Source organism: Spermophilus citellus (assembly GCF_964194105.1).
Source record: "Spermophilus citellus genome assembly, chromosome: 2".
Lineage (NCBI taxonomy): Eukaryota > Metazoa > Chordata > Mammalia > Rodentia > Sciuridae > Spermophilus > Spermophilus citellus.
The window spans coordinates 33,561,930-33,706,108 of NC_138183.1; the positions used below are offsets into that span (position 1 = coordinate 33,561,930).

The 144,179-nt window shown below is 47.9% G+C and overlaps 1 protein-coding gene and 1 pseudogene across 2 annotated transcripts; one reads left to right on the forward strand and one right to left on the reverse strand.

Moving 5' to 3' along the window:
• Positions 1–8,755: 8,755 nt before the first annotated feature.
• On the reverse strand, positions 8,756–120,038 carry COL15A1 (collagen type XV alpha 1 chain). The gene is made up of 40 exons (XM_081282446.1): positions 119,473–120,038; positions 79,434–79,981; positions 78,290–78,364; positions 76,781–76,861; positions 72,383–72,527; positions 69,865–69,974; positions 67,431–67,565; positions 66,153–66,302; positions 63,032–63,181; positions 62,419–62,562; positions 57,912–57,965; positions 55,245–55,337; positions 53,789–53,914; positions 53,195–53,257; positions 47,505–47,540; positions 46,970–47,110; positions 46,726–46,794; positions 45,775–45,810; positions 45,590–45,673; positions 43,440–43,505; positions 41,929–41,964; positions 40,222–40,284; positions 37,878–37,946; positions 37,733–37,768; positions 33,849–33,902; positions 33,692–33,751; positions 30,409–30,477; positions 30,252–30,293; positions 27,789–27,834; positions 25,182–25,262; positions 24,749–24,798; positions 24,202–24,303; positions 23,204–23,348; positions 18,941–19,005; positions 17,670–17,798; positions 17,479–17,538; positions 16,675–16,734; positions 12,217–12,402; positions 10,828–10,943; positions 8,756–9,886 (listed from the first exon to the last, which is right to left on the reverse strand). Exons 1-40 carry the CDS (start codon positions 119,648–119,650, stop codon positions 9,673–9,675), a joined length of 4,167 nt encoding a protein of 1,388 aa, XP_081138572.1. The 5' UTR covers positions 119,651–120,038; the 3' UTR covers positions 8,756–9,672.
• Positions 120,039–137,713: 17,675 nt separating this feature from the next.
• Positions 137,714–138,304, forward strand: LOC308641491 (homologous-pairing protein 2 homolog; annotated as a pseudogene). The gene has a single exon. The product of its transcript is annotated as a homologous-pairing protein 2 homolog (transcript).
• Positions 138,305–144,179: the final 5,875 nt, after the last annotated feature.

Here is a 144,179-nt window from a genome sequence, read left to right on the forward strand (position 1 = left end):
GTTTTTCTTTATTTTGCCAGAAGCCTGCCTGCCAGGTTTGACAGAGGTCTCCTGTGTTTGGGGGCCATTTTTAAGTTCCACAAGCCCTGAAATACTGTGGTAGTTGATTTGATAATTGGAATAGCTCCTAAACGACTAGTGAGCGTATAGTATATACAGCACAGATATGCTGGACAAAGGCATGATGCACATCCCAGGAAGGATGGAGGGGGATAGTGTGAGATTTCATAACACAGTGCAGAATGGAGCACAATCTAAAACTTAGGAATTTTTTGTTCTGGAATTTTCCATTTAATATTTTTGGACTTCAGTGGACCCCGAAGTGACAGAAAGGGAAATACAGATAAGGTGGAATTATTGTTTAGAACAGGATAGGGGCTTGATGAGAATGGAGGCTGGCTGCTAAATGGGATTATAGTAGGTGCTTCCTATATATGCCTCATGCCCCTTTGGCCGAGCTCTGATGTCAGCCATACCAGTGACAAAACAGTTCTGAGTCTCCTCTGGTTGCTGCTGTTCTACCTCAAGACTCACCACTGGTCTTTCTCCTAATGCCAGTGCAGAAGTGGAGGGAGGTTGATACTCTGGGGGCAACCTGCAAATGCTTCAGGGCCCTGTTCATCAAGTGGACACTTTGGGAGATATTCTGCACACTTCTCTGAGGTCCCATCATAACTAAATGCCCACTGCTGACAGTTGTCCTCAACAATATGTCCATAGATGGACTTGTCCTCTTTCTTTGGTTTACTCTTGCTATTTCCTCACTCTTGCCTCCTGTACCAGACCTTGACTCAGGCTGTGCTCCATGGGACACCAAGACACTCATCACCACAGTCTGGGAAGGGCTTGATGTGGACACACAATAAGGTTGTTGGTGGAGCTTCCATGCCAGCTCTTCTCCTGCTGGTTGGGATGTCCTGAAGATAACCGCAGTTCAGAGACAAGAGAAGATGCCATACAATTTAAAAGTTTGGACACTGAGACCAGGAAGTTTTGCTGTGGGCTCCTTGAATGAGAGTGACACCATGAGAAGAAGTAGCCTCTTTGAACTTAACGATTAAGTATTGGGACATCAACTGGCAAAGACCTGTATCAGAGGCAGCTGGGGTGGTTTGGGTAGCAGGACGTTCAGAGGAATACTTTGAAGTGGCTCAAGCATGTCAGAACCCATATCTTTAAGACTACCAGGACTTCAGCAGAGTTCTCAGCAGTACCAGGTTTCCACTGTCTGGTCACAGGGGTACTCCTCCATTTCCTGTTAGTTCGTTCCTGAGCAAATATTAGCAACCTGTTATGGTTTAGATATAAGGTGTCCCAAAAGTTCATGGGAGAGACAATACCAGAACATTCAGAAGTGAAATAAGTGGGTTAGGAGAGCCTTAACCTAATAGTGCATTAATTCACTTGAATGGATTAATTGGGTGGTAACTGTAGGCAGGTAGGGTAACTGTAGGAGGTGGATCACTGGAGGCATGCCTTTAAGGCTAATATTTTGTAATTGTTGAGGGAGTTCTCTCTCTCTCTCTCTCAGTCTCTCTGCTTCCTGAAGACCATGTCCTGAGCTGGTTTCCTCCACCATTCTCTTCTGCCATGATGTTCTGCCTCACCTCCAGGCGGAGCAATGAGCTAGCCATCTATGACTGAGACCTCTGAAACTGTGAGCACCAAACAAACTTGAACATCTCTAACATTGGTCTTGTCAGCTCTTTTGGTTAAAGCAATGAAAAAGCTGACCAAAACACAACTCCAGAATATTTGAAGGAAGAATTTTTGAGTGACTGGACTTCATACTAATTTCATACCCAGGGACTTTGAATTTAGATTTTTTTAAGGGATTTGTTTTGTTTTGTTTTAATTTTTTTAGTTGTACCTTTATTTTATTTATTTTTATGTGGTGTTGAGGATCGAATCCAGAGCCTCACATGTGCGAGACGAGCGCTCTCTCTACCCCTGAGCCCCAGTCCCAGCCCCAGTCCCTTAATTTAGATTTTAAAAGAAGCATGAATCTTTTTATGGATTTTAAAAGAAGCATCACAATTTGGTAAGGACTGGAACATACTCTACAACAGCATTATTGACAATTATTCCCCAAATTTAGTCATTTACTACTATCTTAACATCATTTATACAGTTACCTAATATTTTTCTTTCAACTAATACTTTTTAAAAAAACTTAAGTACTTACTTTAACTGCATATTAAATAAAAATGAATGTGAAATTATGGATTTGATGTCTGTCTGTATTTTTATAACATGTTAAAATAAATGTATAACTGTTAAGATAACAACCACTTCAATTTAGATGTTGAACACATACTATACTGATGGGATACATCAGTTTGTACATATCTATAAAATATTCTGGCATTGTTTCTTATTAGATTTCTAGTATGTTATGATGTCCTCTACTTTGTTGGGTCTTAGTTCTTTGTTAATTTCCATTTGGTTATAATTCTTCCACAAAGTTTGTTTTGTACCTGGGTGCTGTGATTTTGAGTCTCACCATTCCTGAAAGTGTATCTCTTTTGTTCTGAGAATGGGGTGAGCTGTGGAATTTTAACATGCTTCTTAATCAACAGGATTACTTATTCATTGGTCCATCATCAATTTTTATTATTTCAAGTGTGAATTCCAGTTCCAGTCTGAATTGCTTTCTGTGTAGAAGCTTGTAAGATTTTTACTTTACCTTTGAAATTCTACCAGTTATGTTTTTGGGTGGATTTTTTGGCAACAATTCTCCCAGGATTCAGTGAACCATTTCAATCCATAGATAAAGCTCCTTCTCCAACTTGGGAAATTTTGTTTCATTATTTAATAGATACTTCCTTGCATTCTTCTTTCTTACTCTATGACTCCTATTATAACAATAGTGGAACATCATATCTATCCATCTCCTTTTGTCTTTGATCTCATGATGTTATCTTTTTGTCTGTGTTTTGACACAGGCAAGCATGAGAGGATCATATCAATGCTTCTGATTTTTTCTAAGAATTCACGAAGTCAGGTTGCAATTGCACAGATGCTGCAATTCTATTTTATTTTGGTAAGCATGCAGACATTTTTTTATTTTTATTTTCTTCTCCTAGTATCCCATTTCCTGCTTCTTTTACCTTCTGAAACTTCATAGAAAATGCAAATGTGAATTTTAAGAAGTTCTCTATTATTTGCTGTCATGATTTTTTTTTTAAATAGAAGCCATTGGCTCTGTCCATCTGCCAGTTCCCATTTTGAGGCTGCTGCACTTCCTTGGATGTGCTTGCTGCTCTTTATGATTGTTCATAAATATGGAGCCTGCGCAGACAAGACCGGCAGCTCTTCAGGTATTGTCAGCAGTGGTACAGGGTCTGTGAGGGTCCCCAGCTCTTCCCCAGGTTATCATTGACTTCAACCCCTGCTGGTGCAGTCCACAAGTCACAACACAGCCGCACACAGGCCTCTTCTTTGCTGTGGTTGTGGGATATCATCATACCAAGTTCATAGGACCCCCCAAAGCCCTCAAGGTTTCTGATTGGTCCGAGATCTTCTTTTTTAACAGAGGCATTACAGGTTGTCTTCTCTCCTCCTCTTCCTCCTCCCCCTCTCCTCCTTCTCCTCCCCCCTCTCCTCTGCCTCCTCCCCCTTCTCCTCTTCCTCCTCCCCTCTCCTCCTTATCTCAGTAAGATCTGAGGAAGTCGCTGTTAAGTTTAAACTATTATCTTAAGACCTGGGTGGTTTCCTGTTAGATTAAGCCTGAAGCAGCAGGCTCCAGGGAGCACTACCCATAGACCTCCAAATTGGAACTGAGAGTATTCTCAGACAACCTGAGCCCATCTGCCAGGGAGACTGGAACTGCAGGCAGTGTCAGGCCCTTTCCTGCTTTTCAATGACTGATGAGGGCTGGGGTAGAAGTACCACAACACCCTTGTCCCTTGGGTTGGAAAAATACACTGATCCCAGAGTTCCTCAGAGAAAGGTAAGAGCTAGTCACCCACAGTGTTAACGAGATGCACACTTCACTTCTGTCTTTCCTTCACTGTCTTTCCTTCCCTGTCTCACTGGGATCTCCTCCCACTTAAACTGCTTGCAAAGGAATCCCCATCTAAAGGGGAACCCAAATCAAAACTGATGGAGTGTGGCAGGCTCCTGGTGTGGAGCACCATGTGGAACAGAGAAGCAGGAGCCCAGGAGATAAGCAGGGAGGTGTGAGCCGCAGAGCAAGCCACACAGGTGGGAAAGAGCCAGTACCACCTTCTCTCTCAGGAAGACCACCACGCGCAGCAAAGTGAGAGTGCCCTAGGATGTCTTAGTTCATTTAAAAGTCAAAGTGGGCCTGGTGTGTACTCACAGTGGCTCTGGATGCTGAGGCAGGAGGATCTCAAGTTCAAGGCCAAACTCAGCAACTTAGTGGGGCCCTAAGCAACTTAGCAAGACCCTGTCTCAAAATAAAAAATAAAAGAGGACTGGGGATGTGGCTCAGTGGTTAAGCCTCCCCCTGACTCCATTCGATCTCTGGTACAAAAAAAGAAAATACCAAAGTGGTTATCGTGGAAATATCCCAACTTTGCTGGACTCTCTAGCACTTATTTTGGGATTTGTTGCCATTGTTACTACTAAGAGGCACTCAGTCCATATTCACTGAGTGAACTGCTAGTAGACAGGATTTTGAATATCCCAAGCACAAAGAAATAATAAATGTCTGGGCATGGTGGTGCACGCCCATAATCCCAGGAACTTGGGAAGCTGAGGCAGGAGGATCACGAGTTCAAAGCCAACCTCAACAACTTAGCAAGGCTCTAAGCAACTCAGCAAGACCTTATTTCTAAATAAAATATTAAAAAAGGGCTAGGGATGTGGTATGCCAATTACCCTGATCTGATCATCACATATTGTATCCACGTAATAAAATGTCACTGTCTCCGTAAATATGTGTAATTAATGAGTCAATTAAAAATAAAGATAGATATATATTAAAATATTTATCAAATGAATGAGTAAATAACTGACTCTTGGGCCCCTTACTGGATGGTAGTGTCATTCACTGAGAAAATGAAGGAGGGAAAGGAGTAAGTCCGGAAAGAGAAGAAGGTAAACAATTTCCTTGGACCAACATATCAGACAACGGGGCAGTCTGCCTCCTCCTGGAACTCATGGCTCTGAGCAGACTTTTGCAGGGGGACAAATCTATTTAGCATCACGTGGTGCATGTACCTGTCATTCAGAAAGAATTTAGCCCTGCTATCAGGGCTGAGTCTTGGAACTCTACTGGGCCACATGAAAAGAATTTAGATGGTGGATTATGGAGGGTGAGCAGAGGGGCAGGCCAGCTGGGGTGGGACTTGGGACAGTGGATATTCACCACCAGCAGGTACCATTGAGGACATGTTGAGTCACAACCCTTGGCTTGGAGATGGACAGAAAACTGGGCAGACTGGAAGAAACCATCTAACAAGGCTGGAGAAGGAACCACTCAGCGCCTCCTGGGGGACACCTGGATAGGCTGAGGTGGTGATGCTGATGAGATGTTTACTGAGAACCAAAACCTTATTTCCAATGCTTCTAGAAAGTCAGCTCAAAGGAAAAGCAGCTTCCATGACTGTCCCTATTTTACAGATGAAGACACTGAGCTGCAGGGAAGGGTTGAGAGTAAGGGATTGTTTTCGGTTACTTGGAGATTTTTAGTAACTCGCCTATGATTATGTGGCTAATAGGTGGCAGAGCCAAAATTCAAACCCAGATGAAGACCTCTCTACCCTCCACAACCATGTGAGTTTTAGTACAAGGAAAAGGGGGAAACCAGCCAGTGGCTACTGAAGAGCTTTGAGGAGATTGTGTGTCCTGTGTTCTGGGGACCCAGGAGCTCAATAGGTATCCAGAAAGGCCCTTCTCCTGATGTTAGGTTGGGCAAGGACTGTGCATGTGTGCCTGTCCCTACTGTAGGGGTTCTGAGGAGTTGGGAGCAGAGGAAAGGGGTGAATATACAAGAGATTTGAAACGGACTGTGGCATTATAATGGGTGTGACAGTTTTAAAAAGTGGGGACATCACTTACCTTTGTAACTCCGGATGAAAACATGGATGCCTTACCAGTCTAAGTGCTCTAAAGTCTAAGGGGTGAGGCATGACCTCACCCCTATCATTCTATCAGGACTTCCCTCATATTCAATCCTTCCATGTTGCTGGGTGTGTTAGAAATCTGTTTTTTTTTTTTTTTAATCTTCTCAACTTTCTGTGCTCTGTTTTCTGGTCACTGAAACCTTCATGCATTTTGGGCAGAGATGTTATTTCTTTTCTCTAGTGCAGCTGCCAATGAGTCCCGGGCACACAGCACAAATGGGACCAAGAGGGGTCCTTTCCAGGAATTGATGCAATCCCAGAGGGGAGGGGAAGCCTTCCCTTTCCTCTGTGGCCACTCTCTGGGGTGGTGGGGTAAGATATGCGGGGAACAGCTTGCAATCACCCCTGACACCCCTGAAGGAATCTTGTCCTCTGTCGGAGGGAAGGAACCAGATACTGCCAAAAGCAGAAGCAAACAAGGCAGAGAGACAGGCAGGTAGGCAGACACGCACCCAGATAGACAAAATGACCACACTGCTTGAGTCTCTGCATCCCCCACCCTGGAGATAATACATTCTTTTCCTTCTCCTGCTCTTTCTTCTCCTCTTCCTTCTTTTGATTTGTTAATTTGAAGGTATTTCCTTCATTGGTTAACACAAACCATCTTGTCTAAGACTCAGCTATACTGGGTTGCTGACAGTTCCCAGAATTTTTTTTACATACATCCCTTCAAGAGTCATGACACAATGCAAGCCACATAAGGTCTAGAGAATACGGGAAATTCAAGGCAGGCTCCTGTGGTCTATTTTTCTTGTTTTCCTAGTTCTGCTTTAGGCTGTACCATGTGGCTAAATCCAGGTTGGCAGGGGAATTCTCTTGGACCTTCTCCTTCATAAACTCTGTCCCCACCACCCATATCTTCCAGGTCCCCTTGCCCCATCCAGGATTGCCTCCTCATGGGCTCTGGTTCCTGATTATGAGTTGGTAGTCACTTTTGTCCTGGTTCTGTCACTGGACAGGAGACTTTGGAAGCTTGAAGTTGCAGCCTTCAGACCTTGGGGTTCTGCAATACGGACTCAGAGCAAATCCAAGAGACATCCAGCCTGCGCACATTTAATACTGTGTTAAATCTTCACTGCCGTCCGGGAGTGCTCCTCAGCTTCCCAACTGTAAGTGCATTTGAAACTGTAGGCAAAAGGGTAGAGGGAAGGCGGAGGCACCCTTCACCATTGTATTTTAGTCATGTGACAAGATTCAGATGTGAAAAAGTCAAACAGAAAAAAGTGCCTGGAAAAGATGTTTTTATGTTCACTTACATGGAAAAAAAATCTTTGGAAGTTTGGAAGCTTGAGAAAAGGGAGGCAGATTCTGGGGAGTGGGGGTGTCACAGATGCATTGCCGTGGGGAAGAAACAGGCTAGACCTAGTGATCAAGAACTTGCAGAGATGGGGCAGGGTATGAACCACACAGCAGAGGAGCCTGTGTGGCTTACCTCAGTGACCACAAAGGTACCAGGCCTATGGCCTTTGGCATGTGACAGGAGAGCTCAGGTTCAGGAAAATGTTTGAATAGCAAGGCCCTGGGTCAACCACAGGGTTCTGAGTCTGTGCAGGGCTCAGGTTGACCTAGGGCCTCCCTCTGAGTGTGTGTGTGGGTTTGGAAGAAGGCTGAGAGGCAAGTTCATGAGCCTCAATGCCCTTTATGGGGGTCTCCTCTCTCCCTGGCTCCACCCCCAAATCCCATTCCACCTGCCTTTCCAGTAGCCTTGGGCCATGTTGGCTGTCACTAAAATGGATGGCTGCTGTACTTCATGACCTGCTAAGCCTCCGGTCCTCTGTCCCCATGGGTTTTTATTCAAAACCACCCACTGAATGACCCCCTCTCATGGATGAGCTGATCCTCAACCATCTATCCCAGGTTCCAACTCTAGCCGTCTTCATTCCATGACACATCAGGAAGAATCTCACTGTGCCTCCATTTGTAAAACCCTAAATTGAGATTCTGGGCTGCCCTCGCTTTTTTTCTCTTGTCTCAATTTCCTTTCTATTTCAAGGACTATGAGGGAGAATTCACTTTGCCAAGTTTCTGGGCCAGTCCAGATGAATAGGAGGAAGTATCCCAGCATGCCTCTTGTCTGACGTTTCTCCTAGGAGTCAAACCAGAGCCAGCATCACACACTTGGAGCTGGGAGGAGGCAAACAGGCAACTCTGCACTGCGGTTCCTTGGGAAGCTCTTGGGTAATGGAGTGAGACAGACGCTGGGTCTGAAACCAGCCCCACCACATACCAGCTACGGGACCTGCACCAAATAAGTTCTGGAGCTTCAGCAATTTTTTTTCACTTGTACAGATCAACATACTTCCTTTGCAGAGTTATTAACTAAAGCAAATGGGACCTCTCATAAGTCTGATATGTAGTAACTGCAGCCAATATTGTGCCTGCCTCATCCCAATCTCCTTGTGACAGAGGCCGCCATGTCCACAGTCACACACTGGGACTGGGGCAGAATCACAGCCCATCCTGTTTCCCACTCTGAGGCTCTTCTGCCTCCAGCCCCACAAGTGGGAGACAACAGGCAGGGACAGAGGAGCATGATGGGAAGATCTTCAGTTCTCTGATCACCGCCTGAGGGCTAGCACAAGGGGCAGTGATAGGATTAGCAAATCCACCCCAGGTCACTTCTGCATCAGTGGTGAAGAATAAAAGGAAGTAGGGAGAAAAAGTCAAACAGAAAAAAAGTGCCTGGAAAAGATGTTTTATGTTCACTTACATGGAAAAAAAAGTCAAAGTATACAGCACGAAGTTGTACATTTCTCAGAAAGTTCATCTCTGTGAACCTGTTTGTTTCAGCTGTAGTTATAACTCAAGAACTGCCAAAAAGAAGTCGTAAAACCAGTGGTGGGGGACGGGGAGGAAGGACACCAAGGGAAAGGTAGTAATTATGTGCTATTTCTTTTCTAGATTCAGATAATTTAGAGCTTCAACTTTTCCAGCAAGTCAGAGTTATATAAACAGATGCCATACTAAAATGTGATTGGGTAAAAATATAAAATTCCTACAGCACGATGGCAATAATATTATAGGGAAAAATCCATTAAAATTTGATACTATAAGAAAATACAACAGGAGCATTTGAGCCAGTTCTGTTTCTTTGTATGAACAGCAGTTGCAAATGATGGATGTAAATGAAATAATAAAGCATTCAGTTTGCATATAACTTAGAAAGGGGTAACATTTCTAAACACTACTAACTTTGTAAGAAAACATGAAGGACATCTTACACTCAACAACCATAGTTAAAAGAGGACATGATTTCCTGAAGGTTGCAGTGGGCAAATGCCCCAGCCTCTGGCTTTCACCCTGCTCTTAACATTTGTTGGGATTGTATTTACACTGCACGGAGTTCATTGCAGAATCTAGCACCAATATATGGATCAGATTTTTGTCTTTGATCAGAGTCCTTTCTGTCTTCCATTTTGAGTGTATTGAGGTACGTTTTCTTTGGTTGCTGTTGTGAACAAATGTGTAATTTAAAAAAAAAGACCTGTAATATTTACAACATTTAAACATTTTTGATTTCAGTGTCAACTCTTCACATAAGAAAAACTGGAAAACTCTTTTAAGAATCACTGAAAGGTCACTACTTCCTAGCGTCTGTCATGAAACTGTTTTCGATACACAGAACGATGAGCCTATTAGCACAGCTATATGCTTTCTGGTCCAGAATCTTCCCAGTGCTCAGTGGGGAGGCGAATCCTGTGACTGCCATGTCCGCAGTTCGCCATGCTTCACAGTATTTATCCACAAGACGGACGCCATGGGTGTTGGAGCCGTGCCAAACGACCTTCTGGGGCCTAAAACGTAATTTTGTCATGTTACTTTTTCACTGACATGTCTTCGTAAGCAAGTTAGCATACGTCTAGTGAATGGCCTCAAAGTCCTTAGCCTTCCGTGGTCACCTCTCCATCTCCTCATGATACTTTCTTACCTTCTGAACACACTCTAATCCAGTTGTACCCAGCTTTTGTGAAATGAATCTGAACCACTGCTCACGAGGACCCTTTGTCTAGAGTAGCCTTGCTTTCATTTTTAGACCAGTGACTCCTTCTCATCTTTCAAAGCCCAGTGATGCCTCCTCTTACAGGAGGCATTCTCGGATTCTTACTCTTAAGTGAAAATGAATGCTTCCTCTATGTTCTTATCATCATATCTGTCTTTCCAGTTTATAGTCACAATAATCCCTCTACAAGCATAGTGTAGTCTTGAGACTGTCTTCCCTTGCAGACTGGGAGCCCTGGAAAAGGGGCCATGTATGTTTATTACTGTGCCTTCCAGACCTGGCAGGCCCTGATATAGAGGAGACACTGAGGAAAGCCTGGCTGAGTTGCTCTATTCTGAAAAGCACACATAGTTCGCACAGACTGACTGTAATTCACAGTACAGAGTTATAAGATCCCCAAGAATGACATCACTTATCACATTCTAAGTGCCCACTGCATGAGGTGTTTGCACACACATTCATTTTATCTGCACAACAGTCCTATGGTATAGATATGGCTATCTTGTCCATCTGACAGGCTCAGCGAGCAGCAGCACTATGCCCATGGTCTTGGATTGAGGTACTGGACCCAGGTCTTCTGGCTCCAAGGACAGGGCCTTCTCCACAACCCTCAGCTGTCTCACTGTGGCTTGACCTTGGCAATAACCCAGGGGGACAGTTAATAAAGGCATCCTACCATTAGAATGCTGCCTAACATGTCTGTGGTACCACATAACAGGGCCCATCCCCGCTTACCAAGAAGGATCAGTCATCACGTCCCGACCATCAAAGGAGTATATTGGAACATGTGCATTGAACTGACCTCCTTGGCCAGAAAAAATTGAGTCCCAGTTATTAAAAAGTACTTGGCCCTATGAAGAAAAATGGCACATTAGAAGCATGAAACATACCATTGACTTGCAAATGGACTAGTTTTCACTCATTCTTCAAAGTCCACATACCACTTCACACTGAGGTCCTTACCCCAATCCCAGAATCTAGACGGAGTAGGAACTCAAAAATGTATGCAGTTTGATTTTTACAATTCATCCTTGGACCCTTCTGGGTCTATTGTCCTATTTCATGAGGCAATTTCTCTTATTATATGTGTGTGAAAATCTCTTCCTCAACAAAAGTCTGGCTTACGGATTTATTTTATTGTTATTTTAAAATTTGTATGCATATGTACTGAGCTTTGAATTTGGGCCAGGCTTTCGGGGGAGATATCTGGGGGCTTCCACTGAAGGTGATGTGGAGAGGAATCTCAGTCCTCTTCCTGAATGGAAGAGCCTGGACTAGTGGACTGACTGAAGAATTCCAGTCACCCCAGCAGGGAAGGTGGTGGAAGAGGACCTGGGTCAGCAGACATGGAGGTTCCACATGGAAGTTCCCAGCCTCCAGGCTCCAAAATGGAAAACTGGGGCTACATGGACCAAAGTGTCTTGAAGAACTGTGGAGAGCCAGTTAGTCATCAGGATGTGTATGAGCAGCAACAGAGCTGCAGCCTCAGAGGAGTCAGCTATCTCCATGGAATAATTCAGGGATCCTACGAGGTCCTTCTTGCCAGCAAATGGGGTGGTGAAAGATCTGCCAGGGTTTGACAGCCTAGGTGCTCAGACAGCACCAAACCAGGGCTTAGGACAAAGTGCCTTTGCCTTGGAACCAGTGTCCCCATCTGTGCTCTGGAAGTACTCATCAGATGCCTTAAGAAGCATCCCTGGTTGGAACCAAGAGCCCCAAGCACAGGAGTCGAGGAGGCTGACTGTAGTTCCCAGTGACTTCCAACAAACTACTTTCTTCCTCTGAGCCTCAGTTTTCTCATCTGACAAACTGGGAAAGAGCAATGCCCATTTTCATTATTATTCAGATAACAGATACAAAGTGCTTTATAAACCAACCAACAAAAACTATTTAAATGAGGAGGTTCTTCTTCTTCTTCCTGTCTGCCCTAAGAGCCACAGACCATTCAAGCAGGAAGGAACACTGTAAATATGAGTTAAACTGAGGTCCAGAGAGGGGACTGTCCACAGACAATCGGTAAAAGAAATGGGCTTTGAACCATGATTGATGTCATGGGATGGCAACTGCCTTGGTCCCTCTGGAGACCGCTGGATCCATAGGCAGCAGGACAGTGCTGATTTTTACCTTGAGGTTCACTATGGGAAGGCTGTATCTCTCTGCTTTCCTTACAACCGTGGAGAGATCTTGCAAGTGGGAAGATAAGAACGCTCGGAAGGTGGACAACAATCCTGCAGCTCTGGCCTGCTGGAAGCACTGAAAATCAGCCCGAATGTCCCCAGAAAATGGCATGTTCAGAGCAACCAAATGCAGCTGGAAAAAAAGAGAGAGAGAGAGAGAGAGAGAGAGAGAGAGAGGAAGGACAGGCAGTTAGAGTTTCAGGCAAACTCCAAGTCCATGGCCAGCTCTGGTCCTGAAGACCACAGCCTTCTTCAGATGGGAAGTAAGTCCCAGGTCAAAGGTCGTCCCAGTCTCTCTCTGCCCGACAGGGCAATCACAATCAGCTGGACAGTCAAGGAGGCTGACTGTAGTTCCCAGGGAAGGAGAGCCAGGGCCTCCAGAGCAGTCTGTTTCCACCCTCTGAACAGCCGTCTGGGCTGGAAATGTTTTCCTTAAACGAGAAAAGAAACCCCAAAGTCGCTCAAACCAATTAAAGCACTCCTGAGATCTGCATCCAACCTGTGGACCACATGTTTGAGAGCTCTGTGTTCACCCCAGCTCAGTCTTCAACAGGGACTCTAACGTGGCCTTGGTCCTGGACCCTAGAGCTTCCTGCTACCTGCCCATCCTTCCTTCTCCTGGGTAGGCCTGGAGTGGACCACATGAAGGCCAGGGGAAAGGCACTGAGAAGGGAAGGATGCGACTTTATACTAAGACTGATTAGCTTGGATGGAACCTTCTGGAAAGTAGGGGTCATATAGCAATTCCAGCCTTACATCCTTGCCACCTTGTTCAACAGCCAAAAATAAAGCCCTTCTGTAGCCTCCCACACTTCCTCTGCCCAAACTCAGCATCCTCACCTGCCCTCTCTCCCAGCCCTTTCTGCCAAACCCTCCGGAATACATTCCATGATCAAGGAACATTCGTCCCCCGCTAGCTCTTCAGTCTCCTATAGGGACTAACTTTCATCTCAGCACCGTAGAGCTGGGAAGGGCTGGTGCAGAACTGGGGCTCAAATCATCAAAGAAGGGGAATGCTTTTCAATACCATAAGTCAAGGGAAACAGGCCCCATGAGGGGGCAGGAGGGGGCTGGTGTTTCTCTCCCCGTCTCTGTGCTACCTTTCAGTTCTGAACAAAGCTTCTGCATGTCCCAGCAACCCGTGTCACCAGCTGGCCTTCTAGTGCTTTTCAAGCTGCCAGCTGGCCCTGAGCTACAGCATCCAGAAGGCCCACACAATCCTTGCCCTTCTCTGGACATTTCCCTCCGATTGCCACCACTCTCCCCTGCCACTTCCCCACTCTGCTTCTGGGTACTCCTCCCTGCTCTGCCTTCACCACCATGCTAGATGGGGGTCCACCCCCACTGGACCCCAGTGGTAAAGGAGGCTTTCCCAGCCAGTCTCCCAGAAGGAGCATTTAATGCTGTACATACCCAACCATTAGGATGGGGAAGGGGCTTCAACAAGGTGCCCATCATGATCACTTCTGGGTCACCAGACTTCAAACCTCACCCCACACACAGCTTGGCGCTCAGATGCCCTCGCCATCTGGCTAGACTGTCTTTCTTATTCTCTGGAGCCCAAGGCGAGGGCACTGTGGTCTCATCACATTACTGTTTGTAAATGAAGTGTTCCCCTCAAAGCTCCTGTGTTCATGCAGGAGTGGTCAGAGGTGAAGTGACTGGATTATGAGAGCTGTGACCAAATCAATCCATCCTAGTGGACTGATGGGGTGGCAACTGTAGGCAGGTGGAGCATGATTGGAAGAGGCTGGGCTCTGAGGATGTGCCCGGAGGGTGCATCTTCCCTGTGGGTTATCTCTCCCTCCCTCCCTCCCTCCCTCCCTCTCTCTCTCTCTCTCTCTCTCTCTCTCTCCTCCCACCACCCCTCTCTTCCCTCAGACCAGGAGCTAAGCAATCTTCCTCTGCTGGGCCATTCCCTATGAGGTACTGCCTCCCTGGGGCCCAGAATCACGGAGTCTATGGACTGAGACCTCTGAAACTGTGAGTCTCAAATAAGCTTTTCCTCCTCTAAGTTGTTCTGTTGAGTATTTTGGTCACAGTGACAAAAACAGCTGTCTACAACGCATCACCTTCTCCCCAGAGGGCTTCTGGTGCTACATCAAAGGGCAGTCCCAAGAGGCTTTGATGGAGGAAGTCTTCCCTCTTACCAAGGGCCACCTAAGAAAGGTGCAGGACAGGTGCAGGACTTCTCTGTCTTCTTCTACCTCTAAACCCTCCTTCTCCTCTGTCATTAAGGAGACACACTGAAAGAGGTCTGGCGTTATGGTCATTTGTGAATGGTGGGGCTGGGGGCTTGTGCCCACCTGTATGTGTTTATCTAATTGCTGGAACATTTTTGTAATGAATCCTTTTCACCTTTGTGTACACAACCATGTTACAACAATAAAAAATGTCATGACTATTTTGTGGGTAGGTGTAGTTTTGGCAAAATTATAGGTAATTTACTATTTTGCTCATCCTTTCTAGAAATCGTCAACATTTACAACAATAAATATGCATAACTTTTGAAGTGACAAAATACTATCTCAAAAATCCATTAATCACTGCCCTAACTTTTTGGAGGCTCTCTGAAGGGTTACATGTGCTCCCTTCTCTCTCCCCTCACCTCTCATTTAACATTCAATCAACTAGGATCACTTTGGTTATGGAAATGCTTTGCTTTTCTAAATTTGAAGGACACCCTCTGGTTCTTTCTATGTGCCTTCTGCATCCTCTGATTCTGATGGCTACTCCCTGGCTGGGCCTCCTTTCTCTCTGGCCATGGCTTTTCAGTTTCCTTCTCATATTTCTTCCTTTGATTTCTTTTTGGTCTTGGACTATATAGCCTAAGTCCTTTTCACTGTCTGGCTTCTCTTTCAGGAGCCCTACATCCCATAATGGTTGCTAAAGTTCTACTGAGGACTTTCAAGTCTTGGACCAGGTCCTACTGCGGATTTCAGACCTTCATATCCCACTCCCTCTTGGTCATCTCTACTTGGGGTGTCCTGTCAGCACCTCACCGTATTTCTTCAAGTGCATTCCTCCCTGGTGATAGTGGCCCTGCAGGAAGCAGTTTTCTGGTGTCTTTCAAGTCCCTGCCTGGTCTTTGACACTGCCCCACTAAAAGCAGTGGTGTGGGGCCTTTGACCTCATTTTCCTGGCCACTTTTGATTGGACTGAGAATGGTAGGTTGACCCAAGAGAGACCACAGAGACTATCTCTCCCAAGACTCTGAATGGAGTCATGTGGCATTGGACATTGCAACCAGAAGATCAAAAGACTTGGAGCAACGACAAATGTCGCAGCAACCCAGAGCTGCATGCAAGCTCATGCAACTTTTGTCTATGTATTGGAGAGGGCTGGAGGGGAGGTGGGGAAGGACTCTTGCAGAAGAGGTCAGTGGAGAAAGTAAAGCAGATTGAACAGCAGGAACAAGAGTCCCCAGGTCTGGTTATACTTCCTGCAAGAGAGTTCCATGACTCTCCTATAGGATGAACCACGTCAGGTACCCATGTTCTTATAAGGCAGAGAGTACCAAAAATTAAATAAGTGTTTATGACAATCATTGAATAAATGAAAGTGGATGCTAGCCAAGGAATAGAGCGAGGGTTTCTCATCCTAGCAGTGCCAGTGGTCCCTGGGAAGGGACCTAGGAGCACCTAATTATTCATGCAGAAACCTGGGCCTCGTTCCTGATCTCTCCCATCTTCACTGCACCTCGTCCAATTGGTGACCACACTAGTCACTCCTGCCTCCTTCATGTTTCTCTGGCCTGCCCACTCTCCCACATGTTCACTGTCGTGACCCCCATTCAGAAAATACGGGAGCCACATAAATGGTCTTTGAATGCCATTTCCTATCCTCTCTGGTCCATTTGCATAATGTAACCAGGGTAATTTCTGAAATGCCGATCTTATCATTCCCCTTTCCTGCTTTAAATCCATCACTAGTTCCCCACTGCTACAGAAAAAAAGTCAAAGTCCTTATCTTGGCTTGCAGGCCTTTGATGACTAGCTCTCAGCCGACTACAGACTAACTTCTCCCTTTTCTGCTTTGAACTCTTTTTATTCCTTTGGCCAGACCAAAATACTTGCAATTATAGGAATGCATAGCACTTTCCCTGACTCCCTCTGTTGCATCTTTCCTGGAATTCCCACTCTTTCCCCCACTGGACTTGCTCCTGAACTCTACAGTCCTTTAAATCTTATTTTAATGGTCATCTCCTCTAGGTGGACATGTTTGACCTTCCTTGTAACTCCAGCATCTTGTATTTGCCTCACCCAAACAAACTCCTACACTGTATTGTAATTGTGTCTATTTTATTTGCCTCTCTTGCTGGTCTAGAAACTTCTTGATAGTAAAAATTATGTACTAAGCCCAGGCCTAGCACAATGTAGACAATCAGTATTTGAACTGTACTTACAGCAGGATTCTCATAATTGGCACTTAAAATAGGGTTCAGTGGAGGCTGGAGCTGATATGGCTGTTACATAAAAGAGGAAAACAAACAGTTCAGAGTATGCATTCAATCTATTCTTCAGAGTACAGTGAGGTGCAAGTTCAATGTTTCTTGGGAAGATACTTTAAAGAGCCTGACTTTGTCTTTAACTGGCTCTTAACTGAGAGTATCATGGTCAAATAAAAAAAAGTCATCCTCAGAAAAGTAGAGGATGCCCTCAAGACTTTTTAAAAGAGCACTGAGCCGAGGAAGCAGAGGACCCATGCTTAATAGCCAATAGGTTCACTTAGTAGAGCAAGTCACATCTTCAAAGCCTCATCATCTGCAAAGTGAAGATGGCAGTAGTTGCCTCATGGGAATGCAACAGGGCTTAAAAATGAATCATGTCAGTTACTCATGTTATTGTAAGGCAGACAGTATAAAAAATTAAATAAGTGATTGTTTACGCCCATCAATGAATAAATGAAAGCTTATGTCAATCACTGAATGCCTAGCCAATTCAATAACTGAGTAAACCAAAGCTAAGAGAGGGGAGGCCTTTGCCCAGAAAGATGCAGCTGCTTGGCAGGAACAGCAGGTCTCCAGCCAGTTCTCCCTGCACAACAGAACATGAGAACATTCTGTTGGCACCTGGTAACTTCTGGGTTTCCACCAGATGCTAAAGCATGCTCGGCTGGCTGTTTAGAGTTTGGAGAGCTGGATACTAAGGGGGACTTGGGAACTGCTGATGAATGCAGAGGCAAGCAGCAAGGCACAGAAGCTACTCACATTGCTGGAAAGTGCTGGGGGTGGAGGGCTGTCGGCAGGAATGGGGATCAGTTCTCCCAGCTGAAAGGAAAAGAGTACATTGAAAATGAAACATAATTAGAAACTGCCTATCTTTGAATCAGAAAAACAGTATTTAGAGGAGTAGATTATTATTATTAGAGGGTATTTGTTAAAGGCATTTTAAGAATTACCTGTAATTTTTTCCAACCATCTCGGACACGAATGAAAAACTCTGCGCTGTCCCTCAGATAGATGAATGTCCCTTCTATGACCAAATGTGCTTTCTGCAGCATGTCATTCATGTTGCTGAACGCAGTGACCTGTCAGATCATTTTAAATTCCAAACACTGCTGTTATCATTAGAATGTGGCATTAAATATTAAAATGTTATCATTAAACAGTGGACAATTTGAGAGACCGCCCCCCCCCCTTTTTTTGTACTGGGGATTGAACTCAGGAGTACTTGACCATGGAGCCACATCCCCAGTCCTGTTTTGTATTTTATTTAGAGACAGGGTCTCACTGAGTTGCTTGGTGCCTTGCTTTTGCTGAGGCTGGCTTTGAACTCACAATCCTCCTGTCTTAGCCTCCTGAGCCACTGGGATTACAGGCATGCACCACCATGCCCAGCTAAACTGACCTCTTTATAAAGCCAAACAGGAGCCATTCCTTGAATTCAATACAAAGGCGACTGTACCATATAGAAATCTACAGCTTCACTAATAACTGATAGGCATTCTTTTTGATTAAAAAACATGTATTACTTTGAAACCCAAATTATAATAAATGAAATATGACACAGAAGATAATATTCTGAGTACAAAGATATAACAGAGTTGTCTCTGTTGTTGGGTTTGGGCATTAGCAAAATTGTCAGTGAGTTTAGCCATTTCCACTTGTTTTCATGCTTCTTGATGGCACTAGCATTAGTAAATGGTGTCCTTCCATGCTACTCCTTAATGACTTTCAAATTTACTTTCCTTTGTAATAAGAAATACAAGCAAGTGGGGGATTACACTTAGGTCTCAGTTTTTTCCCTAGCTTAGTAGTCACAATATCAAATACATGATAGAAAACAGGGCTGGATGGGCTGGAGTTTTAAGTCAGTGACAGAGCACTTGCCCAGCACATTTGAGGCACTGGGTTTGATCCTCAGCACCACATTAAAAAAAAAAAGTTAAAAAAGAAAACAGGGGATGGTGATTTTTCTGTCTCAAAAATTGCCACAGATTAGACAGCCATTTAGCATATCTTGAAGCAAACTTTGAAGCTGCAAAATAATCTAGCCATTGGAATTTCATTCATCTGAACAGATACCAAATTACCCTCTATTGTTTGTGGAATTGCACCAATTCTAAGGCCATGGAGTCGTTAATTCCAAAATAAAAGGAACGCCAGCCCCCTGAGCAGTGTAAACCCATCCAAAGTGGAATGATGATGACACACTGATAATGATACAGACCAAGTTTCTGGATCCTGGAAGCCCTGGCTGTCCTGGAGGGCCAGGCGGACCTGGAAGGGCCACAGCTAAAACAAAGCAGAAAAGAGAAGTAATAAAAAACACACTCTCTGAAAAATGGCCCAGGGGTCTGCTCATCACCTGCAATCAGTGTTCACAGCCCTCTCCAGTGCCACAAGATGCCCCATCTTGCAACTGTGTCCTGGTGCTCTGGACCCTGCATGTAACAGGTTTGATTGGTTTGGGGAAGACCTGAGAGTCTTCACTGTCACCCTGGTTTAAGCCATGCCTAGGACTCTTCAGGGTTATACATCCTTTTGTTGTTACTTGTAAAAGCCAGTTTAAGTTGAATGATTTGTCATTTGCATCCAAAAATATCCTGATTCATACAACGTATTTCACCCAAGAGACATGCACATGACCTCTAAATAGAGGAAGTGGGCTCAGAAAGAGGAAGCGAGGGGCTAGGCTATGGGAAGAGGCCAGGTACTGCAGTAACAGGAGCCTGGGCCTTGGGGCCAAGAGACAGAGACCAAGCCCCGGGTTGGGTCGTCATTTCCCAGCTGTGCAGCACTGCGCAAACAGCAAGCCACCGCCCCACTCCTCCCCCCCACCCCTCCCTCGCTGCTTCCTCAACTCTGCGACATAAACAGGCATCTCTTCTTCACTGGGTTCTGGCAAGAACAAGAGGCAACACAAGACTAGAAATGTGCTTTGTAGATTATGTAGCATTAGACCGGATTCTTAGCTTTTGAAGAGTCACAGTGCCTTAAAAGTCAGATCAAGGCTACTCCCCTCTTCCTCAAAAAAAAAAAAAAAAGCGTGGGTGCACACGTGCATTTTTACTTGCAGGGTGTGCGCGCGCACACACACACACACACACACACACAATTGTACAAAAAATGTTAGTGGGATGAAAAATTCCTAAGGCACATCCTCGAGCAGTACTTTGAATCAGGTTCCTTGCTTACAACGAAGAGAACCAAGGCTAAGGAGTCCATAATTCTGCAACCAAAAAGCCCTTGTTTTAGGCCAATATAAAGTTATTTCAGCTATTCCTTTGTTCTTCAACCTCTCTAAGCCCGGGTCAGCTCCTCACACCTATTGCCCCAAATTGCAAAACCCTTGGCAGAGTTAAGGATGTTTTTGCAAGTTCAAGTAAAATTATTGTATACAATGTTTCAAGTTATTGCAAGCAAGCCCTCCGTTTCAATATAGAACTTGAACATCCAGACAAGTGTCTAGAGCAGAGGTCAGAGGGAAACTTGGATCTGGATCCCAACCAAGCCTCCTACTAGTATGCATGACCTTGAGCAAGTAAGTTTCTTCTCTGAGCTTCAGTATCTTTATCCATGGAATGAAATTTATAATATCCATCCCATCTTCCTCTAGGGTTTCTGGCAAGATTACATGGGATAATGACTATGCAAGTGTATTCAAAAAACTTTTTTAGATGTCGATGGACCTTTATTTATTTGTTTGTTTGTTTATTTTATTTATTTATATGCACTGCTAAGAATCAAACCCAGTGCCTCACACATGCTAGGCAGGTCCTCTGCCACTGAGCCACAACTTCAGCCCCTGAAAGTGTATTTTAAACTGTGACTTGCTATAAATTAGGAGAGGGGCAGTCCTTGTTCAGTGCAGCAAGGTGTCTTGGGGTCCACTGGGGTGATACTCTGTGGACAACAGACTGCATCCCACACTCCTTTGCCTCCACCTCCTGCAGCTCCTGTTCATCCCTCAAGGCTGTGTGAAAACCCTCTGGTTTTATCCACACAGTACCTTCTTTGCAGGACCAATGTCCTTGTCACCTTCTCTGGAGGTCCCCCCCCTTTACCTCCTCCAGAAAAACCTACAGTCTCATGATTCTACCTCCTGGCCACAGGTGATTGGTTCATGATTGGCTCCTAGCTCAGGACGGGCCAATCAGAATCCTTCCCTGGGACTTGCCCCACCCTGGAACTTTTCAAACTAGAAAAAGGTCAAGATTTCTAGCTGACACTGGAAGCTCTTAGTTGTCAGTGACCCTGTTTCCCTCGGCTCAGAGGATGTGGTCTGTGGTGAGGCGCGTGAAACTGGCACACAGAGAAGGGCTGAACAAGGGGGGCTAGAGAACTCTTGCAGGGATCCTGGCTCCTCCTTGGTTCTGGCTGTGCTTTATCTTCCCTACCCAGGAAGTGAGTGCTCATTTTCTCTTTCACAGGGAATACATTTTCATTTTGCTCGAGCAGTACTTTGAGTCAGGTTTCTTGCTTACAACCAAGAGAGCCAAGGCTCAGTTAAAGCCCCAACCTCCAGGTCACCTCCTGTGTAAAGCTCTCCCTATGGTCCAGACTGTGGTCTCTTCCAGGTGCACTCCCACCACACCTGGCTCATGCCAACCCAATCAACAAAAAAACTCATACACTCATGCTAATCATGTTACTGCTGCTACAAGTTGAGCATCTTACCTGAAATGCTTAGAATTAGAAGTGTTTCAGATTTCAGATTATTTTTTAATTTGGAGTATTTGCATATACATAATGAGATATTTTGAGGAAGGGACCAAAGTCTAAATACAATATCCATTTATTTAGGGGCTGGGGATATAGCTCAGTTGGGAAAGTGCTTGCCTCACATGCACAAGGCCCTGGGTTCAATACCCAGCACCATCAAAAAAAAAAAATCCATTTATTTTATGTACATCTTATACATGGAGACTAAAGGTAATTTATATATTTTACATAATTTTGTACATTAAACAGTTTCATGATGTGGAATTTTCTTTGTGTACCATCATGTCAGTAGTCAGAATTTCAGATTTTGGAACATTTCAGATTTAGGGTTCAGATTAGGAATTCTCAACTCATATTATTATTTTCCACCATGTGCATGGTAGAAATAATGTAGGCTTTGGAGATACTCTAATTTGAGTCCTAATTTTGTTGGTGCCACTTATTGGCTATATGACCTTGGAAAGTTTTCTTAATGCCTCTGGGTGTCAGTTTCCTCACCTGTAAATTGGGGATGCTAGTACTTTTCTTAAAGTGTTGTTGTGATAATTCAACAAAACACTGTAGTAAAGTGATTAGCAAAATGCCTGACATTTTGGATGTTTTCTTTAATTTCAGCCACTTTGCCTTTGAGGAACTGAGGCTCCAAGGGATGAATAGATTTTTAACATTGAGGGTTACGATCAACACTGGTCCTTAGCTGGTCAACTCCCTATGGCATTGACAACACAGATGGGAAGGTTCTGCTGTACATGAAAAGATGCTCAACATCATTAGTTATTAGGGAAATGCAGACCACAACCACCGTGGATACACCCAACACCCATTAGGATGGCTACAATAAAAAGATATAATAAGTGTTCATGAAGAGGAGGAGAAAATGGAGCCCTCATACACTATTGGTAGGAAGGCAAAAAATTGCGGGTGCTTTGGAAATGGTTTGGTAATCCCTCAAAAAATTAAACACAGGGGTTGGGGTTGTAGCTTAGTGGTACAGCTCTTGCCTAGCATGTGTGAGGCACTGGGTTCCATTCTCAGCACTGCATATAAATAAATAAAAATAAAATTCTATCAACAACTAAATTTTTTTTTAATTACACATAGAGTTACCACAAGACCCAGATATTTCATTCCTAGGAATATGCCCAAGATAACTGAACATATGCATAAAACTTTGTCTACAAATGTTCATAGCAACATTATTCATCATGGCTGCAAAGCAGAAGCAACTCAGATGTCCATGAACATGTGAATGAATAAACCCAATCAATGTGTATTCTACAGTGGAATATTATTTGGTCAAAAAAAGGAGCAAAGTATTAATACACACTACCACATGGATAAACCTTGAAATCACTATGGTAAAGTAAAAGAAGCCCAACACAAAAGGCCACAGAGTATATGATTCCATTTGCAAATCCAGAGAGAAAGATTAGTGATTGCCAAGATCTGGGAACAGTTGGAGGGAGAGGCAGGTAACTGCTAACGGATACAAAATTTCTTTTTGTTGTGATGAAATGTTCTAGAATCAGACAGTGGGGGTGGCTGCCCAACCTTACAACTATATTAAACACCGTTGAATTGTGCACTTTAAATGGGTGAAGTTTTGATCTGTGAATTATACCTCAGTTTTTAGAAGAGAAAAGAAAGAAGGCTCCACCCAGGAAATAGCCCTCTGTCAGATGGTGTGGCACTGACATGCTACCCAGATGGTGACCCTGAGCACGATGGTAGGGACAGCGTGAATGAGGGCACCACTCACAATACGAACCTGCACCCAGGATCGCTGGAGGTCCTGGGGGCCCAGGGGGTCCCGGCGGCCCAGGAGCACCAGGTCTTCCAAAGCCAGGTGGCCCAGGCAGTCCAGGAATTCCTGGGGGTCCTTGGGGCCCGACCACAGTCTCTCCTTTCTGTCCCTGTCAAGGCAGACACACAGTAGTGGAGGAAAGACCATTAACCTCCAGAAGTCCCGGCTACTGCTTTTTTGTAAGAAGTCAGTGAATTCCAGCTGTTCTTGTCACTATTCACTATCAGGGGCACAGTTCCAGACAGTGTAAGCCCCAAGGAGCAGCAGCAGAGTCATGATGTTCAAAGTCATGAGAGGGCCCTGGAATCAGAAGCCCCTCCCCCAGCATCTTGTTGGGCCTTTGCACTTCACAGATGAGGCTTCGAGAGGGGAAAGGACCCTACAATGCAAAGTAGGGGTTCAGCTAGAAGTGGAACCCCAGGCTCCAGCTTTGCTGGTTCTACCATCATAGTGAGTTCTGGGGCCAGAGTCAATACTCTGATCCCCAAGGTTCATAATCTGGTCATATTCTCCTTGTGGGGAGGGGAGGCAAAATCTAATTATCTCTCTGTAGCCTGGAAAACTCTTATCCTAGGAAGTTCAAGTTTATCTAGAAATTCCATCTTGAGTAGAAATAATATTTTCTCCAAAAATATTTTTTCTCCAAAAACATGACCCTCACCTTCCATTCTGCTTCCATTAGCTGATGTGTTCGCCATTAATGGAATTTTCACCATGTGTGTGAGTGAGGTAGTGTGGGCAGCGCCTGGAGGGTAACTAACTGCCCAGGGCCTGGGGCACTCCTTCCCTCTGTGGGCCTCAGCCAATCTCCCCTGCAATCAGCAAGAGGCAAGGAGAGGGGGCCCTTTTTCCAGCTTGTGGTCCTGTAACTGACCCTTGACTCTCCAGCTGCCTGATCACATTGGGGGCCTCAGGAAAGCTCCAAGTCCCTGGGAAGATGGCATGGAGGGCTCACTACTCACAACCAGGCCTGGATTTCCTGGCAGTCCCGGAGGCCCAGGCACAAAGAAGTTGTCATGAGAGTCTCCTTTTTCTCCTTTGAACCCCCTGTCTCCATTCTCCCCCTGGAAGAGAGAACGTGGGAATATTTCAGTAGGGCTGGGATGAACGAACTGTCTCTAACATAAACCCAAGAAACTGGAAACACAGGCTCTTATGATTTCCATGTGTTGGAAATTTAATTCCCCAAATCATGTATTAATGGCATCTGGAGGTGGGTCATGAAGGCTCTGGATTAATGGACTAATGGATCATCTAGGAGTGCCTTTGTTGTGAAAGTGAGCCTGCTTTGTTTCATTTTATTTTTATATGGTGTCCTAGACCACCTCAGGACTCTGCAGAGTCCTTACCAGCAAGAAGACAGATGCGGCCTCTTTAACTTCCAACCCTGTATAACATTGAGCTGGGTAAACCTTTATTCTTTGCACATTACCCAATCTGTGGCATTCAGTTATAGCAACAGGAAACAGACTGAGATAACAGGCCAGGTGCTTAGTAGAGAATACTCACCTTCAAGCTATTCAGAAAATGTCTCAGGTACACTGGATCCACTGGAGGACCTGAAGAAGAAACAATCCTCAAAACAAGAGCCTTCCAGATGGTAAACAGAGGTACTTCCTAGAGGAAGTGACCCTGCATTGATTTAGTTAATTGGTTTGGTACTGGGCTTGGAGGTGGCTATGGCCCCAGTTTGGGCCCAGCCACCCAGACAAATCCCTGGGACTCTCTGGACTTCATTTTGCATACAAGATATGAACAACTGGCATTCTGGTTTCTCTTGACAGTGTTCCATCTTGGATATGCCAGGCCAACGACTGAGTCTTACCAGAATTCAGAGAAGCTTATGGTCAGGGTGGTAATGGCCTTCGTCTTACTCTGTGATGCCACTGCAATTCTTAGGAAGAAAAATCAAAGGCAAGACCAAGAACAACAGTTGCAATACCTGGTGGTCCTTGGGCTCCTTGGTCGCCTTTTTCTCCTTTTGAGCCAGGAAGACCCCAGGATCCTTTCTCTCCTTTAACACCTGCCACCAAACACACGTGCATTTAAGGGGAAAATCACCTTTATTCTACCTAAAGTCTTGCATAGACAGGTTTTCAAACTGAGCCCTTTTAGCAGAGTCTCCTCAAACAAACACAGGTTTACTGAGAAATCAGCAGGCATAAAAACCTTTGCTACAGATGGAAAGGGCAGAGGCAGCTGCATCCACCCAATTCCCAACCTCGAGAAGCCGGCTGGGGAGACGGACCCAGTTCATAGCAACACAGGCAGGATGCAATAACTGCTATCATGGAGAGGTCAATGGGTACCACAGGAGTCCAGCAAGGGCTGCAAAGAACTCTCCCTTGCACCGTTTCATGAACATAGACTGAGACTCAACATTAATAAACCTTCCAAGTGCATCTCATCTGGGCCTGTGCAGTCTGGAGGTGTGGGGAGCAGAGGAGGAATCTCCCAGGAGGGATAAGGGAAGACCAGAAGGGGGACTAGGATGCTAGTTGGAAGAACGAACACCAGCTGTGCCTGACGCACCTGCCAGCCAGAACAGGAAAGGCCGCCTCAGCACAACTGGCCTCACATCCCGGCCTTCTCTTTCAACTCTTGGTAGGGGAGGAGCAGAGAAGGGGGTCTTGGGAAGGGAAGTGATCCCATGGGGGTAAGGACTATGGGCACCAGAGGTGGGACAGTGCCTGATGGGGGTCAGCAGGAAGGTGTACCACATCTCCCCAGGTCCTACCAGTGCTGGGGGAGCTACCTGAGACGGAGGGACTGAGCAGTGGGGACATGGGACACTACTGTCCCTGATGAGACAGTAGTCAGAGGTGACACCAGACAGTGTTATGGTTTAGTTCTGGAGTATCCTTCAAAAGCACTGTGTTGAAGGCTTGTTCCCCATGCAACAATGTTCAGAGGAAGGGGTTCTGGGAAGTGATCGCATCATGACCTCATCAGCGAATTGATCCATGGATAGCTGAGTGGACTACTGGGAGGCGGTGGAGACAGCAGGCAGGTGAGGCTGCCATAGCTGAAGGAAGTAGGTCACTGGGGGTATGCCCTTGGTGGTCTATATTTTGTCCCTGGATGCTGCTCCTTCTTCTCCTTCCTCTTCCTCTCCTCTTCTTTCCTCCTCCTCCTCTTCTTTTTCTTCTTCTTCCCCTTCTTCCTTCTTCTCTCCTCCTCCTCCTCCTTCTCTCTTTTGTAGCTATCATAAGCTGAGAAGCTTTCCTTCACCACATCCTTCTGCCATGAAGTTCTGCCTCACCTCAGGCCCAAAGCAACAAAGCTGGCCCACCATGCACTGAAGCCTCTGAAACTGTGAGCCAAAATAAATCTTTCCTCCTCTGAGCTGTTCATGGCAGGTATTTCATCCAGAGATGGAAAACTGATGAACAAACCATGAGCTCACTACGCTGTCAGGGCTGCTTGCCTTGAGGGAGCAGTGACCTCCACCAGCAAGCCCAAGGACAACCACTCACCCACCAGCACCATCACATCCAGAATGTTCTGTCCTCCCTCCTCCCAGGGGAGTCCCACCGGACAAAGGAACAAGTGGGGGTCTGAGAAGGCAAATCCAGCTCTACCTCCTCCTCCCCAAGGTCCACTGGGCACCAAGGGAAAGGAGAGCCTCACATAGGATCTGAGCAACAAGGTTGGAAATAGGCTGGACTCAGCAAGCAGAAGTGCAGGAGAACCAGAGGGTCAGACATGGTCAGGGCAGGGTGACCGGAGCAAGCCAGAGGCGAGTAGTGGGGGTGGGGAAGGACCTACTGTTGAAGCTACCAGTGTTCAGACTCCTCAACCAAAAGGGGGACGTGGCCATTCAGAGTATGTGGGGTCAAGGGGAACCAGAGTGACCTCCAGGCCTCTGCCTCCTGGCCTATCTGATGTCCCCAAGAAGCTGCCATGGGTAGCCATGAACATGTGGACACTGACTAATCAAGCCCTCCAGGCCAGCATTCCTTACCCTTTCCTGCACTTACACCAAGAGGCCTGGTGAAATGCGGGTTCTCATTAGGTAGATGCAGGATGGGGCCCAAGGGTCTGCATTTCTAAAGAGCTCTTCCTGGGAGATGCAGGTGTTCATGAATGCTCTGAAGCAAAGGTCTCCTGAGCTCTCCCAGTCCTTCCCTGATTAGTGCTTGGTGTATTATGCTACAACTAATTTTTAATAATAGTTCTCACCTCACACATTCTAAGGGCCTGGGAGGCAGGAAGGGCAGAGAATTCACCTGTCTCAGCCCTGGGCACACGATGATACTAAGCAAGGGGTTGGCATCAGTGAATGTCTGATGAACAGATGAACAAATGAGTGACCCAGCGGGGTGCTCCCTGCTACCAAGGAGGCTCAGCCACGTTGTGCAAAATAGACAGATGCTTAACAAAACCAAACAGAGGTGACCCCGCGGCCTTGGCTCAGCTGCCACCCAGGCCACCCAGTCATACCTCCACCTCCTCTGAAAGTGCCTAGCACTGGGTACTTGCAAACGAGCCTCTTCAAAGGTGCTGAGTAGAGAAAAAGAAAAGCCCACAGTGAAGAAAGAGTGTGTACCATGGAAGGTGATGAGTTCGGAATCCCCAGGATGAGTGGTACCAACCTGGAAAGAGAGAAATACAGGATCAGACCCTGGGCGCCCTGCCCTGGCATGTGTACACCCTGGGGGGACACTGTCCTGGGGGCATGTGGCAGAAAAGGTGATGCTATGAGACAGAACTTGCTTTGGCCCTGGCCCACCCCCACCCCACCAAAGCCCTGAGCTCCCCAGTAGCCCTCAGCACCCAGAAATCCCAGGTCTTCAAGTGGGAGAATCATCATGCAATTGGGTTGGGTAGAGAGTTGAGACCCACAGGCCAAAAATCTCAGCAAAGGGGAAATCCAAGGTTTTCAGGTGACAAGTCATGGCAATGTTGGTCTGGCCCCGGATGAACCCTCTTGGCCTCCTTTTCTATCAATGAGTATGGACCCCCCCAGAGAGATCAAGCATCTAAGCCACCAGTCCTAAAGCTGGCCACTCATCAGAGCTGCTATTGTGCATTACCAAGGATGAGCATAAGGGACTGGTGCTGGCAGAAACCAGAGTCAGTGATGGAACGGTCATTAGACCAGGGATTATTCTGAATTGTTGTAAGTGTCAGAGCCCTAGGGTGCAAACAGCTCTTTCCCAGAGTCCCACATTCCCTTGTCTGGTAAGAGGGGCCAGCTGCAGAGGGGCCAGCTGCAGACTGGCTTTTAGCAGCCCCCCTTCACTTTCTCCCCAGGTGATATGTGGAATCAAAATGATCCAGGATTCTTCTGTGCTTATGGGTAGGATCATGAGCTGCTCAGGGGTCACCAAGAGAAGATGGGGGGAAGGAAGAGAGACTCTGCCAGCATTTCTAAGTTAAGGATGAAGACTGCAGCACCCAGGTGATACTTGCGACGATGCTGCTAAGTTGCCCCACTGCAGGTGTGCTGCAAATGGTTATGGTGCTGCAAGGGCTGAAATCAGAAGGGTGTGCAAAACGCTGGGCATGAGAGGAAGCGCTTCTGCCTGAAAATGTCCACCCTGAGAGGACGTATCCGTGCCCCAGCCCCCATAGCGTCCAGCCAGCCATCATGAAATAAACAACCGAACAAAAATGCTCTAAGCCAGTGTTTGGCTTAAGTAACTCCGTGACCCCCAAAGGCCAAAGTTACCGCAGAGTCCTAGAATAGGTTATGGGAATCACAGTAGCATTTTCACAGCACTCTACAATTTGTCAAGTGCTACTCCATGGCCGGCCCACTTGAAACCTGCAATTGTGTATGTTTGGAGGGGCTTCCGGCACTCACACGCTGAGGGACCTGGGGCTGGCCCACTGCCTCTGAAGGCTGTGATCACTCCTTCATGACAAGGAGGTGGTCATGGGGGGGGGGTCTCAGGAGGGACTCTCTAGCACTGATACTTCCTGTTTCTCACTAATAGAAACATACACTGGGTTGGGGTTGTCTTCACAAGGATCTGGGAGCCAGCAACTCTCTTTGTCACCTTATACAATAGGATCTCATCCTCTGCCTTCCAGGCCAGAGCTCCCGGGCTCTGGACTATACACTAGGATGCTTCAAAGTTCAAACACAGACAGAAGTCGGGAAAACACTCAGCTAAACTGCGTCATTTTGAAGTCTCTGAGCCCAGCCTCATCACCACCTCCAATTATGAATCCACTTCAAAGAACATTTTTAAATTGTCATTTGCAAACCTCAGAGAGCAGAGACCACGCCTGTCTTGTTCACCCGCTTCCCCCGGGGGCCTAGCAGAGTACTTGGCTCTGGGTACATGCTCAATAAATATTTGTTGAATGAATGAGAGAATCATCATGCATCGTACTGTGACTTAGGCCTGCACAGGCCCACCCTCCAGGGCTTCCCCACAGAAACAAGACCTAATAATGTGGATGAAACCCCAGAGTGCTGACTGGCTGGGGGACCAGGCAAGGGCCTGACCCCTTGGAATCACAGTGTCTGCAGTGGCTGCCTGGGATGTCAGATGGGAATTGTGGGCCCTGTTCCATCGTGTCCCGAGACCTTGGACAAGCTAGTGAGCTTCTGTGAGTCATTCTGTTTCCTCATTACAGAGTGGAGGGATCAGCCCTGCCTCTCAGGCTGTGTTCTGTGCTGGGCTGTGACGTGATCGCTGAGAGGGATGGAAGGCAGTAGTTACAGATTGTAGCCCCAATTCCCAGTGCAGAAACCACAGGTTGGCTTTAGTTTTAGGTTTTTTTTTTTTTTGAGGGTTTTTTTTATATTGCTCCATGCATGAAGCTAATGTGATCATACTGATAAAAGACACTGTTTTATTGATCATATTAAAGACCAGTGTGAGCTCCCAAAACAACCCTGAAAACTAAAAGCTTATATCCTTGAAGGGTGTACCCATAAGTGATAAGACATCAGAAGATGCTCAGAGGTGGAGGGGCCCAGCACGGAGGCTGATCTTCTCTGAGTTGCTCTCTGTGCAAAGCCCACCCTTGAAGGCAGTGGCCACATGCTACTTACGGGTGTTTTGCAGTGTGGTCGGGCAGGTACTGGGAAAACGGCCTGTGGGAAATAGAAGGAGAGAGGTGAGGCTGTCAGGGAACTGGACTCCAGCTCATGCCAGTCTGAGGCCTGTTGCTTGATCCTCTGGGAAAGTCCCCCCAAAACCCCAACTCACCCCTTTGATGTTAACCACAGCTCCGGGTGGTCCAGGGGGGCCTGGAGGACCAGGTAGACCAGGGGGGCCCTGAAAGGAGAAAAGAAAGGCCACTGCTGAGTTGAGGCTGCTAAGAGGGTAGAGGCAGCTGAAAGACACCTCCTCCAGGCTTTGGGCACACAGCAAGGAAAGAAGGGTCCCCTGAAGCCACCAACTTCTACCTTGATAGGTGGACCTGTCCACAGAGCATTTCTACATCTGTGACCTCTTTGCATCTTCCCAGCAAACCACCAGGAAGACAACAGTATTGTCCCTGGTTGATCCATGCAGATAAGGAGGCCCAGAGAGGGGAAGCTACCTGCTCAAGACCACACAGCCACTGACAGCAAACCAAGATTGGAACTCAGAGTCTGACTCCCAGAGAGTGTTGAGTTGATGGGAAGCCTACCAGCTCTCTGTCAGTGCATCCCTAGCATGGAAGGGCCTGAAGGAGAGCCTCAGAAAGACGAAATTAAGAACAAAGCTCATGTTGAACAGCACAGTCAATTTCAGCCTGGCCTTAGGATCATGCAAAGTCTTCTCATCCCAGCCCAGAGGAGGACATGCAGCGGGTGGTAGGTGCTGACAGGCAGGTGCAAGGAGGGCTGCACTGGTCCTCTAAATGGAGCCATGGGTTCACCGGCTCCAGGGGGCTTGATGAGCAGGAGCCAGACCCTTAATACTTTAGGAAAATTGGATTTCTGAACATATAAAGTGAGGCAGTGTGGTACACACAGAAGCAAAATGGACACAGAGTTGTGTCTGCCTCTTGGTTTGGTGACCTTCAGTGGCAGCCCTAACTTCTGTAGGTCCCATCCTCCCATGTTCCTGGATGGGCAGAATCAGTATTATCACCGTGGCCTGACTATCAAAAGCTTTATACAGATTCAATTCAATCCCCATCCAATGACTAATTCTTCACAGAACTAGAAAAAGCAACTCTGAAATTCATTTGCAAAACTAAGAGACCTAGTATAGCCAAAGCAATCCTGGGCAAAAAGAGAGATGTTAGAGGTATCACAATACCTGACCTCAAAAGAGACTAGAGTTAAATAGCATGGTACTGGTACCAAAACTGATATGAAGACCAACGAGACAGAACAGAAGACACAGATCCAAACCCACATGGATACAGTTATCTGATATTAGATAAAGGTGTCAAAAACATTTATTGGAGGAAAAAAATAGCCTTTTAAACAAATGGTGCTGGGAAAACTGAAAATCTATATGTAGAAGAATGAAACTGGCCTCTCTCTCTCTCACACCCTGCACAAAAGTGGATCAAGGACCTAGGAATTAGACCTGAAACTCTGCAACTGCTAGAAGAAAATGTAGGTCCAACACTCCAACATGTTGGAACAGGAACCAAGTTCCTTAACAAGACTCCTAAAGTGCAAGAAACAAAACCAAAAATCAGTAAGTAGGAGGGCACAGAATTTAAAAAATTTCTGTACAGCAAAGGAAACAGTTAAGAAAGTGAAGATAGAGCCGACAGAATGGGAGAAGGTCTTTGCCACCTACACCTCAGATATAACATTAAGATCAGAATATATAAAGAACTCAAAAAACTCAACATCAAAACCCCAAATAATCCAATTAATAAACAACAGGCAAAAGAACTAAACAGACAATTCTCAAAAGAAGAAATACAATTGGTCAACAAATATATGAAAAATGTCCAACATCTCTGCAATCAGGGAAATGCAAATCAAAACTACATTGAGATTTCATCTCACTCCAGTCAGAACATCAATTATCAAGAATATAATAATGATAAGTATTGGTGAGGATGTGGAGAAACAGATAAGGTACGCTCACACATTGTGGGTGTAGCACTAGTTAGTATGGAAATTTCTTTAAAAACTAGGAATGGATCCACCATATGATCCAGCTCTCCAAGTCCTCAGTATAGATCCCAAAGACCAAAAATTGCCATACTAAAGGGATATAGGCATATATCAACCAAGGTGCCCTTCGACAGATGAATGGATTAAGATAATGAGGTATTCATACACAATGGAGTATTACTCAACCATAAAGAAGAATGAAATCATGGTATTTTCTAGAGAGAGAGAGAGAAAGGGAAACCATGGAGGAGTCCATCAAAAAAGAAGGTTGAGGGGCTGGGGTTTTGGCTCAGCGGTAGAGTGCTTGCCTCGCACATTCGAGACCCTGGGTTTGATCCTCAGCACCATATAAAAATAAAGGTATTGTGTCCAACTACAACTAAAAAATAAACTAAAAAAAGGAAAGTCAATCAGTTGGCTAGATGAAGGGGCTGGCGGGGGGGGATAGAGATGGGTTAAGGGAAAAACAGAGGAACAAATCTAACCTAACCTTTTAATGTCCCTATATGAATAAACCACAGTGAATCTCACCAACATGTACATCCACAAGATACTAACCGAAAAGAAAAAAGAAGTAAAAGTAAATGGCAGAAAGACCAGTAGAGGGAAGGGAAGAGGAGGGAGGGGAGGGTGGAGGAGAGGGAAATACTGGGGACTAAACTGGAGCAAATTATATTCCACGCTTTTTAAAAATTGTGTCAGAATGAATCCTATTGTTATATATAACCAAAAAGAAACAATAAAAAAAAAGGAAAGGGGAAAAGAGAATATTCAAAATCTTCTTTTGTGACATAGTATTAAAACACATTTTTGGAAAAAAAATTCCCCTATGTAAAACAAGGACCCCACAGAGTGTCTGATGGGCTGGTTAGTTATCACCAAGATGATGTGGGCTACTGCCCTTACACTTTGCACAGTGTCTGGTACACAGTAGGTGCTCAGTACACACTGGTTTTCTTCTCCGAGAGCCTGGACCCTGCTGCTTCCCCCAGCATCCACCATGGTGGGAGGTCCTAAGTGGTGGGTCTGCCTTGGATAATCACTCATAAGCACCAACTGAGCCCTAGTGATATGAGCACCCTTGGGACTGTGTTCAGGAGGGAAGAGAGGACACCACCCTGGAGTCAAAGCCCTGGAATTTGGAATCACATTTCCTGAGCACAGCCAGACCCCTTCTCCCTGCCCTCCCTTTGGGGTTTGCACAAGGAGGCTGATGGCCCACTGAGATGACCTAGGTGGCAGGGGACTCTTGAGAGTGAGCCAGAGGGTAGGGCTGGGTGGGAGGACCTTTGTAAATGGCAGTGCAGACAGAAGAAAAACATTTCTGAAACGTAACCTGTCAGTCCCACTCATGGGACACCAGCTCCCAACTCTGCCCCCAGGGTGACACAGGAGGGGTCAGTGGCTGTGGCACTCACCGGCATCATGATCCCTCGATCTCCCTTGGCTCCCTTGAGGCCGTTCAGTCCTGGGCGACCCTGAGACCCACAGGAGACACTTTAGTAACCCCCTGGCCCACGGGCCAGCCTGGCCACGCACCCCCTTCCATCCAGTCTGAGGAGCACCCATACCTACCGGTCGCCCTGGAAGGCCAAATTCTCCTTTGTGTCCTGGTGGTCCTTTGGGCCCCTAGAGGCAAAACAAACCCCGGATTAGAAACTCAAGGTGCAGAGAGATAGGGACGGGAGGTGTGAAGCCTGACTTTGTGGGCAGTGATCCGGAGGCCCATGGAGAGGAGGGAGGAGGGCAGGGAGCGGTTTCAAAGCTCCCACCTGCCCAGTTCCTGTCTCCTGCCTCTCCTGGGCTGGGGGCACTTGCTCAGCCCCCACCATGCTCCACTTGCCTGCAGGCTCTGCCCCAGCCCAGATGCTGGGCCCAGCTCCTCACAGTCAGGGCTAACTGCACAGCAAGAGGTCAGTCTCTCAGGGCTCAGTGCTCAGAACTCAGACCCCTGCCCTAGGTTGTGTGTCCCAGGGGTCCCCACAGGCCCCACTAGGAATAACACAGCCTGCACCCCACCAGAAGGCCTGCTTGGTGGCACTTGGCTTCTGCCTTCCTCCTACCTGTCCCGAAGACCAGTCTTGGCCAGGCACCCTCTCCTTTGCTCAGTCCCTGACCCAAGGACCCTATTTCAGCGCTGGCTTTCTCAGTCCATTTCTTGAGCTACTGCCCTGCTCCCTGCAGGAATCTCCATGTCTTCTAGCACCTGGGGTGCAGGCTGCTCAGCCCAGGAGACCATCACTCAGGCACCTCTTCCTAGAACCTGCTTCATCCCCACTCCTGTGGCTGGGTCTTCTCTTTGTCCCAGGGGAAGGCAGGTTTAAACCGGCAGCCCTGCAAGTCCCTTCTTTCTGCCACCATTAACATGGCCAGCCCTTCCCCCAAAGATAGCAAATAAAGACTGTATTGAAACAGGGTATACATAAAGTCCCTGGTCCACAGTGCTCTCAGGGAAGGAAAAGTGGAGAGAAAGAGTTAACAGCACCAGTCACTTGGTTGGTAGGTGGTAGGGTAACACTTCCCAAATATCCACATGCACAGGAACCACCTGGGTCTTATTAAAATGCAAATTCAGCATGTCTGGGCGGGGCCAAGGTTCCAAATGTCTAACAAGCTCCCAGGGGACACTGGTGATGTGGCACTCGGACCACACTTTGAGAAACAAGACCCTAGTGAATTTGCAAAGGAGATGGAAGTTATACTAGTCACTAGGACCACAGCTAGCCCAGATGGCATCTTGATGCAAATTAAAAGGTGCCCTCACTGACTGTGTTTGGCAAGCTGTGAGCAAGCTGGCCTTCAGTGGGACAACCCCCACGCCATCTGCAGCCACCTGCTGGCTCCCATTGCCGTTTGTATTTCCCAGGGTACTGGAGGCTACAGAGTGGTTAACCAGTACTGAAGGAGACTCTCTCAGTCAGCCTTGGCTCTCAGCTACCCCACTCCACAGTGTGGTCTCCTTGACCTCAGGGAACAAAGGCCTCAGAAGGTCTTTATTTTTTTTAATTTGTTCTTACTAGTTATAAGAGACAGTAGAATGTATTTTGACATATTATACATATATGGAGTATAACGTCCCATTCTTCTGGTTGCACATATCGAGTTATATTGATCATATATGCGTATAGGATAGTTATGTCTGGTTCATTCTACTATCTTTCCTATTCTCATTCCCTCTCCCTTCCCTTCAGTCCCCTTTGTCTAATCCAAAGTACTTCTATTCTTCCCTACCTCACCCCTTAATTATGAGTTAGCATTCACGTATCAGAGAGAACATTCGGCCTTTGATTTTTTAGGATTGGCTTTTTTCACTTAGGATGACAGTTCTCAGTTCCATCCATTTACTGGAAAACGCTATAATTTCATTCTTCTTTATGACTGAGTAACATTCCATTATGTATCTTCAGCAGTTAGAAAAATGCAAATTAAAACTACACTGAGATTTCCTCTTACTCCAGTCAGAATGGCAATTATCAAGAATACAAGTAACAATGAATGTTGATGAGGATATGGGGAAAAACATACACTTATACATTGCTGGTGGGACTGCAAATTGGTACAACCATTATGGAAAGCAGTATGGAGATTCTTCAGAAAACTTGGAATGGAACCACCATTCGACCCAGTTATCCCACTCCTCAGTTTATACCCAAAGGACTTAAAATCAGCATACTACAGTGACAAAGCCACATCAATGTTTATAGAAGATCAACTCATAACAACCAAGCTATGGAACCAACCGAGGTGCCCTTCAACAGATGAATGGATAAAGAAAATGTGGCATATATTCACAATGGAATATTACTCAGAAGGTCTTTTGAGGGATGCACTTTGGAGATTATATGCGTTATTCACAAGGGACACGTGACTGTTATACAAACATGTGATCCTGTGTCCCCAGGGCTGAGATCCAGCTTGAACCAAACAACCCCATGTACAATGCTGCTTGCTGCCCACAATGTTCTGCAAGAATCCAGGGCAGCTTGCTCCTTGGAAATAGTGGGGTGCAGTGGAAGGATTCTGGATGTAGGGTCTGAGAGGCTGGCCTCAAATTCCCCACCTGCCACTTAAAAGCAATGTGACAGTAAGTAGGTTACTTAGCCTCTTGGAGCTTTGGTTTCCTTGTCCATAAAACAGGGATCCTGCTATTCACATCTTAGGGTTATGAGTGTGAAATGAGATGAGCTGTGTGAGAGACCAATACAGTGTCTGACCCACACAGATGTTCTCCACCTGAATTTTCTCCATTTTGAGGGAAGAAATGTATGACAGAGAAGTTTAGGGCTCATCCTTGAGAGAAATAATAGGAAAACTGTCCAGCTGTGTTGGATCCCTAGAACAGCCAGTCCAGAAGCACCTAAAATACCATCTAGTCTTAATCCCATCTCTCCTCCAACAGATGGGCAAACAAGCCCAGAGAAGAGGGCAAGTAGCAGATAGAATCCAAAAAGCTCAGAGAGATTTTGTGGGTGTTATGGTTTGGATGTGAGGTGTCCCCCAAAAGCTCACGTGTGAGACAATGCAAGAAGGTTTGGAGGAGAAATTATTGAGTTGTAGACTTAATATAATCAGTGATCTAACCTTAAATGGGACTAACTGGTAACTGGAGGCAGATGGGTGTGGCTGGAGGAAGTGGCTCATTGGGGGCGTGGCTACCAGTTATATATTTGTATCTGGCAAGTGGAGACCTCTTTCTGTTTCCTGATCATCATGTGAGCTGCTTCCCTCCACCCCATTCTTCTGCCATGATATTCTGCCTCACCTGGAGCCCCAAAGAATGGAGCCAGCCTTCTATAGACTAAGACCTCTGAAACTGTAAGCCCTCCAATAAACTTTTTCTCCTCTACAACTTTTCTGGTTGGGTCTTTTAGTCACAGCAGCAAAAAAAAAAAAACACCAAAAACCAAAAAACAAACAAACAAAAAACCTGACTAAAACAGCAGGGCTTCCTGTCAAATGGCAATAGATTAACAACTGTGGTATGACCTTGAGGGCTCACCACCATCTGCTTTTCCCTCTTTCCTGGACACACAGCTATGGCTACATGTCTGAGGCCCCAGGGATCTAAGTTCTGGCCAAAGAGAGTGTACTCAAAGTGATGTTCGTTATTTCCAGTCTTCCCTGACCCCAAACTCAGCCTGCCAGGTGGAAGATATTGGTGTGACTTGGAATCCAAAAGATGGCAGAGTCACAGCACGGACCCTCCTGGGTCCCTGAGTCACTGCCTGGAGAAGAGAGGCCCAAGAAGGAATAACCACAGGGCACTTGGGAAGAGGGATTGGCTGCTACTGTGCTGGGCCCTGAGAAGCTTACGCAACTGCAGCTTGCCTTTCTAACATGTGGATGCTTTGCCACATTCTTTGTATTTTCATGACTGGGACAACTGCATCTAAGTAAGGAAAGTATTATAACTTTATCATACCCCAGTCCAGACTCAGCTGAGAGACACTGTGGCTTACCATGGGTCCTGGGGTCCCGTGCATTCCAGGTTCACCCTAAAATGGGGAGATACATACTTGTCAGTCTGAGGAACACTGTTAGAGGCACCAATATGCAAAGCCAAAGTAGATGTGTGGTGGCTTCAGCACCTGGTGACATAATTACCTTTTTCCCCTTCAGCCTTTCCAGAGGAGTATCCCCCGTCAGGATGGCGCCAGGCTCTCCCTTCTCACCCTGCAATGCAGAGAACCTTTCAGTGAAGTCACACCTGCTCCTGCCATCGTGCCCAGTGGATCACTAAGACCTCTCAGGCCTGCTGCCATGATTAATCACCTCTGTCCTGCCTTCACAACACCCTTCCAGCCCCACCGCACCCCAAAATTACCTCTCACTAGAGGATTGCGACAGCCTCCTATGTGACCACGATCCCTCCACTGACCATCAGAGCTACTGTGTCATAGCACAGGCCATAGCCTCCCAAAGCCCTCCAGGGCTCCCACTATTATTGATCTGCACCCTCACTATCAATCATCCAGGAACCAGCCCTAGCATGGTCCTTCCACCTCTTGCCACATGATACCCCAACTTCTGGCTCCTGATATATCTGGTGGCTTGACTTCCTAACAACATGACTTAAGATCTGTTCCTATCAAGTATCCTCATTTTTGTTAAAGCTTCTGAAATTGAGAAAGAGATGAAGGTAAAGACACCAGATGCCTCTCTCAACACAGGGGCCCTGTGTTTCCATGGCCAGCTTTGCCTCCAAATTCCAGGCTTCTGTGTGAAAAATTATTTGGTCAGGCAAACTATCCCAGATGTTAGTTAGAGAAGGGGAAATGGGAGACAGGCAAGGATGAAGGATCCCACCCTCAATCCTGTCCTCGGCAGAGCCACCCACTATCCCCAGAGGGTCCTGAGAAGACAAAAGTCCAGAGAGCAAGGCCAAGTAGAGAAACCTTCTGTCTCCCTGGGAGGTCTGATGCTGGCCCCTGGGGAGCTGGGCTGGGCCACACCAGCTCAAAGCAGCCAGGCAGTGGTACTAAAGCGAGCAGAGCAGCCTCTTCCTCCATCCCCCAAAGCCCATGCATGATACTTGGGTCTTACCACTCCGCTGGTGAGGAAAGGCAGTCCTGAGTCCGCCAGCAGCGAGAAGAAGCAGGCACAAAAGCATTAGAGGCAAAGTGAGAGGAAGCACATGGGCTGCAATGGCTGGAGCAGGGCCACCTGGGGCATCTGTCCCCGTCATTCACAGCAGCAGAGGGTTAGGTGCCGCCAGGTCCATCTAACCTTGTCACATCAGGAACAGCATTGGAAGCAATAACGGCTCTTCTCCAAGCCAGAGCTGCCCCGCACTGTTCTCCCTGCAGGCCCTTGGCAGCAAAAGCACCCAAGATATTGACCCCATGTGGCTCTAAAGGTCTCCCAAGCATGTCAACCCTCCACCCATGTGGCCCAACAGACACCAGAGCCTCTCTCTTCCTCTGTGGAGGCCTGTGTGGCAATATGGAGACAGAGAAAGAGATGGAGGAGGGAAAGAGATCGTCATGCTCTCTCCTCTTGGAAAGCACACTGCTGGCTCCCCATGGCAGGCTTAGGGGACCCGCTCAAGCTCTCTGGCACACGCCCCCTGCCACCTCTCCTGTCTGTTCCCCGGGTCCTATTTCCACACCCCTGCTGATCAGTATAAGAACCTGCTGGCACACCTTTGTGGGTAGTAGATGAAAGAGGAATGAATATATAAATGAGTGGGCGGGTGAGAGAATTCAATCTAGATTTTTGTGATCTGTTTATGGCTGTCACTCTTTCCCTCATCTATAAAAATCACCCGGGAAGTTAATTCTAAGAGGCAAATGTAGAAGGTACAAAGACTGGTTCTGTACCCGGGGAGCGCTCAGGAAGTGCTCTGCATGCTAAATATTTATTCCAAAGATTGTGGACCAAGACTGTCATCCAGCTGCAGAAGGCCCCAGCTTGTAATTCTAAATATTGGCATTCGTTTTATTCATGAGCTAGGCACACTTTGATCCCTCAAAGGCTGTGAGTGTCATTTGTGTAGAAGGTCTAACCTGGTTCTAGAGCTGGAGTAAAACCTGGGGAATATGCATATTCTAAGGAGGATACCCAGCAGGTGATAGACCACCCACTGCATTCAAGGGGGTGCTGAGTGGCATTCTTTTTCCAAATTATGGTGAAATTCAATTTCATGTTCCCATGGATAACCTGTGCCATGGAGGAACCCTGAGATAATAAATGTTAGGAGCTGAAGAGTGACTGCTAATAGACACAGGGTTTCTTTTGGACATGATGAAAACGTTCTAGAATTAGATAGCACTGGTAGTTACACAATGTTGCAAATCTACTAATAACCACTGAATATAATTTAAAGAAATTATTATGGTATGTGAATTGTATCTCAGAGAAGAGGAGAGCTAACATTCATGTCCAGCGCACTGGAAATGGTCAGCAAATTCCACAGCACGATCCCACCCAGACACCTGGTCCCCCTCACCTGTTCTCCTTTGAGTCCTGGAAATCCAGGCACACCAGTGTCACCTTTTGGTCCTCTAGGGCCCTGGAAGGAATTATTGAAAGGTATTGTGTTGTTTGTTAAAATGCTTTAACCAATCAGAAAAACTTCCCTCCAACCAAAGTAGAAAAATAGAGCATGCCATTCCCCAGGAAGATAGAAGTCATGATTAGCTGAGATTTTCTGAGATTTAAGAGGTCCAGAAATTGTGGTCTAGAGAAAGTGACCCTGAGTGGCAGGAGGCCCAGAGGTCCCGGGCTTCTCTGAATGTTGGTTTCTTCCAGCAAGGAAGCTGCTTCCACTTACCCCCTGCCCTCCTGGGCCATCCTGCTGCCCACTCACCCCAACACTCACCCTCTATGACTCTCATCCTTTTGCTCCCCACTACCTGTGAGATGGGGCCCAGCACCCTAGCCTGACTCCCAAGCCCATCCTCCCTGCACCCCCACCCCACTGCTTCTGTACCCATGCTCATGCCACCCCTGCAGGGATGGCATCACCCCTCTGCAGAACCAAATTCCACATGCCCCAGCCAGAGGTGACCTCTTCTCAAGTCCTCAGACACTGGATGTCTGTCACGGTGACTCACGACAGCCTCTCCAAAATGCATTTCAACACTTGACTGTTAAACTTTTCACAAGCCCAATATATAAATATGTCCAGTGGAGCTTCCCTTGGCAGCCTGGATCCTGCCTATCTGGTCCCCTCCTTGTGCCCTACAGTGGTAAACAGGCTCTTTTGAGGAGCCTGAGGCTCCCTCAGAACACACAGCCACTCTTGAGAGGAGGGTGTATTCTGGAACATGCTTTGGCTTTGGGAGCAGTCAAGCTGGAGTGGAGCCAAGGTCTGGACTCTTCTGCTAACCGAGGTGTTATACCGTGGTCGGCACTCCCGACTGTTTTCTCAAGTCTAGTTAACATGTATTGCTAGTGTCCCTGTAGTTTATGCTCTGTTAGAAAATGTAAAACTGTTCCCCAAAATAAAACAGAGATGACCTATAATTCTACTGTGAAGAACAAATTTCTATTACATTTTGATAAATTTCTTTCTTTGGTCCAGGAAGCGGTGTGTGTCACCTCTTGGCATTAGGACTTAAGGTGCAGGGTCTTAAAAGAAATTGTTCATATCTTGCCCTGGGGCCAGGCTTCAGCACACATTTAAACTTTTAGACACAAATAATCACTTTTGATGTAGAAATGGATCTTCCTCTTCCATGGTATAAGCCCCATAATGGCACATATGGACTGTTAAATGTTGGGATCCTATCCCAAGGTTCTCCTTCCCCCACTTTCCACCACTACATCCTGTCCCTTCAGGGACTTCATCTACTTGAACTTTTTCTACCTAAAGCATCTACTGTCATGCATGGCGAGCCAAGCTTTGGTTGGTCCTGGGGTAAGAAGACGTGAGTAGGACCAAACCCTCCCCAAGGTTTTTGCAAAACAGCCAAGAACAAACAAGACAGACAAAGGGACAAATAACCATTATTTAAGGCAGAAAAGAATCACAAGAGTGGTGACAATAAAGCCCCATGAGACTCAAAGAAGGGGACCCTTTGAGGTGAGAACAAGGACACAAAAATTAATGAAAGAGATGGTGCTGGAGCTTGGTCATGTAGAGATGGAGCAAAATGTCATTCCAGGTGGAAGAAACAGAATGAGCACAGCCCTGAGCACAGATGGAACTTACTGGAAATCCGGGCAGCCCAGGCAAACCATCCGGTCCCTGTGAAACACCAAAGACAAAGCATTTCCCAAACCATCAGGAACATGCGGCCCCAGCACCTTCCCAGGGCCTAAGCTGTCCCCCAGGGAGGGCTTGGTGGTCTTGCTGCCCCATTTTGTAGAAGATGCTGAGCCTGGGAGGGAAGAAACCCTGCAGCCACACAGCTAGTTGGCACTAGAGGCAGAAGCTGCACTCGGGCACCCAGAGCCCCACTCTGCAGCTTCCTCCTCGGTGAGGTTCCTCAGCACTTGAAATCCTTAGGGGTGATGTAGACGGCATGAGGACCTCACGAGTAAACTCTGAGGAGTGGGTCAGGAGGCAGCCCGGGGGACTGGGAGGATGTGGGTTCATGATGGTGGGGTTTGCTCTTTTCCCTTGGCAGGAATGAGAATTATAACTAGCCAATTAAAGGACCTGAGACAAAAAAAAGTTGGTGCTGTCCTATGGTGGGGGCCAGGGCCCCTCTTCCTTTTCTGCCAACCTCATATATATATATGGATGCAGTGCAGAAGATTCAGACAACCCACAGACCGACATCACTCCACAGGAGAAGCCGGTGGCAGACAACCTCTCAGATAACTGCAGAAAGCTTTGGGCAATTAGTAGATTTTACACTTCCTCAGAAGCACACAAGATGACTTATTTTCTCCAGGTCATGGATGGACAGGCCAACTCCCCTGGGATCTGCAGTGACAGCCCAAGCAGCCCTGGGCCCTGTACAGCTGCAGAGGTATAAGCCTTGGTTTCCATGGTGACTCACAGTGCCAAAGTGCACAAATCAGCTTCACATCCCTCACCTCCTATAAGCCATCCCCAAATGGCAAGGTGCTATCAGAGAAGAGGATCTGGGGCTCAGAGTGGGGTTTGGTGGAGCTAGGGCTGGAATCCCAAGGCTCCTAAGCAAGAGCTTTCCTCCTTCCCAGCTGCCAGCAGATGCAATGGGGATTTATTGTACAGGTGGGAAGAGGGAGCTTTCTTCTTCTTACGTCCTGCTGTGCCATGGGCCAACCCTGCGGACTTGCAGAAGTAGAGTCACTTCCTTGTGTGTCAATTTCCTCATCTCTAAAAGGGGACTAGAAAGACTGAAGCAAGTCATATTCCATCTTCGTGCTCCAGGTTCCCATTAACACAGCTATGCGTCCCTCTAGGCTCTTCCTGGAAATTAGACGCTGCAGATAACAGCACGCCCAGAACATGGCACAGGTGGCAATCTGTCTGATACTAGGATCCCTTGATTTCTATGACACATATTTCTGATGCCTAGGACTAGAAACTTCTGCTGCAGTGGACACAACTCTCTGCATGATCAAATTAATATGAAAGCAACTTCTCCAACATGCTCCATTCTCTCCATTCTACCCTGATATACTCTAGCTTGATGTTTCAGGAGCAGAAAGGATCCCAAACCAACATGACATTGTTTCAACGGGGCACTTGGGTAGGGACTTCACTCTAGGGCAGCTGCAGATACAAACCGGAGGCCCCATGAGCTCAGGAATGTCCGATAAATTCATGGATCCATGGGTGATATTGATCAAAGACTGAAAAGAGAGAAATCATAGCATGAGGACAAAAGATGGCATGTGTTCTGTCTTGCTTCTGACTGTGAGGCTTTCATTGAAGTCACCCAGCAAGGCACATATTGATAACACCCCAAGGCCCCTGCCAATCACACCCATCCCTCCTGCTTCCTACCACACCGCCCTGAGCCGTCTTGTCACTTTTCTTTTTTAATTAACTTTAAAATGGCACAACACGTGAATGCCTCCTCTCTTTTAAAAATTTTAAATATGTACATAGATATGTATATGTTAATACTTATGTCTATATCCCCATAGGAAGCATTTAATGTTGGGGGGGTGGGCGTGTGCATGTTTGCTCATGTGGTTATTTTACATAAATGGCAGCAGGCTTTATTCCTGAATTTGCTTTTTCCACTCAACCATATTTTGCAGAGATCTTTCCATGTGGAAATTCTGTAGTATGCCTATTTTTAGTTTCGACAGATTGCCAAAGAACCGTTCAAAGAGGCCGTACAATTTACACTTCCACAGAAGCACACAAGATGACTTATTTTCCCACATCCTTACCCACACTCGATTTTTTTAGTGACATATATTTTTTTTAACTCCAGTGATCCTTTTCCCAGTTATTTGGGACTTTCTGTCTTTCTACTGTCCACCAGCTTGATGTTATTTCTCCCAGAAGGGTCACTGTCTTGCATGAATGGGAGGGTCTGCTATTAAGGGGGTCATGATCTGATCCCAGTCACATTCCAGTCTCCTTTTCAGATTCCCATGGCTCTCCAACCACCCCCAAGCCTGCCACCCCTGTCCATCAGCTCCCTGAGTCTTGGGCAAATCACACAGTGCTACTCTCTGCTTTGGCTCAGGGTATGGTTGCCACTTCAGCTCTGCAAGTTCTGCCCTCTGTGTCTACTTGGTAAAATCCCTCTGTTTTCTAGGCCCTACCCAAAGTCACTTCTTCCGGAAAGTCTTCCTTGATTTCTCATATCCCAAACCAATTTTCCTCCCTTGTTCCCCCAGTTAGGTTCCTTGGCCTCTGAGTTACAGCCATTGTCCTGACTGTACTGGGGGCCCTGCATCTTTACATTCACGTGACCAGCATGGGACTGGCTGTGGAGTGTCCATGATACCTATGCCAGTGGGTTGGTGATAGGAATAGAAACTTAGATGACATCCAAGGTTTCATTCAGCTGATGCTGATGGAGCCTTCCCCATGTGCCATGAGCCTCCCCCATGTGGGGCTCAAAGAAGTAAAAAAATCCCCAGGGGCAAGTGGAGGAGACAGAACTGTTACCAGGTGCTTTCTGTACAGTGGGAATTTTAATGATGAACTAAAAAACCACATGTCACAGATTTTGGGGGGTCAGAAGGGAAGGGGATGCTTCCTCCACCAGTTTGGAGATCTTTCCATGTGGAATTTTGCAGTATGGATATTTTTGGTTTTAAAAGACAGCCAAAGAGCTTTCCAGGGGGTCATCCAAACATGTTTCCTTGACATGAAGGGGGCTCATTTGATGTCATCCTTGGCCTCTCTTGATCCCTTTACTCCCATCCTGGAAGGTACAGGGACCTTTCTGATGACAGTTTGGGACACCTATAGGGACATGCTCAGCAGAGCACCACACTTCTTTCTTTTGGGTCTTCCTGCTTCTAGGAAGCACGTCCACTGACTGACAGGCAAGTCTGTGAACTCTAGGGTTAGTGAGCAGGAACACTCAGCCCACACAAGTGGACCACAGCCTTCCATGTGACCTGTCTCAGCAATGAAGTTCAGACTCTGGCTGGGGAGGACAGGAACTGCTTAGCTGGGGCTTCCTCAAGACCCTGATACCTCTCATGCTCCTAGGCTGCCTTTTGAGTTGACCACAAATGCTACCAACCAGAGGGAAGTTTCGGGGCGGGGGTGGCATGTGACGGGGGTAGCATTAGAGCAGGCCCAGTCAGGTGAGGAAGCTGGCAGGTGAAGGCTCCCACACCAGGTGCTGGCTCCGCGCCCTGCATACCCAGCACCCAAGACCCTGCAGTGGTAGACCACCCTGCTCTCTCCTTTGGCAAAGGGAGAAAATACACAGCCAAGTTCTGCCCTGGATGATACTCACACTCGACAGGATCTCAATGCGCCCAGGTGGTCCCCGGGGCCCAGGGGGTCCCACAGTGCTGGCTCCATCCATCCCTCTTTCACCCTGGTTACAGTGGAGAGAAGTGGGGGGATATTTCATTGTGCATGGATAATGCTTCCAGAACCAGGCTGGAAAGTCCTTCCACCACAGATCTGTGACCTTACCTTGGGTCCCTGGTCTCCTTTTTCTCCTTTGGGACCCTGCTAAAATAAACAGGCAGATAAATGAACATTTTTTGGTTTTCTTTTTTTTTAATATTTATTTTTTAGCTGTAGATGGACACGATACCTTTCTTTTATTTGATTTTATGTGGTGCTGAGGATTGAACCCAGAGCCTTGCACGTGCCAGGCGAGCGCTCTACCGCTGAGCCACAACCCCAGCCCCAGCCCCATTCTTTGGTTTTCTTGGATTTGCTTTGCCTGCTCCCCTGTCCTTGCTCTTGCTGTCTACCCTCAGCTCTCCCCCTGGTTTCACTCCAGGCAATGGGAACAAGGGATGAGGGACAGATGCCCCTTCCAGAGCGAGAAAAAAAAATTCCTCAGAGAAGAAAACTCAGAGGCCTGCTTCCGGCACCAGGTGAGTGTCCCTTCGGCTCCAGTCTTAGGGCCCCCTGCATCTGGGGGAGGGGGGAAGTCTGCATGTTCAGCTACAGGAAGGGCCATGCTGCTCCCTCCTGGGTGCTCAGTTCAGGGTCCCATGGGACAAAGCTAATGAAATCCAGGGGAGAGCATCACAATGGACATGGACAGCGCCTCCCAGGGATGGACAGAGCAGAGAGGCTGCCTATCAGGAGGGCAGGGTTTTGAAATGGGCCAAACTGTGAAGCTTCCGTAGGGTAGCGGGAGAGAGGCAGGGGGTCGGGGAGAGATGAAGAGACAAAGACAATTTTCAAATTTTCACAAATGATAGTTTGTGCAAAATTGCTTCTCCCTGGAGAAACTGTTTGCACCTTCCAAGATGCAAAGCCTCCCCACTGCACAGGTGGGGGCTGAAGGCACTGGGCAGGTGAATTATTGAGGGGGTGGAGTCAGGATGTGCACCTCCCTCCCCAGCCTCCACACTCCAGTGCCACAGCAAGACTGTCCTCATAAGAAGGTTTCAAAAGTCAACCTACACTTGAAGCAGTTGGCCCGGAGATTCTGGGTTCACTCAACAGCCTGATATTTCCTGAGCCTTCGGTATCCTAGGGAAGGAGGAAGAATGAGATTTTCAGATCTGATTCTGGAGCACCCTCTTATGCCAGTGTGGTTTGGGGTGCTGGTAACTCAGAGGCAAACTGGACTAGCATTCAGGGGACTGGTCCTTCCAGTGGTCCCTAATGCACATGATTCTTTAACCACAGAAAGGGGGGAAAGTACCTCAAATCCAAGTTCTGTTGTACATCCAGGGCCTGGGGGTCCAGGAGGGCCAGGAGGCCCTGGAGGTCCCCTGACTCCAGGGGTGCCCACTTGTCCATTTTTCCCAGGTGGTCCTGGTAAGCCTCTGCTGCCGGGGTCACCCTGTAAGGAAGAGGACAGGTTGATGACAGGCCCCCAGATTCTCTCATGGAAGGACTTAAACATCTGAGTCAGAAAACCACCCTCTGAAGTCAACTAGGCAGATGTGTTCTCTGACCTGTGCTCAATAGCACAGGAACAGCTCTCTTGCTAATTGACATTTCATTTGGAGAGAAGCGGATGGGTCCGCAGGAATGAGTTTGTAAGGTGTGTGTGTGGGGAGGAAACAGCTCCCCACCAGCAGGTATCAGCTCCCCACCAGCCCTCCCTGAGCAGCTCCTTGAGGTGTGCTTTTCTGTGCTTCTTGACATTTCTGCATTGGATGCTCCAGCCCAAACCCCAACAATAGCAAACCCCAGGAAAGGGGAAGTGGGCAGAGACACTTGCTTTCTCTTACCTTCTCACCAACGGAGCCGTTAGGCCCTCTTGCACCCTGAAAAACACAAACGTCCATGAGCATATATTTCATTAGGTATGTTCAGAAGAAAGGGCAGAATTGTGTCCCCATCAGTAACAGGACATGCAAGGGGACCCCTTCTGTCTTGGTTTGGCTGGTGTTTCCAAGACCAGCATATGGCCTAAGATGGCAGTCTGCTAGATCAGTCCTGTCCAAAGCTTGTGAACCCCATTCTTCACCCGTTAGCTCATCCCCTGCCTTGAGAATAAACCAAAGAAGTCAGAAGAGATCACAGAATGGGTCCTCGGCATTCGAGATAGTGTCCTTCCCCACCCCTTCCATGAGAGAGGTAAAGGGGTACTTCCCCTACTCTGAACCAAGGGAGGGCTTCAAGAACTTGACATGCAGCCCCTAGACTTTGAGAGATTTGGGGATGATAACTGACCATCTCTGAAAATATGAGCAGAGAGTACCCTCCACCAAGAATGATCAAGGGGGAAACGTAGGATGCGTTCTCAAACTTCTCGTATAATTAAAAATTAATTTAAAAGACCACCTGGGGTGGGATGGCTCTGTCCTCCACCTCACAGCCGCACAGCACTTCCACAACATCCGTGACTCTGCCAGGATGAAGTTAGGAAACCAGGGAGCTAAATAATTTTCAGGTTCTTTGCAGCTGTGACATTTTGGGACTGTCATTGAGGATAAGCCTAAACAAAGTTCTGGGGGTTCATGACAGAGGTGAGGCCATGGTTATGTTCTGCAGAAAGACCTGCACACACGGACAACCAACGCGGTCTCCCTGTGTTCTTCCCAGGGCAGGAAGAGTGATAGGAGAATGACCCTCAATTGCTGAACTCTTTAGGTGCACCTCAGGTGCCTCCTTGACCCAGAGGCCAGGGGGGACATCCTGGCTATCTGGAGAGGTGGGAGAAGGAGGGCTGGGGGAAGGAAGAGCTGTAACTGGGACCTGTCACCTCCCTTTGGCCAGCTCTGCCAGGGAGAAACTGAACATGACCTTCCATCTGGGGTGGAAACATGACTCAAATAATTGAGTTCCTATTTTGCTGCCCAGTCTAGAGGCTATGGTTTCTCTGTCTGCTTCTCTTGGTTGCAACCAGCAGGACCATCGCCTACTGCCTACTACCATCTGATCTTGAGCCAAGTGCAGACATTGTGCATTTTCCCAGCAACAAATCAGAACTGCCACCAGGGCTACTGTGAAACAGAGGCTCAAGTGGCTCCATCTCTGAACACCTTACAGCTGTGCTGCCAGTTGACCCGGTTCAAAATCATGTTCACAAGTGAAGAACTGTCTTTTCAATTGCTTTTCCTATTTCTTTCAAGTCAAGAATGCATCTTATAGCAATTTCAAATAAAGTTCTTGAAGACATATTAACCCCTGCTATCTGCCTCAGAAATGATCTTATTCTGCTTGTACAAGGTGAAGAGATGGCACTTGGATCCATTCTACTGGCTCAAAGATACGAGGACGAACATGAGATAGAAGGGGATAGAAGAATCCACTTATTGGAATTTTTGTGAACGGGTAGGGTGGAAAAGTGGAGCTTTGACAAAAAGGCTCAGGAAAGACTCCATACTTCCAAAGTGGAGATGGTGGAGTTTTACTTCACTCCTTAGTGAGAGTGTTTTTGTGTGGTGAGGACACACACTGTCCTAGAATTCCAACTAGCAGAGCCGCATATGTGGTTGGGAGGGATGAAAGGTGGAGAGATCGGCTCAAGAATGGCAACGCTGTAAAACCATCAGATCAGAAAGTCTGTCTCATCGGGATGAACTGGAGGGGGAAAGACACTGCTAGACCTCAGCCTACGGGAACTTCAAAGAACCCAACAGATCCGAGGATCTCTTCCTTTATGATGGTATCTGAGATGCCCTGTGGGCGTCTGCTGGCTCTGCTCATGGTGTTTGCAATGCTGACCACTGCACTGTGCGTCCACTGCTGTTGCCTGTGGTCTGTTTGGTTTTATGGAGCCCTGTTGTCATCCAGATGATGTGCCAAACACATCTGATGACGAAATAAGATAGAAAGCAGGAAACCAGGCAAACGCTGGGATGTTTCATTTAACATTTAAACTTGTTGTTACAAGCTCTCCTCATTACTGGATCCTAGGCAAAAGTAACTCCCTGCTCAGATCCCTCCCTCCTTCTTTTCTTTTCTTTCTTCCCCCCCCCCCCCCCAGTACTGGTGGAGATCAAACCCAGAGCCTTAGAGAAGGTGGTAAAGATTTAATTGCATTTCCCTGACATCTACAGAAAAGACAGAAGCTGATTGTACAATGTGATTTTGGGCCCAGTGAAATTACTCAATGTCAATTCTTGGAGCTCAAGGTTCCTCAGCAATTCTGGGTACCCAGGAATATTTCAGAGCCTTGACTCTTTCCTGCCCAACTTCCTAGTACCTTCTGAGACTGAAGAATAACCTGAATGACAAAGATTCTGAAAGAAGCAAAAATTGACCACCGTGAATCCTAGAAGAGCTGTAGGGCAGAATCAGCCGTGTACAAAGCAGAGAGATGGTTTTCAGAGGGCCACAATCTCTAGCAAGTTCTGTGGCACCCTTTCCAGAGCGTTCTGCAGCTGAGGAAGCAGGTCACTCCCTCCCACCCCTTCTCGAGCTACAGATCTTAGAGTTAGCTCCTCATCTTAATTGGGGGAAAACATGTTAAGAAACACTGTATCATTGAATTATTCAATGACATTCAATTCTATCATAGAACATTTAATACATTCTTTGCGTGTATGTGTGTAATATAAACTTCTGTGACATTTTCCTTATTGGAATATTTAAAAATAGATTCAAATACATTAATATTAATGAAAAATACCGGGTAGGAGAATTTAGAAAATATTTATAATATACATGAGTTGGCCCTGAATATCTATTTTTTTCATTTTAAATATCATTTTTTAAAAAAAGTAACATAAAATGATAAGGATTGCTGTGTTCTTCACGTATCCTGAGTATCATAAATTAAAAATATGAAGCACTTGCCAAATCTGCATGTCACCCTAGCGCAGGGCCATGTTAATCTCTGAATGGCACTAATTTTTGATATATGCGCTGCTGAATTGAGCACTATTTAATACATTCTTAACAACCATCCACACTTCGATGACAACATCCATATCTGATAACAATGACTGTATATTTTTAAAATTCCCAGCTAAATAAACTGAACCTTATTCTTTGGGGGGAACCCCACTTTGGGTGACTACCTAGACTGGTCTCTGTGGCCTGCTAATGACACGGTGGCTGAGGAGAGTCTTTCCTACAAGTGGATCCATCCAACTGTGTGACAGGAGCTGGGGCAGGGAGTGAGGTGTGCAAGCTGAAGAGCAGACACTCTGGTGAGGAGCCAAGGATCAAATGTGTCATTGTTTGGTACGTTCCTTAACATCCCTGAGATGGCTCATTTCCTTCAGCCCATTTTTGCTCTTTTACATTCAGTCTGTGTTCCTTCAGAAAGCATCATAAACACATAGTGCAAAAAATCGGCATGTAGAACAAATTTCAGGAACAAATCAACAAACAAATATGGGATTGATCTCCAACAGTCATCCAACTGTCAATCATCCTGGGCAAGCCTGCCCCTGCCCCTCCTCCAGGGCGCTGCTGAGTCTCCCCATTGCAAAGCTGCCCTCTGTGTCTCTGCGCAGATGTGGGCTGGGCATGGCTAAGTTCCAGACAGAGTGGGGGTCGGGGAGGCTGCTGGGGAAAGACCAGGCAACATGAGTGTGGGTTGGTGGTGTCTCCTGCAAAATTTCATTTCTTATGAAACAGTTGGTGCGTGTAAAATAGTTTGCTAAAGCTCAACAGTTGCTTCTTTTTCTGAGAAATGTGCTTTCCATGAAAATCGGGTTAGCGCTTCAATTAAAATAAACTTACTTGAGAGCTGATGGAAATGGAAAATTTAGTTCACTGACGCTGGTGTCTAGGCCATTGACATTTCCATGTTCATGAGGGAGGGGGTGCACAGAGGCCCCCACCTTCACCCCAGGAGGGAGGGACCCTCTCTCTTCTCAACCCTAAAAAGCCCCACTGGCCACATCCCTTGTATAAGCTTCCTTATCTTTATTGCCTCTCTTTGCTGGACATGGCTTATCTCATCAAGCAGGCGGGGAAGTCTGCCTGGCAGGAATCCATTCCCCACATCCCACACCAGCATGTGGCTTCCAGACAGCAGACAGGACGGGCGTATGGACAGAGAAGGAGGGATGGAAGGGAGGCTCAAGACCCAGAATGGCAGATTAAAATGGTGTCTGAAGGAAGTTTCATTCATTCTTCAAGTGCTCAGAGGGGTCTGTGCTAATTTTGAAGGGTACAGGGATAGTGCTATGGGCTCCCTGGCAGGGTGGGCATGGGGGCCCAACAAGGAAGCTGACATCTTTATTGTCATTGGTCAAGAAGGGTCCCTGCAGCATAAATATTGTGAAGAAGGAGGGATGTGTCTGCTCATAAACAGGCCGGGAGAGCTTCCCAAAGGATATTCGGTGCCGCTCCCTTGTCCAGTTTCACTACCTGCAGTTTCAGTTATCCAGTCAACCACAGTCTGAAGATAGTAATTGGAAAATTCCAGAAATGAACAATTCACAAGTTTGAAATTGCAACCTGTTCTGAGCAGCATGATGAAATCCTGCACTGTCCAGCTCCATCCTGCCCAGGACATGAATCACCCCCTTGTCCAGCACATCCACACCGAATACGAGACCCACTGTTAGTTGCTTAGTCGCCATCTTGGTTATCAGATCCACTACCACGGTATCTCAGTGCTTGTGTTCAAGTAACCCTTGTTTTACTTAATAAAGGCAAAGTGTAAGAGTAGAGATACTAGCAATTTTATTATAATATGTGGTTTTTCTAATATTATTTATTGTTGTTAATTTCTTACTGTGCCTAATTTATAAACTAAACTTTATCATAGATATGCAGGAAAACCACAGTAAGTACAGGGTTTAGTACTATCCATAGTTTCAGGAATCTATGGGGGTCTCAGAACATATCTCCTTGGGATAATGGCAGACTATTGTATCTGAACTGGACCTTGGAGGATGAGAAAGGACTTTCCTAGAAACAGTGAGGGGAAGGTAAATATATACTACTTCCTGCCAGAAGCCATGTGAGGGGGGTAGCGGGTGATGACCTAGAGAGGCAGCTGGTGTAGATGGGGAAGGGTGTCAGGACTTTGCCCTGCAGAAGAGAGCCACTGATTTTTCTCAGTTAATGGGGAAGTCACTGATGAGGGCCCACTAGGGGGAGGTGGATAGGGCACTGGGTGGAGGATGGACTGTGGCTACAGAGAATGGGGCACCCATGTGGAGCTCAATGGCTCAGCATGGGTGAGAAGAGAAGAATGTCTGATCAGGGTGCAGAGAAAGGTTGGTCTTGGCAACTGACCTTTGGTGGCAGGGAAGGGAGGGAAAAGAGGGGCTGGAGAAGACTGTCTGAGTCCAGGTCCCTGGGTAGATGGTGACATCATCCACTAAAGCTGGGGCAGGGGAGATGCTGAGTTGGGCACAGTGAGTCCCAAGATGAGGACATCCAGCAGAAGTGACCAGCAGGCAATTACAGAGAATCAGTCACAGAAGAAGCAAGGTCAGAATTCGGGGTGGGAGAGTGTGGCTCTGGTGGCTCCTGGTGTTAGAATGTATCCCTCTCTTCCCCTTACCTTCTCCCCTTTCATCCCAGGAACACCAGAGGCTCCATCAGGTCCAGGCCGTCCCTCAGGACCCTGCAGAACATCAATGACAATCAGTCACCTTCCTGGGAAGGAGGACAGGGTGGGGAGGTGGGTGAGGCCAGTGGGTCCAGGTCCTTATGCCAGGGTCAAGGCAAGAGTGCCAGTCCTGGTCCCAGCTGGGCTGCTGCTGGCTGTGCCACCTGGACCAGCATCCTTCCCTCTCTGGGTCACTCTCAGATTTCTTCCTCTGCAGGGGTGTCAAGAGCAGGACTGGACCTGGACGTTCTCCAGGGCACCCACCCAGGCCCAGCTCTGGGGTCCTGTGGTTTTAAGATCTCACAGCTGTCTGTCCTCCTACACTGGCCATGATAGAGCAGGAAAATGGTCCATAAGATGATATTCCTGGGGCTACTTCCCCGGAGTCTCAGCGATGGCTTGGATGTGGAGGATTTTGCTTGCAAACCTTAGCTGGCTGCTCTCTCCCCAGTCACAGACAATGTGACGTCTGCAATCTGTCGACTCTTCCCTGGTGAAGGGAAGCCCCATGGCTACAGAAACAGGGACAGAACTTCAGACACTCACGGGGGGCCCGGGTTCACCAGCAGCTCCATCCTTTCCAGGGGAGCCAGGGGGTCCATTAAAAACATCAGTTCCTGGTTTTCCTGGAATCCCTGGCAAGCCCGGTGGACCTGGGGGACCTGGAGGACCCTAGAAAACAAGAAATTTTGTTAGAAATGGTGAAGGGAGGGTAAATATGTAGTGAGCATATATGTTCACACATTCCCCTTCATTCCTAAGAATGACCCTACATGGAGGGCTTGGTGTCCCCACAGCAGATGGGGACAGCCAGGTCAGTGAGACCAGGAGACTCACACACACAGCTAATCTGTAGAAGAATCAGGATTTGAATCTAGGGCTTTCCAAGCTCACTGAATCTCATTTTCTCCTAAGTGCTTCATACAGTAGAGATCTAATTAGCTGGAACTCCCGGAGGAGCTCTGATTAATTGAGTATTCTTATTAACCAGGAGGTCTACACTGCCTGCTACTTGAAACTCCTGAAGTGGACCTCTTAGCCTCTTGCAGGTTGGCTGGTCCCACCAGCTGGCAGGCCCCTGGAAGATCCGTTCGGCTCCCACTAGACTCATTCCCTAAGTCCAGAGCTCTTCCAGCCCTGGTTACATGGTCCTGAGGAGTGGGCAGAGGTCCAGCCCAGTGCAGCTTCTAACTGGGGGTCCATGCGCAGGACTCAGGAGAAGGACTGGGGATGAGGTTGGGGCTGGGGAGGAGGCAACAGCTGCAGCTGGAGAAGGGAGGCGCTCCCCTGGGGGCCATTTAAGAGAGACCGGTGGAGCCCAGCCTTGGGCAGGGGCCAGGGAGCACAGGCGCCAAGGAGGGAGAAAGGGCTGTCTGAAGAGCTAAAGGCAGGGGTGGGGGTGCCAAAGGGCAGGGAAGACTTCAAGAAAGGTCTGGAAGTCAAGGTGTGAAATGCCATCCAGACAGGGAGGAGGCCAGGGGACCTGTTTCTTGAACAAAGAGTGAGATGGGGGCAGGGGGATCAAAAGCCAATGGTGGAGGTGAAGGTCAGTGTGCAAACTTGCTGGGAGCAGCCTGCTGCAGAGGGCAGCCAGGGAAAGGAGGGGAGGGGGGAAGAGCAGGTTCTGAATATGAACTCAGGTCCAGACTTACTTCAAACCATATGAACCCGATCAAAGTGGAAAATGTCAAACACGTAGGAGAGGAAAAGAGTAAGGAGCCCCATGGACTCTGCCAACAGCCCTCAGCTTGGCCAGCCAGGTCCCTACTGCCCATCCCTGCGCTCCTCCCTCCTGGTCCCAGGCACCAGAAGGTGTCCCTTCACACTTACTCTTTTTTTTTTTTTAAAGAGAGAGTGAGAGAGGAGAGAGAGAGAGAATTTTTTTAATACTTATTTTTTAGTTCTCGGAGGACACAACATCTTTGTTGGTATGTGGTGCTGAGGATCGAACCCAGGCCGAACCCTACCGCTTGAGCCACATCCCCAGCCCCTTCACACTTACTCTTAACAGCTCCTCACTGCCCACGAGGTCCCCAGAGCCAGAACCGCCATCCAGGCCCCAGCCTAGGCCGGAGCCCTCAGCCTCCACTCCCACCTGAAGAGAGAAGAAATCCCCACAGCTTGGATTCAACAGTCTCCATGGACGCCGCACCTCTGAGAGCTTCCCCAGATTCTGCAGCTGTAGAACACCTGATGCCAACTTCCCCTCTCCTCGGCTGCTCCCTCCTGCTTCCATCCTCCTTGCGGCCCCCACCCCCACTCACAGGGGCCCCTTTCTCAGCCTCCCTCCCAGCCGTTCAGCCCTCACTCATCTTTCCAGGCCTCATTCTGCAGCAGCCTCCTCCATGAAGCCCCCACTCCCCCATTCTCAGCAGAATTCATCTCTCCCTCCCTCTTCTCTTCCCTCGGTCTCTGCCAAAGTCTCGATTTGGTGCCTGGAACCCCTGACCTAAAGTCAGTCGCTCATGTGTCTGTTGGCCCCTCCAGACAAGGGGCCATTCCAGGGCAGGACCAACCCTGAGACTCCCTGTGTGTCCAGAGTCCAGTGTGAGACCTGGCTCCGTGATGTCACCAAAGGCCTCCAAAAAGGCAAAGGGAACTTTAAACTACTTCCTGGTCCCTAGTTCCTGAAGGCAGGAGCCAGGTGGGGCTTCCTTCAGTCATTAAATGGGTGTGTACCAAGTCTGGGAGACTCCAAGGAGGAGCCAGTTTGGGGTTGGAGCTGGGTGCAGGAAAGCCATGGTGGAGGGTGGGGGGAGGAACTGGTGATGGAGGTGGGAGACCTGTTGGGAGGCTGTGGGCCTCAACCGGGGGAGGAAGAAGTAGCGCATAGCTGCTCAGGGGACTTGGGGACAGCCTGGGTAGGGACGGGGGAGGAAGAGGACCCCTTAAGAATGTTTCCTGGTTTCTCTTTTGGTGACCAGATAAATAGGGCACCATTCCCGAGATGGGGAACCCAGGGGGGGAGAACAGGACTGGGGCAGGTGTGAGGAGTCCAGTTTGGGATTTGTTGAGTTGAGGGACCTCTGACCATTCAGGGCATGGGACATAAATGAATTCTGATGCTGAGCACACTGCAGGCTTCTGCTAGAGGCAGAGAGCCCTGAGGCCCGACTGGAAGGTACTCTGGGGGCTGACTAGGAGACCCTCCAGCCTGTGGCAGTCCCTGCGCACTGTGTGTGACAAGCTAGATGGGGAATCTCACGGTGGGTTCAGCAGCCCCAGAGGGTCCAGGAAGTCCATGAAGCCCCTCCTTGGCACCATCCAAAAGAGAACAAATGGTCAGCGAGGTGCCCCTCCAACCGACCCCTTCCTTTTGATAGAAACTCTGCTCGGTGTCAAGTTCTGATTACACAGAAGTGAAGATAGGCATCGATCTTCCCATGAGGACACCCTGACCCTCAGAGGTCAGGAGCCCTGTGTTCCTGTGCCACTGTGGTGGGAGGAAAGGCGCTGGGGGAAGAGCTGAGCCATGTGGACATGCCTGTGTGCGTGCCCTGGTCACCCAGGATGCTCCAGTCTTGGTCTGGGCACCACCAGAGCCTCAGCATCCAGCCAACCCAGCCTCCCCAATCCCCAGACGCCTGTCCTGCCCACCTGCTGCTCCCAGCAGCCCCTGCCACCATCAGGGGTCTTTATTGTTCACAGGCTGCTTCTCTGGGCCTCTGGCCTCCTAGGGGACAGGCACAGTGCCGGAATCATCCCCAGGTCCCAGCTCCCCGCACAGGGCTGGTGCTCAGGAAATACCTTTAGAATGACAGAAGCACCCATTTGGAAAGGAGGAGAAAGGAAAAGGAGAGAGTTGCATCCCCGGACACATGGGCTGCCAAAAAGCACCCGAGAAGCGGCTGCCCTGCCAAATAAGGCACCAGAATGGCCGAGACCAGAAGAGGAGGGGTGGGAACACTGACAGGGAAAACCCCAAATATCAGTGCCGTCACACACCCCTCAGAGCCACTAGAGCCCTGCTGTCCTCTGAATCCACAGAGCCTCCCTTCCCCCACCTCAATGTGAGGATCTAGGGTTCAGGGCTAGGGCACCATCTGCCTGGGGACCACCTCCATGCAGCCCAAGGGAGCTGAGCAGGGGCAGAAGGCCAGGGCCACGTGGAGATGGGAAGGGCCCCCAGAGGCAGCTGGATTACCGCCCATAGCCAGGCAGGCTCCCTGAGCAGGCCTCCTTGGGATCACAGGCCAGGGCCACTGTTCTGCACCCCCTCGGAAAGACTTTCCCATCAGCAGCCATCTCAGTAGGAGGAACCTGTTATCTTTCTGTGGTGACCGATATAAGATAGCATTTCCATAAACATCAGCCACTTTATCTGGGCTAGGGTAAGCACCACGGCCCCCTTTTATAGTTGAAGAACTGATAAAAAACTACACTGAGATCCTGCAGCCCCTGAGATAAGCCTAGGACCATGATCCTCGGGGCTCTTATTTGCCCAACACTCTCCCAGGAGGAAAACCAGGGGCAGAGCTAGACACAGAACACCTGAATGGGAAGGATCCTTCCAGAATAGATGGGGAAATGGAGGCCCATGGAGGTTGAGGACTCAGACAAAGTCACCAGCTGGTAAGAAGAAACTGGCCAGAACTGTCCCCTGCCATCTTCATGATCCCCCCACCCTTGATCAGAACCTGTGAGTGTTCCAGAGCCGCCCAGCACAAACCTGCTCTCCTTTGGGCCTGGCCTGTCCTTTCACTCCCACATGTATCCGTTCAGCCTAAAACAAGAAAATTCGGTTAGGGGCTGGGGATGTGGCTCAAGCGGTAGCGCGCTCGCCTGGCATGCGTGCGGCCCGGGTTCGATCCTCAACACCACATATAAACAAAGATGTTGTGTCTGCTGAAAACTAAAATATAAATAAATAAATATTAAAAATTAAAAAAAAAAAAAAGAAAATTCGGTTAAAACTTGGTCACAATAGGGGCTGGGGATATAGCTAGGGGTAGAGCACTTGCCTAGCATGTGTGAGGCCCTGAGAAACCACCAAAAAAACAAAGAAAAGGCAGAAACAGACAAAAAACCCAAAAGCATGGTCACAATATTGTTGGGATATACAGCTGCTGAGCTGATGATACTCCTGGGCCCGGGCCTGGGGCTAGTGCTGGGCTAGCGTTGGCGAGCCCATGGAGAGGCTACAGGAAGATCACAGCTCTCAGTTCCTATTGACAAGTGACTTCCAGGAAGACATTTGGAGTCATCCAGAAGTGACAGTCAGTCCCATGTTTTGCTAGTGTTCCACAATGCAGATTTTCAAATATATTAGTTCATTTTAAAGGCAATGCTCTCCCTATGTTCTAGAAAAGATTCTAATCTCTAATCAGTCCTTAGAAACAGAATGACTTGATTTCAACCAATGTGACTCATGTCTCCAGATGGTGACTGTGGACAGTGCAAAAAAAATCAAGGCAGAGAGTCCGGAGACTGAGGCTGTCACCTCTACTTGACCCCTGGGAAATGTGTGACCTTGAGCAAAGCTCTAATCTTCTCTGGGCCTCATCTGCAAAATAATCCTCTACAGCTGATTTATCGAGTGCATACTCTGTGATAGGCAAAGTTTTCCACATATTCACTCTTTTAACCCTCGTTACAAATCAAGAGGTTAGGTACTTCAATTATGACCCCGTGTGGTACAAAGACAGGTAGAGGTGAAGAAACGGGCTATACACGTGTGGCAGACCTGGGCTGGGAAGCTGCCTCTCACCCACTAAGCTACACTGCTTTGGTGACTCCGAAGAGTCAAAATCATCCTAAAAATGTTCTTGAGGGGGTGCCCTGCCAACCAACCTGACTGTGCCTTTTTTTTTAATCTTTATTTTTATGTTGTGCCAAGGATTGAACCCAGTGCCTCACACATGGAGGCAAGCGCTCTACCACTGAGCCCCAGCCCCAGCCCCCCTATTGTGCTTTTAACTATCTGCTCAGAACCACTTCAATTTCCCACAGGCCCCTAACACAGGCATGCAGTGGTGATCTGTCCTCATCGGCTGTATGCTGGGATGACTTGCTGTGTGTTCATTTGTTTCTCCCTTTCTCTCCTCTCTCTCTCTCCCAGCTTCATTCCCTGCTTCTTAGAGCTTCCCCAAAAAACTGATTGTAAAAATCATAAGCCCCTATGGTGGAAAACTCCAAAACGTATCAAGGACCTAACAACCTCCCACAACTCTACCCCTTCAAGGCAAAAACTGAATATTTAGGGAGAGTTTTTCCTTCCAGGGTTCCTTTTTTTAAATGTTAATATTGTTTTAAATTTTTAAAAATATTTTTTGTTTTGTTTAGTTGTACATGACAGTAGAATGTATTCGGACATATACATAAATGGAGTACAACTTCCCATTCTTGTGGTTGTACATGTTGAGGAGTTACACTGGTTGTGTATTCATATATGAACACAGGAAAGTTGTATCAGACTCATTCTACTGGCTTTCCCATTCCCATCCCCCCTCCATTCCCCTGACTCTGTCCTGTCCTGTTTGGTGATCCTCCCCTCCTCCCTCTTCTACTCCCACCTATTATGAGTTAGCATCTGCATATCAGAGAGAACATTTAGCCTTTGGTTTTTGGGGATTGGCTTATTTCCCTTAACACAGTAATCTCTAGCTTTACCCATTTACCAGCAAATACCATAATTTCATTCTTCATTATGGCTGATGTAACTTCTGTTATGTATATATACCACATTTTCTTTATCCATTCATCTGTTGAAGGGCACCTAAGTTGGTTCCATAGCTTGGATATTGTGAATTGAGCTGCTATAAACATTGATGTGGCTGCATCACTATAATATGCTGATTTTAAGTCCTTTGGGTATATGCCAAGGAGTGGGACAAGTGAGTCAAATGGTGGTTCCATTCCAAGTTTTCTAGTCTTCCAGGGTTTACATGTGAATATTTTTAAATCATTAAGGCCACACAATATACCCAAGTTTATAACCAGCTTCTTTCACTTCACATGTTTCCCCATTATTAAATATTAATAAGAGTAATAACTAATAACTGTGTAATGTTCCATTATTTGGATATAGTTTAATTCCATCTCCTGTTGTTGGCTAATTAAATCATGCCCCATTTTTCTCTACCACAAACAAAACTGAGATCAACACCCTTGTGAGCAAAGCCTCTTCACATATCAGACTCTCTCCATTAGAATGGATTCCTGAGACAGAAGTTTCTGGTTGTGGTTTCATGGTGGTTAGTTTACAGTTGTTAATATGCAGTTTCATGGTCATTAACAGACGTGGACAAGGTTTCCCAGAAGCAGTAAATTCTCAACACTGCCAACAGCTTGGCCGGCCTCTCCAGGCCACTTTCCCAAAGTAGAAAACACAAGGATTTAGGACAACCAACCCAGTTTCTTCAAGAAATCAGCAGCAAAAAGAATGTAAGAGACAATCAGAGAATAAAAGACTCCTGGGACACTTGTTAACCCCATTAGATGGTTAGCCCTTGTGGGGAAAAAAGGCATTTAAAAAATAATCAGGGTATTAGATAATATGAAGGGATCACTGTTGACTGGTTAATAGATGACGATACTGTGGGTATGACAATACAAAACAGAAAGGTCCAGATCAATCTCTTAGCAATGTGCACGAATTATTTATAAGTTAAATGATATGATGTTTGGAATTTTAAACAAATACTCCAGCCCTCCCCTCCGCTGAAAAAAGATGGTGGTAGTGAGGTGGTAGATGAGGCAAGATTCGCAACGGTCAGTGCTTGCTCGAGCTGAAGGATGGCCACGCGGGGGTTAATTAGACCATTCTAAGCCCCTTTGTGAAATTTTTAGATTTTTCAAAAATAAAAAGCATCATAGCCCAACTTGCTCCCAGGGCTGGTCACCTGAGATCATCCTCTGGGGTCCTGGACCCAGACTCTGTGGTGCTAGAGGCTGCCTGGGTGTGCATGGGGCACAGCTGGATTAAACCTAGGGTCCCTTCTCCCCTCCTTCCCTTATTAGTGATGACGAGGAGGCCTGGGCCTCTAGGAGTCAGGGGCATCCCTCAAGGTGGAACCTCACTCCTGGCTCCCCACTGAGGGTCTCATGAATGAGAACACAGGGGGCTGAAGCTCAGGAGCAGGGACTGTGCAGGCAGCAGGCCTGGGGCTAACGCCAGCACTTCTCCTCGAGGCTGCCACAGTGGCAGGTGTCTTTACCTCCCAAGAGCCTCCTCCTTCGTGTAGAATGGAGACCGCTCACCTGACACCAAGACTGTGGGTTAAATAGGACCAGGGAATGCTGGCACAGGGTGCTCCATCCATGTCCCTTCAGACAGCTCAATTCCTGCCCCCTGACTGTGAATTCCTCAGGGACAGGAAGAAGATCACATTCTTCTCTGTCTCCAAGTGTCTGGACTGAGGGCCCCAAGATGCCATGTGTCCAGGCTGAGTCATGACTACAGGAGGGACACTGTGACTACAGGGTCGGGAAGCAGCGAGTGAGCACCAGGCCACTGGAAGAGACCCTTGGCCACGGGGGATTCTGGACTCCCAGCAGCCTCTCTTGACCTTCTTTCCACAGCCCCTCGGCTTCTGGGTCAGCTGTGGCTGAACGTTGAGTGAAAGGTCACTTAGGGAACTGAGGTGCCTAAGCTGGTCACCAGCCAGGGAGGGGGGTCCTCTAAAGATATATTCACTTTTGAACAGTGATTTCACTCCCTGCTCCCCATGCCCTCCAAATGAGGCCCAGCTGTGGGCTTCCTATTTCTAAAAGATGAAGCTACAGCCCTTGATTGGGGACAACCTCACGTGTGGGTACAGAGTGTCCCTCACAGCTACCCTCTTCACAGACAGGAAACAGTCTCAGAGAAATGGAAGGATTTGCTTCAGGTCACACAGGAGCAGTCCAGAATCCTAGAAACTTGTGCTGGAAGAGACTCAAGGGTCCCACACTGTGTGCATGCTTCTGTCCCCTCTACAGTCCCCAAGTCACACAGTCAGTGTGTGTGTCTTCCCACAGTGCCTGTTAAAAAGGTCTCATTTCAATTAAAAAGGGCAGCTGGGACCGAGGCTAGGTCCCCTCAATATTTACTTCTTGCTTTTTCCTCCCCAGGTTCAAGGCCCTCAAATACACAATGAGATGAGAAATGAGAACCCGCCTCTGAAAAGGACAGGGGCCGCCCCTGGTCTTCCCTGCCAGAGCTGCCAGCCACATTGTCACACCTCCCAGCCACTTACCGGAGGAGTGACTTGTCTCTCAGGAGCTGCGGTGGGGACAGGGAGTGGTGGCCCGTCAGGGGGAGCACTGCTGGGTCCCTCACCTCCAGGTGTGGCAGGAGGCTCCTCCGTGGAGGTTGCTGCCCAGTGGTCATCACCAGGTGCCTGAAAAGGAAACCGCCCGTGGAGTGACGCTGCCCCGACCATGTGGCTGTGGGCATTGTGGTCACAGCCATTTCTGTGGTGCTAGCTCAATTTCAAGGCACTTTCTCACCTACAACCTCCATTAACCACCCCCCAACCCTGGGGCACATTCTCAGAAGCAGTAGTTCACAGGCCCTTCAGGGATCTGTCTCCCTTGGGGCTTAGCTAGGAAGCTAAGTCCCCTTTCTACCTCTGACCACTTGTCTCTGAGACAGTTCTTTTGGGCCAAAGCCAGGAGGCAGCAGATTGGGACAATGTCTAACCCCTCTGTCATGCTCCTTTCATTGCACCCCACCCCCACCCAGGTGGCATCTCCCCAGACCTTTCATAATGAAGCTAAATGTGCCTCTGCAGAGGCCACTAACTACCCCAACCTAGGATGCTGACCTCTCTCTCTCCCAGGCCAGAGAAGACACGAGAAGACACTTACAGGAGTGACCATTTGCCCAGGGGCCGCAGTGGGTGCAAGGGTAACCAGGCCTTCTGTGGGGACCCCACTGGCTTCTTCTTCCTCGAAAGTGACAAGGGGCACTTCTGAAGCAGCTGCAGCTGTGGTTAAATGTTCTTCATCCTTTGGACCCTGGAACGAAACCAGTATGAAGGATCTGGCATCCTGGCCAGGCCCCTGCTGCAGGGAGGAGACCCCTGGGGCCATCAGACAACTGACCTTAACTCCCTTCCCCTTGCTTATCAGGAACTGCACCTCAGCTCCAGGCTCCTGGGGCTCAGGTTATTGAATGAGGCTCTCAGGGCGTTCCCAGCTCATCCCGGGAATCCCCCTAGCACATCTCTGCCAGGTGCTTACCTGGCATAGCTCCAATAATGGGAGCCCACCACCTCTACAGGCAGCTGGGCTCAGACAGTCCTGCTGGTCAAGCCCACTTTCTATTAAGCTAAGACTTGGTAGACCTGACCCCGGTTTTCAACTTGTGGTAAGTGCTTTGTCTTTAAAGAATAAACAGGATTCTGCAATCTGCATTTGGGGTAAAATTGGGGGTTCATAACCCACTTCAATCTAATATATGAAGTATGATATGTCAAGAGCTTTGTAATGTTGTGAACAACCAATAAAAAAAAAAAAATGGAGACTACCAGATCTCCCTTCAGATGCCTGCTTTCAGTAGGCTGAGGAGGGGCCTAGGAACCTGCAATCTAACAAGCCCTTCACGCAACTCTAATTCTGATGCATTTTGTGGGTACACCATATTTCATAAACACTGACAAGGAAACATGCAAAAAAAAAAAAACTGGAAAGAGTTTGCTCCATGGTTAAACTTTGAATCCCTCTCGATGTCTTTTGGACTCTGCTCTTCATACACCAGTAACCTGATCGCTGTTTGACATTGTCATGCTTGGTAAATAACAGTTCCCTCCCTGATGTTAAAGGAATGTCAACCTACCTTGCCTTAAACTTGGACAAACCCAAACCTAAACCAAGCCAGCTTAGTACCCTGTAAGATTCAGACAGTCAAATTCAAAAACATTTTTATTTCACGTGAACTAAAAAGCAAAAGTGAGAACTTTTTAATGCAAACCAATATGACATTAATGTTTCTAAGAATTTTGGCTTAAAAACTAAATATAGTGTCAAGGACAATTTTGGGGACCCAGAATTCTTTATAGATCAAGTGCTGTGGGATAGTTATATCCAGTTTAAAAGAACAATCACAAATTTTATACTATAATGTACACTGCTAAATGTTGTAGCTAGTCAGGAAGAGATAGGATTCTGTTGTAATAGGGGTGGAACCAATACTTGACTTGTTGCAAAACAGGCTAAACTTTCCATCTGGAAGCTACTTAACCATGGGTAAGTTACTTAATCTTTTTGGGTCTTGGTTTCTTATTCCAGGAGGGGGGTGGGAGACTGATTGATTGAAGTTGATAACTGTAATGTAACAACATTGTATATACAGGACACATCCTACTTACTGGAGTACTTGGGGGAAAAAAGCCATGGGGTATGCAACTGACAGGGAAAGAATAATAAGGGCAAATGTGGTAAAATGTTAACAATATGTAAACAAAGGTAAAGGGTGTTCTTTGAATTGTTATTCTTGCAACTTGTCTGTAAATTTGAATTCATCTCAAAATAAAGTGTTTTTAATTATAAAAAAAAGAATAAACAGGGAGGAGGAGGGAAAGGGAATCAGAAGGAGGAGTGGGGGAGGGGGAGAAGGAGGAGATCACTTCATTCAAGGAAATGATCCATGCAACTGCCAAGTGGCCTGGAGAGCTCTGTCACTGGACAGTGCACATCTTCCCACTGCAGTTTCCCTGCATGGACTGCAGACCAGAGCTGGATGCTGCTGGAGCAGCTTGACACAGACCAGGGAGCATGGTGTGGATGGCCTCGAGGCCGGGTTATGGACCTGGGCTTGGCCACCCTGCATGCATTCACTCAGAACCCACTTGGTGCCCATTATGCAGCAGGAGTGAAGCACACCCAAGAGGAGGCATCTGCAAGCCCTGTCCTCGCTGAGCTTGTGCCCTGCTAGGGAGCCAGGCATGAACCAGTGGGCAGGTTCATTACGGATCACAGGATGATGGGCCCTTCCAAGGGCAAAGACGGCCCCTTCCTGAGGAAGTGGTGTTGGAGGTGAGCACAATGGAAAGGACGAGGCTTCCCAGCAGACAGGGGTGTGAGAAGGCTGTGAGGCAAGAGGGACAGATCTGCTCAAGAGACTGGAAGAAGATGGGGGCGGGAAGCAGGGCCAAAGCAAGAGGGTGGGGAGAGACCAGCCAGAGGTGTGGTCAGCACGGGTGGCCAGCCAGACCCTGCAAGGCTGCTCGTGTCTGTGGGTCAGGATGATGGGAAGTTCCCAAGCATAGGGCTGATACCCCAGAGAGGACTGGCGACAGAGGCCAGAGAGGCCAGGGAGGGTCTGAGAAATCCCCTGGACTGGGGGCACCATTTAGGAGGACAGAAGTGGTCATAAGGGGTTTAGGTGGAAAAATCACTTAAGACTCCATATTTGATGAGATGTGGATGTAAGGAAGGGGGAAAAGAATTCAGCACTAGCCCACTGGGAGATGGATGGTCCACTTCTATGAGGTGGGAATGCAGAAGTGGACAGAAGGAGTTAGCTTTGAATCTACTGAGTGAAGAACCTGAAGACATCTATTATAGGGACTCTGTCAGGACAGTCTCGTCCAGTGCCTGGAGGACTTATGTTCAGCTTCAGGAGCTGAAGGCAGACGTGGGTGAGCAGGACTGGCCATGCCCTCCACTTGCTGGCCTGGTCTGCCTGCACCCTGACACCCTGCTGCCCCTTCTGATAGCCAGCTGCAACTCCATCTCCTTTCCCACTCCCACCTGGCCACCGCCCTCATGCTGACTCCCCTCCCCCATGCTGGCTCCCCTCCCCCATGCTGGCTCCCCTCCCCACTGGCCTACCAGGGCTGTCCCACACACCAACCCAACCTGGTGAGCTCCACCCCTGAGCGAGCATTTAGTCAGAGAACTGTCCCCCTCCCCACAGGGGACTAGCTGAGTGTGGGACCCACACTGAGAAGGCCAGTACCTAATCCCAGCACTTCATGCTCCTTACCAGGGTGGTGTCTTCCCCAGAGTCCTGGGTGAACGTGGAGAAGGCCGGCTCCCCTGTGGGCATGCTGCCAGCCTCTGTTTCCCCAGCAGTGCTGACGGGCACCTCAGCCTCCCCTGTTGCTGTCATGGCTAAACCTTCATTATCCAGTCCCTAAACAGAAAGGCATGCTGAGGGACCATGGCAGTGGACCTGACCCTGGACCACTGGGCTGTTGCTGGAGGGTTCAGACAGGGTCCCTTTTGCACCTGCATCCTGTCGCTCCTGCACCTTCCAAGCAAGTACTCAACCAAGATGGCACCTTGCAGGGGTGCCCGCAGTGTGACATTAGTGTGGGAATATGGACTCCTGCCCCCATCAACCTAGCAACCAGCTGTGCCATGTCACCCTCGGGTGACACTTGCTCTCCAGTGGTCCCTTCCAACCTCTGCCACCGGTCCCAAATGCAGAACTTCACGGGTACTGAAGTCCTTGGGTGGGGGTAAAAACCCAGGCCGTGGGCTCCAGGGTCTTCTTGCTGAAGGAGCTATCTGTACTCACTGACCACTTGACCACTCACTGTCTCCTGCTCTTCCTAGCACAGTGCCATCTGGCTCCACTCCTCCCACATCTAAAACTGCTCCTTCAACCTTACTCAGGTTCATGTTGAGAATTCGGTGGAGGCTGGATGCCCCCAATCTTTCTCCCCTGGGAAGGCAGATTTCCAATCTGACTACATCTCTTCCTTGTTTCCTACCTTTCAATGGCACCTTACTTCTGCTGGATCCCCTCAGGCTCCTTGACGGAGTCTCAAACCTGCCCTGCCATGGTCTCAGAGGCCTCACAGAGGCCCATGGTCACACTGTACTTGTTTTGTTTTATGAGGCCGCAGGCTTTCCTTCTATCACCCCCTTTCATGGAACACCTGTCCCATCCCCATCTGCCCAGCTACTTCCTCTCTTCCTCCTTCACCCCAAAGCTGGTCTCTGGGCCCCTATTCTGTGCTCACCAAGCAACAACAGCTTCTGCTCTTGAACCTCTTACTACTGAGTTTCCAGAAACCAGGACCATCCTATTCACCATCTGTCCCCACTCCAGGGCCAGCAGGCCACAGCCCTCCACAAACTCTTGCCCAATTGGTGAAGCCACACCTCAGCCTCCTACTCAGAGCCACCAGACTTGGCCTCACAGGGCTTTACTCTGCACTTTGCAGGGAGATGAGGAAGGCTAGTTGACTGCTCCAACCGGGTTGACCTCCTCCCTGATAACAGGTGACACACAGCAGGCACTTGAGTTACTTACAGAAGTGAACCCTTCCCCGGGATCCTGGGTGGTCATAGGCAGGGTTGATTTCCCAGTGGGCGAACCGCTGAGCTCCGCTTCTGGGGTGGCACTGACAGACACTTCAGCCTCTCCTGCTGCTGTTGCTGCTAACCCCTGCAAACACAGACATCACAGGAGACCACGTCACTGGGCCCCTGGTCCTGGTCCACGTGGAGAGAACAGACGACCTACTCCCCTCCAGCAACCTGCATTTCTGCAGCTCCTTTACCCCAGGCACTTCCACGTCTACGACCCCACCCCAGCCCCACGCCTGTCCCAGATTTGCAGAAGCCAGGGACAGGGCAGATTGCTGGGCACCTCGGTCCCCTGCTTGACTCAGTGTCTTTGCCCCTCTGGTAAGGAGTGATCGCTGCCTCCTGAGTCAGTCTGCTCTAGCTCTGATGCTTCTGCCTGGACACAGGGGCCTTCTGCCACCCCTGTCCACATGCACCAGTCCAGACAAAAGGACAATGTCTTTGCCCGATGGCTTCAGAGATGTGCATGCAGCACCTGCGTCCTCCTCAGCCTTCTTGAGGCCAGCTACTCCTCTGTCCTCTCTTTCCCATGACTTGGCTTCCTCTGGGCAATACACAGGATGAATTCAAGAAAGTGACACAGCAAGCGGACAAATGGAAACAGAGCGGCTCTGGCTGCCAGTGTCCTCAAGTGGCTATGTTTTATGTCTATTTTTCAAAGTTTTTCATTTTTAATTTTTTTGCTTTTGAATACTAAACACAGTGGGCTGATCCAAGACAGATTTCCTGCTGCAGGACTTCTCAGGGCCTATATGAAGGGAAAGTCAGAGCATTTCCCAAACGTACTTGTCCTCAGAGCCCTTCTTTCACATAACATACTGTCCTTGCAGACTTATCCTCTCCCCATAAAGACACATAAGAAAGATGACGTCACAGGATATCAATTGAGACTCTCTCTGACTCAGGATCAGCTAAAGCCCCGAAGGGCAAGTACAATTCCATTTGCAAATTCCAAATCCACCTGATTCCACAGCCATCAGGTAACTTCCACGTGCTAAAAGAAGTGGTTGCCTCACTCATGGGGACATGCTAACAGACAATGGAGTGACAGCAGTTCTACCAGTTTTAGGCCATCCTACTTCCCTGATAGAGAGGGGAGCTGAGTGACTGGAGAGGAAAAATTTCAGAGTGCTGTTCTTTCTCCCCCTCCTCTCCTCCCAAAAACCATCTGGCAAGCTGGATGTGTATTCTCTGGAATTTGGGAGACACAGGGACTGGTGTGATGCTTTCCAGGGAGACAAAAGGGGAAAGTAGGGGACCATCTAGATCCAGAGAGGGAAGGGAAAGGGAAAGGGGACAGAGGAGACGGGATGGGAGAAAGGGACATAGGGGGACACAGGGACGGGGGGAATCTGTCTGCAGCTGTTTTACTGGACACAGGCAAGATATAATCCCTGCAAAGGGAGCTGGTTAAATTCATCAAGCTATGGCCTCCACCCAGAGGCCCATCCAGAGGGTGTGGAAGCCCAGGCAGAGGTTTCAAGGCCAGCAGTGGAACTTTGGTCCTCCTAGGTCTCCTGCAGGAGGACCTCGGAGGAATCCCAAGAGCCGCCACAAGAGAAAGTTCCAGCATCTTCCCCTCCAAAGGCCCAGATCCTAATTTCACCCAGCTGGGCCTTCCTCTCCAGGTGCAGCAGCCCCTGCAGATGTTAAAAGCAGCTGCTCCAGGGCCACAGGAAGTGAGGAGGAGAAAGAAGGAAATAGAGAGGAACCCCCCCAACAGTGCTTCCTTCCCTGGGTGATCCTGGTGTGCACCAGGCCTACACCTGCAAAGGGGGGAACTTATTTGTATTTTTGTTAGTTTTTTTTTTATATTATCCTGGACTGACCAAGTGAAATACCTGTGAAAATCCGAGTGTGACCAGATGATTGGGAGAGATGAGAACTGTCTGAGTTTCATCCCAGGAGAGGGAAGAAATGATCTGGCACTTTAGTTTTTAGCAGGGGTCATTGTGAGAGAGCTACATTTGCTTTAGTTTTGTACCCTACTGTGTCCAGCATTTCAAATACTGCTGGCATCGCAGGTGGAAGAACCAATCACCCAGCAATAGCATGGAAACACCTGCAGTTAATGTGATTCTGTCTTGAAGGGGGCTCAAAGGGCTGAGGAGTCTCCACAATGGAGCAGGAGGGAGGTGGTTTCCATGGTGAGGGCCTGGCATGCATCACTAGGCAGGTGTGAGGATGAGCGGGGGTCACATTTCCTCCACCTTGCTTGGTGCATCCGGGAGCCCAGGGAATCTTGCCTCTACATATCACGAGGACAGGGGCAGTCCAACTAAAACCCTCCTGATTCTCTATGGTTTCCAAGTCACCATTAGGTTTGAAATAAGCAAAGTTCACCACTGGCTTACAAAGGAAATTTGCCATTCACTCACCTCTTCTTCAGTGACAGGGAAGGCCCCGCTCCCTGAGCCAATCTCAGGAATGGGGTCACCATCCACAGGAGGAAGTCCCTCCAGGGTGTCCTTCAGGATTTCACCTGACCCTACAGGAAGAAGGCATTCTGTAATTAATAACTACATTTTTCATTGTTGGAAAAGAATGAACTGTCTCTTTACCTGCTAGCTTGGTGTAACTCGGAAAGTTGTAACAGCATAACATTAGATTAAGAAGAAAAAAAACCAAGTTGCAGAACAAGAGGGTAAGGTAATATCGCTTGGTGGCTTTCATCACCAGCTCTGGTACCTCCACCAGCCGGGAATTCTGCTTTGCCACTTACCAGGAATGTGACCTGTGGCAGATTGCTTAGCGTATGATGCAAGCTGGTCACCTACAAATGAGGGATCATAATACTTCCCACCTCATAGGGTTGTTTGGAGGATTAATTGATAAATTAATGCAAGAAAAGCATTGAGAAAAGTTCACAGCATATAGGAAGCGACTGATAAACTTTCATTGTTATTGTGGTTCTGTATTTGTAAAATATAGAAAAAAAAACAACCCAAACTATATATGACTATACATGTTCTATCATTATTATATATTTTATAACATTCATGTTATATAATGATATTATCTAACATACATGTATGTGTGTGTCTATATGTTTATATAGACATACTTGGCTAAACCACAGTACTTAATATTTGTATCTTGAAGAGGATAGGAGTGGAAGGAGAAGAGGAAACTATTATCGCTCATACAACTGTGTATTGATTAAATTGTTACCACATGCACACATTTATTTTATAATTTAAAAAACATATGGAGACCTAAAGCAAAGAAAAAGAAATTACACTAAAGTAAATGTGTGCTTGTTATCCACCCCATCCCTCACCCCCACCCCTCCTTTAATCCCCCAACCAGTCATTAATTCTAACTGGGACCTATCCTACTATCAGGCTGCCTGGGAAGAGCCGGGCAGGAATCCCAGGATTCTGCCTCCCTACTATCACCAGAGCATGTGTCTTGCTCCTGTGGGCACAATGCAACCTTTCACTAATAATTTTCACAGAGTAGTGGCTGAAGTAGGGGCCTTGAATCTGGGAGGACCCGTCTCCAGACCGGGATCCTTCTGCACACTGAGGTCGCTCACCCCCTGGTCAGAACAGTGTGGGGGAAGTGTTAGGCTCTCTAAAGGACCCTGTGCCACCAGGAACTTGAACTACAGAGCACAGGCACCCGCGGGATGCGGGTGTCCTCCCTGAACTGACCACCAGGGGGAGCTGTGCAAGCGGCCCGTGGGCCTTTAGCCTCTTTCCTGACCCTGGGAGGGTGGAGACCAGGTAGGGCTGTTGGGGAAGCTGGTAATACAACTATGTGGGGGCTTTCCCTAGCTAGGGATAATGCTCAGGGTGCAGGTTTCCTTCTCCCCATCATCTGGGTTGTCTACAAAACAAGATTGAAAGGAACATTTTAGTCAGTCCCTGGTTTTCCTCTGGCCTTTGAGGGGCAGGTTAAAAAGTTAGGCTGATCTTGGGCACAGTGAGCTGTGCTGGATTCTGGATCACTCTCCATTCCAATTCTGCCTGCTCAAACTAGGAGAGTCCTTGCCCTGCCCTCTGCCCTGACAGCTCCTTGCCCCTTCCTTAAGGATTGCAAGTCCACCAGAACAGCATTTGCAACTCAAAATCACTTCTATGGCACATTCACCTGGAAGGCAAGATTACTGACACCCTTGGTTAAGGACTCTAAGGCTGGGAAATGCTCAGTTCCTTGCCCCAGGCCCTCAGGAAATAGGCTCCTGTGCAGGGCTTCCATTCAAGCTGTGTCCCAGGACCCTCTGGCTCTTGCAGCTACAGCCTCACTTCTTGGTTTTACTGTAACTTTGTTAAATTACTATACAATTTTCTTCTGTCCAATATTGTCTATGATCTCTTAACCACCAACTTCCCAAACCTAGTTATTGGACTAGCGTTCATTAACTGATGGAGAAGCAAAAAGAGTAATGATAAATATTATTACAGAAGACTTAGAAAATACAGAAGTCCAACAAAGAAAAATAAAATCCACCTACAATCCTAATACCCAGAGATAACTGGAGATAACTGCTCCTAACATTTTGTAACATCTCATAGGTTATATCTAATATAGCCACATTGATCTACATAGCTATTCATAAATGGATATAAATAACATATATTCAAAACGAGGTCAGCACAAAGTTTTGAAATCTGCTTTTTCAGTGGAATAAACCAAGAACATATTCCTGGGTCATTAAGCTTCCACATCATTGGGGAAGATATGAGTGACATAGAGTTTGCCCACCCATTCTTTATGACGGGCACTCTGGGTTGTTTTTGTTATTAGGAACAGCACTGCTAGAAATGACCCTGTCCCTACACCTCAGAGCTCTGGCCTGGGTTGTAACAGTGGTGTGAAATGTCCCCAGGCTGGAAACCCAGCAACCACTCAGTGAAAAGCCATCCCCTGTCCCTGGGCCTCAAGACTTGCCTGGTTCTAGGTTGCTGTGCTGGACAACGCTGGAGGTGTTTTCTGGGGTCTCCTCTGGTATGGGTTCACCAGAAAGCTCCGTGTCCTCGTAGGGAGAGGGTGAAGTTGGAGGTATATTTATGGGATCCACTTTTGCTTCTTCAGGCTGAAAGGATGAAAAATGAGACCCAAAAGGATTGACTTGACAGAAAAGCTCAAAAAAAAAAAAAAAAAAGACAGTGACTTTCAGAGGAGAAAATAACTTATCCACAAAGTGCTGAATAAGCCAAGAAAGCTGAGCCCCCCTTGCTGTGTCCTGGGCCATCACCACACCTGCCTCCCAGGGCCTGGAGCCATGCTCATTGGATCATACTAAATCCCCGTCAGCTCACAGCAAGACTCTGCTCATCTCAGCCACAGGTCTGAGCATGGGGACCACAGTTCTGTCATCCCGGAAGCCAGGGCCAGCACAGAGGAAGTGCCCGGTAAAGATGCACTGGGTGAGGGAACGAAGGAGCGGCCCAGTGCATGAGCCCCACTGCACTGGGACTACCACACCAGCCCAAGCCCAGGTGTGTACTGCTGCTGAAGGCCTATGAATATGAAAGACGCAATGGCTTCCTTCCAGGGACCATCCCTACCTACCAAGGAAAATCAAACACAAAAACTCAACAGCTGGAAACAGCAGTTCAGAGATCCAAGCAGAAATTCCGATGCAGGTCCTAAGGGTCACATCACCCCCAGCCCCAACATCAGCTCGTGAGACCCAGGGCTTGTTGGCATCCAAATGGTCTCATCACTTTCTAAGAAGAAGGTTGCTAGGGGAGGAGGGATGAGGGGAAGGGCCCAGTGTCCAAATTGTGATATGAACAAGAAACAGATCTTGTTAAGATCCTAAGACCTCAGAGTTAATGTCTTAATGCAGCATCACTTATCTATCCTAACAACACAAGGATATTTCTTTATTGTCAGAATCTAGTGTATACACTGTGGATCTCTGACCCATCAGAACAGGGAAGATTCTCTGGCTCCCCATAATTTGATGGTTCCATTCTTACAGTCAGAACTGGGTCCAATCCCAGCTCTCTGCTTATTCGCTAAGTTATGTTGGCAAGTCACGTAACCTCACTGAGACTCAGCTTCCTGCTCTGTCCAGTGGGGACAATCATATGTACTCAGAGGTTGAAAGGGTATGGAAATGCTCAGCACACCTTTATTGTCAATACACCAACATCCCATATTCGTTACTGAAAAACTGCATGAGGAGATAAACAAAAACAGAAAATAATCACTTTAAATACCAATACCCAGAGAAAAATCACTTGTCAATTTTATTGTCCTATAAAATCTCCAGGATGGAGGTGGGAGTGATGGCTGCAGGGAGCTGGGCCTTGAAGAGTGAGCAGAGTTACAGAAAACAGGGCTAGAAAGAAGGGTGGACAAGTTCAGGGCCTGACAACCTGAGCTTGGCAAAGGCCCAGTGTTGGAGAAGAGGCGGGACAGAGTCTGAGAGGCAGGGTGCAGGAGGGGGTGGTGAGAGGGGCTTGCACCAGGAACTTGCAGGTGAGCAGCTCAGGCAGGAGTTTTTATTGAAAGACCCCCTGCACCTGCCCCACCCCCTTCCTTACCACACACACACTTAGGCAAAGGTGATAGGGATATTAATTCTTATTCATCATAAAACAGAACTTTCCAGAAATGTAAAAGTGGAGTCCATAACTTCTCATACACAAATTTGCCCCTTCACAAAAAAGCTAACTCAACACAAGAGACAGGAATGAGGAGAAAGGCAAGGAGGGGCTGATTTTTAAGTCCCTGACCCGGCAGACAGTCCACGGTTCAGTTCAATGGTTATGGCTCATGTCTTGGAAGGGGCAGGCAGATAAGGCAGAGGATGGGGAAGTGAGCTGACAGAGAAGGGAGGGACCATCTGATGTGAAGGGGCAGATTCCCCACCTGGAGGGGTGGCTAGGAGAAGGAGCCGTGGAGCCCTTCCTGGAGATGATAACGATAGAAGTCTCAGCTCTGGGAGGCACTGGGAGCAACCCCCACCCAGACCTGGAGACCGGGCTGTGTCACCTCCAGGCTGGGTGGCCCCCAGGCCAAGCTCTCATGGCTCCTTTCTTCTGTGCCTTCTAGAAAGTAGATTCCAAAACACCTCCCTACAGATAGGACCTAAGGAAGTGTGAACACGTGGCCAAACATGAACCCTGCTTGGATGGAGGGGTGCCCAGGGGAAGGATCCTGAGGATCAGAATGGACCAATCAGGGTCAGGACCACCAGGCCCAGAGCCACGGATCAGGGGCAATCCTCAACCACAGAGGGCAACCCTGTGGCTTGGCAGCCTGTGGGCCCCAGCCACCAGCCACCAGCCAACCAGGAAGCAGGTGGCAGGAAGAGGCCCCAAGAGGAACAGGCATCTGTGCGTGCCAGGTTCTCCTAGTCCTGAACTGAGTTCATGTGAGGCCTTGTCTCCCCCGCTCCTTACAAGAAGCCCATCACTCCACCAACCCCAGCAAGCACCCCCCACAAGCTGCCGGTGCCAAGCACTCTCCCAGCGTTCACCCAAGTCCAAGCTCAGAGAGGTTACATGACTTGCCCAACATAACTTAGCTAATAACCAGAGAGCTGGGATTTGATCCAGTTCTGACTATAAGTCCCACATTTAGTAGGATTCTTATCTGCACCAGTTCTCTTAAAATCTTTAAGAAAAGTGGGGCGGGGAATCTGAGAAAGTGTTTGGGATGCCCTAGAGGCCACCAAGGCCACCAAATCACCAGCCACTTTACCACTTCTCCAGGTCCTCTGGGAATTTCTCTCACAAGGCTCTTGGCCGATGTGTGACCTCCCTCTGCCCCTGCCCCTGTACCATGTCCTGTGAGGGGGCCAGGCTGGGAAGTCTGTCAGGCCAGGCTCAGCTCCTGACTCTGCCACCATGTGTCCTTGGTAGGGCCACCTGGCCTCCTGGGCATCCCCTTGCACATCTGCATAGTGGGGCTTCTGCTGCCTCCCTGGTAAGGTGGTTGCAAGAAATAAGTGACATCCTGTGGGCAAGAATGCCAGGCCCGCAGTGGGTGCTGAGAAATGCCACTTCTCCCCTGCCTGGCTCCAGAGCTGCCTGGCTCCTCTGACCCCTCCCAAGCTCCCATCCCTGTGACCATCTCACATTCTCAGACCCAATTCTCTTTTCCTGTCCCTCTCTGAGGCTACCCTGGGTTATTATCATCTCTGCCTGAGATGGCCTCCCTCCAAATGGGACTGGTATGCTAGGATCAGCATTCGGCTCCAAGCCCTGAGGGACCACCACTCTGTGCCCTGCTGTCCTGTGTCCTGGACAGAGCAGCCCAGGGCTGATGGGTGCAGGGGATTATAACACTGCCCAGAGTGGCCACCCTCCCTAGTCACCAGATGGGCAGGCCCCCTGGACCTTTAAGTTCCATCATGCCAGCCAAGAATGGACCTCCATTCTGGGGACAGACTCACAATCCTCCTGAGCCAGGAATGCATGGATGGGCATCAGGAGACCTGCGCCTAGGCACCCTTGGGCCAGTTTCTTCCCCTCTTTGGACCTCAGTTTGCCCATCTGTATTAGGAGCAGTTTTCTGTACACTCCTGTACAAGAAGTGACAAGTCCCTCCAGCACTAACAATTACAGTCCTATTCCACAGCATCCACATCTCTGTCACCCTAAGTCTAGAGTTTGCAGCCTTTGTCTCATTGACACCTCTCCCTCTGTCTTCTATAAGAGGTGAGCTCACAAAGTAAGCCAGTCCAGAGGAGGTTGCTGGAACTTTCTGTGCTCAGTGATGGAGATGCTCCTTGCTAAGTCACTAAGCACAAAAATAATTCAGCCACAGGCCACAGTGGGCATTCCCAGCAGGCAAGAGGCTGAGCACCAGAAGGAGGGCAGCCCTTCCCATGGGGCTGTGGTGGCTTGGCAGCTCACAGGAGTGGGGCCCCGCTGTGCTCTGGCAGTCCTCACAGCTGGAGTGGAGGCCCAACTGTGTGTGCTCTCTCCTAGAAAATGCCATAGCAGCCATTGTTCAGAGTCACTTCCCTGGAGCCAGGCACTAGGCTGAGATGTGCCCCTGCTGCCACCTCTCTCTCTTGCTACAGCCTGGGAGAGAGGACTACCACTGTTGCCGGTCTGGGGAAGGGCAGCTGAAGTTCAGGCAAGCTGAGAAGTGATCCAAAGCCACAGTAGTGCACGATGCCTACCTTGCACAGTCCTCTCATGGTGACGCATACAGGGGAACTGGGAGGTTGCCAAATGCCCACTGGCCAGTGCCCTCCTGGCCTCCCCAGAGGACCCCACAACTGACCTCACAGATCTGAAAGCAGAGATGTCAGATCTTGGGCCCTGGGCACCAGCCCCCAACAGCTGACCCAGCTCACAGAGAGCAGCACTCCATACTCACCGGGGCTTGAGTGTGAGTGACAGCCTCTAAGATCTCGGCCACTGTGTCCGGGTCCTGAAGCCCGCTGCCCTCTCCTGATGCCTGCGAGGAGACAAACCACATGCCCCAAAAAGGGAGCCATTACATAGGAACATAGCAATTGGGCCAATCAGAAACTAACAAGACTCTTGCAGAGGAACTATGAGACAGTGTGCACCAGGGTACATGGATACATGCACATGGAAACAGGGATCGTGGAGTTGAAGGGGCAGCATGTGTGCCTGTGCGTGGGTAGCTATTCTCTTTCTTTCCACTTCTCATTACTCAAATAAAGTCCATCACTTTTCAGTCTCTCTTAACACGTCAACTTCCATTTTGTCCAGATCTCCTTCATTCCCACTCTGGAAGACTGTCATCGGAATCCCACATTAGGAGCCATTAGCCCTGAAGTAAGACTTCCTGTTGTTACCTAATCTCCGTAATTAGCCTCCTAAAGGCAGCCAAGCAGGCTGTGTGCTGGGATTTTGCAACTGAACCCTTGCTCTCGGGCTCTTGGGTTGTTTCTGTTTCTTGAGTATCAATGGCAGTGCAGTGATGAATGAGTGACAACACGTAAGCTTCCCTTTCTTCCGGCTTCCTATGACTGCCAGGCCAGGTCCCAGGCTCAAGGAGCACAAACATTCAGACAGAGCCAAATTCCTCCTCTGCATGGCTTTCCAACTCCATCAATACCTGCTTCCTTTTTTAGTGCAAAATTAATGAAATCAACCTTATGATTTGTTTGGAGATTGACACCACCCAGAGAGCAATAGAAGTCCTAGGGAAACGCCTCCCGCTGCCTGCCTCTGACTTTGGCATCCTGCCATCTGTCCCGTCTGCCTGGAAGGGCTCTCAGACAGCCTTCACCCTGATGTGCTCCCAGTTCCTCCTGTTTTCTCTCCCTGAGCCCCCTCCATGCTGAGTTGGGTCTGAGGACATACTCAGGCAGTCACTGCCTCTGGGTGTGTAAGCATGTGCAAGAAGCTGGGGGAGGGAGATAGTTCCCAGGTTATCCTTCCCTCCCCAGCCTTTATCTACCCTGCTGCTCAGCAAATCCTGGAGGGAAGGAAGGAGGAAGAGAGGGAGCCATCTTTTTTCCCTTCACCCCACCCCACCCCCAACTTAGGAACTGATCCACTTGCCAGGCATAAAACTAATCTAAATTTAGGTTCATTTTTATAGGAATTTACACCCAGAATATCTTAAACTCTTAACTCTGATTTTAGAATCTGACACTCTCCTTGGCAGGGAACCTGGAAACCAGGCCATTGACTGCACAGCCATGGAAGAATTTAACACCTTATAAGACGCACAAACCCCCATACCAAAGGGATGGCTACAGCTCTTTAAAAAGTGAAATAAAGCCAAAAGCCCAAAATAGGACTTGGGGCAGCGCCTGCCAAGATGAGAGGTTTCAGAGAGTCCATGACACTGGGGATGACGGATTGCCTGGGCGCCCGGTGCTCCCTGGCCCAGCATGCTGGGGCTCACCGACGATTCCTGGGCTTCGCACAGCTCCTCTGGAGTCCGGGGATCCGAGTGGATGATGAGCTGCTGGATGGAACCCTGGGGAAGGGCAAAAGGAAGCAGAAACCATGGGTCAATTGCACATCCACAGCAACTCTGGTGGAAACGGGATTGTTTGTGTCATGGGGAATAAGAAGCACAGCCTACCTCTTGGACAAAATAATGTGAACCTCCCTTAGCTAGAAAGACCCTTGGAGAGCTTTGTGCTCAAGCAGGGCCTACCACAGCAGCCTTCTAGCTGTCCCCAGGGCTCAGCTTGTCAGCAGCAGGCCCTGAAGAGCCCATCTCCTGCTCCCAGAAAGCCTTTCCTCCAGGTGGGTGGCCTCATCCCAGGAAGAGCCTCCGCAGCCTCTGGGCCTCTATGCTCACCAGCTCCCCCACCTGGCAGCTCATTCTCCACCAGACACTCAAAGTGGGCATGTGAAAACTGCCTGCCAGATTAACTCCTTACCCTTCTCCAACGCCTCCCACTGTGTACAAATAAACAGAAACGCCACTCCATGCCTTTGCTGGCTCAGTAACCAGGTGTCAGTAAATACCTGTGGGAGTCAATGAATCCTCACAAAAACTCAGGGATTTTCTTTAGAATGGTTTATTCCTAAAAGCTCATTCTAATGATAGTAAAGTCTGTTTGTTGATGTTTTGTATCAGGGCACACGATCCAAAAGGAGAGACAGTTACCTCTCACTTTGGTATTCTAGATTAGGCCTCCTCTGAAGAAATTACTTAAGTAATTTCAAAGATGTTCAAAGATAAAATCGTTTAAGGATACAACCTTACTCTTGATCATGGCTTAAAATGTACAGAGTGCTTCCACAGATCTCACTTGATTCTACAAGCCTGTGAAACAGGTTCTCTTATCTCCATGTTCAGATAAGAAAACAGAGAGACTTGGGAGAATCCGATAGTATCTGGAATCAGCAGGCAGAGTTTTAGAAGGGAGCCCTGGAGCCCAGGGATTTGGGTTCCAAGCCTAGGTTCCCCCCACCCTAACAGGCATGCCTTTTCAAGAGCAGAAGGGTAAACCAAGAATAGCACCTAGAATCCAGTGCATGGAGCATGGATGTCCCCGGGCCTCCCTGACCTGCAGGAATGGATTTGAACTCACCGTGAATCTTTCCAGTCCAGTGGCGCCTGCGTTGCCCACGAAGATCCCAGCGCTGGGCTCGAAGGCCAAAGGCCGGGAGGACCGCTGGAAAAGGACGTGGCTGTGCTCCTCGCAGTCCACCAGGAGGCTCACTGCCTCGCCCTGGACGATCACAGCAAAGCGGCTCCACCTGTTGGTCATCACCGGCACGGAGAAGGCTGCAGCCTCCTGGGACACGTGGGAGCCGGGCTCCGTGTAGTAGAGGATGACCCTCTGGCGTCCGTCCTCCACGCCGGAGAGCCGCAGGCCCAGGTAGATGACCTTCTGGAAGGCATCGGTAATGGCAAAGAGCACTCCGCCGCTGGGGCTGCTGGGCTTCACTGTGACACTGACCGCGAAGTCCCTGAAGAAGGTGGGCGGGATGAGGGTCCTGGCCGGGCGGCCCACGTTGGCGCCAGGCCCGAAGCTGTAGGCGGGAAAGCCACTGTAGCCCGTGACAAAGGACACAGATGAGGGCAGCGGGACACCAATGAGCTCCGTGAGGTCCAGATGGCTCTGGGAGGCCAACTCTACAGGGAGAGAAAGGCCACAGTTTGACCTGCGCACTCTGTCATGCTAGAAACCAGGAGACTGCCCAAGCTACCTGGGATTCCCCAGGAACCCACTGAAACTTCACTGTGGAAATTGTTTCCAAAATATTTTTACAAGGCCCGGCCGGATGGCTCATGCCTGTAATCCCAGACACTTAGAAGGTGGAGGCAGGAGGATCCCAAGTTCAAAGCCAGCCTCAGCAAAAGTGAAGTGCTAAGCAACTCAGTGAGACCCTGTCTCTAAATAAAATACAAAATAGGGCTGGGGATGTGGCTCAGTGTTCCAGTGCTCCGGAGTTCAATCTCCAGTACCCCACCCTGTCCCTGCCACACACACACACACAAAAAAAATTTTTTAAATAAAAATCCACGGAATGGAATGCATATACATTGCAACCTAAAATCGACCAATATAGGTAAATAAATATCTGTAGCATATATTCTTCATAAAACATTATACTGGCTTCTAATACTTGCCAGGTCCTTGAATATTTTCCCTTCTGTTTAATTATTATTTTTTCTTTTATTAAAAACATGTTGACAATAACCTACTAAATTGACTTCAACATCCACTAAGAGGTCAGGATTTGCAGCTTGGAAAACATTATAAGTAATTCCTTGAATATTGCCAGAATACATGATGTTCCTCTGCTAATGTGGGGATTTCTTTTCCCACTGTAAAACTAGATAGAGTTGTTTTGTTTTGAATGAGGCTTAAGTGCCTCAGGATGTAGAGGGGAAAGCAAGGACACAGTAAAGTGTTCCCAGATATCAGAACAACTGAAATTCACATCATTGTCTCACCACCCTTCATCATCACCATCATCATCACCACCACCACCATCTCGTCTACACACCCTGAACCACCTCTTCATTCTGGACCAGATGCTACCCTAAGTGCTTCACATACTTTATTTAGATCATTTCATCCTCATGGTAATCCTATGGGGTTAGGTACCCTTATGCCTACTTTACTTCCAAGAAAATTGAGGCTTATAGAAGTTAAACACCTTTTCTCAAGGTAAGTTCCATGCAGGATTCAAACCCAGAGCATCTGATCACAGAGTGTGTGCTCTTAACTACCACACCTTGTGGGGAGAATTGATAAAGCACTCTTATAGTGAAAAGGACCCCAAGGCTTTGGGCAAGTCCTCGTCCATACAACCAGGGTGCCGGGAGAAGGCTGCAGGCTGGCCCACATACTCCTGAGCTTCTCTCCAAGGAGCCCCAGTGAGATGGGAAGGCAGGTCCTAGGGAGAGGTATACAAGTCCGCTGCAGCCACAAAGAAGGGCAAGCGACATGCTTGACCTTGGAAGCAAAGCCAGATCGGAGGATTTGACCTGGGGAGGAGGCCTCGGGAGTGCGAGGATCGGAGTCCAGCCGTGTCCTGCCCTGGAAGCCAGAGGGCAGGGCAAAATTACCTGCTGGCTACCTGGGCTACAGCCAGAGGCCAGAGTGTCCCCTGAGTGTCCTCTGGGGACTGGATAGGTTGACATTCAGAAAAGACCAAACCCACTTCAGGACACCGCCACGTCAGGCCCTACCTGTGCAATCAAGCTTGTTTCTAGTTTGCCACCTTGTCATGATCTTATTGGACACAGCTAACTAGCTGTGTGACCTGGGTATGGTCTCCAAAGATACAGGCTATCCACGCAACCCCCGTCAAAACCAGTAGGGACACAATAAACATTCACTACGCTTTCTTTTTTATTACATCTTCTCAGTGACTCCAGGAGGTAGGTGGGCAGGGATTGTCACCTACTCTGTGCTGAGATGGAGCCTGCCTCTGCCCTTGAGCTCCCCATAAAGAGTAATAACTACTGTGTCTTTACTTTTACTTTCCACAGCAGCCTGGGAGCTAACTGCCATTGTCCCATTTTACAGATGAGGAACTGAGGCGTAGGAAGAGGAAATGACCAGGCTGCACAGCTGAGCAGCAAGAGGTCTTGCAGCAGTGGCTGCAGAGTTTCTCTTGGTTTACTGCTACAACCTCACTGAGAGGAGGGGTCTCTGCAGGGTTCTGTGTGGGGCTCCAGCTTGTCTGCCTGCTAAGCTGAGGACCTGGAGCAGCAAAGGGGAGGGAACGGCATCCCCAAGGGGTCCAAGAACTCTAATTCCCCATGGAGGTCACACATGTTCCCACGGGAGGGGAGAGAGGCACCCTACTACTGTGTCCCGCCCCCACCCCATAACACCCACAGAAAAGGTGTGACATACAGATACAATTATCATGAAGCGTTTTTATCAATACAAAATAACAAAGAATAATCAGAGGCACTTAAAAATGGTTAAAATGGCAAAAGCTTATGCGTATTTTATCATAAAAAACATAATTAGCTTACAGAGTTGTGAGGGTTAAATGAGATAATACAAAGCGCTTATGCGTGGCACATGCTCAGAAAATAGTGGATATAGGTAAAATCATGGTTGTCCTCCTCTTCCAACTTTCAGATTCATTAAGGAATCTCAGAGGTCCCTGATACAACCTCTCCCTAACATGTGTTGGTCCTGCCCTGTCCAGCATGGTAGCCACTAGCCACATGTGGCTACTGAGTGCTTGAAATGAGGTACTCTTGACCGTGAGATGCCGTAAGTATAAAATGCAAATTGGATTTCAAAGAGTTCATCCAGAAAAAGGAATGTAAAACACCCCATTAGTAATTTTTATACTGATTACGTGTTGAGATGACAACTTGGGAAAATACTGAGCTAAATGTAGAAAATTTTTTTTAAATGTTATGAAGTTATATGTTGTGTATTGTGTGCATTATGAGTATGTAACAACAAATCCCATCAGTATGTACAACTATAATACACCAATTAAAAAAAAAAAACTACGATGAGGAACAAGCATGGCCACTAGTCCTCTTAAGGAAGAAAACACTCAGTGGATCCTCTGGTGTGTTACCTCCTATCCCACCCCTCTGCTGAGGTCCCAGTGTAGCCATACTCTCGGGGATTTGGTGTTTATCCTTTGCTTGGGTGTTTACTACATGAGGATGTGTCTCTAACAGAATGTGAACCGCTTTGCATATTTCTAAACTTCACAAAAGTGTTGGCGTGCTGTGTGTATCCTTCTGGATCTTGCTTTTTTTTTTTTTTTCACTCAACATTGTATTTCCTTGTTGACACACGTGGCTCTGGTCTTCTAGTTTCACAACAGAATTCTATGGAATAAATAAGCTACAAAGGATTGCATGACTTTCCACCACTATTACAAACAATATTGCTACAGACTTCTTCATGCTCATCTCCTTCTGCTTACTTGTGCAGGTAATTCCCCACCTGGAGGTGGATTACTGGATGACGTGGGCATGTGCACCTGCCACCCCACAGAATGCCACTGGGCTGTTCTCTGGAGCAATTGTACCATTTTATGTACCCACTAGCAACACGTTCTCGCTAACATTTAGGGAGGCAGAAAGATGCCATTTAGGAGAGGTCCGTGGGGCTTTTCAACTGCAATGATGACACTTACTTTTTGAATGAGGTGATGTTCCGAAGAAATATTCATGATACTATCTTTTTTTTTTTTTTTTTTTGGTACAGGGATTGAACTCAGGGGCACTCAACTACTGAGCCACATCCCCAGCCCTATTTTGTATTTTATTTAGAAACAGAGTCTCACTGAATTGCTTAGTGCCTCGCTTTTGCTGAGGCTGGCTTTGAACTTGCGGTCCTCTTGCGTCAGCCTCCTGAGCTGCTGGGATTGCAGGCATGCACCACTGTGCCCAGTTTCATAGTACTATCCTTTCATAGTACTATACATGTAATGGAAAAGATTTCATAATAGAGGAAAATGATTACTCCCTCCTCAGCAAAAGAGGACACATCAGTGCCCTTCTTAGAAGCCTTCTGTGGCTACCCAAGGCCCTCCAGGTCAGGGCTCACAGGGCTGCCACATGGCTTGAGACCCTTTGTGGCCTGGACCCAGCATTCTCCCTGCCCTCCAAGGTGCCTCCACTTGGTCCCTGGAGCACCCTGTGCTGTCACAGGTCCTCCACTTCTACCACAAACGCCTTCCCCTCTGCTGCCCACACCACCAACCCAGTTATTTTGCCAGAAAAACTCCGCTCATCATTCAAGACTCAACCCAGGCCTCTCCTCCCCCCCGCAATCCTCATCTCACCTCCCACACCCACGCCCTCTCCTGGAACTGCACTAGGGGCTCCCTGGGTGCACTTCGGGTCCTCTGTCACAGCTCTCAGCACACTACATGGCGCTGCTGGGTCACTTGTTCCTCTGTTCCTTAAACCATGAGGACAAGGACCGCAGTCTTCATCTCTGTGCTCCTAGTACCCAGTCCAGTGCAGACGAATGGATGAACAAGTGGATGGAATGATGGATGGACGGATGGACAGACAGATGGATGAAAAAATTCAGTCCCCTCATTTTTTAAAAAACATTTTATTCAATTGTAGATGGACACAATACCTTTACACCTTTATTTTGTTTTATTTTTATGTGGTGCTGGGATCAAACCCTATGCCTCACGCATGCTAGGCAAGCACTCTACCACTGAGCCACATCCCTAGCCCCAGTCCCCTCATTTTATAAAACACTAACACCAAAGATTAATAGGGAGGAAAGGTCTATTGGCCATGAACTCAAATGTGACTCTCGCTGAAAGCTCGTCCTTTCCAGCTCACGACTTGCTTTAAAACAGAAATAAATTTTAAGTAATTTGGTTTTAAGAACCAAACTCCAAAAGGCATAAGTTAAAGCACTGATAAATTTGGTTAAGTTTGACCATATAGAAATAAATTTATGCATAGCAAATAATAACACTAATGATAATTTCCACAATGTCAAATAAAATCCAAAACTTGGGAAAAGCATTTGCCACATATATCAGACAAAACAAAACAAACAACAACCACAAACTGACATTTCCCTACATATACAAAGCAAATGAATGAGCAAGAGAGCAGCAATCCAACAGAAAAATGGGCAAAGAATAGGTGTTTGATCCTCTCCACAGTAAAAGAAGTAAACAGGGCTTTTAAATATATGGAAATATTTGACCTCATATATTGAGAAGAAATAATGAGAACAACACACATTAAGATTACAAAAGAGACCATTTTTCCCTATCAGATTGGCACAAATCATAATGTCAGATAACATCCTAGGCTGGTAAGGACAGGCAATAAGAGGCTGTCTCATTTATTGCTATTGATTGCTATCAGGAGCATAAAAATCAATGTGGAGGAGACAATGAGACAAAATTTATCAAAATTACAAATGTATATGTATTCTTTGACCAACAAGTTAATACTTTTGTGAATTTTTAAACAAAGTTCCATTAAGGAAATAAAAAGTATCACATAAGAATATTCATTGAATTTATTTATTCATTGTTGTTTTGTTTATTTATTTGCTGGGGATTGAACCCATGCTCATCAAGAGCTCTGCCAATGAGCTCCATCCCCAGTATGGTTTAAAATTCACCTAAAATGCCCATTTCATGGAATGGTTAAGTAAATAATAATTTACAATATAGTCATACAATGAAATATAATGCTGCCTTTCAAATGATGTGATTCCTTGTGTATTAATATGAAGCAATCAGTAAGAAGAATTAAGTAAACACAGACAAAAATAACAAGGTACAGAAGAGAATTGCTACCAGTTACCTAATTGTATAAAGTATATATTAAATATATAAGTGTGTAAAATAGATGTAAACACAGTCACACAGTGTGTAACAACATTCTGGTTAACTACCAGCTGCACATAGGCGGGTGGTCCCCTGAGATGGTGTTGCCTGGTGATCATGGCTATCTTAATTTAAGCTCACATTTTGTGGTTCCCACAAGGACAACTCTGACTAAGGACGAGTTTCTCAGAATGCACCCTGTCGTTAAGCGATGCGTGACTGTGCATGTATTAGAATATCTCAAGAAGGATGCTCAAGAAATGGGCTAGAGATGGTCTCCAAGGAGGGGGCTGGTGGCCGCGGGATAGGCGACTTTCTTCTAACGATGTCCTTTCAAGCTTTTTCAATATTACACCCTCTATGTGGCATGAGAAATAAAGACAACAGCTTATTTTAAGACATAAACTCCTTGTGTCTGCTTTTAAGAATTTAAAAAACTATTCTTTTTGTTTTGCCTCACTTGGATATAGCACAGCTTTGTATAGAAAGAAAGAAAAAAATGGAAGTGGGGGGGGGGCAAATATCTTACTGAGATTTATTTTTCCCCTCCATAGTTTACAGATAAAAACAAAAGCCATGACAATGGAAGTGTAACTGATGTGATTCTGCAATCTGTATACGGGGTAAAAATGGGAGTTCATAACCCACTTGAATCAAAGTGTGAAATATGATACGTCAAGAACTATGTAATGTTTTGAACAACCAACAATAAAAAAAAAAAAGCCATGAGCACCTTACCAACTGCTCTGCTTTCTTTTTTCTTATCTAATCCATTAACAGTGTTTCCTCCTGTTCCTGCCTCTTCTACGGAGAACAGGAGGGAAACCCCTATCCCCTTTCTGGTGGGATGCTCTGGGTCTGGAACATTCCTAGATCTCCTGGGGCAAAGGAGTCCAAGGTTCACATCCCGTGGCTTGTTTCCAAAAGGTGTCCCTAGGGATTCTAGGGCCAGGTGATGATTCTGTAGACAGTGGAGAAAGAGATGATGGGGTCCCACTCAGAAGGCTGCCCAATGCTGCCCAGGACACATACAGGTGGCAACTCTGGGAATCACTATTCCCAGGAGTTGGTGTTAAAAAAAAAAAGTTTATCCAACATCCTTGTTTTGTAGACAAGGAAGCTGATGATCAGGGAGAGAGATGTCTGACCAGGAGACCCAGCCAGGTCTAGAACAGAAGAGCCAGGATAGACAGGGACTTGGAATCACAAATCCCCAGAGCTGCTACTCTCCTACCAGCCCTGACCACTCTGGCCCTTCCAGGTACCAGCCCTGGGCCAGCTGGAGAGTGAGCAATGGAGTCAGGATGCAGAGGAGAATGCTCTTAGGGTTAAGGCCCAGCCTCTGCCCTTCGCCAAATATACAGCCCTGGGGTGGCGGCTTCCTGGCCACAGGGGATCTGAAAAGAAGACGGGTGGGAAGTGCAAGTATTCCACAAATTTACTGATTGGTTTGTGATTTGATATAAAGATATAAACTTTACAAATTAAAGTCTGCAAAGCTTTCCTGACCCTTCTGTCCCTGCGCCCAGGCCCCAGACATTCCAGGAGGACAAGTGGGCAGGCACTGGGCCACAGGCCTTCTTTCCTCTGGCTCCAACAAGGGAGCTGAGCCTCCGATCGAGAGGAAGCCCAGGCCAGCTCCAGACCCTGGCTCCATCCACAGGCACAGTCAGGTGGTGCGGTATGCAAGGAGCAGGAGTGACCCCTGGCCTGGAGTGACCCCTGCTCAGGCTGGCCTGGGCCTGCTGGCTCATTTCCCCTTGGCCTCCAGCAGAAGGGCCACCTGCTCAGGCGGCCACCAGAGAGGCAAGGAGAAGCCAGGGAGCCAAGAGAAACAAGCCCAGCAACTAGGGCCGTGGGCTTGTCCTGGGATGGCTCTGTGCTGGGGAGGATGGGGAGGGTGGAGAGCACAGCTGGGTGGGAAGACAGCCTGCCATCTTGGCGGGGGGCAAGACCTGAAGGCCAGAGGACACTGCTGGTGGAGACTGTCATGGAGAGGGCCTACAGATTATAATACCTACCTCATAGGACAGCTGTGTGCCTTGAATACAATAGGATACCTAAAATGTTCAGCACACTGCTTAGCACACACAGTGCCCAACAAATGGTAGCTACCATCTCTCTATTATCATCCTGCTATTTCTCCATATAATTGTCATACCAGAAAACTAAAAGGATTCTTAGCAAGTCTTAGCTTTCCCACCTCCAACCTTTTGTGTGTGCTGTTCCTTCCTCCTGGGAAACTGCTCCATAGACCTAGCTTCACTGTCACTCACCTCCTTCATGAAGCCTTCCAGGATTCCTCCTCCTGCTAGACTGGACATCCTCCTTCCAGCACACTGCCCTGATTCTATGTAGCATGCATCACATCACATCATAGGGGGTCAGACTCCCAACATTCTTGGAGCTCCTTGAGTGTTGGAGCTGGGAGCCACCCCTGCCTGTCTCCCCAGCACCCAGGCTCTGATCCTGAGTGTTGAGTGGCTGAACTGAATTAACTTCAGGTTCAGAGTCCAAGGCCCTGGTAAAGGTCAGTGAGGTCAGGCTCCAACCCTGCCCCCAACAACAACATTACTGCATGCTCATTCATCACCTGGGGATCCAGGCTGCCTCCCATCTCCCAGGAAGCACACAGCCATGGGCCGTGAGAGAGTCTCAAGCAAGAGAGACAGGACTCAAGTTCAAGTCCCTGTTCTGCCATTGACTCTATCTGTGCTCTTGGGCAAACTGCTCCTTTCTCTGACCTCAGTTTCTCCATCTGCTCAGGATTAAACAAGAAGGACCCTCAGAGTTGAGTCCTCTGTGACATTCTGTGTATCTTCATGGCCTTCAGATACTCCTGGGGCTAAAGATGACCCCAGTCTTATTCTTTCACTTCATTAATATATAACTTAATTCAAGTCAGGAATGTTCAACTCCTTCAAGTCAGGAATTTGACGACACTAATAAAGCCCCAACAATACGTGCCTCTAGTAGTGCTGGAGTTATGGAGCTGAACCTGGCGTGTGTTACCAGGCTCACTTCTAGGTGACAGCAGTCGAAGCCTTCAAAGGCCCCCCAGCACCTTCAGCATCAGGTAAAAATCCTATGAAGCCTCTGGTCCATCTCTGTCTCCACCCCCTCCCTGTTTGTCTTCACTCATGCTGTTCCTCCTATTGATACCACACTCCCCCATCTTCTCATTGATGAGTCCCGTCCCCCCTGCCCCCCTGCCCTGCTTCTCAGGGCACCACAATGCATGGGAGCGCCACAACCACAGGCACAGCCCCTCCTCTAAAGACCCGAATAAAAGCCTGGCAGGGGCAGGCATCCAGCAATGTGGCCTCAAAGAAAGGAGACAGATGCACTCAACCTGGACCTCACCAGCTCCCTCCCGCCAATCCCTGGAATCTTTGGTTCAGACAATTTCAGGGTGGCCCCTCCCCAGGCACAGGGAGGAGACATCAGACAGCTTTAGAGGTGGACCAGGCAGAGGAAAATCTGAGCAGTCCCTGCAGGGTGCGACTTTCCTCCCAAGGGTCCAAAGTCAGTTTCCATGGAAACCAGAACAGACTCCTAGCAAATGAAGAAACAAACTGGGCTGGGTTCAGGTTCTCCTCCCACAGGGAAAACAGCGACCTGGCCAGAGGAGGAGGTGGAGAACGGGAATCCCCGCCTCTCCGCCTCTCTGCCACAGGCTCCGGACACCTGGTGCCCCCCCTTCCCCATCCGGCCTCGGTTTCCCCCTCCGGGCCATGAATGGGCTGGGTCAGCTTTTCCATCTGTGGGGTCCTGAAGCAGGGCTCAGGGCTGGCCTGGGCTTTGGAGCCTTGTCTCCGCAGGGAATTCTGAAAAGCTGCATCCCACAGATGATCTTCTGGGACCCAAGCCCAGAGCTCGCGCTTGTTAACATTTAAGGACCCAAGAGGCTGGGGAGCGTGCCCCTGACTCCCGGCCAAGGAGGGCGCCGAGAGCCCCGACCCAGCACTGGGGAGGGGGGACGCCCGCCACCGCGCGACAGCGGCCCCCAGCGGTCTCTCTGGGAACTGCGCCTCCGCCCACCACGGTAGGGCTTCTGCTGGGCTGAGGGGCACTGCCACTGACTTGCCAGGGCAAACTGGGGAACCGAGATTCCAACAACAGATGGTCAGAGGTCTGGAAGGGACCCAAGGGAGCAGGTCTGAGGTCATGCGGTGGGCCGGGGCTAAGTCAGGCCTTGAACCCAAATGCCTGCCCCGCCCTTCTTTTCCTAGGTGGGACGCCTGGGTAGGCCAAAGGCGCTCCTCCCCACACCCCTGGCAACCCTGGCACCCCTACCCGGGAAAACCAACAGGACCCTCGGTCGGCCTCACAGTGTTTCTCTCCAGGGGCCACATCTCCAGGTCCTGAAAACCCCATGTTGGCTGTGGCCTGGGGCTGGAGCCAGAGGCTAAGTATATCGGGTGACTGTCCTGGGAACCTCGGCAGGGCCTCTCTGAAATTCCCTGCACTCAGCCCCCAGGGAAGAAAGGCAGTCTTCAGTAACCCTCCGAGGCAGGCAGGCAGGCGTGAGCTGGGAGCCTCAGAGCAGCCCAGAGCCCCACCCTTTGCCCCTCCTCAGCTGTCCTGCCTGGGAGCAGGAAGTTCTTCCTTCCTTTCCCTTTGGACACTTCTCCAGAGAGGTGGCCCCTGAGGACTCTGAGTGTGCCTACATCGGACTCTTGGCATGTGGCTTCCCTTCCTCTCACCTATCTAGAGAGACAGGAAGCTGGGAATTCAGCAAGCCACAGACGGTGACACAAGGGAAGTCTCCTCCAGTCACACTCATCAAAGGTCAGCTGGGTCTGCTTGTCCATCCCATGTTGAGGAGCCCACCAACCCTGAAGCCGGAGGAGCTCCTTCTCCTGATTAACTAAGGCAATTTCCCTGTGTCTCCCACTCGCCCAGCTAGGCCTAGCTCTGCCCTCTGGGAGTATACACAGTCAGCCTCAGCAAGGCTTCTCACATGAGGCACAGGGCACATTCTGCCACCAGTTCGCCATGTGCTCTTCTCTGGAAGCCTCGGGTTCAGTGTCTATAAAGCCAGAACCTGGAACTGAATGTTTTTCCAAGGCCCTTGCCAGTCTGAGAGCCTCCAGTTCTGCATCCTCCTCATCTCCCATCTGCGTCCCAGTTTTTCTAGCCACTCAGGATGGCCTGTTCCTTCAGCCCACAGCCTTCAGGCCTGGAAGGAATGACTCCAACGAGGACCAGGCCAAACCCAACCCTCCCCACAGACTTCCTCATCTCAGGACAACGTGGCCTGGCCAGGGACAGGGAATGCCGTGCCCAGGAAAATGTCATCACGTTCGCCTGTGAGCAACCTCAGTGCCACCAGGGCTGGAGTCTCCAGGGGCTCGTGGTGCTACCTGACCCCCCTTCCAGAGGGGAATGAACACAGCACATTTCACACTACACGGCATCAGTCTGACCCAGCACAGAGCAGGAGGTTCTTAGAAAAACCTACCACCCAAAGCATTTCTTAGAAAAAGAACTATTTCCTTGCCAGGGAAAAATCCTGGACCAACTTAGAAAGGAGACCTGGCCGGGCAACAATCAAAGACCCCATTTTTCTGAATTACAGAAGAGCATTTTTCTACATGTAAACTTAGAACGCCTCCTTCCCTTTTCCGGTTTTCATATATAGCATAGGAATTTTCCTGTTCAATGAAGTTACTGTGTGACCGCTCTCTCTCTCTCTCTCTCTCTCTCTCTCTCTCTCTCTCTCTCTCTCTCCTCCTACTCTCTGGCTCTCTTTCTCTTTCCCAGACCCCTTCCTAAGCTAAGGAGAGCATATTGTAGAGGGGCCCGGAGCTTCCTTGGCCAACAGCTGGAAGGCGCTGGGAGAAGGTCTCACCTGTGCCGCACCCTTTCCAGTTTCCAAAGCATCCTCTCACCTGCTCCTTCAGCCAGGAGGGAAGCAAAGCAAAGATCATTCTCTCATTTTCAGTCATGAGAATCAAGTCCCAGAGAGGCGATGAAACCCACTCAGAGCCTCGGTGCAGGGCCAACACTGAAGACCCAAAGCTGGGCTCTGCCTGGCCAGCCCACTACCTCCCAGACCTTCCCTGTGGCTCTCTCAGGTGCACTTGCTACCTCTGTGTCCCCAGAGCCCCCATGCATCCTTCCACCTGCACACCCTCATTTGTCTGTCCTCTCCTATGATTCCAAAAGGGTTCCTGGGCATGGACTATGCCAACTCAGCTCTCAGTTGCCAGTGTGGGGCCTGACAAAGAGGACCTATGAATGAATCAAATGACAAGAAACAATAGCATCTGTGGCTGAAGGTTGCTGTGGGCTAGCTTCATGCCAAGCACTGTTCAGAGAGCTTGCCATGGATCAGCTCATCCTTGAGTTTGGCTCTTAATGGGGTAGATAACACTGTTATCCCCATTTTACAGTTTAGAAAGCTGAGGCTTGGAGAAGTTAAATTACATTCTACAACCACAAGGTTAGCAGGTGATTGGAGTCAGGATTCAAAAGGGAATAGGCAGGATGACATGGAGTGAAGGTTCTGGCTCTAGGCACGTAGCCAAGTCACCCAGCTTTTAAAAAGTCCAAAGTCTGCCACTCCTGCGTGGCCCTCTGGAACCAGAGTGTCCTCTGTGATTCTGATGCCCTGTCTTGGTTAAGTCCCTGGGCTTTAGCATCAGACAGGCCTGGACTTGGAGGCCTGGCTCTGCCACTGAGTGGCTGTGTGACCCTGAGCAAGACATTTCATCTCTGCTGGAGATGCCCACCCTGCACAGTGGCAAACAGTAATAGAACCTGGGTCACTCCAAGGTGACTCAGAGCATGGGACCTGGATATAGTAAGCACTTGGTCCATAGTGTTGGGCCTAGTTAATGTGACTGGGTTGGGGCAAGGGCAAGTTCTCAACTCACCCCATCCCAGTCCAGCCTCCACCTGTAAGCCACAGCAGAATATAATCAGACACATGGAGCCAGAGAGCAAGGGGCTGAGTGTGGCCCAGAGACGGTGAGGCATGACTCCCTTGTGCTGTGACCTGGTGCTCACCACCCGCAACACACACACACACACACACACACACACACACACACACACCTCAGTCCTGGAAGTCAGCCCAGCACAACAGCCACATCTGAACCTCAGGAAGGGTGAGAGGGTCCTGCTGCCTTACTGCAGGACCCCAAACCTCTGATCTGGGAGCCTGGGTACAGAGCTGTCCCAGGGACCATGTAGACCAAGGGGCATCATGAAGTCCAGCAGGTGTGGGCAGGCAAGAGAGCCATGGGCATGGGGAAGAGTTCTGGGATGAACTCCTCTCCGTTTCTTGACTTTCCATTTCCATTTGGGGAACAAAGACTCTTTGAGTGCGTTGAGGGCCTTGACTCCCAAGGATGACATCAACTGAAATGAGTCACCACACAGCTCTGGAGGGCGCAGCTCAGGGCTCTGAGAGAAAAACACATTTCCAACGGCTTGGAGGAGAGGGGGCCTGTGAGGGCTCGTGAGCTGGGGAACAGACGGAGGCCTGCCCAGAGCGGCCACCACATAGCCCTCGGCTCCTGAAAACCACCAGGCTCTGCATTCGAAGGGGACCCAGACCACCAGCCGGGAGGGCAGGCAGGGCCAGTAAGGACATCGGGACGGCAGGGTTCCAAAGGGCATTTCCCAGGGCAGAGATGGGGAGAAAGGGGCATCAAGCAGGTCACCAGGGACAAGCCCAGCCACTCAGTTCCCTCACACACATGCACGCGCACACACACACACACACACACTTGCACACTCCATTCATACAGATCCACACTCTCACAAATACACACACATTCACACATGGATACAGCTATTCATGCACACCAGCACTCTTATATACACAGATTCACACTCCGTGTCCACTCACGGCACTCACACACACACACACTTGCACACTACAGAGCCACACCTGTGTTATCTACTCCCACGCTCTCCTGCATTTGTTCATGGATCCTTTCTCACACGCCAACACACACTCACACCACAGACACTTGTGCACACACTCACACCCAAGCACTCAGACCTAACTTGTTTAATATGCTGGGGTCAGTGACAGGTCTGCAGCTAAACAGGAATATTAAGTGGCAATCCCTGCAAGCCTCCCAGGATACAGGTGTAAAGCTGGGGCACTGGGGGCAGGTCCACACGGGGTGTGGGGGGGTGCTCCTGTCCTGCCTCGCCTCCCCCTGAAAGACTTGGATCTCCGGTCACCCTCCCCACACACGAGGCTTTGGCTGCTCTGGGGGGTGTTTTCTGCATTTCTCCCTCTTCTCTCCCTTGTGGGTGAGGCCTCCTCTTCAGAATATCAGACTTGGGGTCACAAAGCGTGGAGCCCTACTAGCCCAATCCCTTGAAACAACCCAAGCAAGAGCATGTAAGCGAGTACACGCAGCTAACATCTGCAGGTGCTCAATAAATGCCAGCCTGGAGGTTGCACAAGTGAGAGCACAAAACAGCTCATGTGTCCTGAGCCCCCACTCCGTCCTGGGCACAGAGGGCTTCACCTGCATAGTGCTGTTTCTCAACCCCGGCCACACAGCACACTCCCCCGGGGCAGTGCTCTCAGTAGGGAAGCCTGGACCCCAAGCCCTGAGATACTGATTCAGTTGGTTCACTCATGGCCCGGGCATTGCACGAGCACCCAAGTGATGCTGATGAGCCCCTGATTCTCCACAACAACCCCACTGTTACCATTCCCGGTTTCCACATGAGGAAATGGGACACAGAGAAGTTAAATAACTTGCCCAGTGACACACAGCTATCCAATTTCAGAACCAGGGAATTTAAATCCCCCCATATCTGGTGTGAGGTGTTGTTTCCTTTCTTTTCTCCAGGAGTCTCACTCAAACCCGTGGCTGACCTCTTCCAGGAAGCATGGCCTGATGGTCCCGGCTCTTGGTGACCCTGGTCCCATCTGCCTCTCAGTTCTCATTGCCTGGCCCCTGTCTCCCTGTGACTCTAGCATCCACCCTCAGCACCTCCCTGCCAGCTCGGAGCAGGCTCTGCTGACAGCGAGGCAGTCTGGGAGGACAGGAGGCTGTAGTCCTGACCTGCCGGGCAGCCACTGATCTCATCTTTTTGGGGGGGGCAGGGGTTGTTGGAGGAAAATCTTTGAACAGCCTGGTATTATAGATTCAACCAGCTCTGGATTCAAACCCTGGCTCTGCCTTTCAAACCTGTGCAACTTCAGACAAGACACTTCAGCCTCTGGTCCTGTTCCTACATTTGTGACAGCGGAATAAACCGCCTACTTCAGAAGAGAGTTTTGAGAAAGACCCGAGACAAGAGGCAGAAAACCCTGGGCACAGGGTCCAGCACAAACAGACATTTCATCCATCCCAGCGGCGGTGGTTGCCTTATCATCCATTCGTTTTCCTCCCGTGAGCTGCTGCCCGGAATCACTATGAAAGAGCTTCGTGCAACTTTCCCTCTGGTTCTCAGTCTTCTCACCTCCAACAAAGGGGGCTACAACCTCCCCTGCTAGATTGCCATGAGAATCAAATATAGTTGTGACTGTGAAAATCAGCATGGACAGAGGGCTCCAGTCAGGGTTCCGGGGATGGGAGTGGTTTTCTCAGATGAGTGAAATTTGAACAGGAGGAAATGCTATAATGTGGCTTCAGAAGCAGAATTTCCCGCCCCTGCCTGGGAATGAGTTGTCACAAGTAAAAAACAGCCACTAGAACCTGGAAATCAGCTTCTCTTCCTGCCTCAAAGGCAGGAAGCTTGGGCAGCTGCTGGAAGAAACACCAATTCAATAACAGCCCATGTTTCCTAGAGTGGGCTCAGTGGTGAGCCCCAAAACACATGCCCATACCTTAGTCCCTGGAACCCACAGATGTTACCTTATCCCAGTAGCCTCTGCAGATAAAAGTTAAAGACATTCAGATAAAGAGATTATCCTGGATTCACTAGTCGGACCCTAAATCCAATGCCAAGCGTGCTACTAAGGAACACACGGGGATGTGACAGAAGAGGAGAAGGCACAGGCCCACAGAGGTAGATGTTAGAGTAAGGCAACCACAGCCAAAGAGTGCCTGGCAGCCACCAGAAGCTACAAGGAATGGCTTCTCCCTGGAGTCCCAGGAGGAAGGGTGGCCCTGCTGACACCTTGATTTCAGACAGCTGCACAAGAATAAAGTATTTTTTTAAGCTGCTCAGTTCGTGGCAATTTGTTATAGCAGCACCAAGAAACTAATACAGTGCCTGAATGCTTAGGGTGCCAAGCACTACTGCATGTGAGTTACTGCGGTTGGGTCATTCAATATTCACAATAACCCAACAGAATGTGTTATTATGACCTCTTTTTTATAGAGAATAAGGCACATAGGGATCAGGTCACACAGTAAGTGGCAGAAGGCGGAATCTGAATCCTGACAGCCTGGGTTCACACCCCTCAGCCCATGTGCTTATCCATGAGACCAGTGGTTCTCCAAGTGCCTGATCTGGACCAGCAACAGCAGCTGGGAACTTATTGGAGACACAAATCTTCAGGTCTGCTCCAGACTTCCAACAGATACTCTGGGATGAGCAAGGCACAGCAGTGCACACCTGTAATCCCAGCAGCATGGGAGGTGGAGGCAGGAGGATTGCAAGTTTGAGGCCAGCTTTGTCAAGTTAGCAAGGCCCTAAGCAAGTTAGCAAGACTCTGTCTCAAAATAAAAAAAGGGTTGGATGTGGCTTAGTGATTAAGTGCCCCTGGTTTCAACCCCTAAACCCCAGTACCAAAAATAAAAAATAAAAGACACTCTGGGCTGGACCCAGCATCCTGTGTAAGCCAACCCTGCAGGTAGGTGTCTCTGAAGCACACTTGTTTGAGGCTGTTCCACTGTTGGGGATAAGGTGCCATCCTACCACCAATTACGGGCAGTCATGGAGCCAGATTGGCATCCAGCAGCAGAGAAGACTGTAGGGGGCACAGACCAGGTCCAGCGCTCAGGGGCAAGACTCCATCTGCTTCCACCAGAGGACAGACCCAGAGAGGGACACAGGTCTAGATAGGAAAGATGGGGCTTCCCTGTGGTTGCAACCCAGCAATTAAGTGACTTTCCAGCCAGGCTGATGTCCCATGGACAGGAAATAGGAATGCCCAGGGGCCAGAGGAAGGCCGCCAAGTGGCCTCTACTGAGGGGGAAGGACACTGGTCTGTAAGGAAGCCTGTCCAAGGCCACACCTAGACGTAAGGGGCTAGAGAGGCTTGGAGCTCTGTCCACGGGGCCTGGGCAGTTGAGCACGGGCTGTGCAGTTGGAAGGACCAGTGCTGGCCCAATGCTGGACCGGTGCTGCCCCCATTCCCGTGTGTTCCTTAGTAGCACACTTGGCAAAATGGTCCCACACCTTCCAGGAGGGGCCTGCAGTCACCCCAATCTCCTCTTGCTTTGCCTTAGTCTCAGGAATGGGAGGACACCAGGGGAGGCCCACAGCGCCACTGGAATGTGAATCTGGTGGCCTCCCTTTCTCCACAGGACACCTTCTGCGTGTCTACAAACGGGTCACATCATCTCCCCAGGAACAACTCCCCCCGCCTAGTCCTCCAGAGGCCCAGTCTCCGGCTACTCTGTTGGTATCTGTCCACTTGTCAGTGTTTCCCTCTGGCCTGCAAGCCATTCAGGGGACCGGAGCACATTTTGTCTTGTCTCTGCAACTCCCAGCTTCACCATCAGCTCTCTACCATGGGCCCCTGACCCAGGGTTGGAGAATGCAGAGCATTCGATGAATGAGTGAATGAATGAATTAACGGAGGAACAAACGATGCTCATGTGTGTAAATGAATGGATTTACACACATGGGTTCCGGACGAAGCTGATTTAGGCCCATCTCAGAGCAACACATGTATTAATAGCAATCACTAAGAACTCTCCTGGCTGCCAGTAACAGTCACAGTAATGCCCAGTACTCCCGAACGTCACATGTACTTCACGGCCTCGCTCTTGTCCAATCCACTGTTGGGGTATAACATTCTCTTGGTTAGTGTGATGTGAATAGCCACACAGAGGTCTGACGTTGACTCTTTGGAGGCTGACCCTTAAGCAGGAGGTCTTTGAACACCCAGCTCTCAGCTGCCGCTGAGCTGGGTGTGCCTCTCCTCCACACGCAGCCTTCCAGCCGCCTCCGCTGTCCCCCTCCCTGAAACAAGGGCCCAGTGGGGCATGTGAATAACAGATGCTTCCCCTTCTCTGTGACACACTGTTAGGTTCTTGAGGTTTGGCTGGAGGCCCCAGGAAGTCTGCTCAGGGCCTATCCGGGTATTAGAGCCTGAGCTAGGGGCACTAGGCAGGATGGGATGGGACAGGCCAACACTCCAGGCCCCAGCCGCCTAATAGGGAGGTTCTGGGTCCTCCTGCATGAGCGAGGCCCCACCCCCATGGAGGCACTGAGTGGGAGGGTCATGGAGTGGTAAGAGGAGCTTGAAAAGGCATTGTCATTCTGGAGCTTTCTTATGTCTCTAAGTGAAACACCCTGGGTGCTTCTTGAATTCTTTGGCATGGTTGATACTACGTGGTCAATAAAATATCTTAAGAGCTGCTATCCACAGGTCCCAAGGCAGCTGTCATTGATGTGATCCTGGACCCTTGGAAACACAGTCACAGCAGCAGTGGACTCCCCATCTGTCACTCTGTCCTGGTCTCAGTCTGACCTCCCCACATCCAGTATCCATGAGCCAACCTTGTCTGGACTTGGCCTAGACAGGACTCTGGGAGATGGAGAAGATGAGGAATTTGTTCTGTGACGAGCTCTCAATGTAGTGGAGGGAAACAGACACCAACGTACGGAGTCTTAGAAAAGGTGGCCTGAGATTGAAGCCTTGAGCAAAGCACAGGCAAAAGGCCACAGGGGCTGCCTACTCATTGGAAGTTCTGGGTAGGACCTGAGATGGGCCTGCAAGGCTTTAGAGAGGTGAGCACAAGACACTCCCCCCGGAACACAGGAATGGTTTCCAGAGTAGGAGAAGCGAGATCCATAGATAACCACCACATTGGAGCAGGGAGGAGGGAATTGTGGGTCCAGATAGACAGACAGAGATGCTCAACTAGCAACAGGCCAAGCTCTGAGCTAAGCACTTAGGCGCATAAGGGGTGGGCAGGAGGAGCTTTAGATATTCCATCTTCCACCTGAGTGGACTGAGGATGAAGGAGTTCAAGGCTATAAGCTGTTAACTGGCTGGGACTTCCCAGCTCCTTCTATTCTTTCTTGATTTCTTCTTCTTTATTTTCTTTTTCTTTTTTTGTATAAGAATTGAACCCAAGGGCACTTAACCATTGAACCACACCCTCAGCACTTAGACAGGAACTCACCAAGTTGCTTAGGGCCTCACTAAGCTGCTGAGTCTGACCTCAAGCTTGTGATGATCCTCCTGCCTCAGCCTCCCAAGTGGCTGGGATCATAGGCGTGCACCATCTGCCTGGCCCTTCTATTCTTATTCACTCCTTCACTTAGGACATGAGTCGGATAGTGGGGAGACTCAGATGTCAGGCCCAGGAGACTAAAATTTATGCTCCAGGCAATAAGGCACCTCGGGAAACTTCTAAGGAGGGTTCCAGCTGACCATTTTAGGAGCAATCACCACTTCACCTCAAGCGACTGCCCCTAGAAGTTGGGCCCCTTTCCTGTCCTTGCCAAGGAGAGGGTGGGACTGGGCGTCTAGGAATGTGGAGCGCAGGCGGGAGTCTGGCAACCGAGCAGCCACGCTGTCCTGCAGTCTCTCAGCACTTGGCATGTTATGCCCCGGGGAAAATCGAGCTGCCCTGGGAACTGCCCAGGGCATCCCAACAGATGCGCTCCTGTGAATCCAGCCAGGGCAGACAAGCAGCGGGGGCAGAATGAGCTCATGGCTTCAGCAGTCACCATGAAATTGCGCCTACACTGACCAAGGCCAATGAAGAAGCAGGGTAACCTTCAGAGCCAGAAAGAATCTAAGAAAACACCCGAACCCATGGCCCCCAGATAAGAAGACTGGGGCCCAGACTGATGGAATGATCTGTACCCCGACTGCCCACAGCATATCATGTCCCCAACTCTCCACGTCACACCCACTCATGACCCCTAAGAAGCGAGGCATGGGAAGGTACCTCGCGCCGTGCCTGGTGCACGCTGGTGCGTACTGGGTGCCCGCTGCAGGAATGAAGGCACTTGAGCCTGAAGCAGGTACCTGTGGCCCAACTGTGGTGACTTGATGCTGCTGAGCAGGCGAGCACAAACAACATAAGTAATTTTTTCCACCATTGTTGTCAAACCCACTGCTGCATCTTCCTACAAAATCTCTGGCTCAGTTGCGCAAAGAGGTCTGCTCTCTGCGGGATGCCAGAGTCCAACTTGGCACAGAAATGGGATTTGAGTTTAAGGGAACCTCTAAAACAGATGGTGACCCTGAAGTCTTTATTTTGAGACAGGCTGAGTCCTGTTTAACATAGATGAAAGTGCAGCTTGTCAGTCTCCAAATGTTTGCTGGAGGAAGAGCCTGAGGCCTCCAGAATAAGGTGAGGGAATCGGACCTTTCAAAGTGAGAATCCAGGACACACCTCCTTACTGGGATAGACTAAAAAATGGGAGAAAGTGACCTTGGAGGGACCCGAGGAGGACAATGTTTCCCAGCCAGGTGCTGGAAAAAGGACACAGAATTGGGCACCAACAACACCTCAAACAAGTCCCTGCTGGAACTCTTACTAGGGAGGTGACCTTCGACACATTCTGTAACTTCTCTGAGCTTAGGTTTTCTCATCTGGACACAGAGATGGCAATAACCAGTTCTCAGGGTTGCAGTGCAAGGTGAATGTCAGGTTCTGAGCACATCCTGCTCCTTTGTTCATTCATTTACAAATGATTATCAAGTACCAAATGGTTGTCATGCGCCTGGCACCACTGGTGCTGCAGACTTGGGGTGAACAGGAGATGTGATCCTGCTTCCCCAGTGTGGATTGCCTAGGACTGAGCTCTGCATCCTGGCTGCACAACAGAACCACTAGGGGCTTTAGAATACTGGCATCTGGCCCCCACCCTAATCAGAATCCCCAAGATGTATATTTAAAAGCTCCCCAGTAATGCAGCAGATTGAGGTCCAGTCTTGGGGACAGCTCACATGACTCAACCCTTGCAGCTCTCAGGATCCATCCAGAGCACTCATCCAAATTCCCTGCTGAGCATCTTCTATGGTCCAAGGAGGCAGGACTTCTACCACCCTTCTGTCCAGATGAGGAAGTCAATGCTCTTTCTGAGCATGCACCATGTAAGTGGCAGAACTGGGTTTTGAAGTCCTTCTGATGACTTCAAAGCTCATCTCTAGCCATATACTGCCAGGTCCATCCTTGAAGAGGGCAGAGCTGACAACACGGCTATGGTCAAGTGTACTCGGGAATTTCAAAGTGATGTGATGCACCAGACATCTGCAGAGTCCTAGACCCAGATTTAAAATCACACACCTCAACAATCCCTCCATTCCCTCTGCACCTCCATCTTCCCATCTGTTATCTGGGACAGCTGGAACAGATGCTCCCCGAAGTCCAGCATTTTCTGTCCTCAAGTTATCAGTGGGTTCTGATGGAAGTAAGGTGCTGGCACTTGCAGGCCCGTGAGAAGTGAGGCCTGGGAACCCAGCTGTGCAGGATGCATTACTGGTGAACCCTGCCTTCACCCACAGGAGCCACTATGCAGCACGGACCACATTGGGTGGGAGGCTGCCTCTAAAGGGCGATTCTTAGAAATCTTGAACTTCAGCAAGACTGCCCATCTCCCACATGCATATGCATGAGCAGCATTTTTAACATTCCACCCAAGTTTCCCATCTTGAGCAGCCCCACGCACTTATTCCTGGAAAGGTAAACACAGATGGAGAAAGGCAAGCTTCTTGTAGCCATCAACATACACAATGCTACCCAGGCAGCAAGTATTTATTGAGCACCTGATGGATGACAGGTCCTGGGGACTCATCAAGGACAGAGAAAGACAAGTCCCTTCCCTCTTGCAGCTGACACCATCCCCACGAAAGCATCCACCATCAGAGAGGGTTCCTCTACCTACAGGCCTGAGTCCAGTAAAGGAGCCCCACAGGAGCCTGCAGATTGAATCAAAGTGCTTTGAAGGGCTTCAGTTTTCACTTCATAATGTGCGTGTGTGTTCTTTTAATAAGGTAAAAACGTTATAGACTATTCCCCAGTTGTTACTGGTCTCCTCACCCCAACTTACCAACCGCTGAGTGAAATAGACGCCCCAGGAAATAAACAATGTGGCTCTTTGCAGGCTGCTGACACACAGCCAAGAACTGAGAGTGCGGCCCAGTTTGAGAAGCAGGTCTTGAAAGGAGCGGCTTGGGCAGGAGGAGGGTCACGCACCACTTGGATCCCACTTGTGAAACCATCTCTAAAGGAATGGCTCCCCAAAGACAAAGATCTGAAGCCTTCCCACCAGACATAGTCCTCCCAAGCTCTCATTCCTGCTCCTTGGCAGGAGCAGTCGGCATTGTTTATGGATATACGTTCTCAATACAGAGACCCGGAGACAACCAAAGAATAAAAAGAGTCCTATCCCATCAGCACTGGTCCAACCCCATCATGGCACCCAGAGGCAGCTCTGCAAAACCTGGACTGACTGAGCCTCACTGCAGAGGGCGGGTCTTGAAAAACTCTTTCTCACATGCCATTCGCCGCTTCTTGACAGGCAGCTGGGTTGACCTACGAGGCTCTGGGTGGGTCAGAGGCTCCTACTGCTGGCTTTGGCCTCGCACTTTGGCTCTGCTTCCTTAACCTTTGCTGAGTCTCTCAGGTTCCCTTCTCTTCAGCCATACATAGAGGGGGCCCCTTGCTCTCTCCTGGAAACAATTCACTCTGATAAGCAGAGGAACAGGGCAGGGAGTGGAACCCTGAGTCCTACTCTGTCTTGTCCTTCAGCAGAATCCTCAGCTGGTGCACCCCTGGACTGTGAATACCACACGGGGGTCCATGGCACCGAGGCCCCCAGGGCCAAGCGAGGGACAGCAGCTATTGTATGGAGTTCCTGCTTTTGTCCCATGATCCCCACCTCTGGCGCCTCTCGAGATGCTTCCTTAACCCTCTCCCCATTGTGCTCCTCATCTGAAACAATGCCTAGGGATGGCATTGATGACGTTGACATTGAACCTGGTGACTGTGGCCATTATGCTACTGAGGGCTTACCAGGGGCCAGGCACTATGCTGAGAGCTCAGGGGGGTTCACTCATCAGGAGAAGTCTCTGCCAGACCACCAGCCCCACCCACTTTCCTGGCTAAATCAGTTCACCCCTCCAATATCATTTTCAATGTCACTCCTCAGGGAGACTTTCCTGACACCCAGTACAGATAAGGGTGTCCCTGCTTTCTTAGCCCCGTGTACTCCCCCACAATACCAATTGCCAGTTAATGTACTGAGGTGGTTGTTGTTGTTGTTGTTGTTGTTTTTTCTTGTTTGTTTTTTGGTTACAAATCTTCATTTAGTGTTGCCATCCCCCTTAGACAGCAGAAACCAAGCTGGTCTTGGTCACCATTTATGCCCAGCACATCACATCTTGCCTTATAACCATTAGGCAGTCAATAAATGTTTATTAAGTAAAAGTGAGTAAAACAAATAGACAAATGAAAACCCAACCTGGATGTAACAGGCAACACGGTCATTTCTACTACAGCCAGAAACTGGAATTCTATTATTTTTATCCCACTCACCCACCTGGCAAAGTCCTTCCCATACCAGATTGGGGCTGTTTATCTCGCTGCACTGGAGGGTCAATGACTCTAACCTTCTGGTCCTTGGACAGACCCCCCTAATGGAAAGGTACAAGCAATACTGAGAAAGCCACAGGAGAGCCTAGGGATGGCATTGATGACGTTGACGTTGAACCTGGTGACTGTGGCCATTATGCTACTGAGGGCTTACCATGGGCTAGGCACTATGCTGAGAGCTCAGGGGTTTCACTCATCAGGAGAAGTCTCCGCTAGGCATTATTATTATCCCCACTCTTACAGATGAAGAAAGGGAAGCTTCAAGGGGATTAGTAAATCACCCAAGGTCACCACCTAGTACCTGGGGAGCCTACAACCAAACCAGTTCTGCCTGACTCCCCACCCACAGGCCACAGAGCACTGCAGCTCACGGAGGAGGTCAATCCCCTCACCTAGGAGTGGCTAAATCCATATTCTGGTGCCACAGGCCTGGTGCAGGACCAGGCACCCTCCATTTCTAACAAGCTCTTGGGTGCTGCTGGTGCTGTTGGTTCAGGGGCTAGTTTGAGGAGAAAGTCTATAAAGGGAGAGAGGTGGGTGCGGATTAGGCAGGAACATGAAATGGTAAATCGAGAGGCAGCAAATAGTTCCGTGTGGCTGGAGCCTGGGCACAGGAGAGATGTGAGAGCAGAGGAGACCTTGACTCCAGCCAAGAATGGGGAAGTTTCTGTGCTGTAATGGAAAGCACGGAAGGGTTTGAAGAGGGTTCGAGGCATGTGGGGACCTGTGTTTCAGATGAGCTTCTCTGACTGCAGTGAGAAGTTGTGCCAGAGGTCAGAGAGAGGAGATCCTACTAACAAGGGAAGCGCTCAGACAACCCAGTAGAGAGACCTGGCACAGGATGAACCCAGGTGGGGCAGGGGGATGGAAGGGAAGGACTGCATGTGAGAGACAGTGCAGAAGCAGAATTCATGCCTTTAAATCAAAGCTACAGTACTCTCTACAGGTGCTAAAAATGTCTCACTCATTCCACGCACCAGAGCGACGTGCACAGACTGCCAAAACTGCAGGCAGACGTGAACTCAGCTGCACACGATCCCAGTACCATCTCAAACAGAACCACCCTTAGAAATGGCCCAGCAACCACTTCTTCCAATGCAGCCGCACCGTCTCGGGTCAGCCAGCTTGCTCCTCCCTTTGCAGACTGTGTGCATCCAGAGAGCAGAAGTGCCTTGGCCAGAGCCCCATGGCCAGCCCTAAAACCAAGAACTCCTGACCACTAAGCTGTGCATCTTTGAGCAGAGAAAATGAAGGTGTGCAGGGATAATTGGTATCAGCCCACACTTGCGTGTACTCAACAAACCAGAAGGATTCCATTTCTCAAACTGGAAGCTCATGGCCAACGAGGGGAGGGGGAGACCCTGAAAGGGAGCCATCTACTATAGACAGTTTAACCTGAAGTAAAATTAGAAAATGTGTCACATGGAAAATCTCGGCAGTGAGAAACAGTTTCTTTTTTGGTCCCCCTTTTTTCTTTCTGTGGGAGAGTGAGTAATTTGGCATTTTAACTAGACAGGGCAGCTGGAGCCTCTGTTTTGTACCAAATATACACAGTTGTTGGGCAGTTTAATGTCCCAATTCAAGAATGGGCTGCCAGCGAAGGATGTGTTCAGAGCAGGATGACCAGGGACCAGGGCTGAGCACTACCGAGTTCAAGCCCTCAGCCACGAAATTCAGCAAATGGAACCTGATCAGATGTTCGAGAATGTTCTGGCTAACAGTGATTTTAGGGTTCACTTGGTCTGGCCTCTTTGTTTCCCAGATAGGAAAACTGAGGCCAGAGAGTTCTATAAATTTTGTCTAAAGCAGAAGAAGAGAAAGGAAAATGTCAAAACACAGGCTCCAGATGAGTCTACCCCATGTCCCTCCCTATGGCCACCACCTCCCTATGGTGGTGGGCAGCAGGCAGGGCGGGGGTGGGGGCAGTTCTCCTGGGCTGGTGGTGACCTGAATGTAGCAGGGTTTCACGGGTTATTCCTTCAACAAGCAATGTCTGACTACAGCTCACAGGCTGGACACAGTGCCCGGTGCTGGGGATACGGAGAATAGCGAATCTGGATGCCCAGGGGAGGGGCTCCATAGGCCCTGCTGGTGTGAGATCAGGGCGTTAGGGGATGTCCTGAGAGAGGAGGCCAGATCAGCACTCAGTGGGATTTCCGAGGGCCCCAAACGCTGCCTCGAGAGCTGTCTTCATCTTTGATTGCTGCCATAGTAAATTATCACACACTCCGTTGCTCAGATCAACACAGATTTATTGTCTTACAGTTTTGGAGGCTGAAAGTCCAACACAGGTCTTTCTGGGATAAAAATCAAGATGTCAACAGACTGTGCTTTCTGGAAGCATGAAGGGAAAAATCTGTTCCCTCGTTTTTTCCAGCTTCCAGAGCCTGCCCTCACCCCTCGGCTCCTGGCCCCTTCCACCAGCTGCAAAGCCAGCTGGTCAGGCCCTTCTCTGTGGCTGCCCCACCTCCTCCTCGGCTCCCTCTTCCACTTGAAGGACCCTTGAGACTGCACTGGGCCCAACCCGATAATCCAGGGAAATTCTCCCTTTAGAGGTCGGCGGATTGTCGACCTTCAGTCGACCTGTAACTCCACTTCCCCTTTGCCCTGTAGCTTGATGTGGTCACAGGTCCTGGGGATTGGGATGCAGGCAGACACCTTGGAGGGCCATTACTCTGCCTAACACAGGTGGTTATCATGGGAAGGGTTTCAAGCAGAGGCAACATAACCAGAGCTGGTTCAAACATCAACATGCATGCGAATCACCAGGGATCTCCTGAGAACGCAGATCCTGATTTACTGGGTCTGGGTGGGGGTGGGGGTGAGGCCGGAGACGCTGCATTTCTACTGAGTTCCCAGGTGATGCCGACACTGCTGGTCCATGGACCACAGCTGAAGGGCCAGAAGGCACAAGATGACTGAGGCTGCACAGCGGGGGCTGGGCTGAACATTGGAGAGTACAGAGCCCAGGACACAGACCTGCCTGCTGTCGTCATATTGTAACTGCACTTCACTACACTGGGCTGTTAGTTAGATATATCAAATGCACACACAGACATATAAACATAATTGATATGCATGTATACAAAACATGTACTTACCTACATATAACTGAAGTATGTTTAAAATGTCGAAAGCACTATATCATTATTAGCACAAAGCATATTTGTGGTATTTTCTTAGGTCCATGTGAGGCTCTCTGGGCACCACAGCAGAGGTCTGGTGTCAGGACACCTGGCTCTAGTCCTGGCTCTGCTGCCAACTTGCACCATGATCTTGAGCTAGTCACTGTCCCTCTCTGGACAATAAAGTTAGGAGTAGCCAGCATTGCTGCAGTGGCCAGAGGTGGAGAAGCAGCTGGCTGAGTCGACTTCGAGGGTTCAGGGTGTGATGTTGTCAAAACGGCATGAATTTGGGTTCAGCCTGCCGTCAGCTGGGATCTCTGCCCCTCTGTTCCACTGGATGCAATGGTTCCAACTTCCCAGCGTGGGAAAAGCTTACCTTATTATTATTTTTTTCATGAAACATACTCTAATTCGCAATGTATCTGTCTTAGAAGCCCCTGCTCCCATCCCCTCTGTGCCCACCATCAGCCACCATGGGGGATGGCTGCGGGGTGGTCTTCCAGTGGGGGCCAGAGGCACACATAGGCTTCACCACGGCCAAGGGTTCATAGTGCTGGGTTTTCACTAAGATCTCCACAGTCCCAGGCTGTGAATGATTCATTCATGAACGTATTCAAATGCTCATTGTGTCCATTTGGTGCCATGTCGGACGCTGTGGAAACATGGATAAATAAAGCAGGGCTCCTGCCCTCAAGGAACCCACAATGATGTGGGCTCAGGGAAGGAATGAAGCATTAAACTGGTCACCAACGCTCCATCCTGTCGGCCCAGGAACTGACTTCCTCAACAAAACTCCCAAAGCACAGAAGTAAAATCAAGAATCAATAAATGGGGTGGTATCAAACTAAAAAGCTTCTACATAGCAAAAGAAACAATCAAGTATGTGAACAGAGAGCCTAAAGAGTGGGAGAAAATCTTTGCCACCTGCAACTCAGATAGAGCATTAATCTCCAGGATATACCAATCACTCAAAGAACTTAACGCCAAAAAACCCAATCAATAAATGGGCAAAGCAACTGAACAGGCACTTCACAGAAGAAGACATACGAATGGTCAACAAATATATGAAAAAATGTTCACCATCTCTGGCAATTAGAGAGAGATGCAAATTAAAACTACACTGAGTTTCTATCTCACTCTAGTCAGATCGGCAATTATCAAGAATACAAGTAACAATAAATATTGGCCAGGATGTAGGAAAAAGTTACACTCATGCATTGCTGGTGGGACTACAAATTGGTACAACCACTATGGAAAGCAGTATGGAGATTCCTCAGAAAACTTGGAATGGAACCACAATTTGACCCTGTTATCTCACTCTTCAGTATATACCCAAAGGATTTAAAATCAATATTCTACAGTGACACAGCCACATCAATGTTTATAGCAGCTCGATTCACAGTAGCTAAGCTATGGAACCAATGTAGGTGCCCTTTAACAGATGAATGGATAAAGAAAATGTGGCACATATACACAATGGAATATTACTCAGCCTTAAAGAAGAATGAAATTATGGCATTTTCTAGTAAATAGATTAACTGGAAGCTATCACATTAAATGAAATAAGGCAAACCCCCCAAACCAAAGGCTGAATGTTCTCTCTGATATGCGGATGCTAACACACAATGGAGGTAGAGAATAGAAGTTCACTGTATTAGACAAAGGGGAAATGAAGGGAAGGGAGAAGGAATGAGAATAGGAAAGACAGTAGAATGAATTGGACATAACTTTTCTATGTTCATATATGAATACACAACCAGTATAACTCCACATGTTCAACCTCAAGAATGGGAAGTTATACTCCATGTATGTATAATAGGTCAAAATACACTCTATTGCCATGTATATTTAAAAAGAACAAATAATTTAAAAAAAACTAGTCACCAATGGCAAGCCTGATGCTCGTCTCGTCAATCTTCACAAATAGGAAATACTGACCTGTTTTACAACTAAGAAGAAAAGGATAAGAGAGGTAACTGGTCCCAGATCACTCACAGGGAAGTAGCAGAGCAAAGATTTGAACCCAGTCCCTGAATCCCAGAGCTCAGGGGCATGAGCCACATTCCTGAAGCCTCTCCCTGGGTGCCAGGTCTTCCACCTGTGTTGGGACGTGGATGGGCATGCTCCACCTCTGGGACTCAGGATCACCACCTTTAAGAGGAAGCCTCTGGACTGGGCTGGGTTGTTCTCAACCCAGCTGCACCTGAGAATTGATCTAGGAGCTTCGAAAACCCCTGGGTGCCGGACCTCACCTTGGGTGAGTATAGACTCCTGAAGAGGAGAACACGGGCATGGGCTCCTTCACAGTCCCCATGGTGTTTCCAGGACGACAACCAGCAGGGTTCCTGGGACTGAGTGCTCACATTCTAATTTCCTGAAAAAAAACCCTCATTCGTCCCACCCTCACCACCAGGTGCACACAAAATGAATGGAGGGGTGCAGGGAGGAAGAATCTGCAGGCTTACTCCACCAAGGCCACAGTGGGGAGCAGCCGTGCAGGCACGTCCCTTTCACTGTTGTCATTTCTCCTTCTGAGTTAGAGAAGTAGCAGCCCTGAATTTGCACTAGGAAATAATTGTGGTCATGGTAAAGTACAGAGCCATAAGAATATGGTCATCACAATAGGGTTTACAACAGTGAACAAGGAGAAATGGCCAATAGGTCTCAAAGAGGACTCGTTTAGTTATGGGATAAGCATACAGTGCTATACTATTTTAATTTCAAAGAACACTGGAGAAGATTATTGAATGTTCCAGAAGAAGTGTCTAGGGGAAAAGTTGGTCAAAATATAATGTACAGAATGATCTATTCCTCTTCTAATACATGTGCATACTTAGATCTGGAAAGTAAACATGGTACACATTTCACCAAATATTAGCAGGGTTTATTGCTGAGTTACAGGATAATATGCAATCTTTTCAAATTCCTTTATTTTTTTGCCCTAGGTTTTTATAGTGGTTGTGCATTAGTTTTCTAAAAAAATAAAATTGATGATATTAAAAAGATAAATCTTCTCCTTTGAAGGCTACGTATGTCCTAACATCTCCCTCATCTGGGGTGGAAATGGATGTCCCTACCTGAGCAGCGCCCAGGCTTGCATGCACATTTGGGAAAAGCTCCCTGGCATATAAGCCAGCTGATGCACCTACCTCCCTGCTGGGTTGTGAGTCCCTCCAGGTGGACACTGGGTCCAGTGTCGCTCAGGGAGCCCCAGAGAGAGCAGGCAGCCGGGAAATATGGAAGGAAGATAGATATCAAAGAAAGCAACCACACCACAGAAGGGACAGAGGATTTTGAAGAAGTTCTCTTCAGGAGGAGGCTAGTTGCAAAAGATCTCCCAGTTGGTATGGGATGGGACTTTTAAGCTGGGCCACATTTGAGTCCCTCAGCAATGAAAGGGATGTCTCCTACAGAGGCCTAAGGCCAGGCTGCTTGCTGCAAGTCAGACTCTGGCCACATTCTCCAAATCCAGGAAAGGGCTCACCAACCTTTGAAGTCAGAGGGTTTTGGTCATTTGAGAGAGATATCAGGGTCCTCAGGGGAGTCTTCTGCCCTGTCCAATCCATTAAATCACCTATGGCACGCAGAGCATGTGAACTGGATTGAACTGGATTAGTTTGGGTTGGGTTGGGTGGGCTGAGTTGGGTTGACATGACTTGGTTAGGGCTGGGCTGAGTGGGGTTGAGTCCTCATGGGGATGAGGAGGGATGCACTGTGTCTTCCTCCTTGGGTGCCCAGGAAGAAGTCTGGACTTTCTCCCAGATTCTGTCCTCACCCTAGACTATTTCTCTCTCTAGCTGGTGTGGAGCAGAGGAAGGTGATCAGCTGGCAAACATGGTTCCTCCAAAACCTCTTATAGCATCTCAGCTCCCCCACGTCCTGTATGGCCTGCAGCTCAGGCCCCACAATCTGTGCTCTGACTCTGAAAGCTTATTTGCTTATCCATGCTCCTCAGTGGACATTAATGTCTTACACTGAGCCTTATTGTAAGATTGCCCCCGACTTTCCAACACTCACCTGCCTACCTCCACTAGTACACTCTTAGTATCCAATCACATGATGACAAATCAATATTCTGCAGGAGGAGGTGGGGCTGACCTCTTACCAGGCTTTAAAGCACAATACAAAACAATGATCATCAAAACTATGTGGACTTAAGCACATTGTACAAACATAAGAAAGTGACTTGTGATATGGGGATTATGGAATTAAGTTTATATCATTCAATTAAAAATTGATATAATAGGGGCTGAGGTTGTAGCTCAGTGGTAGAGAGCTTGCCTAGCACATATGAAGCACTGGGTTCAATCCTCAGCACCACATCAAAATAAATAAATAAAATAAAGGTTTATCTACAAATAAATTTTTTTCTAAAAAAAATTGATATAATAAATAACAATGAGGAGCCAATAATTCACATTTATTTGGTACTTTTGAGACTACTGGGAACTACCTTGAAGAAGAACTGACTTCAGGTTATATCTTAATCTATGGTCCATTTTAAAGGAATCAAGCCATAGACACTAAGACTGGAAAACAAGCTTATGCATTTAGCTAGAAAAGATAACTGTGCTACCCTTTGACAAAGTGTAAGCTATTAGGAATAAGATGAGTATAATCTAGAAAATAAGTTGTTTATACAATTAATATAATAAGGAGCAAAGAAACAGTAGTGTAAATTCCAGCCTACCTAGTTATTAAGCTATTAAAGAAAACTAAAAGCCCATGATATTCTCCGGTGACTCGGCCATGGTCACTCCACAGTTGCAGAGCCGTGGAAGAGTTGGGATGACTTATACACCGCAGAGGATGTAGTAAGCGGGCACATTAAACCACAGGCTAGACGAACCCATTCATCCCTTCTTTGATTCACTGAAAAAGTCTGCTGAGTGCCCACTTTGCGCCAGGCCCTTTGCTAGCTTCTGGGATTCAGATTTGGATAAGACCCAGTCCCTGCCTCACGGAACTTCCCATGCAACACGGGAGACACAGGAGTCATCAATAGTCACCGCGACCATTTGAATAACCCTGTGACTAGCAGACACCAATAAACCAGGGAGGGGAGGAATGCTTCCTAGAACACCCTCCCAAAGGATGAATGGGGGTTGTCAGGTAGACAGGGGAGGGGCGTGCTCTGAAAGAAACTGGCCCATCCAAAGAGTGGGAGTTGGACATCACATGCCTCCTTCAGAAATCTGCCAGTGGCTTGGTATGAGCCCCTGTCAAGCAGGGCTCAGCATTAGTGGAGGAGAGAATCTGCAGCACTCCGTCCTAGGACCAATGATAGCCAGACAGGGCCATTAAACTAGGAAGTCGCACAATTAAACCTGTATCAACAAAGATCCATCTGAATATAAAATAAGAACTTTCCAACTAGCTCTGTTGTTTGGTGGGTGAGTCCAATTGCGGAGTGTAGCCAAAGGAAACAAAAAAGAAAACAAGGGCCATTTGTCTGAAGAGGTTCCCAGCAGCACTGTTTATAATAATGACAAAATGGCCAAAGTTCATGCTCAGTGCTGGACAATGTCCTTTGGGTGATGGAGACTGAAGGTCCATGATGTGAGCTCTCAGGTGTCACACCTACCCTCCTCTCTTTCACTCAGGAAATCACATCAGACTGCCAACGGCCAGAGGTGACATTGTTACAGGAAAATTCTGAACTTCTCTGATTCATATGTCTAAGTTTAAATCAGATTTCTACAAAGAAGATGTACGAAGGACCAGCAAGCTCTTCAGAAGGTGATTGACGTCATTAGTTATGAGAGGCAAAACCACAATGAGATGCCACTTCACACCCACTAACATGGCAACCATGAAAAAGTTCTAAAATACCAAGCATTAGTGATATATGAAAAAATTAGATGCCTCATACAATGCCATTCCTCCGGCCCAGACCAACAGAAACAGCCAGCCATGAAATAAAACTCTGAAACCGTGAGCTAAAATAAACTTGTCCTCCTCTAAATTGTTCTTATCAAGTATTTTGGTCACAACAGTTGAAACCCAACACACAGAAACTGGTACAGAGAGGTGGGATTGTTGCTGAGACTAGGAGTCGTGTAGATTAGAAATCTTTGGTTTGGGGGAGGAGTTTGGAAAAGTTTGGAGACACAGGCTGGAGAAGCCTTAAAATGTTGTCAGCGGAGCTCAGCAGGTGATTCTGGTGGGAGCTCAGAAGATTAGACTGCCGGTAGGAATGTGGACAGTAAAGATTGCGCATGAAGTTTCCGAGGCAAATGAAGACTCTCTCAGAAACTGAACTAGAAGTCATTCGTGTTGCATTCTGCAAGGAACTGTACATTTTAAACATTTTTGCCTATTCCCTAAGACTTTGTATGAGGCCAAATTTAAAGATTATAGACTAATTAATCTGGCTGAGGAGGTTTCATAGCAGCACAGTATTCAGGCAGTGGCATGGATATTGCTCTCAGCTTTAGGCCAGGTTCACTGTGAAAACCAGGACAGATTTTTAAAACTTGCAGTTTGGCCAGAAAAGTACAAGTAAAACTTGGGTCAAGGAAGATGTGGTTGTTGAAGAGATTATAGCTACTAAAGTGATGCTAAATACTTTGCACAGAGACAGAGCATCCCAGGAATTGGCAAGACCACAGCCATCACAGGCTCAAGGGTGTAAAGTAAAAATTCCTTTGAGAAGTGACCATGGGGACACTCTGCTCACACAAGGAGGCCTACAAAGTTGTTTTCCTAAGATGTATTTCATTATGCTCAGCTGCCCAGGCACTCAGAGGCCATCGCAGCCATAGTCCAAGGGGGCCCAGCTACTGCTCCAATCGGTGGCAGACCTCAGCATTGTTCACATCATGCTAGTTCTGCAAGAAGGAAAATGCTGGAGTTAAGGGGTCATGGAGGCTTCCTCCTAGATTTCACAATTTAGCCTGGGAGGCCAGGCACAGTGTAGCAGGGTGGGAATCCCTGCAGAGAGCCCCCAGAGAAGGCAACGTGTGAATCTATGAGGAGGAAGCCAAAGCTGCAGTGAAGACCCCTGGGATTGAGAAATGCCAGCCACATGGACTGTCTGCCAAGGAAAGCTGCTGGTTGTAGGAGAGTCAGCCTAAGATAAAGGCCATGTAGGCTACAACGGGCAAGGCGGTGGGGGCAGGGCTGCCCCAGCCCTTGGAGCTCACCTTGGATGCCATTTGCCCCAGCTGCTGGATATGGAGCTAAGGGACTTGTTTGCACAGCTGGACTTAGGTCTTTCCCTGGTGCCAACCCTTTTATCTATGTTCATACTCTTCCCTTTTCTTTTGGTCTGAGAATGTTTACTCTGTGCCACTGCATACTGGATATATGTAACTTGGTGGTGGGAACCCGGGATTTAATTCAGGTGTACCCAACCACTGAGCCACATCCCCAGCCCTATTTTGTATTTTATTTAGAGACAGGGTCACACTGAGTTGCTTAGTACCTTGTTTTTGCAGAGGATGGCTTTGAACTCGTGATCCTCCTGCCTCAGCCTCCCATCTGATGGGATTTCAGGTGTGCACCATGGCACCCAGCCTGTAACTTGCTTTGGACTCCGACTTTTGGGCAATGCTGGAACTGTTAAGATCATGAGACTACTGGAGATGAACTGGATGCATCTTGCATTGTGAAATGGAGCTTTGGGAGGCCAAGTTTGGATATGAGATGACCTCCAAAGCTCCTGTGTGAATGCAGGAATATTCAGAAGTGAAATGAGAGATTATGAAAGTTGTAACCTAATTAGTCCATTTTGGTTTTGTGGGGTTTTTATTTTTTATTTTTATTTTTATTTTTTTTGGTACTAAGGATAGAACCCAGGGGCACTTAACCACTGAGCCACACCCCCAGCCCGTTTTTAAAAAAATACTATTTAGTTGTAGATGGACACAATATCTTTATTTTCTTATTTATTTTTATGTGGTGCTGAGGATCAAACCCAGCGCCTTACACACAAGAGGCAAATGCTCTACCACTGAGCTACAACCCCAGCACCCCCAGCCCTTTTTTAAAAATATTTTATTTAGAGACAGGGTCTTGCTCAGTTGTTAAGTGCCTCACTAAATTGCTGAGGCTAGCTTTGAATTTGTGATCCTCCTGCCTCAGCCTCTCAAACTGCTGGAATCACTGGCATGTACCACCACGCCCAGCTCCATTTTAGTTTGAACGGACTAACTAGGTGGTAACTGTAGGCAGGTGGGCAGGGTTGGGAAGATGAGTCACTGGCTGCATGACCTGGAAGGGTTCATCTTCTCTGTACCCTCTTTCCTCTCTCTCTGCTTCCTGGCTGCCACGATGTTTTGCCTCACCTCAGGCCCAGAGCAATGCACCTGGCCAACCATGGACTGAACCCCTGAAATTGGGAGTCCAAATAAACCTTTCCTCCTCCAAGTCAGATATTGAAAACCTCACACACGATGGATTCACCTTGAAACGTTATGCTCAGTGAAAGAAGCCAGACCATAAGGGTCACATGTTGTATAAATATTCAGACTGGGCAAATCTACGAGGACAGAAAACAGTTTAGTGGTTGCTGGGAGCCGGGAGTAGAGCAAAGAGGGAGAGTGACTCCTTCATGGGTATGCAGCTTCCTTTTGGAATGACAAAAATGTTTTTTGGAAGTTGATAGAAATGGTGATTGCATAAACACACTAAATGCCAATGAATTTTACACTTTAAAATAATCAATCTTTCATCATGAATTTCCTCTCAATAAAATAAGTAAGTTAGGATGTCAAAATGGTCCATTAACATAGGAAAAGGTGATCAACTTAATAATCAGGAAAATGTAAATTAAGGCTACAGTAAGATTTTCGTATGTACCCACCAGAAATGCTGAAATTTAACTTCAGTGCCAAGACCAAGCACTGGGGAGGAGGTGAAGAATGGGGACTCTCATTTCTTGGTGGCCACGTATGTTGGTATAGTCACAGTGAGAACATACTGGTACTGCCGCTCCATGGAAGGGTATGGACACCCTATGACCCAGCACTCTTCTCCTAGGTTCAGAACTGATATACATGTGCACCAGAGATAACCAGACTGTTCACAGCCATACTGTCACATTAGCCAAAAATGGCAACACCCCAAATGTTGCTGGAGAAAAAATGGATTAAAAAATATTTGATGTATTCACAGAATGGAATATTATACAACAATGAAAATAAACTAACTGCAGCCACATACGATGACATGAATAAATCTCCAAAATCTTAATAGTCAGTGAAGGAAACAGATATCAAAGAATATATCCTTCCCGTAAAACGTTTAAAACCAAGTAAAAAGAACTTCAGAATTTAAGGAGACATACTTAGGTAGTAAAGATATTTATCAAATGCAAGTAAGTGATGGCAAGGTGAGATTTATCTCTGAGAGGAGGGAGGGAAAAATCTCAGCACAGGGCCTCACAGAGCTTGGGGGCTAGCCCGCTTCTGACCTGGGTTTTAGGTTTATTCTGTGATAATAAAAAAGCTGTACTTTTAGCAAGCACTTTTCTCAATGGTTTGATATTTTAAAGAGAAGCAAATAACTTATACATATCAGCACTTGATGGCAGAAACAAATTACTTATAACCACACCATCCCTTCCCCAACCATGGCTCATCTTCCAATATAACAGGCATTCCAATGACACTGTGCCTTCACAGGGAAAGGAAGGGATAATGCTGTCTGGCATCCCAGTCCTGACCCATTAGGAACACAGGGGTCATGTGGTGACACCCCACTGCAAGAGGTCTCTTTAAACAGGAATGTGTAAGGGGATGGGATTGGGTGCACACAGGACAGGATGGATGTTGAATGTGAAGGGTTCCAAGACTGTTGTCTGATACCCTATATTTCTGCCTATGTATTATAAGCCCCTCAGGGCAGATCTGTGCCCAACTCCTTTCTGTCCCCGATCAGCATGCAGGTTGGCAAAAATGGGTGTTCAGTTTGTATTTGTTGAACTAAACTATGCAGAATAAGTTAGAGCTCACACTAGGCAAAGGTTGTTGTTTTGCCATGTTTTAAACTAGAAGGAAAATAGACAGGAGTGAATCTTGCCTCCCCATTTTATAGACAGGAAAACTGAGACTTAGGGGAAACTCATCTGAGTTCACAGAGGTAGTGGTGATGAAATCCGAGCTTCCCAATGCTTGAAATTTAAATGGGGTTGAGGTGCCGAAGGAAAAACAGGAAGTTTACCAGTATCCATTTTTTTCAACAGCTCCATTATCTGTGAATCGCCACATGCCTGTGTTCTGTCCCTAACAGGGGAGACTTACCCTGGGCCCACAAGGACATTCAGAGATGCTGGGGACAACTGAATTGGAGACCTGGAGGTACAGGTGGACCTGACCTTTCCAGCCAGAACTCAGGAGAGGCAGTGCACTCTGAGTCGGCAGCTTGCAAGTGTCCCCCAGTGGGCTGGGTGTGTCCAGGCTGGAGCCTGGGTGCCCTGGTACCTGGGGAAATGCTTTCTTCTGTTTCTATAACTCTTTTCAGTGAGGCACAGTACACCCTCCCTGAAATTCACTCATTTTAATTGTCCTGGTAGGTGAACTTTCGTAAATGTATACAGTTGTCCAACCACCACCCCAGTCCAGTGTTAGGATATTTCTCCAGAAAGTTCCTGATGCTCATTTGCAGTCAGTCCCTGCTTCCGTCTCTGGCCCAGGCAGCTGCTGGTGGTTTCCATTTCTGCAGCGTTGCCCTTTTAGAAATTTTGTATAAATGGGACTCTGACAATACCCAGTGTATGCCTGGCTTCTTTCACTTAGTGTAATGCCTGGAAGGTCCATCTGAACTGTTGTACAGGGATCTGTGCATCACCCCTCTGTGTTGCTGAATAGACTCCCTGAAAGCCATTTATAAGATGGAACCCAACTTCTCAGCACTCCCAGGCAGCAGATCCCGTGAGCTGGTGGAGGGTAAGTGCTCTGCAGACTGCACAATAGCCATGCAGATGCAATGAGCTCATGCTACAATTAGGACACTCTGGTTATGGGGTTCACTAGAGACTGTGGCGCCCTGCAAGGTCCTTCCATCTGTGAATCTGCTCTAACTGAATACTAGGATGGTATTCAGCAAGGGCAATGAAGTCACACTCTCTTATTCCAAATCTACCCCAGATGCTTGCAAGCCTTGTGACTTTGGACCTTGGTGTGTTCATCTGAAGAACAGAAGTAGTAAGAGTCCTCAGTGGCTACCTCCTGGAGGGATCGTGAGAAGTGGAGGAATGAAACAGGAACACGTTCCCACTCCACCTGGACAGACCGTGTTTTGTAAGCGTTGCCACACGGAACTGCGGCAAACTTTGGAGAGTTCACATTTCCAGGAACTGGCTTCAGATTCCGCAAGGAACACTGACTAGCATCAGTTGTAAATGGCCCTCCTGAGGAGTTGCTGGCCCTCCCTCTCTAGGTTATGGATGGAAACAGGACTTCCTCCTTGTTAGAAAAAACAATCCCGATCTGACATCAGGGCACCAGGCTGCAAACTCAAGAGGAGAAAGAAATATCAGTTCCCTTCCCAATGCTTTGGGGAAGTAGGAGTTACAGCAAGGTTCTCAAAAGACCACAGAATCCAAAAGCTGCCCTCTATCACTGAGTTGGCAGTGCCCTGTAGCACATGCAAAATTGCAGCGTTCCAACATGGGCCATGGAGCTGAGAAGCCAAAACTATGCTCCAGCTGCCCTTTGATCTGGAAAAAAAAAAAAAAAAGCTGGATGCTCTGGCAGGAAAAGCTATCATCGCATTTGAATCTCACTCCCTGGGAGTCAAGTCTGAGCTGTCCAGGCTTCTTCAAATACAGAGTTAACCAAGGACACCCACTCTACCAGGGGACCAGGAGCTATTTCACAGTCTTCTCAATCCCTGTTCAATCAGGGTTGTATACTAATCCTCTAAAATCCAAAAGGGGTCGGAAGTCACTGTTGAGAGATGGATTCTCTTATTGAAATGCTGAGCAGGATTAGGAGTCTGGAGACCTGAATTCAAGTTCTAGCTTGAATTCAGACCAGCCACTTCTAGAACCTCTCTACTTCAGTGCTGCAAAAATCTCTGCATTGCTTTCCAAACACAGTTACTGCAAGGATTAAGCAGTTCTATCAAGCAGATAGGAAGTTCTACCACTGATTGTGTGCCTCATATGTACCAGCAGCAAGGAAGACACATTACCTCTAGTTTTTCCCAGAATCCTCACAGCATCTCCAGGAGGCAGGACCGTCTAACTATTCCTCCTTTTTAGATGAGAAAACCCAGGCAAAGAGAGGTGAAATCCATTCCCAAAGTTGCAGCTGAGCCACAATTCACACCCAGGCAGTCTGACCTTAAACCGACTCAGCCCAGTTAACCATCTAACCTCAGACTCCACTGCTCAGCCAACCACCTCTGAATCAGGAAACTAAAGCCCAGGGAACAGAAGGGACAAGGTTCCCTGGTTCCAGCCCACAGCTCTTTCCATCATCCATGGTGCCACTGCCCACAATAAATGTGAAACCCCGCTAGGTAACTAAAAGCTAAAGTAAGCATGAGAAGCAATTCAGTTCCGTTGTTTCTGGCGCTGCAAAGGCACCAAGTGTCCCTGTTGGTGCTCAGGCTTCCGCACCTGTGTATAAAAAGGCACCGTCCTGCCTTTCCAATGAGCCAGCCTGAGCGCACAACCTGAGCGCGTGCGCTGGGTGCACGGAGGCTAACTGTTGCCTTGGCGCTAGCAAACTGCTTCCAAAGTCCCTCTCGGTCGAAGATTGGCGGGACCACGCCTAGATCAGACACCTCGGGAGCCCCTACAGTGCTCTACCGCCGGGGCTGCCAGGGACCGCTTTTGCGGCTAGAACCCGCACACTGTCCTGAGAAAGTCGCGGGTAGGACCGCCAGGGCGCGCATAGTGGCAAGGACTCCCTTTTATGTCCAGGAATGAAGAGCGCACCGCAGCCGTGCCCGCCGCCCAAACCAACTTCCTCAGGGCGCGGAGGCAGCTAGTGCCACCCTCCGGGTGAGTCGCTTACCTGTCGAGGCGCGTGTCTGGGTGACAGCAGAGAGGAGCGCGGAGATGGAGAGCAGCAACAGCACGCGCCAGCACTGCCCGTTCCTCCAGCAATAAGTGGTCGAGGGAGACACGGTGAGGCGGGCGGTCTGGTCGGAGGGGGCTGCGGCGCGGGGAAGCGAGTCCCACCTTGGCGCCATCGCGCGTGTCTGCGGAGCCCCTGAAGGCGCGCGGCGGACGGGCAGAGTGACCGAGCTTGGCGGAGAACGAGGGGCGCTGAGCGCTGGCCGCCGCGCTCGCCCTTCCTGCAGGGAACAAAGGCGGCGCTCGGCGGCGGCGGGCAGGATCCGGGCCCGCGCCCTGAGTCGCCTGCGCCCGCAGTCGCCGGCGCTCTGAAACCCGACTCCGCCTCGCCCTACCTCGGGCAGCGGCGGCGCACTCACACCCCGGGATCCCAGCAGCACCGCGCTCCCCACGCCCCTTTCCCCCCACGGACGCGCGCTCCCTGCCACCGCCTCCAGCCAGCGGCCTTATGTAACCTGCGAGGACAGCCCAGCGCCCGCCTGCTCCGGGCAAGTGGGACGCGCCGCCCCTCGCCCGCCCTCAAGCCTGTCCCAGTTGGGGCTGCCCACGGACAAAGCTCTTCCTTTCGTCTCAGCAACCCAGAGAAGCCGGAATCACTGGGATGGCCTTACATGACAGATGAGGAGACCGAGGCTCACAGGCAGAGCGAATGAGCGAGGTAGCACAGCTGCAGGGAGCTCCTGACAGTTGTGCCCCACCAGTCACACCTACCCCATTAACCCATTTGGATGCCCAGGAGTGGCCTTCTTGAAGTACATTAGTGATACAGAGAAGAACTTGAAGGGTCACGTGCAACAGTTGGCCTTCCCTCAGCATTTTGGACTCCTAGAATATTTATTATGGATAGAGCCCTAAGAAACCTGATCCAGCCACTTCCCACCTGTCTCCATTTTATTGATGGAGAAACTGAGACCCAGAGAGGCCTCATCTACCCAGTGAGTGATGGATTGTCAAGGAAGGAGACTAATTTGAAAAAAAAAAAAAAGGATGTAAAAGGTCTTTAAATGTTGCAGTTTCACGTACACTGAGAAAATCCTTATAAGATAATGAGTCTATGTCACTGTAAGAGAAAGACCCTCTAACAAACAAGAGGCAGCAGAGTAGGAATTCTGAGCTTGGGCTCACAGTGTCTGGATTGAATCCTAGCTGTTACTTCCGGGAACATGGGCAGATCTGTAAAATGGGAATAGAAAAGTTTCCCTCCCCCTAGGTTGGTGGGAAGATTGGAGGTGTTACTGAAATATAAAGTGTTTATCAGAGTGCCTGGCCCAGGACAATGCCCACTGGATGTTAGATTCTGTTACTGGTGCTGGGGATGACCAGGGCTGCAGCCTGGGGGAGGGGGGAGCAGGGGAGGAAGCCAGGCAGGAAAAGCTTCTTAGAAACTGAGGCATCTGGAGCCAAAGCAACTCTAGAATAGTCCCACCTCGAGGTAACGAAGGCAAAATGCATTCTAACAAAAAAAAAAAAAATCTGCATTTTCTTCAATTAATTCTGTCCCATTTGCGGTCATTCTGTGACGGATATAACCTTATTATCAATCACTAACCATAGAGAACTGGCCTCCTTAGTTGTATATTTCTCTATTGCTTGTAAAGTACCCTGTCAATTAGGAATACAATTTAAATATTAAAAATTCTCTCTCTCTCTCTCTCTCTCTCTCTCTCTCTCCCCCCTCTCTCACTCTCTCTTAAAAAAAAAAAGCCGAGAACTAAAAAAAAATAAATATTAAAAATTCTCTCTCTCTCTCTCTCTCTCTCTCCCCTCTCTCACTCTCTCTTTAAAAAAAAAAAAGGAATACAATTGACTTTCTTAGAACAATTTTACCATATTGTTAGAGAAAAGCCACATCAACTGTGACTGCATAGCTGTTCTGTAGTTCTGTATGACAGTTAAAACCAGAGACTGCGAACTAGTGGCCATGGACCCAGTGTTGCCCACAGATATGTTTTATTTGATTTGCCTGGCATCAAACTCCAAATTAAGTTAGCAATGTTAGGAAATTACACGTTCAAGTCCATACTTCTTACTTCTTTTCAAAATGTTGGGAAACACTGCAATATGGGGCCTGGGTTCCCTGCGCTGATAATTGACTGGCATTGATTAGGGACGGCTGCCTAAGTTCAGGCTACACTTTTAGTTTGCCATAGTCCCCACCACTCTCTAAGGTTCCCAGCACCAAAGCTAGGAGTCAATTGCCATTCAGCCACACTTGCACTGTGTCTTTGCTTTATAAGAAAGAAAAAGATGGCATAGACTAAGAGCTCATGTCCCTGTTAAAAATGGGTAAATGAAAGACATAGGGACATATCTAGGTCATATTTAAAGAAAGATGGGGAAGGATGTATTTCTACATGTTTAATATACAAAGTGTATCTGCCTTGAAAGGTATGAAAATGAACATGCCATTTAGAAATAAACTTGCCCACCTCAGTAATGTATGCTACCTGAAGAATGAAGTATATCTGCATTTAAATTGGTGGACCTGATTGTGGTCCAATTTATCAGTCCGAGATACACGTGGATCAGGTCGCAGATTGCTTTACTTCTCCTGCAGCAAAGTCCTATGTGCACATTTCATAGTTTGTTGGTTCTGCTTAAGTATTTAATACTTAATTCACTGGAATCTAAGTTCCTGAAACTCATTTCTCCCCTAAAAGGGACTAGAAATAGATGCATGTTAGCACCGTTGGTTTTGAACCTCTTTCGTGTACCTCCAGTCATGTCCATAGGCAAGAAGGATTCTCATTTTGTAGTTTTGCCTGGAAGTGGGAATTATGAGCTGGTATGGATGGTGGACAGGGATGGTCTGGGGCTGGGAGCTGAAGGAGAGAGAGGGTGAAACTGGTCCCAGCTGCAAGCGTGGGAGGGATGGGGCAGGAAGCCAAGCGAGGCATTGCACCTCCTGCCAGACAGTGGTGTGAGGGCTTAAGTGATTTCCTGCAATTCAATGTGAAGTTGTAGAAATGGCTAAGAGGAAGCTTCATGTCATACCAAGCTAGTCTAAATTGTTTACCATGATGCAGTACAATCTGTGAGACCGAGACGTGTAGACGAGGGATTTTATGTTCCAGATCTTCCTGGACTCCACCAAATGAATAGGCCGTTCCATTTTCCTATAATCCATCCAAACATCCCAGAAAATTCTGCATCCAAAAACACTCCCCAGACTGTCTCAGAGCAGTTGGAATGGACACAGAAATCTGTAAGAAGCCTCCCAAACTTGGTTTGGAAAGAAGTTACCAAGAATTAGTACATGTCATTCTGAACTTGAGTTTCTTCAGCTCATGGGATATAATACTTCTCAGTGGAGTTGTGAAGAGAAAGTTCACAGGAGATACCCAAAGCTTGCCTTAATGTCTGACTTAATGAGCAGAAAAGGGAGAACAGACTTCACCAGCTCACTAGAAAAGAATTTATTAGAATTAGCAAAGAATATGCTGTTTCTTGGATAATCAAGAGAAAACAATGAAGTTTAAACCCACAACTGCCTAAAGATTCACCCCACAGAGTATAATGGCTCTGAGCTCCCAGGTTGCTTCTCTGGGGTGCTGAGCAGCCTCTGAAGTCATATTTCAGCTTCTGCAGGGGGGCCTAGGGGTATAAGTCCTTTTGCACTGATAACACCTTGATGCGTTTGGTTATGCCAAGGAGGGCCACAGGCTGAAGACACTTGACTTGTTCAGCATAATAGAGGATGATGGATTTGAAAATCAAACAATCCATAGGGGAAAGGAAAATCAGGAGAGAGGGTTCCATGGTCAGTGCCCTGTTCAGTCATTTATGTGCAGAGTGGCCATCTTCTAGCTGGTATTGATGGTGGACAGGGAGGGTCTGGGGCTGGGAGCTTTACCCGGAGCCTGCTCTGCCTTACCAACACAGCAGATCAGGTGTGCCAGGGAATTAATGCCTCTCCCATCCTCACCCAAGCAGCAGCTTGGGCAGAAGTCAGTAGACAAAGCCCTCGGCTCCCTTGCTCAGCTCTTGAAAACACACAGACATGCGATGGCTGCCTCTTGTTACCACTTTCTTCCCAGTGTTTCTTGAGAAAACTGACCAAAGGAAGTGCTCATGGTGGACTCCTTGACTCCAAATTGAGATGATCATTTCAGATTCTTACAGCATCCCCTGGCTTCAGAGTCTTTGGACACTTGTTCTAACCCCAGTTCCCTCCTTGCAACCAACTCTACCTGGACATTCACCAACTTCAGGCGGGCTCAGTTCACAGCCCTCGCCTTATGCCCACATCGAACCTCCTGACTTCCACCCCAGGACCTCCCTGCAGATGCTTAGGTGTGACATCCTCAGTCTGCTCAGCACCCATGAGCCAGCAACCTGGAAGTGCAGCACAGTTACTTACCCTCCCTGGGACAAGTTCTCAGCCAGTGGAACCCAGGGAATACATTTTCCTCCTTCCTCTTTAGATGCAGTGCTCCAGAAAGTAAACCTAAGGCATCTCCTAAACCATTGCGCACATCTCTTGCCTTTTATGGGCTCTTCCTCCTTCCCTGCTTTCCCTCCCTTTCCTTCACCTCTGCTCCCTAAGATCTTGGTCCCTAAAACAATACAGGCACCTAAGACTTTGCCCCAGATGCTGCTGTCTGAGTAGCCCAGTATGAAGGAGGGGATGGAGTTTATTTCCCACCCTTGGACACACTCATCTAAATGGAGTATCTTAAGGGAGGTAAGCTGTCACTTCCGCCTCACTGGCTCCAATTAGCATGCTGTCACCAGCCTTATATTCTGTGGTGTGTCAGAAGGACAAGTCTCTTATGGACTCTATTATAATTCTGGGGATAACATAACCTAGGGTAAAATAGTGAATATGAACTACTGTCCTTTGCACATAACAGTGCATTTGTTATTTATTTATGATACTGGGAATTGAACCCAGGGATATTTTACCACCAAACTACATCCTCAGCTCTTTTTATTTTTTATTTTGAGACAGGGTCTCACTAAGTTGCTTAGGGCCTCGATAAGTTCCTGAGGCTGCCCTTGAACTTGCAATCCTTCACCCTCAGCCTCCTGAGTTGCTGGGATTACAAATGTGTGCCATTGCCCCTGGCATAAAAGCACATTGTTTTTTAAATCTTCCTCATGTTGTATTTGCCAGATCGTGTTGCATCCCATGTGCAGAAGACTATGTTGATATATTCCAGTGAAGATATTACATCTGGCATGCCAGCTGCACTTGATGCTACCATCTGGCCAAGTTTATGGTATCCACTATCATCTCCCACAATCCATTTGGCTCCTTCACGATTTAAGTCTTGGTGGTGTCTCTCTTCTCTGAAGTACTTCCTGGGAGGTGGTATTGTTTCTGATCTTCTATCTTGAAGTTGGGGGGAAGAGACAGTCCCAAAGATTTCCATTTGACTTTTGTTTTAATCAGATACTACAAGTCGATTCGCTACTGTAAGGGTTTTGCAGGAAGGTCAGTATGTCTACCCCAGTTAGATATTGGAGAGCAGACCTAAACAGGTCTAGGAGGCACACGCAAATTATGTGAACAGGTGGTTCAAACTTCCACGTCATCAGTTGCTTTATACCCGTACTTCACACTTATGGCGTGGAGGGTGGTTTCCTACAACTAGTACATAGAGAAGCGAAAACTCAGGCTGCGTCACAGTTGGATTGGTGCCATATGTTGGTGCTGGGTGAAGATGGACAATTGCTGCTTTGCAGCCTCTCAGGGTGACCCTAAAGCACAGTGGGGAAGAGAACTCCTTCCATTGGGTACAACTGAGTGCTGCGCCTGGTCAGCCTCTTTGAAGAGGGGAGGAGTGGAACATTTAGATACATGTAGATGCCTGAGCAATGGACACAGTTCTTGAATGTTGATAAGAGGCCTGGAGAATAGATTGGATGATCCAGGAAGAGGAAATCTAGGGAAGAGTGTTGTGGTTTGAATGTGAGGTCTCCCCCAAAAGCCCACGTGTGAGACAATGAAAGAAGGTTCAGAGGAGAAATGGTTGGGTTGTAAGAGCCTTAACCCAGATAGGGATTAACTGAGTGGTAACTGAAGCTGTGGGGTGTGGCTGGAGGAGGTGGGAATTGAGGTTGGTTTGGGGGTATATATTTGATTCTGGCCGGTTTTGACTCTCTCTCTCTGCTTCCTGATCATCACGTGAGCAGCTTCCCTCCACCACACTCTTCCTCCATGTTCTTCTGCCTCATCTGGAGCCCCAAGGAATGTACTATGGACTGAGACCTCTGAAACCAGGAGCCCCAAAATAGGCTTTTCCTCCTACAATTGTTCTGGTCATATCTTTTAGTTACAGCAGCAAAAAAGCTGACAAAAAAAAAGCGATATGGATAGACCTACGGAAATGAGCCCCAAATGTACAAGTCTCTGCATCTCTAGTGCTGACTGAAGACCCTGCGCCACAGAGGTGGACAGGATGACCCATCCTGTGGACGTCAGTCAGTCTCTCTCCTTGGCTATCCCAGGGCTGACATGGAGCAGCCTTAAACAGTGACAGCAGTGGCAGGAGTACATGTTAAGCAAATGCCCAACACTATGAACCCCATCCCTCTAAAGCAGATCTAGCTGCTGACATTGGTGAATGCACCAAACCTGCCAGATGTGGAGCTGTCACTGAGCCCTCCATACGGCACCACTCCTCAGAAAGACCAGCCCACCACTTGGTGACAGGTTGGCTTCCTCAGATTCTGTTCAGAGTGATCATCATCAACCTAAAAATGGTTTGCCTTCCCTGACCAAGTGCTTTTGCCAGTGCCATCATCCTGAGACCTTCAGAATTCCTGCATTATCCACATGGTTTCCACACCACATTGTCTCAGAGGAAGAGTGACAATGGGTGAATGACCAGGGAATCCGATGGTTTGAGCATGTACCATCCAGGAATAGCTAGTGCTTGGTAGGATGGTGGAAAGGCCTATGAAAGGCTCATCTAGGGCACAGCTTAGGGACAACCTGATGCAGAGTTGTGGCACCTCCTCCAGAATGGGCTAGGTACAGTGGCTGATGCCAATATATGTGGCTGTGTCTCCCATAACTAGAGTATAGTCGTCCCTTTGTATCCATAGAGGATTGGTTCTAGGACTTCCATGGATACCAAAATCCAGGAATGTTTGAGTCCTTTATGTAAAACAGCTTAATATTTGCATATAATTTATGCACATCCTCCCATATATTTTAAATCATTTTCAGTTTACTTATAATACTATTTATATTTACAATGTAAAATCTGTATAAATAGTTATTCCACTATACTATTGAGGGAATAATGACCAGAAAATAGTCTGTACATGTTCAATTATAGACAGAATTTTTTCCAAACATTTTTAATCTGAAGGTGGTTGAATCCTCTTAATACAGAACCCATAGATACAAAGAGCCAGCTGTACTTGGGTCTGGAAACCAAAGGGTAGGACGGGAGTGAGCCCTTTCTCTCTCCCAGCGATCCCCTGAAGCTTTGTGCTCTTGCTGGGTAGAGGTGCTGGGGTCCAGCAGAATTTTCCCAAGAGACACAGTAAGGCCACTAAGCTTGAAGCTATAACCACTCCCATGTCCCTTGAGGCTCCTCATAGACAAGCAGGCAAAAAAGGAGTGATTGTGTTATGGGGACAGTGAGCCACCAGGAGCCACAGTGGCAGCTACTTTCCATGGGCAGAGAGGCTATGCCTAGAATCCAGGGAGGGTCCTGGGGTATTGCTTCATACTCCTGTATCTCATAATTGATGGCAAATGAATACAAGAAGCAATCAAAGAAACTAAGAGACCAGATCCTTAAAGGGTAAAAGTCCAGAGCACCTCATCTGGCCAAGCGGGATAGATCATCCACAGCTCTGGCCAAGAACAAAGCCGCTCTGGAATGGTGGTGGAGGAAGGAGGTGGGAGCAGCTACGCTGCGAGGGAGGGAACTGTAGCTTGTTTTACTTTGTTGCTGTTCAGAGATTTCAGTTGGCTGTGAACTTGAAAGGAACTCTGGCTATTGAACTTATACCTCTCCCCTTAGAAAATGATGAGGACATTGTGTTCTCACAGAATTGAAAGAGGGGTCCCGCCTCATCCACATAGCTATAGTCCAAGGCCCGCCCCCCAGTGAATACCTGAAGCTGCAGATGGAACTGCTGTTTTTCCTATAAATACATAATTATGATTAAAATTTTAATCCATACATGAGGCATAGGAAGAGATTACAATTACTCAATGATAAAAAGATCATAACAACTTAATGTAATAAAAATATATGATATTCTCTCTCTCTCTCTCTCTCTCTCTCTCTCTCTCTCTCTCTCTCAAAACATCCTATTGAAGGTGCTCCCCCTCCTTCCTGTGAAGATGTGGATGATACACTGCCTACATGATGAGATGAACTGTGGTGAATGCTGTACTCAGACAAACACACAATTTCAAACGTCTGCCTTGTCTATTTCTGGGCTTTTCCATTTGATGTTTTGCACCAGAGTGGATTGCAGGTAGCTGAAACTGGAAAGCAAATCCACAGGTCCAGTGCACCACTTCACATCTCCTCCTCATTACCTCCTCCAGGTGGCTGTCCTTGCGACAGCTGTTGCTACAGAGATCAATCAGTACAGCCTCTGACCAGCCATGGTAGCTACCTTGGGCAGTGCCTTAGGGAAGACCCGGTGTTTTCCTCTCTCTCCTGCTTCAGGCTTCTCCACCCATCCTGAGGCACCACCTGCTCCACAGTTCATTTAGTCTCCACACATTTAGTCTCCCTCGAAAAGGAAATAAGATGCAGCAAACTTTTGAACAATGGGAGATGGAAATGATGGGTAAAGGAGTATCCCTCCCTTCCTCCCCCAATCGAACTCTGCTGAGAAGCAGCTTCTCAAAAGGCAGTCCCACAAGAATGCAAACACGTGTGCATTGAATACTTAACTGCTCTTCCTTTTCCCCTGCCCCATCCTCCTGCCCTCTTCCTGGAACTTGACTCCTTTTTCGTTGGTACCAGGAATTGAACCCAGAGAAGGTTAACCACTGAGCCACATCCCCAGCCCTTTTTATATTTTATTTAAAGACAGTCTTAGGGTCTCACCAAGTTACTGAGGCTGGCTTTGAACTCATATGATTTTCCTGCCTCAACCTCCCAAGCAGCTGGGATTACAAGCATGCGCCATCGCACCCAGCCTGGAACTTGGTAATACAGAGCACTCTCTATCTCAGGCTCCATTTGGGGGAAACTGAGGTTAGGATGGAGAAGTGAGAGAATCAGGGCCATCAGGAGAGCGTGAGGCCAGAGGTTCTATATGATGAAGCACCCAGGGAAACATTTCCATGGGAAGTAGCCCCAGACCAGGGAAATCAGGCCTCATACTCAGTTGGAGGTGTCTGCAGCCCAGCAGTGGGGAGACCCTGTCCCAGCAATGACAGCAAGGTTTTCACTGGGGCTGACCAAATGCACGGCCGCTTGGTGAAAACAGAGGCTCATGGGATCGACTGAGTTGAATTCCATGTCTTGGTCAGTGGAACTTAACAAAGGTTGCACACGTAGGAGGCTATGATGAGCCACAGCTGAGCTTCCTAGAGACCAGAGCACAGCGTTAGGGCAAGCTTCCGGAGAACTGGCTTAAATACTGAAGAGAACTTGGAGCTTCACAGAATATCAAATCTTGCCAAGAGAGCCTCAAGCCCAGCTCTATTTTGCTCAAACCGAGGGAGAGCAGGAGGGAGGGGCTTGTCCAGGGTCATGGTGAATCCAGGGGAAAGCCACAGCCAAGTGTCCTGACTTGGGTCCAGTATTCTTTGTCCAGTCCTGGGATGTTCAGAGTCAAGACCATTACAAACCAGGAGAACAGGGAATGGATGCTTCATGCTCATGACCTGTCCTAAGTATTGTGTGCTAAGCACTGCCTTACCAGGTGCCACCCTTCAGACGGCATTGTTCAGCCACGGTTCAGACTATATTTCAACAGGTGGCCCACCTGCCTCCAAACACTTTGTGGAAAGAAGGTAAAAAGCAGATTCCTAGTCTCTGCCTAGCACCTACCAAATCAGAATGTCTGCGGGAAGGCCTGAGGAACTGGGATTTAGTCCTTCTCTTGCACCCTGAAGCGTTGTGACCCCTGGCCTGAAGTTTCATATCTGTGTTTCTTGTGGCACCTAGTTGCTGAACTCCGTCTTGGAATTTCTTGCCTAAGAACGCTTTCCCGTTTCCAATGCTAACCCCACAATGATGCCTTTCAGACAAACTGCCAAGACGGCTCTGGCATGGATTTTCCCACTAGCCACACCCTTGAAAGAGGGAGAAAAAATGTGTTCCGTTAGATTAGGACCGTTAGGATCCAAGACTTTGGAGAGAAAGCAGCCCCAAAGTAGAAAGGCCTTTGCACTTGATCCCAAGGCCAAACCAGTCAGAGGCTCTCTGCTGCAATTTTATTTAATTTAAAGAAATAACAGTTGAGGAATCCCCCAGGGACTATTATACTTGCCCAGGAGACCAGTTGAAGAGGGCATGGGCAAAACCCCACACCTGTGGGCTGCCTGCCTTCCGCCCATCATCGCCCCCATGATGGCTGCCCTCCCCCAGGGTCTGCAACAAGGAGTGCGGCATCTACAGAAGCCCAACATGTGAGTGCTATTTTTGTCTCTGGAAAGATAAGAGTTGATAAATATGTTCTGGAGATAAGCCAGAGGAGGCAGGACATGAAATCTGTCCAAAGAGATAAACGCTGTATTACTGACTGAGGCTTGATGGCAGGGCCACACCTTTCTCTTGAGAGTGGCTGGTTGAACAGCCCGGCTTTGTACCCCTTGCCTGCCCTCCTGCCTCCTGACTGCTGGATGTTGGAAGCAGCTGGGAAGTGCAGGCAGAGCTGCTTCAACAGCAACAGCTGTAGCTTCCACCCTCCATCTGCAGGTTCAAGGCTTCGCAGCTGGTCAGCAGCATTCTGAGGGGGTATTTAGAAATATGGGCTTAAGGGGAATTTCTGGTGTCCCAATGAAGGAAAATGTTACTGGCATTTGGCCGGCCAAGGGTGCTAAATTCTGCAATGTCAGATGCAGCCCACTCAACAAGGAAATATCCCAACAAAGTTGCCAATCGTGCACCCTGAGAAATGTTCTCAGATTGTAGCTTTCAATCTTTTTTTGACCATGACCCTTGATCATACAATCCCATAAACACACACATCGGAAACAAAAGTTCCATGTAGCAATATTTGCCCTTTTTACATGCCATGAACTCAGATATTTTCCACCACTCTGTTCTGTTCCATTTTGTTAAAAGAGAGAGGGAAAAAAAAGTTGATCAAGACTCATTCAATAGATTTCATGACCCACAAGTTGGCAACTACCCATATCAAGGTATTTCAAAACCCTTGGTCAGTCCCGTGTGTGGGAGCGTGGGGGAATCGCACCAGGAAAACTGTCTGCTCCCAGGAGTGCTGCTTGATTTTGAAAAATCTCAGGGCTAAAGAGAAAGCCCCATGACCTCTAGTGAGCTAAACCTTTCATGGTCTCTTTCCCCAAACCAGATGATGGAACAGAGAGAGAAACAGTTGGGCATCCCTGAATTCCTGGTCTTCCTTGGGACCTGCCACGTATTTGCTTTTCCCCATGTTGGGGAGGGGTGGGTCCTACACCTTTAAGACTTCTGCATCATGGTGGACAGAGAAACTAGCCCCTGTGAGGGTGGACGGGTGGGAGCAAGGACCCTGAACAAGCCAAAGAGCACTTGGTGAGTATTTTTTCCTTCACTGACCTCGGCCTGGCACCTGGAAGCCCGTCTCCTGCCTCTGGCCACAGGATAGCCAGGTTCTAACAGAGCAGAAGCAGCACAGGAACAAAGCCAGGGTCCAGGGGTGGGGCCTGTGACACTGGTGGGGGGAGAGCCCTTTGACCATTCCTTGGCCATTTAGACTGTAGTCACAAAAGTCTGATCTCTTCTTTCAACTGCTTCCTCCTGTTTCTACCACATTACTGTCGAACGGTTAAAAAGACACCACTGTCAGAATACAGGGGCTGCCTCCCCCCCTTCAGGGTTATTCCTCCCTGTCTTGACCATAGGCTTCCTGATTCCTGGATTTGGGGACTCAGTGTTTTCCACATTCCCTCTGCCAGGACCCTGGTGCCTTGGAAGAGCCAGACCAGACCTGCCCACAGTGCCACCCCCACCACTCCAGGGCTCCTGATCCTAATGACTCAGGAGATTTCCTGTTTCCCCACCAACAAGCCAACAAAATAAAACCTTAACTTTGCTGTGGCCTCTGTTCTTATGATGGAAATGAAAATTCACCAGCCCACACAGTAGGGGCCTTTATAGTGTCCTCACCACGTACCCCACGGGATCATCCCAAGAACCCTGGAGGCATGTGCTATTATCCCACTCCAGAGGTGAGGAGACTGGGACTCAAGGGGAAGGCAGCCATCTTTCCTAAGCTCAGAGGCTGTTCAGGGGCACAGCATGAACTTGAACTTGAGGTTTCTGGCCTCACATTCAGGTGCCACTCTAGTTCCATGTCACCTGCCCACCTCAGAAAAGCGCACAAGCTTTTTTCAGAATTTGGATCTCCTACCTTGCTTTTCAGGTGAAACAAGAAAAGCTTATTCAAGAGGTCTCCACTTCCCATGAGAAGTCACAGGGGTTTCTGTGGGAGATGTAAGTTTGTAACAGCAAGTTGAGTCTGAAGAAATCCCAGTACATTACTGAGAGATATGAGTGTCCTGCAGCTTGACTGGGGTCAATCCCTCAGACCCCCCTCATCCTGGATACCTGTGGTCTGTGAATCAAGAGGAAACGGCAGAGCTGACTTCATGGACTCCTCAGAAGAGCGTAGACGTGTGAATCATCTCAGAAAAGACTCCTTGAAAACAAAACAAGAAGCAACTTTTTATATTTGTTTAGTTCCACAGGGCATGCTTTAACTACTTAGAAAATTATCAGAACAGCCCTGTGCCCAAATATTAACATACATGTGTAGCAGGGGATTTTTTTTTTTTTTTGTAAGCCAGATTTCCTCTTTTATGTTTGGGGACCTCATGAAATGGAACACCTACCTTCTTCAAAAGATACTTTGAAGCCATAAAAACGCTCATATGCTTTGACTCAATAATCCCCCTCTGGGAAGCTAGCCTAAGAAAATACCCTGAAATATGAAAAAAGCCATACGCAGAAAACTATCCATCAAAGAGCAGCTTAGTGCAAAACTGGAATCAACCCAAATATCGAAAAAGGGAAGAAGGGTGGTTAGTATAAACCCTAAAGAAATTTCTATAGCCATTAAAAATGATGGGTATGCTACTTATGAAGGATCATACAAATGGCTTCTGATAAAATATTAGGTGAAAAAGTCTGGAAAAATATTTAAACACATGAGTTGTAAAAACAGCAAGGAAACATAGAAATATAGTTGTCAGTATGTCAGAATGGTAGGCATATGGGTTTTTACCTTGTTTTCAAATTTCTTTAATGTTATTACTTTCTTTAAAAATAAAGTTGGAATCCCTAAAAAGTTAGCAATAGATCTATTCATGTTTTAAGCAGGAGAAATACTATTAATAGAGTTTAGAATAAGTTTAGATGAGAAATTGCCCATTTTATTATGAAGTGTCTTAAGAATGCTGTTGGTCTTGGCCCATACAGTGGGCCTCCTAGCTTGTAGTCTCCCCCAGGGCCAGGTCTTTTCTGTGGTAGCTGGCACCCCCTGGAGCAAGCATCCCCAGAGACCTGGGCAGCGGTTGCAATGCTTCCTACAACCTAGTCCAAAAGTCTCTGAACCTCACTTCTGCCATACACCATTGGTCAAGCCAGTCACTAAGGCCAGCCCAGGTTCAAGGGGAACTAGACTCCACCTCTCAATGAAAGAGACAGCAAAGAATTTGGGATCATCTTGGATCTACCCCATGATCATTTTGCATGCATTAAATCAGAGGCAAATTGCAGGGAGGGGCAGCGTGGAAACGTGACCCAGTGCAGATAAAAGCACAGAGATAGGGTTGGTGTGTTCGTTGCCCATGATTGCAAACCAGTCGGCATTTTGAGGATTCACCTTATTAATATGCATAGAATTCATAAAATCACTCATCCACTTGGGCCCCACAATCTCACTCCTGGGCATCCCTCCTAAGGAAATAATTACACCAGAGACATGGAAGATTTACTGTACCTATCATAGTGACAGACTAGACAAATCCTGAAATAATCAGACAGTATCCAGGCTTACATCACTCTGGAAGAATAAGTGGCTATTAAAAATGTTTACAATGAAAATTCTATACAGAAACATGCCAAATATTTATAGTACAGTATTAAAAAAAAAAAACACCAAAGGTTATGTGTGTGTAACCAGGAACCACAAGGGAACAGGCAGGAATAAAAATAATTTAATCAGATAATGATGTTGGGACTGTCTTAGTCTGTCTTTCTGTGTTAATAGCACAGCAGCACAGACAGGGTGAATTTTAAAGACAAGAGGTTTATTTTGGCTTGTGGTTCTGGTCCAAGGTCAAGGGGCCGCATCTGGCGATGGCCTTCTTGCTGGCAGAATGCTGAGAAGGGGCGGGGCATCTCAGGATGAGAGAGGAAGTGCTCGCCTGGCCCAACTGGCTTTCACAGCAGATCCACTCTCAAGATAAACCACAAACCTGTCCATCCATCAACTACACGAATGGATTGTCTATTCATGAGGGCAGAGCTCTAGTCACCTGCAAAAAGTCCCATCAGGTCCCATCTTTATATCTCATCATGGAGATTAAATTTCCACATGAGTATTTGAAAGCACAAGCCATATTCAAATCAGAGCGAGGTGAGTGTTCTTTAATATACAAGGCATGGAGAAACAGGTTAACCAATACCACAGAGGATGCACACAGCAAAATCTGAACTGTGGGGATACTAACTCTGCAGGCTAAATGACCAGTTTCTTCAACTAATAAATTGCAAGGAAAAAAAAAAAAAACGGAGAAGGAGAATCTGGAGGTTAAAAGAAACTTAAGGGCTGGGGTTGTGGCTCAGTGGTAAAGCACTCGCCTAGCACATGCAGCACCCTGCATTCGATCCTCAGCACCACATAAAAATGAATAAATAAAATAAAAGTATTGGGTGCTGGGGATGTGGCTCAGCGGTAGAGTGCTCGCCGAGCATGTGTGGGACCCTGGGTTCGATCCTCAGCACCACATAAAAATAAATAAATGAATGGAATAAAGGTATTGTGTCTAACTACAACTAAAAAATAAATATTTTTTAAAAAGTATTGTGTCCAACTACAAAAAAAAAATTTAAAAAAAGAAAGAAACTTAAGAAACAGATCAACCAATGGGAATGCATAGATATTTCAGACCTAGTCCAAACAATATTGAAGGGACATAAGGGAACACTTGAATTCAGGACTTCTGTTCATATTGTTTGTCTTGTTAAAGGTACTACTAGTAGCATTTCTTAAGCCCTCATCTTGTCAAGATAAATATAAAAATGTTTACAGATTAAATGGTCTGATTTGCTTAAAAAAATGTGGTGGAGGGGTGCTGTGGGTGGGGTCAGCGTGAAATGAGAGAAGGAGCTGGTTTAAGAGCTGGGTGGACTCCTTTCCCCAGGGGATAGCTCTTCCCCAGGAAAGAAGGCAGCCCAGGGAGTGTGAGCTAAGAGCCCACTAGGCCCCCTAGAGTGTACCTGGCACCTTCAGCACAGACAGCTTAGCAAGCCACGTGGCGTGGTGGAATCCCAGGCAGAACCTGGGACCAGAGGCTGGAGAAAGGGCAGGGGTGGGAGTAAGTGGGGTTCCAGGAAGGATGTGTGAAAGGGGAATGAGAAAGAAGAGGCTACCCATGCCTGGAGGCAGCAACTAGTGGAGTGACAGGGACTCCTTCCACTTTCCCCAAGGAAGAAAGGAGAAAACCTGGCTTTGTCCTCACACCTGAGTGTCCTTGGGCAACTTGTTTCACCTCTCTGAATGTGTTCTCCACATAAGGTAGTGAAGCTGATGAAACCAAGCCTGTACCTCGAAGACCTTTTTTTTAATGTAATTTTTAAAATTTATATATGACAGCAGAATGCATTACAATTCTTATTGCATATATAGAGCACAATTTTTCATATCTCTGGTTGTATACATAGTATATTCACATCAATTCGTGTCTTCATACATCTAAGTTGGATAGTAATGATCATCACATTCCACTTATCATTAATTACCCCATGCCCCCTCCCTTCCCCTCCAACCCCTCTGCCCTATCTAGAGCATACTACAGGGACACAGCCACATCAATGTTTATAGCAGCACAATTTACAAAAATAGCTAAACTGTGGAGCCAACCTAGATGCCCTTCAGTAGATGAATGGATAAAAAAAAATGTGGCATATATACACAATGGAATATTACTCAGCAATAAAAGAGAATAAAATCATGACATTTGCAGGTAAATGGATGGAGTTAAAGAAGATAATGCTAAGTGAAGTTAGCCAATCCCAAAAAACCAAATGCTGAATATTTTCTTTGATATAAGGAGGCTGATTCATAGTGGGATAGGGATCGGGAACATGGGAGGAATAGACGAACCCTGGAAGACCTTTAGCCAATAGGAGTCCCCTTCCCATTCTGATCAGAGCCCCAAGAGGCAGCTGTGCCCCATTCTAAGGAAAAGTCTCACTCTAGGAAGGAACATTCTGGATGCACCAGCATCATTAATAGGTGCGGCCCTTTTCAGAAAGACCAGGGGGAGGGCTGTGTGACTCCCCAAGAAGTCACTGGCCCTGATGCAGAGGTGCTCAGCTCTGGCAGGCCCTGGAGTCACCTCCAGTCCACTCTACCTGGGAGACTCCAAGGCATAGCAGGATGGAGAATTCCTGAATGGAGACTTTGCAATACTCCCAATAAAGATGGAGTGAATTAATCAAGTCAGCTTTTTCCCATGGCCAGATGCAGCTGGTTATGGAGGCGGGATGTCTTAGAGGATGTCAAAGATTTGGGAGATTAAAGGAAAATTTAGCCCCTTGGACACTGAGGTCAACTGTGCAATGCTGTCACATGCTTAAAATGGGGATTTGGCCACACCTGGTTTAACTGGGCTCTCTGTAAAAACATGTTGAATAGTTCTGTGCTGATCATTTTCCCTGCTCTGTTTTTTTTTTTTTTTTTTTTTTTTTTTTTTTTTTTTGCAGAAGGCTTTGTCCAAAGTCTTTTAAAATCTGAGGTACCATGTCCCTCTGATACAGATATCTTAGAATAAATGAGAAAACACTCGAATTATATTGAAATATGTGTAGGGAAAAACTACCATTTTGAACTACAAGGATTGAGGGTTGACAGAAAGACATCTTTCAGAATAAATGTCAGACATTCTTTTTAGATGAGTAAGTCCTGACAGAGTTTCCCACTATGGTCAGTTCCTTCCCCTATTCAAGTCACAGCTGCTTGCTGATTCTGCGGATGGCGTCTGGAATGGGGCTGGGGCTCCAACACTGGGAGCCTGACACTGGCACTTAGTCCAGTCTTGAGAAATTGATGCTTCCACTTTTTTAAATTTTTATTTTTCACAAGCCAGAGGGATCTGGTGGCATCTTTTTAGATTTCTCTTTTACTTTTAGCATCTTCTTGGAGGAGGAAACAAGCCTTCAGTATAGTGGCTCTCCGAGCATCCACCTGGACCAGCATCCCCTGGGAAGTTGTTAGAAATGCAAATTGTCCTGTCCAGAAATTCTGAGATGGGGCCCAACCCTCCAGGTGATTCTGATTCACCAGAGGTGAGACCAGTGGAGGAAGGATACACAACCAACACGAACAGGTAGGTGTCGCTTCAAATGCAGCTCTGCCACTCACGACCTGGCCAGTCCCTTCACCATTCTGAGCCCGTTTCCTCACCTGTAAAGGAAGAGTGACAGCAGCCCCTACCACTCTACGGCTGTGTTGAGGTCGACAGGAGTGAATGCAAGGGAAGCCTTTAGCAGTGCTCTTTGCCGGGCTGGGGCAAAGTTTGTCATGGTTACCCCCTTACATTCTGCATCCATATGGCTCACTCCTTTCACCCCCATCTCTGCCCTGATTCTTTGTGTTGTTATGATTGTTTAGATTTTTGAAATCATATTTAGTTTTGTAGTTTAAAATAACATGCTTACCTTTATGTTTCTTTCTTTTTTTAATTAGGGCATTTTAATTGTACTGAATAATAGCTTTCATTGTGCCAGCCCTGGTTCTTGGTGTTACAAAAGTGCTCGGTAGGATTCGGGAGAGTGTCACTATGTCACCGGCATATGTCTCTCTCCTCAGCCCCGGGCATCCTCCTGAAGTACCTGCAGGAGCAGAACTGGCCCTACAGCGCCAGGATGTGTTTGGGAACCTGCAGAGGGAACATGCTCTGGACAAGGCAGCAGTGGTAAGGTGCTGATCCAACAAGGCAAGATCAAGGAGAAGATGAACGGGAAGCAGATTAGAACCAGTTTGACGTGGCGAGTGATGTTGACCTTCACGGCCTGCATGCCAAAATCGTGGCCCTCACTGCCAAGAGGCTGAGCTGGCAGCAGATTGGCCACCACTTGGGGTTAACTAGTGCCCTGACCAAGCGGGAGGTGCAGAGAGGTCCAGGAGTTTAAGGGGGAGTGTGCTGGCTACCTAGAGAGACGGAAGAACATCAAAGCTGCCACCAGCCACGTGACTCCAGAAGAGAAAGAGCAGGCCTACAGAGAGAGGCAGAAATACTGTCGAGGTGGAGGGAGCCGAAGAGGGCGGCAACAGAGCTGTCTGATGCCATCCTTGAAGGCTACCCGAAGAGCAAGCAGCAGTTCTTTGAAGAAGTTGGGATAGAGACAGATGAAGATCCTAAAGTCACACTCCCAGACCCCTGAGGGGCCCTCTGTGAAAACTGGGGGTTGGGGGGGATTGAAGATGGCTGCGAAGGGAGTGCATCACCCCCGTACGCCACGTCACTGTGCGGGAGAAAGACGAGGTGAAACAGCTGAAGGCTGTCTTGTTGGGAAATTCCAGCGAAATTGAGGTGCTCCAGAATCTAGTAGAGGGATTTCCATCGCGCGAGGTTCGGCTGCGGGGGCTCGGACGCGGGCGATTTCTCCGCACCGAGGGTCGCATTGCCTGATCGGTGGATCGCCCCGTGGCTGGAGTCTGCGGCCGGCCGGCGCTGGGAAGCAGCGAGGTGCCGGAGCGGGGGTGCAGAGATGCGGATTCTGGGGGCTCCTGCCAGCGGCGTAATGGCCATGCTTAGTGCTGAGTTCTGGCTTTGAGACGGAGGAGAGAAGCGGTCCAGTTCCGTTCTCAACACCGGTCGGATCACAGAGGAGGACAGCGGCCGCCATCTTGGAGAGCTGATGGAATCATCCCTGTTTTCTACTGATCTCAGCTCATTCAGCTACGGAACAGGTGATTTCAGGCTGGCATTTGCCTGCATCTCGCAGACAGATCGCTCAGGCTCAGGGCTAGAGAACCTGTGGAGAATACTCCTTGGGGCTCGCTCCTAGAAAAGCGTGCACCGAGCTCTGAGCGGCCGGGTTCTGGTTCCCGCAGCTGCTATGGCCCAGGGCTGGGGAACCCGCGGAGACTGCGTATTGAAGCCAGCTCCTAGAGGACCATGCATCGAGCTAGAAGCGGCTGGGTTCTGACCCCCGGAACAGTTTTGGCCCAGGGCTGGGGAACACGCGGGGTCTGCGTCTTTGAGCCTGCTCCCAGCAGAGCGTGCACCGAGCTCGGAGAGCTTGGAGCGGCCAGGCTCTGGCTCCCGGAGCTGCTTTGGCCTAGGGCTGGGGAACCCACGGAGATCGCTCCTTGGAGCCTGCTCCTAGAGGAGCGTGCACCGGGCTCAGAGAGGCCGGGTTCTGGCTCCTGGAGCGGCTTTGGCCCAAGGACGGGGACCCCGCAGTAACTGCTTCTCGGTCCGGGTCCTGCTGGGTGCAGTGGGGGCCAGAGGGGCAGAGGGGAGCTGCCACCTGCGCCCAGAACAGGCCAAGTGACCCGCCGGCGTGGTATCACGACACCCCAACTGCAGCTGGGGCCGAAGAGAGTAGCCGCCTACACCTGGAACAGGACCAGCGACCCGACAGCCCGGTAGCCAAGTCACCCCATTTGGAGTAGGGGCTGTGTAGAACTGCCGTCTAAGCCTGCAAGGTAGGCAGACCTGCGACCCACTGGCAGGACAGGCCCGGTAGCCTGCCAGCATGGTGGACACGTAGCACCGAGGCAGTCACGTCACACTGGTTGGAGTGGGGGTGGAGCAGAGCCACCGCCCGTGTCCGGAAAAGGCCCAGCGACCCATTGGAGAGGCAGTCAGGTAGCCCCATTTGGAGTGGGGGCTGAGCAGAACTGCTGCCGGAGCCCGCAAGGTAGGCAGACCTGCGACCCACCGGCGGAACAGGCCCAGAGGCCTGCCAGCGTGGTAGACACGTCACACCAATTGGAGTAGGGGCCGAGCAGAGCTGCCGCCCACATCTGGATCAGGACCAACGACCCGAGGGCGTGGTAGTTATGTCACCACAATTGGAGTGGGGGCAGAGCAGAGCCGCCACCCGCGCCCGCAGGGTGGGCAGACCTGCGACCGACCAGCGTGGTAGACAGATCACCCTAATTAGAGGAGGAGCACAGCCACTACCTGCCCTGCAAGGGAGATTTTCCAACTATACAAGAGCAATATAAATAAATAGGGGGAAAATTTCAAAAACACAACAGTTTCACCAAGCAGAAAGAAACGCAAGCAGTATGAAAAGACAAGGAAAGAAAGGACCACAAGCAATGCAGGTCAACTCAACTTTAGAAGAGGTAATAGCTGCAACAGATGGAATGTCAGATAAAGAGTTCAGGATATACATGCTTCAGATGATCTGGAGTCTCAAGGAAGACATGAGACAGCAAAATCAGACAATGAAAGATCACTTTGACAAGGAACTACATAAACAAATCCAGGAAGTAAAAGATCAATTACACAGGGAGATAGAGGTAATAAAAAACAAACAAATAGAAATCCTAGAAATGCAGGAAGCAATAAACCAACTTAAAAACTCAATTGAGAATACTACCAACAGAGTAGATCACTTAGAAGATAGAACATCAGACAATGAAGACAAAGTATTTCAACTTGAAAAGAACATAGACAGCTCAGCAAGACTGCTAAGAAACCATGAGCAGAACATCCAAGAAATATGGGATAACATTAAAAGACCAAACTTAAGAGTCATTGGGATACAGGAAGGCACAGAGCTCCAAACCAAAGGAATAAACAATCTATTCAATGAAATAATACGAGAAAACTTCCCAGACTTGAAGAATGAGACAGAATCCCAAATCCTAGAAGCCTACAGGATGCCGAATGTGCAAAATCATAAGAGATCCACACCTAGACACATTATAATGAAGATGCCCAATATACAGAATAAGGAGAGAATTTTAAAAGCTACAAGAGAAAGGAAGCAGATTACATTTAGGGGTAAACCAATCAGGATAACAGCTGATCTCTCAACACAGATTCTGAAAGCTAGAAGATCCTGGAATAACATATTTCAAACACTGAAAGAAAATGGGTTCCAACCAAGAATCGTGTATCCGGCGAAATTAAGCTTCAGGATGGAAGATGAAATTAAAACCTTCCACGATAAACAAAAGTTAAAAGAATTGCAGCTAGAAAACCATCTCTTCAAAAAATCCTTGGCAAAACATTACAGGAAGAGGAAATGGAAAATAACAATGAAAACCAACAGTGGGAGGTAGGAAAGTAAAGGGGGGAAAGTAATCAAAGAGGAAAACAAATCAGGTTTAGTAACATTAATAAACAAATATGGCTGGAAGAACAAACCATATCTCAATAATAACCCTAAATGTTAATGGCTTAAACTCACCAATTAAGAGACACAGGCTAGTTGAATGGATCACAAAACAAGACCCAACAATATGCTGCCTACAGGAGACGCATTTGATAGGAAAAGATATACATAGACTGAAGGTGAAAGGTTGGGAAAAATCATATCACTCATATGGACTGCGGAAACAAGCAGGAGTATCCATACTCATATCTAATAAAATAGATTTCAAGCCAAAGTTAATCAAAAGGGATAAAGAGGGACACTACATACTGCTCAAGGGAACCATATACCAACAAGACATAACAATCATAAATATATATGCCCCAAACAATGGTGCAGCTATGTTCATCAAGCAAACTCTTCTCAAGTTCAAGAGTCTAATAGGCCACCATACAATAATCATGGGAGACTTCAACACACCTCTCTCACCACTGGACAGATCTTCCAAACAAAAGTTAAATAAGGAAACTATAGAACTCAATAACACAATTAATAACCTAGACTTAATTGACATATATAGAATATACCACCCAACATCAAGCAGTTACACTTTTTTTCTCAGCAGCACATGGATCCTTCTCAAAAATAGATCATATATTATGTCACAGGGCAACTCTTAGACAATATAAAGGAGTAGAGATAATACCATGCATCTTATCTGATCATAATGGAATGAAACTGAAAATCAACGATAAAAGAAGGAAGGAAAAATCATGCATCACTTGGAGAATGAACAATAGGTTACTGAATGATCAATGGGTTTTAGAAGACATCAAGGAGGAAATTAAAAACTTCTTAGAGTTAAATGAAAACACAGACACAACATATCGGAATCTATGGGACACATTGAAAGCAGTTCTAAGAGGAAAATTCATTGCTTGGAGTTCATTCCTTAAAAAAAGAAAAAAACCAACAAATAAATGATCTCATACTTCATCTCAAAATCCTAGAAAAAGAAGAGCAAAACAACAGCAAAAGAAGTAGAAGGCAAGAAATAATTAAAACCAGAGCTGAAATTAATGAAATTGAAACAAAAGAAACAATTGAAAAAATTGACAAAACTAAAAGTTGGTTCTTTGAAAAAATAAATAAAATCGACAGACCTTTAGCCATGCTAACGAAGAGAAGAAGAGAGAGAACTCAAATTACTAGCATATGGGATGAAAAAGGCAATATCACAACAGACACTTCAGAAATACAGAAGATAATCAGAAATTATTTTGAATCCTTATACTCCAATAAAATAGAAGATAGTGAAGGCATAGATAAATTTCTTAAGTCATATGATCTGCCCAGATTGAGTCAGGAGGATACAGACAACCTAAACAGACCAATAACAATAGAGGAAATAGAAGAAACCATCAAAAGACTACCAACTAAGAAAAGCCCAGGACCGGATGGGTATACAGCAGAGTTTTACAAAACCTTTAAAGAGGAACTAACACCAATACTTTTCAAGCTATTTCAGGAAATAGAAAAAGAGGGAGAACTTCCAAATACATTCTACGAGGCCAACATCACCCTGATACCTAAACCAGACAAAGACACTTCAAAGAAAGAAAACTACAGACCAATATCTCTAATGAACCTAGATGCAAAAATCCTCAATAAAATTCTGGCGAATCGGATTCAAAAACATATCAAAAAAATTATACACCATGATCAAGTAGGCTTCATCCCTGGGATGCAAGGCTGGTTCAATATACAGAAATCAATAAATGTTATTCACCACATCAATAGACTTAAAAATAAGAACCATATGATCATCTCGATAGATGCAGAAAAAGCATTCGACAAAGTACAGCATCCCTTTATGTTCAAAACTCTAGAAAAATTAGGGATAACAGGATCATACCTCAACATTGTAAAAGCAATCTATGATAAGCCACAGGCCAGCATCATTCTGAATGGAGAAAAATTGAAGGCATTCCCACTAAAATCTGGAACAAGACAGGGATGCCCTCTCTCACCACTTCTGTTCAACATAGTCCTCGAAACACTGGCCAGAGCAATTAGACAGACGAAAGAAATTAAAGGCATAAAAATAGGAAAAGAAGAACTTAAATTATCACTATTTGCAGATGACATGATTTTATACCTAGCAGACCCAAAAGGGTCTACAAAGAAACTATTAGAGCTAATAAATGAATTCAGCAAAGTGGCAGGATATAAAATCAACACGCATAAATCAAATGCATTCCTGTATATCAGCGACAAATCCTCTGAAACGGAAATGAGGACAACTACTCCATTCACAATATCCCCCCCAAAAATAAAATACTTGGGAATCAACCTAACAAAAGAGGTGAAAGACTTATACAATGAAAACTACAGAACCCTAAAGAGAGATATAGAAGAAGACCTCAGAAGATGGAAAAATATACCCTGTTCATGGATAGGCAGAACTAACATCATCAAAATGGCAATATTACCAAAACTTCTCTATAAGTTCAATGCAATGCCAATCAAAATCCCAACAGCATTTCTTGTAGAAATAGATAAAACAATCATGAAATTTATATGGAATAATAAAAGACCCAGAATAGCAAAAACAATGCTAAGCAGGAAGTGTGAATCAGGCGGTATAGCGATACCAGACTTCAAACTATACTACAGAGCAATAGTAACAAAAACAGCATGGTACTGGTACCAAAACAGGCGGGTGGACCAATGGTACAGAACAGAGGACACGGTAACCAATCCACAAAACTACAACTATCTTATATTTGATAAAGGGGCTAAAAGCATGCAATGGAGGAAGGATAGCATCTTCAACAAATGGTGCTGGGAAAATTGGAAATCCATTTGCATCAAAATGAAACTGAATCCCTTTCTCTCGCCATGCACAAAAGTTAACTCAAAATGGATCAAGGAGCTTGATATTAAATCAGAGACACGGCGTCTGATGGAAGAAAAAGTT

Excerpts from the sequence above, each read along its gene's own strand:
- COL15A1 (XM_081282446.1), bottom strand. The coding sequence starts at position 119,650 with ATGGCGCCAAGGTGGGACTCGCTTCCCCGCGCCGCAGCCCCCTCCGAC. Across the intron at positions 69,975-72,382 it reads GCACAGCAACCTAGAACCAG|GGTCAGGTGAAATCCTGAAG; the intron begins GCAAGTCTTGAG and ends TTCTTCCTGTAG. Across the intron at positions 53,258-53,788 it reads CTGGTGAACCCGGGCCCCCC|GGTCCTGAGGGACGGCCTGG; the intron begins GTGAGTGTCTGA and ends GATGTTCTGCAG.